Source organism: Clavelina lepadiformis, chromosome 6 (genome assembly GCF_947623445.1).
Source record: "Clavelina lepadiformis chromosome 6, kaClaLepa1.1, whole genome shotgun sequence".
NCBI lineage: Eukaryota > Metazoa > Chordata > Ascidiacea > Aplousobranchia > Clavelinidae > Clavelina > Clavelina lepadiformis.
In genome coordinates this window covers 18,708,250-18,821,391 of record NC_135245.1, presented here as the reverse complement: position 1 = coordinate 18,821,391, position 113,142 = coordinate 18,708,250, and the positions used below count along the sequence as shown (strand labels likewise).

At 37.6% G+C, this 113,142-nt stretch overlaps 13 protein-coding genes, 2 long non-coding RNA genes and 1 other non-coding gene across 20 annotated transcripts; 8 read left to right on the top strand and 8 right to left on the bottom strand.

The window, feature by feature from the left end:
* Positions 1 to 3,760: 3,760 nt before the first annotated feature.
* On the bottom strand, positions 3,761 to 5,306 carry LOC143462691 (uncharacterized). Its single transcript, XR_013118201.1, has 3 exons — positions 4,844 to 5,306; positions 4,409 to 4,755; positions 3,761 to 4,258 (listed from the first exon to the last, which is right to left on the bottom strand). It is a non-coding gene; the product is annotated as an uncharacterized LOC143462691 (long non-coding RNA).
* A 5,557-nt stretch (positions 5,307 to 10,863) lies between these two features.
* Positions 10,864 to 12,236, bottom strand: LOC143462690 (methyltransferase-like protein 27). Its single transcript, XM_076960934.1, has 4 exons — positions 11,645 to 12,236; positions 11,429 to 11,546; positions 11,240 to 11,360; positions 10,864 to 11,092 (listed from the first exon to the last, which is right to left on the bottom strand). The coding sequence occupies exons 1-4, from the start codon at positions 11,853 to 11,855 to the stop codon at positions 10,883 to 10,885; spliced, it is 660 nt and encodes a 219-aa protein (XP_076817049.1). The 5' UTR covers positions 11,856 to 12,236; the 3' UTR covers positions 10,864 to 10,882.
* A 3,218-nt stretch (positions 12,237 to 15,454) lies between these two features.
* LOC143462897 (ubiquinone/menaquinone biosynthesis C-methyltransferase UbiE-like) lies at positions 15,455 to 16,769 on the top strand. The gene is made up of 4 exons (XM_076961206.1): positions 15,455 to 15,722; positions 15,801 to 15,918; positions 16,015 to 16,135; positions 16,211 to 16,769. Exons 1-4 carry the CDS (start codon positions 15,512 to 15,514, stop codon positions 16,418 to 16,420), a joined length of 660 nt encoding a protein of 219 aa, XP_076817321.1. The 5' UTR covers positions 15,455 to 15,511; the 3' UTR covers positions 16,421 to 16,769.
* Positions 16,770 to 19,774: 3,005 nt separating this feature from the next.
* LOC143462896 (ubiquinone/menaquinone biosynthesis C-methyltransferase UbiE-like) lies at positions 19,775 to 27,793 on the top strand. 3 transcript variants are annotated; one of them, XM_076961204.1, is made up of 4 exons: positions 19,775 to 20,210; positions 27,072 to 27,189; positions 27,286 to 27,406; positions 27,482 to 27,793. In XM_076961204.1, the coding sequence occupies exons 1-4, from the start codon at positions 20,000 to 20,002 to the stop codon at positions 27,689 to 27,691; spliced, it is 660 nt and encodes a 219-aa protein (XP_076817319.1). In that variant the 5' UTR covers positions 19,775 to 19,999; the 3' UTR covers positions 27,692 to 27,793. The 3 variants fall into 3 exon arrangements, with proteins under 3 accessions (XP_076817319.1, XP_076817318.1, XP_076817320.1); XM_076961203.1 differs by lacking the exons at positions 27,072 to 27,189; positions 27,286 to 27,406; positions 27,482 to 27,793 and adding exons at positions 20,289 to 20,406; positions 20,503 to 20,623; positions 20,699 to 21,016 and having other exon boundaries at positions 19,924 to 20,210; XM_076961205.1 differs by lacking the exon at positions 19,775 to 20,210 and adding an exon at positions 26,145 to 26,993.
* Positions 27,794 to 29,625: 1,832 nt separating this feature from the next.
* LOC143462494 (uncharacterized) lies at positions 29,626 to 30,943 on the bottom strand. The gene is made up of 4 exons (XM_076960686.1): positions 30,648 to 30,943; positions 30,452 to 30,569; positions 30,253 to 30,373; positions 29,626 to 30,094 (listed from the first exon to the last, which is right to left on the bottom strand). Exons 1-4 carry the CDS (start codon positions 30,856 to 30,858, stop codon positions 29,885 to 29,887), a joined length of 660 nt encoding a protein of 219 aa, XP_076816801.1. The 5' UTR covers positions 30,859 to 30,943; the 3' UTR covers positions 29,626 to 29,884.
* Positions 30,944 to 33,774: 2,831 nt separating this feature from the next.
* LOC143462361 (ubiquinone biosynthesis O-methyltransferase-like) lies at positions 33,775 to 36,655 on the bottom strand. The gene is made up of 4 exons (XM_076960494.1): positions 36,373 to 36,655; positions 36,105 to 36,222; positions 34,648 to 34,768; positions 33,775 to 34,178 (listed from the first exon to the last, which is right to left on the bottom strand). Exons 1-4 carry the CDS (start codon positions 36,581 to 36,583, stop codon positions 33,969 to 33,971), a joined length of 660 nt encoding a protein of 219 aa, XP_076816609.1. The 5' UTR covers positions 36,584 to 36,655; the 3' UTR covers positions 33,775 to 33,968.
* Positions 36,656 to 42,374: 5,719 nt separating this feature from the next.
* LOC143463282 (C-type mannose receptor 2-like) lies at positions 42,375 to 49,884 on the bottom strand. Of its 2 annotated transcripts, none has more exons than XM_076961722.1 (19): positions 49,784 to 49,884; positions 49,366 to 49,510; positions 48,525 to 48,784; positions 48,078 to 48,246; positions 47,586 to 47,839; positions 47,283 to 47,442; positions 46,783 to 47,027; positions 46,589 to 46,711; positions 45,956 to 46,097; positions 45,545 to 45,789; positions 45,223 to 45,354; positions 44,989 to 45,130; positions 44,174 to 44,427; positions 44,048 to 44,068; positions 43,730 to 43,946; positions 43,515 to 43,660; positions 43,303 to 43,428; positions 42,950 to 43,085; positions 42,375 to 42,731 (listed from the first exon to the last, which is right to left on the bottom strand). In XM_076961722.1, exons 1-19 carry the CDS (start codon positions 49,842 to 49,844, stop codon positions 42,473 to 42,475), a joined length of 3,237 nt encoding a protein of 1,078 aa, XP_076817837.1. In that variant the 5' UTR covers positions 49,845 to 49,884; the 3' UTR covers positions 42,375 to 42,472. The 2 variants fall into 2 exon arrangements, with proteins under 2 accessions (XP_076817837.1, XP_076817838.1); XM_076961723.1 differs by having other exon boundaries at positions 49,366 to 49,507; positions 49,784 to 49,880.
* A 3,372-nt stretch (positions 49,885 to 53,256) lies between these two features.
* On the top strand, positions 53,257 to 58,687 carry LOC143462291 (uncharacterized). Its single transcript, XM_076960386.1, has 3 exons — positions 53,257 to 53,833; positions 56,418 to 56,749; positions 58,079 to 58,687. The coding sequence occupies exons 1-3, from the start codon at positions 53,683 to 53,685 to the stop codon at positions 58,202 to 58,204; spliced, it is 609 nt and encodes a 202-aa protein (XP_076816501.1). The 5' UTR covers positions 53,257 to 53,682; the 3' UTR covers positions 58,205 to 58,687.
* Positions 58,619 to 61,019, bottom strand: LOC143462290 (nucleic acid dioxygenase ALKBH1-like). The gene is made up of 4 exons (XM_076960385.1): positions 60,465 to 61,019; positions 59,959 to 60,140; positions 59,201 to 59,327; positions 58,619 to 58,890 (listed from the first exon to the last, which is right to left on the bottom strand). Exons 1-4 carry the CDS (start codon positions 60,877 to 60,879, stop codon positions 58,691 to 58,693), a joined length of 924 nt encoding a protein of 307 aa, XP_076816500.1. The 5' UTR covers positions 60,880 to 61,019; the 3' UTR covers positions 58,619 to 58,690.
* Positions 61,020 to 66,110: 5,091 nt separating this feature from the next.
* Positions 66,111 to 74,699, top strand: LOC143462889 (tetratricopeptide repeat protein 17-like). 2 transcript variants are annotated; one of them, XM_076961195.1, is made up of 26 exons: positions 66,111 to 66,268; positions 66,483 to 66,563; positions 66,703 to 66,814; positions 67,071 to 67,138; positions 67,444 to 67,554; positions 67,810 to 67,926; positions 68,213 to 68,370; positions 68,494 to 68,710; positions 69,019 to 69,202; positions 69,404 to 69,558; positions 70,296 to 70,451; positions 70,703 to 70,809; positions 71,069 to 71,243; positions 71,501 to 71,593; positions 71,706 to 71,860; positions 71,983 to 72,052; positions 72,256 to 72,444; positions 72,689 to 72,748; positions 72,831 to 72,879; positions 72,959 to 73,065; positions 73,228 to 73,349; positions 73,416 to 73,490; positions 73,660 to 73,801; positions 73,962 to 74,090; positions 74,174 to 74,356; positions 74,462 to 74,699. In XM_076961195.1, the coding sequence occupies exons 1-26, from the start codon at positions 66,176 to 66,178 to the stop codon at positions 74,570 to 74,572; spliced, it is 3,219 nt and encodes a 1,072-aa protein (XP_076817310.1). In that variant the 5' UTR covers positions 66,111 to 66,175; the 3' UTR covers positions 74,573 to 74,699. The 2 variants fall into 2 exon arrangements, with proteins under 2 accessions (XP_076817310.1, XP_076817309.1); XM_076961194.1 differs by having other exon boundaries at positions 72,831 to 72,891.
* A 1,251-nt stretch (positions 74,700 to 75,950) lies between these two features.
* Positions 75,951 to 76,024, top strand: Trnar-ucu (transfer RNA arginine (anticodon UCU)). The gene has a single exon. It is a non-coding gene; the product is annotated as a tRNA-Arg (tRNA).
* A 2,531-nt stretch (positions 76,025 to 78,555) lies between these two features.
* On the top strand, positions 78,556 to 94,843 carry LOC143463554 (magnesium transporter NIPA2-like). Its single transcript, XM_076962075.1, has 5 exons — positions 78,556 to 80,341; positions 83,853 to 83,912; positions 84,885 to 84,975; positions 93,019 to 93,179; positions 93,406 to 94,843. Exons 1-5 carry the CDS (start codon positions 80,086 to 80,088, stop codon positions 93,924 to 93,926), a joined length of 1,089 nt encoding a protein of 362 aa, XP_076818190.1. The 5' UTR covers positions 78,556 to 80,085; the 3' UTR covers positions 93,927 to 94,843.
* Positions 85,008 to 92,807, bottom strand: LOC143463552 (WD repeat-containing protein on Y chromosome-like). The gene is made up of 20 exons (XM_076962074.1): positions 92,677 to 92,807; positions 91,929 to 92,105; positions 91,570 to 91,702; positions 91,391 to 91,478; positions 91,193 to 91,299; positions 90,952 to 91,128; positions 90,546 to 90,837; positions 89,877 to 90,148; positions 89,683 to 89,792; positions 89,377 to 89,577; positions 88,902 to 89,166; positions 88,530 to 88,668; positions 88,337 to 88,442; positions 87,909 to 88,204; positions 87,212 to 87,343; positions 86,693 to 87,141; positions 86,347 to 86,568; positions 86,004 to 86,270; positions 85,604 to 85,719; positions 85,008 to 85,388 (listed from the first exon to the last, which is right to left on the bottom strand). Exons 2-20 carry the CDS (start codon positions 92,081 to 92,083, stop codon positions 85,061 to 85,063), a joined length of 3,855 nt encoding a protein of 1,284 aa, XP_076818189.1. The 5' UTR covers positions 92,084 to 92,105; positions 92,677 to 92,807; the 3' UTR covers positions 85,008 to 85,060.
* A 1,061-nt stretch (positions 94,844 to 95,904) lies between the features above and the next one.
* On the top strand, positions 95,905 to 97,102 carry LOC143462681 (uncharacterized). The gene is made up of 2 exons (XR_013118200.1): positions 95,905 to 96,531; positions 96,751 to 97,102. It is a non-coding gene; the product is annotated as an uncharacterized LOC143462681 (long non-coding RNA).
* A 1,008-nt stretch (positions 97,103 to 98,110) lies between these two features.
* On the bottom strand, positions 98,111 to 109,084 carry LOC143462724 (prestin-like). The gene is made up of 14 exons (XM_076960977.1): positions 108,726 to 109,084; positions 108,448 to 108,558; positions 107,956 to 108,128; positions 107,578 to 107,742; positions 107,179 to 107,358; positions 106,716 to 106,946; positions 100,820 to 101,011; positions 100,577 to 100,717; positions 100,266 to 100,400; positions 99,976 to 100,125; positions 99,701 to 99,896; positions 99,346 to 99,470; positions 99,082 to 99,136; positions 98,111 to 98,739 (listed from the first exon to the last, which is right to left on the bottom strand). The coding sequence occupies exons 1-14, from the start codon at positions 109,003 to 109,005 to the stop codon at positions 98,609 to 98,611; spliced, it is 2,265 nt and encodes a 754-aa protein (XP_076817092.1). The 5' UTR covers positions 109,006 to 109,084; the 3' UTR covers positions 98,111 to 98,608.
* On the top strand, positions 102,948 to 106,282 carry LOC143462723 (uncharacterized). Its single transcript, XM_076960976.1, has 4 exons — positions 102,948 to 104,440; positions 104,578 to 105,418; positions 105,679 to 105,883; positions 106,110 to 106,282. Exons 1-4 carry the CDS (start codon positions 103,188 to 103,190, stop codon positions 106,133 to 106,135), a joined length of 2,325 nt encoding a protein of 774 aa, XP_076817091.1. The 5' UTR covers positions 102,948 to 103,187; the 3' UTR covers positions 106,136 to 106,282.
* Positions 109,085 to 113,142: the final 4,058 nt, after the last annotated feature.

Below are 113,142 nucleotides of genomic sequence, written 5' to 3'. Positions count from 1 at the left end.
ATTGAGGCAATATACTGACGATAAATGCAGCAAGTTAAACCAACGAATGTTTGCTGCGACTGTGATAGCTTTGTGCGGGATATGTTCGATGTTAAAAAAACGCTGATAGCCGTTAAACGATTTCCGTTTCAGAGTAGTTAGTACTGTGAGGTGTTCTGGAGCAATATGTGTAATGGTTCCACCAGGACTTTTCCCATCACGTCGTTGGCTTGCTGTTGCGGCTTCTTGTGTCATCCTGCTCATGGTTTTAAGTTGAGCCAGCCCGAAGTCGCAACAGCAAGCCAACGACGTGATGGGAAAAGTCCTGGTGGAACCATTACACATATTGCTCCAGAACACCTCACATAACCTCCCCCCAGGGTTGACTTAGTAGACTGCAACGCATTGAACAACTATGAATAATAACACACACATTATAGGCATGCACGACATTTTTGTCACGACTTAATACGATAAGCAGAGAGTATTCGATTACGTAACGCAATGCTTTGCCGATTTCCGTAAACAAGTATTCTATGCGGCATTCGATTTGCAAGCAATTTTATAATATCATCACAGTACCATATCAAATAGTTGAAGTCTGGATTCCAAAACGCTTAATAATTAATTAATCTATCGCGTTAAAACAACTGACCTGACCAGTCTTGAGTAAGACTGACGAACATTTCACAAAACGTAAGCTAAAAACAATCCAACAATGTTTGCGCTTATTTCTTCCTTTTCTCTCGCCAGAGAGTAACTGCGTCAGTCGATTGTTGCTGCTGTGTTGTTTAAATAGGCAGATAAAGATCTGGCCCCAGAACTATATTGGAAAAAATAGGCCGACCGGAATACGTATGCTTATATAGTATACAGAAAAACAAACTCGCCAAAAGATGTCGACTATACAGTAATGGAAAGATGTATGATATACCGTGATGAGCGGCAAGCGAGTCACTTCACAGGAATCATCGTCGGCTTTAAGTCGTGCAAAAACCTTAGTCTGAAGACAAAGGTAATCGTATAATACGTTACACCTGATTGACAAGCATTTTTCTGCAAAGTACAAGTCGTTTTGAGGTTGTTGTAGATTGTATTTGGCCTAATTAAAATTTTACCTTTAAAAAAGCGGAAACTATTCAGGTGCCGCCGTACTCGTAAATGTATGAAGCTACAATGTACATAAACAATCAGGTAGTCACCAAAAGCATGAACCTCTATGTTTAATAACTAAATAAGTAATTTTAAACAGTTAAGCATATTTTCTTATTGTGACATATGACTAGGCTAAACGACCCAGTCAAATTTTTTTAAATCCCTGTTAATCCTCATTTCATGCTTTTCTAATTAAAACTTGCTTAATTACCGCAGTGGTGTGGGCAAGAAGTTTCCAAAACTTGCTTTCAAACCGATCTTCCGTTCGCGACGAAACGTAACCTCAACAAAAAGATTAAAAATTTAATAAACTTAAGTGTATGCTCGATTCATATAAGATAGAATTCCCCGATGGCTAGGAGTGTCGTGGTCTGGTGGAAATGGCAGCGAACGATAAACAATAGGTCGCTGGCTCAAACCAACGAAAGTCCAAGCTAACCATCGTTACTCCGACTCATCCAAGAAGCGGCACGTCGAAGCGCGCAGCGGTGAGTAAAAGACGATTTCAAAGATGTTTGTATGTGGCTTAATGGCGTAATAGTTAATGCAAACGTGGCTTAATACATCCGCTAGGCGAATTGTAGCTCGCGCAATCGGAGGAAAAGGTCCTGGGTTCAGATCCCCTGCAGACGTACCGTAAAGTTGCTTGTTCAAACCCCATCGGAGTCACTTCATCCTTTTATCTTAATATCATGATACTGACGAACGGTTTCAGACGAATTCAATTCCTGGAAAATTCAACTCAGGAAGATTGAAGCCAGGATGACTAAACCAACATCTGTGGGTTGAATAATTAATCTGTGATGATATTATAAAATTGCTTGCAAATCGAATGCCGCATAGAATACTTGTTTACGGAAATCGGCAAAGCGTAATCGATTACGTAACGCAATGCTTTGCCGATTTCCGTAAACAAGTATTCTATGCGGCATTCGATTTGCAAGCAATTTTATAATATCATCACATATGTAACGCATTGAACAACTATGAATAACAACACACGCAATATAGGCATGCACGACATTTTTGTCACGACTTAATACGATAAGCAGAGAGTAATCGATTACGTAACGCAATGCTTTGCCGATTTCCGTAAACAAGTATTCTATGCGGCATTCGATTTGCAAGCAATTTTATAATATCATCACAGATCCTTGGCTTCAATTGTTCTTGGTTTCATCGCACGTTAGTTGAGCTGTCCAGAGCTGAAGCGATCGTGAGTTGAATTGACCAGCCACCCTGACGAACAAAGAGCACAGCAGGTGCAAGGCATTGCTTGTACAGTCGTTGGTCGCAACAGTCACAGAAATGATCCCAACATGGACGTCACTGGAATGAATCTGGTCCTCACAAACTTCAACTTACTTTTCATTTTTTTTAACTGATGATGGTATCTTTGTTGAGTAAAGACGTTTACACGTAAGACGCGTTGTAGCTCCCGTTATTAGTCACAGTATACGGAGCAAAAGGTACTGGGTTCAGCCCCCCGTACAGCCACATAGTCGCTTTCTCTTTTCAAAATTTAACAACTGATGCATCATCGATGGTTATATACGTTATACCACATCGTTTACATGTGTCAATTCGGTAGAAATCTGCCTGCTGGCTTAAACCATCCAACCAGTGATAGAACCAAGACCCAGCCGTGTGACGGGGTATTCTTGCGGACTAAACAATGAATTATTTTTATTTTCGTTCGTCATTTATTTTTAAGATATATATCTGAAAGTCCAAACTAAATAAATTCCTGTTTTTAGCGGAATTGTATAAAATCTTTCTGCTGGCATGGAGGTAGCGGGTTCGATGCCCAGTTATTGCAGCAGATGCGATAAAAACCTTAAGCCGCTTTCTGGTGTTAATGAATTAGTCCACTAGGAGGACGCGTCAATGTACCAAAACATCATACCTCACCCAACTAGGCAACCATAACCAAAAAGGCTACATGATCTGTCTAGATTAGCAAGGCTAGACTCAATTTAATGGCTAAGCCGCAGAAACATGCAAATGTCTGATGAGGTCTATGTCAAAACACCAACTTTTCCACCAACGCCTAAGCTTGATAAATTGCCAACATTCGAAAAGAGACGAGGCGTTTACACCAACTCGAAAACCCCTGATTCGAACGGCATTCAGGCTGATCTCATGACATGTGACATCAACATCGCTCCACTTCTTTATTCGGTCCTGTGCAAGTGCTGGAACAGAAGAAGCATATGAAAGGCGATCGTAACAACTGTAGAGATATCTTTTTGCTCAGCGCTCAATTTTTTGCAATCAACCCATCCAGGAAGTGTGTCGAGAACACAGGCTGCTCATCATACCACTATGTGACAGGATGTAAGCTGCTGTACAACTCTCTCTTGGCTTTCTCTCAGAGAACTTTGCTTTCCTCAGTGGTTTTGAGAAACTCATGGATGACTTTTTTAAACAAATGCGGGAGGTTCTCAACTATGTTTAGCCATATGTGTTAGAATTCGCTTTATTCATCGTGTGCGTAAATTGTAAACGCGTTCACAATTTACGAACGCGTAAGTAAGACATTCTGTCTGGACGAAAGGTTCATAAATTGCATACACGCTGAACTATCGTGTAAAAAATACAGTTCTGTTGGCCGAACGGGTGATTAGCATACGCAATTGGAAAACACGCGTTCCTAAATTGTCAATACGATTGCGATTTACAAGCGTGTATAGGTGAGCCAATAGTGACCTGTTTGGCCAACACAGCTAATTTGTTGCAGAGGAAACACCACAGAAATGTAGTCTTAAATATATGCAACAGGTGAGAAAGTTAAGGGTCACGTGGCGCACCAAGGTCAGGAACAGCAGTGTGATGGAGCGCACTGGCTGCAGTTCTTTGCCCTATTAACTGAAAGCATGCCAACTGAGGAAATTAAGACATGGCCACGACATACTTCAAGGTACGCCAGCTCAGGGTTTAAAACATAGCCATTGACCTCCATTTCCAAAGCACATCCTTCACGGTGAGCTCATCTCTGGTTCGACCTCTCCTTCATCTTCACGACAAAGTGAAACGTGATATGAAGCAGCTCTAGCTTGACATCAGCATCTAACTTCGAGCGCTCCTCTACTTCACGAATACTCTCTACTCCTCTACTTCCTCTCTTGAAAATTTGGAAAACATTATTACCGCACTACGCAATAAATCGTTGTCCAGCAGAGGAACTAGGGACACCATATAAAACACCATGCAGCTTAAAATGCTATAAGTGGACTGTGAGATATTAAAAAGACTTTTGTTATAGAAAGACAACCTCGTATGTTATGGTGGATTTTCCTGTTGTCTCAGATCAATCATTTGGACAGATCCATCCGCTCCATCAGATGTAAATATGTCCATTCCTCCTCTTGTCCGACAATGTAATAACAATCGCTTATTATGACATAGAAATTACGATTGATTAAGTATTAATATTTCCATCTGCGAAATTTTAATTCTTTGATTTTAAACAATAAAGTTTGCAAAACATATGATGAAGGTGGATTTGAAACATGACTGAAAGTGCAATATATCCTCTTTTCATGAGCTATCTTGACATGACCCGACACCACATTGACTCACTTCACCACCTGACCAGTTTCACACTTGGCCTTGCCCAGCCTGCAAGTGCACCACTATTAGTTGTTGGAGCAAACAATGGTTTTTGATCCAAATGATAAGGCAGGCAAGCCAGACAAAACAAACTTACGAAGTAAATTTGGATACAACTTCATTCCAGCGGAATGCAGTCAGTGGAGCACAAAAGTCAACGTTTTTGCCATGTTTCAGAATCACTCTGGATAGAAGAAACCACAGAATTTTAAAAGCAGGTTTTGACTGCAACTGATTTTGTTACAGGTTAGGTAACATCATGAAAAATGGCAGACAAGGAGAAATGCATTTGCTACATTCAGTAAAGATCTGCATGTGTCTGTATTTCTATAATGATGAACTTGTAAATGTACAGTCAAGGGTAGTTGTAACATGTTGTTTATTATCTACGCCTGACCTCTGGACTTTAAAACTCTCGTCAAGTTTCTTTACTACAACCAACAAAGCTTTCTGTTGTCAGAAACCCTGATTTTCCTTTCATATTATCACTGATCGTGTCTCAATGGCAGTTAAAATATGCAACATGTTCTTTAGCAATAACAATACACTTGGATCTAGCCGCCAGCGAAACTTTATTCAAAGCTCTTCCACCAGGGCATTTACTTAATTGTAGATTATGACATAAAACAACCTTGTTTCAGCCCTAAGCCCCTACAGTACAGTACTGCACATATACAGACAAAATCAGGTAAGCGCAAACCAGTTTAATGAATAAATCACTAAACTACTTCAGATTCAGAAATTCTACACCAAGTTGTGTTCATTGTAACCACTTTGTTATTCATCACATACGCAGGGATGTTCTGCACTCCACTCATAAGACCAATTTCCACACTGCACATTAACTGATTGAGGACGTTCAGATGCAAATGACTGTACGAGACACACCTCATTAAACACCCAAAAAGAACCGAACTCTGCAAAATGATTCAATGCCTTACCACTCTCCGCAGTCTCAAGTGATATGAAGATAAACCAAGAATAAACATAATTTTTGTGCACGAATATGGATGGTCAAACATGCTATTGGCCTTGGACTCTGATTCTTTCTCATCAATTTCAACAATCTGATGAAATTTAACTTGGTCATAAGCACATCACCAACATTGATTACACTGGTCTACACAAAATTTCAGGTTTGGGTTTTGACAACTCATTTTAGCTAATTTTGGGGCGCTGAATCCGAAAATGAACTCAGATTTTTTCTATCACATCACGTTTTTGAGATATGAAATATCCCTAATTTTTGAATAAAATCAATTTTTGCCCCCCCTCTGTTGTCAAAACAAGGAATTCTGATGCAATAAACACTGTTTTACCTGCAATAATCTAGCTTTAATTAGCAAACAAGCATTCTATATTATATTCACACAAATTTGCGTTGTCTTTATTAAAATTTCATGTTTTGGAATAAAAAATAGGCATACAAAAGAGCAACCATAATAACATCAAACGCTACATTATGCTGACGAACCTGTCGATAGGACAGTGACAAGGTATTATCTGAATTATAGCCTACAGTTCACACAATATGCACATAGACAACGGAGTGCAGAAATTCTGAAGACACACACAGAAATAGCAAAGTGCCAAAATAAAGATTGACTCAAAGGGACTTGGGCAGGGCGAGTTCAGAAACAGTCAACAAAAGAGCTTTCATAAAATATGAACTCTTCACTTATAAGCTTAAAAATGCTCTTTTGAGGGACTTTCTTTTATGAGCAGCATCTGGAATTTCTCTTTTCAAACTCCAGCAATAGTCGGCCATCATATGACAATCCCACCGACCTTGATAACGTTCCTCCATAATTTTAATATCCTGGTGGAAACGTTCACCCTGTTCTTCACTAACTTTCCCAAGGTTTTCTGGAAACTCATCCGCATGGCTCTTCAAGTAGTGAACTTTGATGCTCATCCTGCATCCCAAATCTTCAAAACTAAGCAGTAGCTCCCTTAAGAGATCTTTATAATTTTCTGTTTCCCAAAAAATTTCTCACAACAGCACCGAAAGCATTCCAAGCTCTAGCCTCGAATGGCAACATTGATTTTACAAAATTTTCATCCTTTAACAATTGCCTGATTTGTGGTCCATTGAAAATCCCAGCTCTTTTTTTCTCTTCACTGAGACCAGGAAAAGCATAACATATATACTTAAAACACTCTCCTTCATGATCCAAAGCTTTTACATATTGTTTCATGAGACCAAGTTTGATGTGAAGAGGAGACAAGAGGATCTTTTTGATATCAACTAACTGATCACGTATGATATTTTTGTCTCCAGGTGTCAAGGTAAGCCTTGGAGGCCACTCTTCTTTCTTCCAGTGCTGATCCTTGGCCCTGCTGTCCCAGTAGCATAGGAAACATGGGTATTTGGTGTAGCCACTTTGTTGCCCCAGCAAAAAGTTCACCATTTTTAAATCTACACAGATGAGCCAACTATGCTCATGGTACTTGAACTTTTCAAGAACGGTTTTGATGTTCTGATACTCTTCTTTCATTGTCACCGAATGTCCTATAGGAATAGAACCGTACACGTTACCATTGTGAAGTAGAACACACTTCAAACTTCGTTTGGAGCTATCAATGAAAAGTCTCCATTCGTCTGCATCATACTGTGGTAATCCCATTTCTAGAAGAAGCCTTTCTATATTGTTGCAATAAACGAAATCATTGTGGGAAGCAAAATATGGAAGCAGTTCTTCTCGTTTGCGAAAAAATGTCACGCTTGTACCAGCTTTGAGAAGTTTCCTTTCCTGTAGCCTTGATGCCAATAACTCCGCCGATTGCTTAGGCAAATACAAATCTCTCACTAAATCATTTAATTCCATCTGATTAAACTGGGAAGGCTTGTCTGACAGATCCTCGGGTGCTGGTTGAAAAATTTCACTTTCTCCTTCACTAAACGATGCTTCTGAAGAAGAAATAGCCTCTTCGTGTAGTTCTGGAAGTGATATAAATACTGGCAGTGGCTTTTCATCACTGTGAGGAACTGGCCGCAATGCCGAATCCAGATTTGAATATTTCAAACGATGTTTACTCTTTTTGTTATACCCTTTCAAACTAACAAGACAAAAATAACAATCGTCAACATGATTTCGTTGCTCTCGCCAAATCATGGGTATTCCAAATTTCATTTGTGAACCTTTTCCTTGCGACCAACTTCTCAGACATTCAACGCAGGTCTTGCACGCTTTATGAGGAGCCCAGCTTTTGTCCTGGTCCCCTAACTTGACTTTAAAGTAAGCAAGATATGCCTTTTTTACAAACGTGGTAATATTGCATTGTTGAGACTTCAACATGAAGCATCCACAAATGTAACAAAATATATCCGGATCATTACAACATTTTCTTCTTTTGCTGGAAGCAGACATAGCTTGAGATCAAATATAACCTTTCTTTGTTAGTAGTTTTCTAAGAGCAAGTTTTTCCACAGAAACACCACTATACCAAAAACTCTAACCGACTTGAACTCAAACTTATATAGTATGAAAATACCTTTTCCTTCTACAAACCACTTTTCAGCTTGAACTCTGATGTTGGTCTGTACAATGTACATGTGCTTTATGAAACTTCTAAATAAATCTTCCTTACTAAGCAAGAATTTCATAAAATAATGACACCGATAGAAAGAAAACTTGATGTAGTAGAGAAAATCTGAGTTCATTTTCGGATTCAGCGCCCCAAAATTAGCTACAATCAGTTGTCAAAACCCAAACCTGAAAAAAAAAGTTGAAATTTGTAGACCAGTGTTATGCTTAGATTGGTATAATCACATTCTTGGAATAAAAAGTGACCTTTACTGATCTGCTAAGCTTCTACCAAGTCTTATGCTTCGATCAAATAAGTATTTTGCTTAAAATGTGAATCCAAGAATGAACTTCAAAATGAGCAACCCACTGTACATTGTGGTAAAGTGCAGGAAAGCGAGCTTAATAAGCACAAAATCTTTGACCATCTTTCAATGATTTTTTTATACCTGGACTATATTTTCTATCAGCATCTTCGGAAAACACTTCTACACAACATATTATAATGTGCTTTCATCATTTTAGAGAAATACATAAAATCTGCCCATTTTAACAGTTATACATATGGGATAACGAAGAAATGCCGGATTATGCAAGCACGTAGAAATCACACTGATCTCTGCAGAACGGTGCTGTAACCAAGTCATTTTTTAGGACTCGAGTCAAGTCAAGTCATTTGGGAAGTTGACTTAAGTCAAGTCGAGTCAAATTACTGATTGGATGAAGTCAAGTCAAGTTAAAATATAATGCAAGTCAAATGAAGTCATGTCATTGGCTATACCTTTAACCGATCATTCGCAATGAAATCAAATGTCCTGTAATTCAGTTGGTCAATAAATTAACAACCAAGATTTAATGACTTGGTTAACTTTCTTTCGGAGGCTCGAGTCAAGTAAACTTATTTCAAGCATTGACTCGACTCAAGTAATTTAAAAACGTGACTCGAGTCATTACAACAGTGCTGCAGAGGCCTTCGAACTTTCACGACAAACTACTTGAACTAATTTGATAATAAACATAAACTGTTGAATTTTAAAAATTGATTTGGGCCACTTTTGCTGAACATCTGATCAAAAGCTACAAATTCGCCTAATCCACAAAATATTTAGTGGGTGGGGTAATTTGAGTAATTTTCCGGTAATTTAATTTGAGTGATTGAGCATGACAGTACATGCATCTACTTTCCAATAATGTAGTTGTACAAACATAATTTCTTTCTTTTAACTAAAGAACAACCCTTTTTCAGGTGACTCCTCTATACCCATTTTACCCCCATTGCTGGAGTAATTTGAGTACAAGGTGGGAAGCGATTGTATACCCGTCCAAAAATATCCCCGTATAACCTTTCTTTCTCAAAGATTGTGCAAGACGTTATCAGACAAGTCTTGACATTCTGCGTTTCTATAACCTGCTATGGAAAGGAATCCCTTGTATATAAAGACCAACTTGTTATTATTGTTTTTGCGCTGGTTTGACATTAATAAACAATTACTTTTTTCCTGCTGTGTTTCAGCACTGACTTGAACCGCAATAATCCTTTCAAAGCGTTTTGCTTCTATTGTTCTTATTTAAGCAAATTTAAAGGATTGTGTAACGCACTGACACGCATGACTTCATTACAACGCGAAATGCTTTGTTTGGAATAGTTAATCTTTTCTTTCGATAATGTTATTGCTAACTAGATTTTGCAATTTATTACAAACTAGATTACAACAACTACCAGACTTAGACTATTTCCATTTCACTACAAACCCAAGATGTTTATTACCGCGTGGTGCCGCTCGCGAAACATGACCTAGTTGCCTGAGACTAGGGGTGTCAAACTCAATCGCACCAGGGGCCAAAACTCAAAACTTATTTAACGCCGCGGGCCGTAAGGATAAAACTTGATTGAACGTTTCATGACACGATTACATGAATTGGAACAGGCAGCGAAACAACACCAAATTTTTGATGTTTTTGACGATTTTTTGACTGGGCTATTTTTGATTATTCTTCTCTTACATCATTATATTTCATTTATCTCCTTTCAAAGCATTAAAGAATTAACAAACAATAAAGAAAAAAGCAGCCCAAATTACAAGCATTAGAATAAATCTATTTATTCTAACGTATGGTGGGCAACTGCTGTATTGTGCGATTTGTTATAATCTTGTTTCTTGCTTGAAAAAACTAAATTATACTGTACAATGATCTCGCGGGCCGGAAATAGTTCAATGTATGAAATAGCATTGCGGGCCAAGTTTTATTGTAAAACGGGCCGGATGTGGCCCGCGGGCCGGGAGTTTGACATGTGTGCCTGAGAGGCAATAACCATATAGCGGGTTACCATATGGTGGGTTTGTTAAGGTGGCACTACTATAGGCCTACTACCAACGGGCTACGCGTTGGGCTACCGTCCAATTTATATGGGCAGTAGCGAGCAACAGCTACAACTGGAACTCTATGCGGATAATAATTTTCAAAAGATCTTCTAACACGGTTTACTTCTATAGCTTTTGCGAATATTAAAAACAATCGATTTATTATTTTTATAGGTTTTTCTTAGAATAAGTGAATCCAAGACGTGACAAAATGAAAAATCTATTGCTACATTCAACGTATTTTATTTAAAGCTTTCTTAAGACAAGCACGACATTTAAAACGTGGTCATATGCACCAGGATAATTTTTGTATTCTTCTTTGTCGACCAACTCAGCTTCCTTTGCGTCGATCATGCTTTGTACGACTCTATCAAAGTCCAACTTGTACGAAACAACTTTCGTATTTCGGGTTGTTAATATCATCGCACCTCCGTGTTTTAAAGACTTCAGCATACCCTGAAAGTAGAAGAATATAAGTACAAATGGCTTAAACTGTGTAATCTAGAATCTATATTAGTATACACTCTTCGGTAGTTTTTGGGAGAGGAGCTTCCAACTTTTGTCATCAAACTCGAAGTAAAACTTGCGAAAGACAAGACTTACGCGCATCGCCGTCACAGGAATGTGATTGGGTACAAACGATCCGACACATATAATGACGTCATAGCTTCCTTCCTTGACGGGTAATTCTCCCGTATCGTCAACCCAATGCTGGATGAAGTTCCTGTAGCAGAAAACCAGCAGTTTATCCTACGTTTCGTAGCAATATGCGCCTCATTTCATGACGTTTACCTTATCTTCAGCTTCTTATTGTCGGCCTGTTGCAGCATATTCAAGTTAAAGTCGAGAAGGTCAAGATCACCATCGTATCCATATTCTTCTCGTATCAACTGAGCAGCCTTTCCGGTGCCTTTACAAAGAGTGTTTTTTTACAAATTTAAATTCAAACTACTAGAGTGTAAAGTTTATTCAAGTGTGTGATGTCATAATGGTGCAATTAAGTAGAACCTGAGCCAACGTCCAGAACGGTTGTGGCGTCCTTGCAATATTTTCCAAACATCTTTGCCGCTTGCGGAGGAGACTGGTAATTGAGAGTGTCCGCATCCTTGTCATAACTGTCACACCAGCCACTGTATTCTTCTTGCGAGTCTTTCACATTGTCACAAAAAATAGCAGCATGAACGTTATTTAAGGCAGCTTCTACCTTAGTTTCTTCCATTTTGATATGTTTTATTTTCAGGTCTTTATCTTCTGAAGTCGGACGAACTTGCAATAAACATTTTTACCGTAGGTTGATGGGTATAGTTACAGTGCAATAGATATAACCACAGCATAATTGTGCTAAACAGACCAATGTTTTCAGAAAGGTATCTGTCGGATCGATCCTGACAAAATACCTTGCCTCATTCGGTCTGTGTAGATCAGGGGTGTCCAACCTTTTTGGCCAAAGGGCAACATGCGATTTACGAATGATTGCGCGGGCCACTTGAGTGTTTACTGCTAATTTCTAATTAAAACCCTCACCCCAAATTTCTAATCTTAGAAATAAATTGTGATGCAATAAAATTAACTTGAACAGTTGTGCACCCCTGCACTAGAGACTATAGTATATTATCTATCTATTGCTCTATTAACAGTGGTGGGCAAACTGCGGCTCTCCGGCATGTTTTTTGTGGCTCTTCTAGTCGAATCGTAAAATTCCAAAAAAATTGTAAAGGCTACCAAGAGTACCGTTTATGAACGTTTCTTTCTTTCTTTATTTAGGCCAGCATTTCGTTTATGACGTAACAGTAGACATAGAATCTGAAGGGTTAGTTAACAGCAAGTCAACGCAATTTCACTGCTAAGACAGTAAGCTTTAGCTCAGTTTAGTCTACTTAAATACATTGCAAAAGAAAACGATGACATCTAATGCTAGCAAAAAACGAAAATTTGAAGATGAAAACAGAGGTTTTAATCTAGAGTGGGAAGAAAACTATGCGTTTTGTTTTTATTATTGCTGAACTTGCATTATTTATCGTTTTTGTATTGAAATAATTTTGAGGCTCTCTGGTACTTGTATTTTCTGCAAATGGCTCTTCCATTGAATACATTTGCCCACCCCTGCTCTATTATCTATATTATCTATTATCTCAACTATCTATTGCTCTATGGTATAGAAATAGACTATAGAGCAATAGACAAAGAAAGCAAATAATAAATGCCAATTTCTCGGAATGTAAGTTCGTCATAAATTACGTAGGCGATTCAGTTGATAATATAAGTCGTTTCCAAAAGTACCGCGCGGGCCACAGATTGGACACCCCTGGTGTAGATTCTAAATCCAGGGTTGGATTGCCGCGGGGCCCTCCAAGAACTTTCACTTTTAAGTTATCATTTTAAAAGTGAAAGCTAGTCATTAAGAATTAAAAAACCTAATTTAGTCCAACTGGCGTCTATACAATTATCAAAGAAAACACCCTAAATTTTGCAAGCAGCCTAAATGTAGGAATTAGGCCAAATATCCTAAAAGAAAAAAAGTTTCTCGGTTAAATCAAAGACTTCACTTCTTTGCATGTGGCGCTTCAAAGTGCGTGGTTAAATGACATTACGGCCCTGTCCAAAGCTTACACACGAATTGTGGCAAAAAGACCTGAACGAACTAACCAACTTAAGTTTAAGCTTAAAATCTCCATTCCAATACAGAACAACAACTTAAAAAGACTATAGACTTCTGCCAATTAAGCTTTCCGTAAAGGCATCTGCATTCTGCAAAAGCTAATAATTTTTGTCTTGGTAAAAACTTAGCATACTTTGTTTTTGTGGTTTAAAACAAGTGTGTGCCTACGGCATTGTGCTTCCTGACAAAACAATTAAAGCTACGATCATGCAAGCTTTCAAAAAAAAAGAAATCAACTAACAACGCACGCAATGGGCACATACAGATACAATACATCTGGTTAATTCTCTCTGTGATGAGGCATTTGTTCTATCGCAACCCTTTTCCGTACTGTGCTGCTTAAAAGTATGTTTTCGCAGGCTCCTACACCTAATCCAATAACCTAAACCTAATACAAACCGAGTTTCGAATCCAATGGTCACGCGATGCGCCGCTTCACGCAAATCAGCTGAGCTTCAGGCAAAGCAAACAGAATGAGCTCAGCAAGGAAATAGATACACAAATTCGCCACGAATGATTGCAAAATACTTAATGACATTGCTTTACATGTGAAACATATTAAGTGTGAAACCATGAATATACGATCCTACTTCAGGCGGAGGCCATCTTTGTCTTGTGATTGCGCCGAGCGCATGAGCAGTTAAAAGGTGAAAATGCTCGCTTACCCTTACCCAGGACATTCACTCTCTTCTAGACTACACAGTCCTACAATATATCATTTCTAGCGAAACATACGTGTTGCTTCCGTGAATGTCTTTGCAGTATCTACACTCTACAGGAAATATCATCCACTTCCAGTATGTGCGCAGCATTTCCTTTAAACATTACGGCACCGCGGTGCCTTTTTTAGTCGATTTAACCCTATCCTAACCAGGCTCGCGAGTTTACTAAAAAACTAGGTGTGGCCGACACCGCACACACATTTTCAATCGTTAATTACTAGAAAACTATACGTCGTTAACTGATGAGATTTTTACAGGTTAGTAGAAAAATCATCTGGCTTCCTGTATACATCATAATTGTAAAGCAAAAGAAAGTGAATTTAGTGTAAATTAAGTATTTCTAAAAGTGACAAATTTCTAGAAATTCTTCTTGTTACGCCGCGCCCCCGCTGTGCGGAAAACCAGCTGACCGCGAGAAGAGAACGAAAGAGAATAGTTAGTCGAGTTATTGGTGCGTAAATGAGTAATACGCTTCGATGGGGAGAGCAGAGCAAAATTATGAAAATATCGCAATATCTCAAAAATTACAAAATCCAACTTTATCAAACAAACATGGACAGATAGCTGAACATTTTTTAGGAAAAGTCACCAAATTTCAAGTTTCTACAGCAAACAATGCAACTGTACGCCACGTTTTGCTATGACTGTGTGCGGGAGAAGCCACGTCTAGTTAGAATAGGGTTAAGGCCTGTGCACGACAATAACAGTACGAAGTTTCGAGTTTGTGCAACCACATGCAATATTATCTAACTTTTATGCCTTAGGGCCCAGGTTCAGCTAAAAGGTCACCAGTGCAGATTAAGACATTGAATAATATTGCGAATAGATTGAAGATTTGAATTGCAGTTTCAATTAAACCTGTTTTGTAGAAGCATGCGGTTATAGAAACATTTAGAACTCAAGCTTAGTTTAAACTCTTACCTAAGTTAGGCGCTTGAAAGCTAAGATACAACCTGTAGTGTAGCATTTGTAGCCGTGCGCTGTCATTAAGACTATAAACAAAGTCGGGTGCTGCAAAATTTTTTCTGTTTTCTGAATAGTTTAACTAGTTTAAAAACTCAGGTGCAAAATCAGCTGTTGCAATTGAACACGCCTAGCATTCGAAAGTATACAAGACATTTAAGCAACAAACTATTATTTAGCAAATAACGCTTTCGCATTCGGCAGGAAATGCGCCACTGAAAATGTAGATTCAGAGTTGCAGTGCCAGCAAACAGCTGCCGAAACTCTTGAAGTTAGTTAATATTTTGACAAAGACTCTCAGGTAGACCAACAAACTTCATTGAATCAGTGACGATTGCTAAGCGGAACACGTGCATTATACCTAGTGCTGTACAGTATACTCGCTACAGTAGTTTGATTAAAATGTATATGAACATAATTTATTCTCTTTGTTAAGTTAAGTATTGTTGTTGTTTTTTTTTTTTCTTATTTGTAAAGATTCTACTCCAACAATTAGTTGTTGAAACTAATAAATTTGAAAGCAGTTCCAAAATGGAAATCACAAAGAGAGAACTTTACCAAAATATTCGTAAGAATGTTGTTAAATGCAAAAACCCGAAGGAATCGCAAGAAACTTATACTGGTTGGGGTGAAAAGTACGACGAAGAACTGGACACCCTTAATTACCAATCTCCTCATTACGCGGCCAAAATGTTTGGAAAGTATTCTGATGGCGTGAATGCAGTTTTGGACATCGGCACAGGTTGGTCAATTGAGTAAACAAAGTAAACACTTCCTATGTCAACAGGATTGAAGGTTTAACCAAATATTTTATTCCAAGGGACTGGGAAGGCGGCAGAACTTATACGTAACAAGTATGGATATGACGGCGTTCTTGATATCCTGGACGCCAACTTGGGAATGCTGGTGCAAGCCGACAAGAAAGGACTTAACATAAGGTCAGGATAGTTGTGGCATCCTTGAGGCCAAAACTTGTACTTTTATATGTGTGTAGACATGAGATAAAGACAAACCGATTTATATCTCTCCATCAGGAACATCATTCGTCATTGGGTTGACCAAAGAGGAGAGCTACCGGTCAAAGACGAAAGCTATGATGTCATCACATGTACAGGATCATTTTCATCTAATCACATTCCTGTGACAGCAGTAACGGTAATAAAATTTATTATAACGGCATTTATCTTAAAAAGAGAAATTCTTGGTATGAAGAATTCCTTCTACGTTTAGGGCTTGATAAAGTCGCTGAAACATGGAGGCTTATTCATAATGACAGTTGGGATCCCAGAAAATAATTCATACACTTTGGAGTTTCACCGGTTCCTACAAAACATGATTGACGCAAAAGAGGTTGAGTTGGTCGAAAAAGAAGAGTACCAGAATTTTCCGAATGCGCTAGATAAAGTTGTACATGTTGTGCTTGTGTTGAAAAGATTTTGACGGCGTCGTCGACAACGTCTTGACAATATGATCCTTTTGAACGTAAGGTTCCACTATAACTTGTGCGTATTTCCTTCGTAAGAATAAGGTTATCAGCAGTTTATTCACCGCCTTGTTTCGTTTTATTGAGAAAGTCTTCGACTACATTTCGATCATATCAAACGAGCTTGATGTGATAGAATCATCCAGGCCGCACATACAAGTATATCATGTCATTCACATGACGCTAGATTTTACAAATTTGGATATTATATCTGAAGTTTGGACAGTGAGGTACAAGTGTTCAAAACCTGCAGATTGCAACGTGTCTGGCACAAACCAAATATAATATTAAAGGGCTTTGCACTTATCATAGCAACAGAGAACGTTGCAGGGTGCACATAGAGCTTATTCAGTGATCAAAACCATTTAGCAGAGAGTTAGCCTCCACTTCTTAACATATTCAGTCCTGTTTGTTGTCGGTGAAACATAAGCAATTTATTTGGAAATGTGTAAAGCATCAAACATAAATCCGGTAAAAATTTGATTCTATAGAAATAAGTCACTTTCGCGTAAATAACTTAAATAGTCAATAAAAAATGACATCAAAAACAAAGTATTTCTACATTTGATAGGACCTAAATTTTTGCAAGCATGAACATTATCGAAAGACTGAAAGCCAAATTTAGAAATGTAGTTTCTGAATGGGCCTAGACTGCTTAGGGATAAAAGGCCCCTCAAAGCACAAACCGATAACTTTTGTTTAATTGAAAAGGTTTCTTATAATAATAATAAACAGTCTATCTTGAATTGATGTGAATTAAAAATATAGGTCCAACAGTACACGTTCACCAGGTTCGCTGAAGCAACTTTTCCAACAGCTACTTTGCATTGATCTGATATGCGCTTGAACTCATGTGAGTTCAAATCCGCTTCCGCATAGTTTTATAAAGACGGTTTTGTCAATAACTAATAAACAAAGAAAGATAGAAACGTTTTGTTTGCATTTTCGGAATCAGCCTATTTTCATCTTTTTTTAAAAACTAAATTTAAAACTGCTTCAGTTTCTTTTTAATCACCCAAACTGCGGCATCAGCAAAGATCGTTACTGATTTTCAAGCGCTTTTGCAAGAGACCGACAACTTTTGTACAATTGAAAATATAACATTAACTGCAAATATGAAAATATTTCCAACGTTTTCGACATCTTTATAGAAATTACAGTTATAGCCAAAAAGAGCAAGTGATATAGTGTTTTTGCTTAATTAGAAATCGGCTGTCAAACATCGGTCTTAGCGGCAGACATGAAAGTGAAAATGCTAACTCTTCCGAATACCTCTTGGTGTGAAATATCTTCCATGTCTTTATGAACATGAAATCTGAAGATTGTGCCTTGTTTCACGGATAACTGTCCAAGTAAGTTATAACCAACAGCTTGAGGTCTTTCCAATCAATAGGAAACCCAGATAAGGAAAGTTGCACAACGTTATAGGCCTATTAGCAATGTACTCTTCCTCTGTTTGAGATAACACAGTGAGAGTTCCAATGGACTTCATTACATGCATTTTATTTCGCCTAATTGCCTTATGGTTTCAAAAGGAATAGCAGTATCGTTTGAAACAGAGGAGCAGGACTCTGCTTTAACTCCATTCACAGCAATACATAGGTCTTACTAGACTTACTTGCTGAACCTCACAGGTAGGCTACACCTTTTTTCAAGAACATCTGCTTTTGTTTTTCATCAAGGCAGATAAATTGTGATGTAGCAGATGTAATTGTTTTGCAAAACCATTATGATAATCTTTTGATGGTCCTTAGTAACACTAATAAGTTTTATTTCATATTGTCCAGAAATAAACAATTTAAATTGCTTTAGTCTAACATACTCAAATTATCCCTTATACCCTCTATTTATTTTTCAAAGTAGAAACTTTATTATGCACTGATAAGACACCATTTTACACAGAAACTACCTGACATGCATAATGTAAAACACAATCCACATTTTCCTATACCGTCACCAGGTTGTTGCAGAATAAACTCACGCACTTGCACTTTGTTGTTTTACTCCTCAATAAAGCTGCCAATGTTGAGTGAAAACTTTCTGTCATTGGATATACTCCAGCTCGAAGTATGCACTGTAATGGCACATCAACTTTAAATCTGAATGAAAAAGTAAACCAAAAGATCAAAAATTAATGGCAACCATAGCTATGTGCTACCATGCATGTGTCACAAGTAGAACGCCATCATTAGCAACAATTGCTAGGTACTATATTCAATGTTGTCCAAACAGAATAGCTTTTAGTACAACAGCAAAACTATAATTATCATACAGTCCACAGAAAACCAACGCTCACACGATGCGCCGCTTCACGCCAATCGGCTGAGCTTCAGGCAAAGCAAACAGAATGAGCTCAGCAAGGAAATAGATACACAAATTCGCCACGAATTATTGCAAAATATTTAATGACATTGCTTTACATGTGAAAGATTTTGAGTGTGAAACCATGAATATACGATCCTGTTTCAGGCGGAGGCCATCTTTGTCTTGTGATTGCGCCGAGCGCATGAGCAGTTAAAAGGTGAAAATGCTCGCTTACCTTTACCCAGGACATTCACTCTCTTCTAGACCACACAGTCCTACAATATATCATTTCTAGCGAAACATACATGTTGCTTCTGTGAATTTCTTTGCATTATCTACACTCTACAGGAAATATCACCCACTTCCAATATGTGCGCAGCATTTCCTTTAAACATTACGGCACCGCGGTGCCTTTTTTAGTCGTTTTAAGGCCTGTGCACGACAATAACAGTTCGTAGTTTTGAGTTTGTGCAACCACATGCAATATTATCTAACTTTTATGCCTTAGGGTTCAGGTTAAGCTCAAAGGTCACCAGTGCAGATTAAGACATTGAACAATATTGCGAATAGATTGAAGATTTAAATTTCAGTTTCAATTAAACTTGTTTTGTAGAAGCATGCGGTTATAGAAACATTTAGAACTCAAACTTAATTTAAACTCTTACCTAAGTTAGGCGCTTGAAAGCTAAGACACACCCTGTAGTGTCGCACTTGCAACCGTGCGCTGTCATTAAGACAATGTGCAAAGTCGATTGCAGAAAAATTTTCTCTTTTTTCTGAAGTGTTTAGTTATTTTAAAAGCCTTGATACAAAATCAGTTGCTGCAATTTAGCAAGCCTAACATTCGAAAGTATACAAGACATTTAAGGAACAAACTCTTATTTGGCAAAAAACGCTTTCGCATTCGGCAGGAAATGCGTCAGTGAAAATGTAGATTCAGAGATGCAGTGCCAGCAAACAGCTGCTGAAGCTCTTGAAGTTAGTTAATATTTTGACAAAGACTCTCAGGTAGACCAACAAATTTCATTGAATCAGTGAAGATTGCTAAACGGAACCCACGCATTATACCTAGTGCTGTACAGTATACTCGTTACAGTAGTTTGATTAAAATGTATATGAACATAATTTGATCTCTTTATTAAGTTAAGTATTGTTGTTGTTTTTTTTTATTTGTAAAGATTCCACTCCAACAACTACTTGTTCAAACTAATAAACTTTAAACCAGTTCCAAAATGGAAATCACAAAGAGAGAGCTTTACCAAAATATACGTAAGAATGTTATTAAATGCAAAAACCCGATGGAATCGCAAGAAATATATAAAGGTTGGGGTGAAAAGTACGACGAAGAACTGGATACCCTTAACTACCAATCTCCTCATTACGCGGCCAAAATGTTTGGAAAGTATTCTGATGACGTGAAGGCAGTTTTGGACATCGGCACAGGTTTGTCAATTGCGTAAACAAAGCAAACACTTCCTATGTCAACAGGATTGAAGGTTTAACCAAATATTTTATTCCAAGGGACTGGGAAGGCGGCAGAACTTATACGTAACAAGTATGGATACGAAGGCGTTCTTGATATCCTGGACGCCAACTTGGGAATGCTGGTGCAAGCCGACAAGAAAGGACTTAACGTAAGGTGAGGATAGTTGTGGCATCCTTGAGGCCAAAACTTGGACTTTTATCTGTTTGTAGACATGAGATAAAGACAAACCGATTTATATCTCTCCATCAGGAACATCATTCGTCATTGGGTTGACCAAAGAGGAGAACTACCGGTCAAAGACGAAAGCTATGATGTCATCACATGTACAGGATCATTTTCATCTAATCACATTCCTGTGACAGCAGTACCCGTAATAAAATTTATTATAACGGAATTTATCTTAAAAAGTGAATTTCTTGATATGAAGAATTCCTTCTACGTTTAGGGCTTGATAAAGTCGCTGAAACAGGGAGGCTTATTCATACTGACAGTTGGGATCCCGGAAAATAATTCATACACTTTGGAGTTTCACCGGTTCCTACATAACATGATTGACGCAAAAGAGGTTGAGTTGGTCGAAAAAGAAGAGTACAAGAATTTCCCAAATGCGCTAGATGAAGTTGTACATGTTGTGCTTGTGTTGAAAAGATCTTGAAGGCGTTGTCGACAACGTCTTGATAATATGATCCTTTTGAACGTAAGGTTTTACTAACTTGTGTGTATTTACTTTGCAAGAATAAAGTTAGAAGCAGTTTATTCACAACCTTGTTTCGTTTTATTGAGAAAGTCTTTGACTACATTTCGATCAGGTCACATGAGCATGATGTAATAGAATCATCCAGGCCGCACTTACAAGTATATCATGTCATGCATTCACGTGACGCTAGATTTTACGAATGTGGATATTATATCTGTAGTTTGACTGTGAGGTTCAAGTGTTAAAAACCTGAAGATTGCAACGTGTCTGGCACAGGCCAAATGTAATATTATAGGGCTTTGCACTGATCATAACAACAGAGTACGTTGCAGGTTGCACTTAGAGCTTGTTTAGTGATCAAAGCCATTTAGCAGAGAGTTAGCCGCCATTAACAATATAAAAAGAAAAAAAACGCAACAATTGACTATAGTTATAAGTAACTATACATGAGTGAGTGCAGTGAACAGATGCGTATATTTTTGTACTCTACCTTTCAAGATCTGGGAAAAACAAGGTCTACATTAAACGCGCTGTGGACGGCTCGGAGGATAGCGGCTTGCAAAGCACTATCGCTTACGAAATTACTATTCTGTACTGGGTTCTGAATGCTTTCCGGCATTACGTACACTCCCGGTTGCAGCTGGTAAGAGGACGTGATTTCCGGTTCCGGATTGCAGCATTCACGAAACTGATGGCAGTTGTTTGTCGGATCCGTTGATGGAGAAATTTTACCCTCGTTCTCGCTGACACCTTCTGAAATAGGATTTTCCGTCAATCTGTCAAAATGGTCATAACTTTTTAGTCGATTGAATTGTATAGTACAAGTTTTTTCTTCGCGATTTCCTATCAATTAATTTACAGTGGAAATAACATTGTTAACAAGTACGTAATGGTCTTTATTAGGCAAGTGAAACTTTCTGGTTTTATCTTTTGGAAGAGCCTCGTCTCGCAACAGATCTGCATCACCTTCGTTATACTGATCGTCAGACGCCTTTTTGTCATAACGCTTTTTCATATGAAACCTACGTTGTTCCAAACTTGATTACAAGATCTGTAGGCAACCTAAGATTCCTTCCAGTGAGCAAGTAATGAGGAGAAACTCCAGATTCCTCGTGAACACTTGCATTGTAAGTAGCGCTAACCGCGGAGAGCGCATCATCCCAAGAGGTTGGGTCAAGTTGAACATAATTTTTTTAAATGGCAATTCATGGTCTGATTGTTTCTTTCAACACCACCGTTTCCCATTGCGTGATACGGGGTTGTTCTTGTCTTTTTGCAACCCATTAAGCGTGACAGCTCTTGAAAAGGAATACTTTCAAAATTTCGGCCCGGGACGGAGTGAATTGTTTCTGGGACGCCATGTATCGTCACCCAACGGTGGTAAAGCAAATAAAGAGTATCTTTGGCATTTTAGAATTTCATTGGCCAACACTGCATGTACTTCGTGTAGGTGTCACATACGACAAGAATGTAACGATTTCCGTTTCGCGTTTCGGTTAGACCGCTTAATACGTCGATGTCAACTTTCTGCATAGGTGTCTTCTCCTCTGATGGAACTAATGGGGCACGAACAATTCGCCTTGGTACTTGTCTTAAATCGCACAAGAAATACTCTTAGCAGTATGTTTCGGCATCTTTGTGGCAAAAATGTCCAGAAAAAACGCTCCTTTAGCCTGACAAACGTTCTTTTGACGCACATGTGCCCACCTCCGAGAATAAAATCGTGAACAAACTTCAACACTTCATTCTTCATTGTTGAGGGCACCAGCTACTGAACATAAACTTCTTTCACAGAATTCTCAATTCTACGATATAGCATGCCATTATGTAGAACAATTTCACCAAAAATATTCCAATCGTGACGCACAGCTTAGCTGTCGTTTTTTACTTTTTTTAAATGATGGTCAACGTCCCTGGCTCATCCACTAAAACAGTCTTTGCAACACAGGATCTTTTTGCTGCGCCGTAATACTGTTTTCGGTTGACTATCCAGATGCTTCTGAGAAATCGATCGAACACACCTGGTATTTTTGGCGGCAGTTGAACCTTCCGATCTCATCAAGTGCTGGAAGGTTGACGGTGCATTAAATTGCAAAGTCCAATTGGCATAACATTAAATTCATAGAGTCCTTTATAACACGTAAAAGCAGTTTTTGGTTTATCGGAGGGTTTCATTTTTATTTGCCAGTGGACCGAACGAAGGTCTAAAGTTGAAATATAACGGCAACCAGATAATTGGTCTAAGCTCTCACCAATTCGAGATAAGAAATAACTAGATTTTTTTGTACATTCATTCAGCTTACGGTAATCGATGCAAAACCGCACATCACCGTCTCTTTTGCGAACTAACATAATTGGACTAGCCCTGGGTGATTGAGAAGGTTGAATAATTTCTTTGTCACACACATCCTGAATTAGTTCATTTACCTTTTGCTTTAAGGGTTCAGACAAGCGTCTTGGTTGCTGTCGTGTAGGGAGCGAGTCTCCAGTTTCGATTGAGTGTTCGACCAGTTCTGTTTGTCCAATATCGTACGGGTGCAGCGAAAATACATCACGAAAGGAAGAGATTACGGAAAACAGCTTTTGGCGTTCAACTTCTGACAGTTCCAATTTGTCCGAACATAACTCATCGTTCAGTACAGACCACTCAACGTTGGCAAATTTTTTCTCTGTAAAAGGAAGAATTGAGTAAGCATTTGTATATTAAACATTGCTTTCACCTGCAATTGGAACAACCCTGGCAACGGAAGACCCGCTTGGAATTACAACTTCGACGTTTGATTGATTTGCCAAGCATAACTGGACTAAGTAGGCTTGAGTAGAGGCACTCCGCGACTGCAACATTCCACTTCTCTTGGACGTTGTTAAGGTGTTCGATCAAAACTTCCACATCTGGCATGTTTGGTTGGTCGTCAAATGTTCCAGGGAGTAGCAGTTCGGTAAAGGGAGGAATTCGTGAAAAATCTAACAACTTAACGACATGACTATTTGCTAGGCCTGGGAATTTTAGTAGGGGAATGGTGCCACCTATACCGCTTTTAAAAGCAATTTTTCATAATTCACGTTTCACCGGTTATGTTGCAAATAATTAATCAATTCCCAAGATACAGTGATCAGCGATAGAGACGCAGACATAAATATCGCAAGATTCTATAGAACCAGCGACTGAGATTTTAACTTGATACTTGCCCAACATATTTATAGGCTTAGCTTCAGCACCCACAAAACCAATTTCGGTTGGGCATTTTGCTAATGTTGTTTATAACATATCATACAAACTCTTATTTATAACTGTAACGGTCGCCCCAGTGTCAATCAGAGCAAACACCGAACTCCCATTAATTTTTATGTTGGCATACCTATGCAAGTCCTGATCCATAGTTTGAATCAGGTAGATTTCCCGAGGTGGATTGTTATGAATTCCATGTACGTCAGAAGCACGTCGAAGGTTTCGTGCACGTTGTCTTTGACAACGTCGAACAATGTGACCATATTCACCACAGTTAAAACACTGAAGTCTTCTTCTCTCTTCCCGAGGTTCTCTTGCTGTCTTCATTTCGTTTCGCAGCTGGGAAATTTGGACCTGAAGTTTTTCGACAGTTTTTATTAATTTGGATACAACCTGGTGATCTATCTCTTACCGCTGCTACTTCTGACGTCATTATACATGGTTCATCATGCGTCCGTTCTGCGTTTTCAATAATGGTCTTTACGGTGGCGTAAAAATCCGGTTGTGCATTTTTAGAGTTATCCCGTAAATTTGAAAGGCTTGTTGACGATCTTCGTTCTCGAACAAGTAGGTTGTACAGCACACTACTGCGCGTTTCATGCTGGTCGTCGTTTGGCTAAGCCACTTTTCCCAATTGGGCTATAACTTCAAGAAAGCTTCTTACGGTTGCGTCAAACCTTGAATGCGCTGGAAGAATTGTTGCATGGCATGCTTTTGTGAAAATAGTCCTGAAGCCGTGTTTTTTGCTTGTTGAATTAGTTCGTCATAACTAAGCTCGTCGAGTTCTTTACGACCAGCGGTCATGGAGAATCTCATGTCTTCCGGCAAGCTTTGTAGAAATGCATGTTTCTTTGCCGCATCCGATGCTTTAACACTGTCGCAGAAAAATTTGAATTCATTCAGAAAAGACAACTCATTCTGTATATCAAAGAGGTTCTGCCGTGCTCGCCAGTGTTACGTTTTATTGTTCTCATTCTTAGATTTGCAGAATTACAGGTCTATCTTTTATTTAAAAATAGTTTAGTGAAGTTTCGTTGACACAGCTCATCTCAGGAACTCCAATGTAAAATTGACCGTTTGGCTACCTGTCGGACACAGGTCGAAAAAGACACACGTGCTTAATCAAGCGCGAAAAAAGGCGTAATTGGCCGCAAGGGAAAACTCACAGAGCACAAACACGTGTAACACATGCATGAACATTATCGAAAGACTGAAAGCCAAATTTAGAAACGTATTTTCTGAATTAGCCTAGACTGCCTAGGGCTTAAAAGCCTCTCAAAGCACAAACAGATAACATTTGTTTAATTAACGTGTCTTATAATAATAATCAGTCGATCTTGAATTGATGTGAATTAAAATAAGGTCCAACACGTTCACCAGGCTTGCTGAAGCAACTTTTCCAACAGCTACTTTGCATTGATCTGATATGCGCTTGAACTCATATGAGTTCAAATCAGCTTGCGCATAGTTTTATTAAAACAGTTTTATAATGACCATACAGTCCACAGAAAACCAATCAGCAGCGGTTCAGGCAAAGCAAACAGAATGATCTCAGCAAGGAAATAGATACACAAATTACCCACGAATAATTGCAAAATACTCAGAGACTTATTGCTTTACATGTGAAACATATTGAGTGTGAAACCATGAATATACGATCCTACTTCAGACGGAGACTATCTTTCTCTTGTGATTGCGCCGAGCGCATGGGCAGTTACAAGGTGAAAATGCTCGCTTACCCTTACCCTGGGCATTCACTGTCTTGTAGATCACACAGTCTCACAATATTTCAGTTCAAGCGAAACATACATGTTACTTCCGTGAATTTCTTCGCATTATCTACCGGAAACATCAACTACATCCAGCACATATATGTGCGCAGCATTTCCTTTAAACATTACGGCACTGCTGAGCCTTTTAGTCGAGTTAAGGCCTGTGCACGACAATAACAGTTCGTAGTTTTGAGTTTGTGCAACCACACAGACCTACAAATTTGATCGCATCAGTGAAGATTGCTGTGCGGAACACACGCACATTGTCTAAGTTTTATGGCTTGAAGCCCAGGTTCAGCTCAAAGGTCACCCCTGCAAATTAAGACATTGAGCAATATTGCCGACAGATTGAAGATTTGAATTGCAGTTTCAGTAAAACTTGTTTTGTAGAAGCATGCATTCATAGAAACATTTAGAACTCAAGCTTAGTTTAAACTCTTACCTAAGTTAGGCGCTTGAAAGCTAAGATACACCCTGTAGTGTTGCATTTGTTACACTTGGTTTTTGCCCTGTATCTGTTACGTTTCTCCCTTGCGGCCGATTGAGCGTTTCAGTGGTTAATTAAGCACATGTGTCTTTTAATCAACGTGTGTCTGACAAGTAGTTGGACTGACAGTTTTGTATTGGAGCTCCTGAAATGAGCTGTGTGAACGAAAACTTGACCTAACTGCTTTTAAATAAAACATGTGCCTGTAATTCTACGAGTGAGGACAACAAAACGTAACACATTTATAGCCGTGCGCTGTCATTGTCATTGTCGCTGTCATATTTGTAAAGATTCTACTCCAACAACTAGTTGTTCAAACTAATAAACTTTAAAGCAGTTCCAAAATGGAAATTACAAAGAGAGAACTTGGCAAAACTAATCGTCAGAATGTTGTTAAATGCAAAAACCCGATGGAATCTCAAGAAACTTATACTGGTTGGAGTAAAAAATACGACGAAGAACTGGACGCTCTTAACTACCAATCACCACAATACGCGGCCAAAATGTTTGGAAAGAATTCTCATGGCGTGAAGGCAGTTTTGGACATAGGCACAGGTTTGTCAATTGAGTAAACAAAGCAACCACTGTCTTTGTCAACGGGCTTGAAGGTTTAATCAACTATTGTATTCCAAGGGACTGGGAAGGCGGCAGAACTGATACGTAAGAAGTATGGATATGAAGGCGTTTTTGATCTTTTGGATGCCAACTTGGGAATGCTGGTGCAAGCCGACAAGAAAGGACTTAATATAAGGTGAGGATAGTTGTGGCACACTTGAGGCCAAAACTTGGACTTTTATCTGTTCGTAGACATGAGATAAACACAAACCGATTTATATCTCTCCATCAGGAACATCATTCGTCATTGGGTTGACCAAAGAGGAGAACTACCGGTCAAAGACGAAAGCTATGATGTTATCACATGTACAGGATCGTTTGGACCTAATCACATCTCTGTGACAGCACTACCGGTAATAAATTTTATTATAACGGAATTTATCTTAAAAAGAGAATTTCTTGATATGAAGAATTCCTTCTATGTTTAGGGCATGGTAAAGTCGCTGAAACACGGAGGTTTATTCATAATGACAGCTGGGATCCCGGGCAATGATTCATACCATTTGGAGTTTCACCGGTTCCTACAAAACATGATTGACGCAAAAGAGGTTGAGTTGGTCGAAAAAGAAGAGTACCAGAATTTCCCCAATGCGCTAGATGAAGTTGTAAACGTTGTGCTAGTGTTGAAAAGATCTTGACAGCGTCGTCTACGACGTCTTGATAATATGATCCTTTTTTAACGTAAGGTTCTCCTAACTTGTGCGTATTTCCTTTGTAAGAATAAAGTTAGAAGCAGTTTATTCACCACGTTGTTTCGTTTTATTGAGAAAGTCTTTAACTACATTTCGATCAGGTCACATGAGCGTGATGTGAAGTATTTGTTGGACGCCATGTATCGTCACCCAACGGTGGTAAAGCAAATAAACAGTATCTTTGGCATTTTAGAATTTCATTGGCCAACACTGCATGCATTTCGTGTACGTGTCACATACATAGATATCCTATAAAACATAGGTGCGCATCCTATACCAGACCAGAAGCACAAAACATGTCCTATAAAACAATGTTTTATAGGATATCTATGGTCACATACGACAAGAATGTAACGATTTCCGTTTCGCGTTTCGGCTAGACCACTTAATATGTCGATTTCAACTTTCTGCATAATGCATTTTCCTCTAATGGAACTAACGGGGCACGAAAAGCATACAAATTTTCATACATGAACATTATTGAAAGACTGAAAGCCAAATTTAGAAATGTAGTTTCTGAATTAGCCAAGACTACTTAGGGCTAAAAGCAAAGTCTAAAACCCTCAAAGCATAAACCGATAATTTTTGTTTGATTGAAAAATTTCTTATAAAAATAATAATCAGTCAATTTTGAATTGATGTGAATTAAAAAAAGGTCCAAGTTTCACCAGGTTCGCTGAAGCAGCTTTTCCAAAAGCTACTTTGCATTGATTGATACGCGCTTGAGATCATATGAGGTCAAATCCGCTTCAGCAAAGTTTTACAAAAACGGTTTTGCCAATAACTAATAAACAAAGAAAGATGGAAACGTTTTGTTTGCATTCTCGGAATCTGTCTATTTTCATTTATGTTTAAAAACTAAATTTAAAATAGCTTCAGTTTCTTTTTAATCACCCAAACTGCGGCATCAGCGAAGATCGTTACTGATTTTCAAGCGCTTTTACAAGAAACCGACAACTTTTGTGAAATTGAAAATATAACATTAACTGCAAATATGAATATATTTCAAACATTTTTGTCATCTTTAAAGAACTTACATTTATAGCCAAAAAGAGCAAGTGACATAGGTTAGCGTTAGTACTTCATTATAGAAATCGGCTGTCAAACATCGATCTTAGAGGCGGACTACTTCAAATGTCTGAATCTTAAACCCAATAATAATAAGGTTAAGCAAACCGGTCCAATTCACGTATGAAACAAGATTTTGACACCGTCATTGCAGGTTCCTCGGCGCGTGACAGAGGCGTGGGTCCATTGTGTGAGAGGCGTGTCATTTATTTATCCAAGCTGGCTTTGTACTTTGTACCGTCAGGTCTTTTGTTTGCATTTCAGCACGCTTCTTCTTATCTTGGATTTCCGGTGTAGCCTACACTTTTGAAACGCCACATACAATAATTTTTAAAAAGCCATTGTGGTCGTAAAGGCATGTCCCGAAGGAGAAAGAAATACACTAGTTTGTGAGAATAGGCATGTTCAAACAAGTTTCAATGAACTTTCTTCTCAACTTACAGAAGGTTTTGTTTGAAAATAGTTATTTTTCTTCTTTTTTTACATTTTTTTTTTTAAAAGAAAGCGTGCTTGTTTGTCGTATTTAGATCGCTCAGACTGTATAAAAATATAACTCAGATTATAAAGGCCTAACAACTGAAAGTGTTTTGTAGGGTAGCAAATAATTAATAAGCTAACTGGCTCAATTTTTATAATAAAAAAAAAAAAATTCCAAACAGCAGGTAATGTTAAAGCCATCAAATTTGATTAAACTGTTTTTTTGACTTTGTTTCACCAGAAAAGTCAACTAAATCGGCAGTATTCATACAGTGAGTCTGAATGCATTGCCTTATATTAGGACGATTCTTAAAAGCCTGACTGAAAATACTAAATTTTAAAGAAAGATTTTATTTCAATAAAATTGCCTAAAATTTCACAAGCAATGGACGGTTTACTTTGTACAAGAAAACGAATTACCAACTAAATTAATCAAGCTGTGCGTGTCACCCATTCGATGCTGATAAAAGTAGTAAGCCGGTGTTCATCTGCATTAATATTTCATCCAAAAGCAGCGAGTCGATTGTTTACTATTGCGATGATGTGAATAATTAAAATTGCTGTATCTTTGCTGTAAAATTGTTGCAAACGGGCTTAAACTCTTCTCAGGACAATTACAACGTTTAAAAGCTCGTCTTGTGCGTTTGGGAAATTTTTGTAATCTTCTTTCTCCACCAGTTCAAGTTCCTTTGCATCGATAACTTTTTGCAGAGTCCGATCAAAGTCCATCTTGTACGACTCTGTGCTTGTACTTCGGGTGGTGACAATGAACAAACCTCCGCGTTTCACCGATTTTATCATTCCCTGAAGGTAAAAAATTAGCTGTGAGCAAAGCTAAACACATATCACACACACATAAAAAAAAAAGGTTTTACCAATACAATGCATTTTAAAGCTTTGGAACAAGCAATTATTAGCATCGGATTGTGAAAGCTATCATTATGCAACGGATTTCGTTTTACCCAAAGTGCTGTTACGGGAATATGGTGGGGCACAAATGATCCCACACACAGAACTATGTCGTAGCTTTCATCTTTGAGGGGTAGTTCTCCTTTTTCGTCGACCCAATGACGAATGACATTCCTGATGGAAAGGTATTAAAAGGGTTGTAAAATCTACGCATCTTCCGTTGCAACTCAAGTGTGCCACAACTATCCTCACCTTATGTTAAATCCTTTCTTGTCGGCTTGCACCAGCATTCCCAAGTTGGCGTCCAGAAGATCGAGATCGCCTTCATATCCATACTTCTTACGTATCAATTCTGCCGCCTTTCCAGTCCCTTGGAATAAAATAGTTGATTAAACCTTCAAGCTTGTTGACACAGGCAGTGGTTGCTTTGTTTACTCAATTGACCAACCTGTGCCGATGTCTAAAACTGCCTTCACGCCATCGCAATATTTTCCGAACATCTTGGCTGCATATTGTGGAGATTGGTAGTTAAGGGTGTCCAGTTCTTTATCATAATTTACGCTATGGCGTGTGTAAGCATCTTGTGACTCTGTCGAGTTATTGCAAAACACGAAATCTTTGACGCTACTTAGGGCTTTTTCTACTTTCGTGTTTTCCATCTCTTAGAACAGATAACCGTTTTCCAGTTGGTTACACCTGGTGCAGATTTAAAATTTATTCGAAAATCTAAACACAGTTTAACAAAAAATACGAGTCATATATGATTTTTCAATAAACTAACTGGTGAATTAAAACTACAACTTCTGACTGTCCGTAGCTATTAACCTACCGCCTTGCGTTACTACCTCTACAAATGGTCGAGAGGCCTTGCAGTCGAGTTGTGTACTGCTGCCAGCACAGTTATGACGTGCAAACACTTACATCCACGGTGAGCGTTGTGCTTATAACTGAACTTGTTGGAAAAACGGAGCTGTTCGTTTAACCTTTAATGGTGCGGTAAAGTCGGAAAACAAACGGAACGGCCTGGCCGGCCGAATTGAGTGCTCCATGAAGAACTGTTGGTTGTTTAACTTACGATAAGCTCATTCGATCTGTGTTTTATTCTATTTAGATTTACCACTTATGTCATTTGCTTTCGAAATTAATCAGTAATAGCTATTTATCGACTTATAGTTGAAGTACGGTACATTACTTAGATATGAAGTGTTTCATCAAAATTCTAATAATTATGTCTCGCAAAATTGGCGAAACATACGGTGAGATGTTACACCCTAAATTAAGCACAACAGGTAAAGTTATATCAATCCTTTATGCTTTTGTTGATCTGTCATTTGCAAGCACATGTAAATCTTCTTGTAGGCTTGCAATCTAACGTTTCTTCCGTCATCCACAAAGGCTTGGTAAAAAGCTCAAAAAGTTTTAAGTAAACTTAGATCATGTTTGCTTGAAACTGAAAGTCTAACAAGGTTTAATATAGGAGATTTTATTTGGTAATTCGTACCTTTCTGTTTCGCGTAAAATGTTTGACCATATAAAGTATAACTCTAAACAATGATAAATTCTTTGCTTATCATATATGCTTCCCATATCGGCTATCTTTCTCGAGTTTTCAAGTGGAAAGTGAGCAAGCATAATTTCGATTACATTTCTAAAAATCAGCTAAGAAACCATATATCCACAATCAAATTAACTGTTGTTATAGGAATTTGGAATCTTGGCCATCCAGAAACTTTACGTCAACCTTATTCCGCACCACCAACAACTGTGACTCGTCAGGTATAAAAGTCTTAGGATGATCCATGAACAATATATCAAAAATTTGGAACAAAGCAAATGTCAGCCTTCTCCCACTGTTGTTTAACAAACTGATAGTGACGAGAAATAAACCTGTTTAGTATTTGAGTTTCACATGATTTGTGTGATCTGGGTAACCACATCATGACATCACACCACATGTGTGTGGTGTGATCGACTTATAACTTTCACCACTCACGATGGCTTCGGGAAGTCTACTGTAGCTCTAACCAAAGTTTCTGTTTTATCAAGAAAAAAACAGTTTTATGTGAGTTGATTAATGGTGGCGCTTACAGATGAAGATAAAGCGCATTATTGTATCTGAAAGTTTTTCCATAAAACCAAAGGCAGACAGTGAACGAAATGCTTGGTGCTACAACACAAAACACATTTGGTCGTAGAACGTTATGTTTAAAAGGACAATACTAAACCGTCACCACCTTTATAAAACAAGACGTTCACAATTTGATCTATTCTATTGCATCTAATCGTTGTTAATAAACATGTTGAAGAAATGATCGACCTCCGAAGTTGAGTTTTGCGCTGCCTGAAAAGCGACATTGAAACACGTAAAACCTCGATTAAGATTTTAAATTTAACAGAATAATAACCACTAATGCCAAAAAAACGCAAAGGTTAGGATTGGGTGTAAATGTTTTCGCAGGATAAAGATTATGGCCAGGACGTCATAAAGTTGTAGGTTTCTTTTTGTTAAAGTAGGCTAGTGTTTTAGAAGCTCAAAAATCGCGTAATTTGCGAATTTTAATGGTTATTTCCCCTGAAAGTTGATGACGTAGGATGGCTATTTTTGTGACGTCACTACTTTTTAAACCTCACAATACAATAACGTCATAGTTTGGTAACTTTGAGGTAGTTGTGTACTTGTACAGGGTGCGGCAGAAAAACCTACCACATTTCAAATTGTTACTCTACCAAAGCTGTAGCAGTCTGACAGGAGGTTGAATTGAAATTTTGCAGCAAAGCACTTACCATTTGTGTTTCAGGTTTTAGTTTTTATAAGTAAATAATGTTTTGTGCAAATTTTTTAAATTTTGTATCTGTATGTAAACTGGCCTGGACTGGCGAACACCGTGCATTTATTGTGGAAGATTTCATTAGAAATGGGGAATCTGTGACTCGAACGCTAAGAAATTTCAAGACTCATTTCAAACTAAGCCGTAACGATCCTGGTCCCAATCGAGAATCTGTAATGCTCTGGGTCAAAAATTTCAGAGCTACGGGTTCAGCACCAAAGCGAAACTTCAAAAATCGCCTGCAACAATGTATTACATCTTGATGGCGCCACCTACAGGATGTATTCTTTAAAACATAAATACATCAAATGGTAACCTTTTGACTTTGAGATGAGACAATAAATGTTTTGATTGCTAATAAATTTTGTCTCTTTTTCCTAGTTTGAAATGTGGTAGGTTTTTCTGCCGCACCCTATATATATGACCCAACTCTTCAACAAGTTAATTCTGCACTTGACGTCGCTAACCAGCTAATGCTCCCATAACATTCCTATAGAGGCAACCAGAGTAGGTATATAATGTTCTGATGAAACTTGATTTTTTGGTCTAAAATACTAGCTTTGAGTTTAGCGAGCTAAACTTTTTTAAGCGAGATTTTTATTGCAAGAGCTTGAGGTGCGTTAACTTATTGGAATTTCATGGAATAACAGCCAATATAAGGGTTATGACATACTTGAATTCAACTAGGACAACTAGGTTACCACATGCAAAATTTCAGGGAGCCCTAAAAGAAATTTTTCGAGTAAATGCATTTTTAGTAATTTCACTTTGTACTTAGTAATAGTGCTTTGTATTGAACTGCATAAAATAATGTTTTATTTAAAACAACCATGACCGAGCACCTAAATTATCAAAGAAAATTGGGCCAAACGACAAAAATTAATCATGCATAATTTAGTAAACAGCCTATAATCGCATGGGAGAAACTTCGGAAGTTTTTTTCAAAGTTTCCTGACGACAAACACAGCGGAAAAGATTTCTTTGCTCGCATTTGGAAAATGAAGATGTTCTTCCTTTTCAACCATCTCGATCGCTCTCCTGTCAATCAAGTCCTGTATCACACCCTCTAGTTCTGTTTTGTAGGAATCTGTGGTTGAGGTCCTGGTTGTGAAAATCATCCAACCATCGCGCTTTAAAGAGTTCAGCATACCCTAGAGATGTAAGACTGTGAAGCTGAATATGACAAAACTGTAAACAAACACAAAACTGAATAAGTAATATATAAGCAATATATATAATATATAATAATATATGTACAATAAACGAAAAGAAAAATAGCTGGTTCAGTTGCAATTACATGTATAGAATTTAGAAAAATGCTTGTCAACCTTGTTGTCTTGTACAGTAGTTTACGACCCAGGGTTTCTCCAAGTTTTTTTTTGGATATACCAAATTGTGTATTTAAGTGTTATCACCACTCAATTTTTAAAAGTTTCACCGTAGGCCTACAATAAATTCGTGTGATAGTCATAGATATAATACCCAAATAAGTAGTTAGTGTGCGAGGACAAACGCAAAAATTTCCATCTTAATGAACGTAAACGTTACCAACAACAACGGCAGTTTAATATTTCTAGTTTTACTTAATTATTTTTTTCATAAAAACTACGTGGTTCTCACCTTTAACGCTGAAGCAGGAATGTGATTGGGTATAAATGACCCAACACACATTATAACGTCATAGTTTTCGTTCTTCACGGGTAGTTCTCCTGTTTTGTCAATCCAGTGACGAATGATATTTCTATTAAAGATAAAGGTTTAACCAAAGATCTATCTTTATTTTAAACCTATTTGAGTCAGCATGTTGACCAAAAACGTCAAATCAAAGTTGGTCCATAATTACACGAAAACTGTACGTCGTAGAATAACCAGTCTTTTACCGGTTGGCAGGAAAATTCTTCGGCTTTTTTGCTGCACATGCAGCGTAAGTCAAAAAGCGGTCACACGTGTACGTGTATGTTCAAACCACTGATGTTCGTAGGTAAATTGCAAACTCAAACATTTTACTATGAATTGTCGCCCTCCGCTGTGCGAAAGCATCCCTTCGCTCTCTTAAGTGCATTTGATGCCCCATTAAATGAAACAATTTTAACCAAAAATATAAAGCAGTAGAACGCATAATTGCAAGAAAATGTCGACATCTCGAAAAGCAAATCACCAAGTTTAAATGAAATAAACGTGAGACGGCAACAGGTAAAGTTCTCCAACTAGTCACCAAATTCAATTATCCCGTTTCTGTGTCCAAGAAGAGTCTTGGCCGACGCACGGTGGGCCAAGCCTGGACTTCGAGGCTTAGCGATGTCCAATTTTGTGATCAGTCAAGCATGAAACACTGTTTTACTGTTTCACTGTTAACACAAAAAAAGTTGTTTTCACTTTTCACTTGCTGTGCCGCTCTACGCCACAGAGCAATTGGTATAGGTTATAGCCTATAGGTCATGCTTAGATTCACTCTACATCAATTACTAAGTGGTAAAAAACTGATATCTAGTAATCTATTATTTCATTTCGTCAGGCAGATTACACTCTTATTCTTTCCAAGTTATTAAGTAACCATTTTGCGAGTAGCTTATATCAGGATTTATGAGCCGATTGTTACGATACCGTAACCAGCTAATTTAATTTACCTGCATGGGTTACTTCACAGACACAGCACAATACAACAGTAATTACAGACTTCTTTAAAAATCGTATGGAAATTACCGATATTTAGATATCTAATGATCTGAAATCGCCCTACGGCTTGGCCGCGGTCTTGCCACTGGGTGATCTACTTTTGTAGGCCCGATGACGACGCAGTTCGGGCCTAGCACTAGGTATGCTGAAATTGCGTCACTTCCAGACATGGAAAGTAAGGCCTAGTACTAGGCCTGGAAAGTAGACACAGAAACTTCCTCAACTGTTCACCAAACGCAATGCAACCATGTTTAAAAACATCCCACTTTGTGCATGATTATCGACCCGTTCTCAGCTCGGATACAGTTAACATATGGCCAGGAGTTTTGAACAATTTTGTTCCAATGATAACAACAATAAGGAACTTAGGTGAGGATCAGTGGAACGGTTTTCTCTTTTACCTAATCTGAAGCCCCTTCTTGTCGGCCAGAGCCAGCATGTCCAAGTTAGCATCCAGCAGGTCAAGGATACCTTCATATCCATGCTTTTCACGCAGTTCTTGTGCCACTTTACCGGTTCCTTTAAACAACGGATATCTTTGATCAGCCTTACTTTGACTGACCTTAATCATACATTCCTGTATTTCACCAGTTGTGCTATGTATTTGATCACCTTAACCATGTTTGTAATTAATAGAATTCGTTTACACGTAAGATAAAAACTTCTTACCTGCTCCAGCGTCTAAAACCGTCTTTGAGTTTTTCACATATTTGGCGAACATTTTTGCTGCATGTTGAGGTAACTGGTAATGAAGTGAGCCCAACTCGCTGTCATAGCCATCGCTCCAGTTGGTGTATGCTTCTTGTGACTTTTCCAGTGTATTGCAAAAGAGGACGTTTTTCACGCTATTTAAAGCGGTTTCCATTTTGTCGTCTTGCATTTTAAAGCAAATTAAAGTTTTGCTCCAGAATAATCTAAATTTGTTCGTCAAACCTTCGATCAATTTTCAAAATTAAAACAAAATACATTCAAGTAGTTGTTTGTCAAACTCATGTGATTGGTTACTTTCCCTGCAGTTCATTCAACAAAACAACACGCAAAATTTGGAGTGCACGTACACGTTAGGCTACAAAATGACTGAAGCAGAAAGAGCGGGACAATCTGTTTTTGCTTATTTAACTAGTAAGTTCGTGCTCAAGGCCGTAGCAGGGTTAAGTTTTTACCGAAGTAGATATGCTAGTTAGTCCCCAATTAGACATATTGTTAAATGCAGATTAGCACTTGAAAATGTCTTGTGCCAGAATTATAAAACATTTGCTGAAGAAAGTGCATCGTTTATCTCAATGTAGCTACGATCCAGGTGACATTAAGTTGCTTGATTCTGATGTTAAAACGCATCATCTATTATTCTTTGTGTCTAAGTGGCCTTGCTTATACAGCATCGCACTTTCTAGGACCTATAATATATTTAGACTAGGCCTAATAGGGTTCAGGTCTGAAATAGATTACCTTATACAATGCCTGTTTTCTAAAACAAACACTACACCATTTACAGTATAAACGGGCTGCTGAATGTATCGGGATCAAATCCGAGTTCTCACCCTAATTTTTACAGTAATATCTAGTATTTGGTTGATATTACTGAGTGTACACTACACCGAGTCGGTTGTCCACTAACGTTTCAATCTAAATATTCCCAAACATAGCCTATAAGTTAAGGATTCCACGAGTTTTTACCATACTTTTAATTATAAGCGTAGTTGTAGGCTAGGTAGAAATGCACAGTTGTGAAATTTAACACATGTTTCAAGAGATCACAGCAGCCTTCACGTGTGTTAGCTCATACAAACAAAACATAGATGAGTTAGATAACACGGTATCAACACTCATGCACACTCATACACTAACTTCATTGTTTGCTCAGTTAGATAAAAGGGTTAGAAAACATCTATTATTTCGTCAAATGTTCAGCGAGAGAAATTAATTTTTTAGGTCAGTTTCAGAACTTACTTTAAATCAATTTGCTGCGTTTGCATTTGTTAAAACAGGGTAAGACAACGAAAGCATCAGAAACATTCTGTGCGATTTCCTGGTTACATTTGGCATCTATTGGTGCAACAATCACACTGTTGAGTACTTGAAACTTGAGAGTGACTATATCACCGAAAGTAGGTAATGCTGCCCGTTGTTAAAAAGGCAGTTAGTTAGGAGAGTGGGTATGCAAAAAGTTGATTTTAGTTATAATTATTAAATTGATAAATTAATTGGTTAAATTGATACTAGATTAGAGACTAGAAGAAAGATAGTTTAGGTTAAATATTATAACATTTTAGTTGGGGTAACAAGAAACTGTGCAAAATAGCTTTGAACAAACAATTTTTTGTGGTGAAATAATGATAGCCTTGAACCTTTCGCCTTTTCCATTATCCAGCTATCTCTGTCTTATACATCAGACGATATATTTTGTTGATTCGTTTGTCTCTCATTGCTGGTAGCCTATAGTGAATAGGACAGGTAGTAACAACAGAAGTACCAACTATTTTCCTCGTTAAAAAGCTTTCCCTGTGAAAAAGTCGAGTTTCCAGTAACAGGTTAAAGAGATGATAAGTAGACTACAGTTGATATCGAGAACGCGGCCCATTCGGCCCGGAAATACGTCTTTTAACTAGGCCTATTATTTACAAATCACATTCAACTTCATTCCTCACGCTTTGATAGAGGAAGCTCCCAGTAACAACAAAAAAGTCAAAAAAATGTGCAAAAATTTTGTCTTCTATCGATTGTTATATTGTAGCAGCGCCGTTTTTGAATCAGCATTTAGGATTTACAAGCATATATAATTTTTGCACGGGCCTAAATCTACCTTCTGACCCCATATTGCGCTCTAAGCGGCCCTGCCTGGGAGTGTCTCGGCAGATTCTCAAACAACCCTTCTACCTGAGCTTACGTGCAACCTTCAACTTTTGAAAACGCATCTTTTAGCCTAATATTATAGGCAATGTATGGTTAAGGGTAAGTGAGGTGCCTCTTACCTTAAAGCAAATAACCGGCAACGAGTAGTTTTACAGTGTAAGGTAAACAGAGAAGAGCTTTAAAGAAAAGCCTGACAAAGTTGTTTGTAGTCATTTGCCCGAGACGTTCAATCGTGGATATGACCACCGCAGGAACAGAATTAGGAAGTTTTACTTCACACACCAATATAGGGAAAGGGTGCGAATGGTCGAGCCAATTTTCTATCTCTCTCCTCGTTTTGGAGTTATTGCTAAACACTAAAACTGGATCGTTTCAAGACGTTTAAAAAGGTAACTCGAATGACTCAACTATGTGGAGACCTATTCCCTTAGTTAATCCACATTGTTCTTTAATTGAGCCACAATATTTCCTCCACGTTAATTAAAGATGTAACATTATTAGTCACTACCATACTTGCAGATGACCACATGGTTCAGCTAAAGATCGATGATGTCTTTTAAGTACGAAACTACAAGCTTTTGCATCGAAACAAAACTATCTCGGTCACTCTACGCAAATCCTGGCTTCATCAAATCATCGGTCCTTGTGAAAAACAACGTTAATACTGTGGTTGCTTCGTTTGCTTTACTTTTTTCTAAAGAAACACGATTTGAATTGTAAAACCACTTAATCTAAACCTGCAATGTTTGTCTACGCGGCATCAACAGGACGCTAACACAGAAGATTCACCGGCTCCCTACAGTTGTTTCAATGATGTCACGGTTCAAGGATTTCTAAATTTGACGCAAGCAAATGGCAATAGATCAACTATCGACCGGGCTCAACTATGGGTATTCTCCCTTACCTACGCCCGAAAAATCCCATAACATAATAGACATCAAGTTAACCATTCAAATTTGTTTAGAAGTTTAATGCTTTTGGAAAATGATTTCCAAATATTATTTTTTAGGATTTTCTCGGCGATTTTCGATAATTACCATGGAATTTGGCGAGGTACCGGTTTAACATTCGGGTGCGGCCACTTCATGGTAGAAATGATTTTTGATTAAAAAATGTTTTTGAGAATTGGAAAACTTATTCCATCAACAGTTATGCTGCATTTACCTTGACCAGAAAAACAAACTATTAAAACTTATTTACACTTTCACAAATAGAAAAAACATTCAGACTAAAAAATCAGAATTAAGCATTCTTTCAAAAACTGTTTAAAGAAAGTTCAGCAGTAGCTACGCACCCACAACAAATTAATGTTATGCCACAGGGTTCTATATCTGGAATTCCTCCAACTTGTTACAATTTTCTGAAGCCAAGACATACAGAAAACAAATGCACCGTTTCTGTTTACACAAAATATAATCCAATAGGAGAAACTTTGCTAAAATTTTCAAAGTTTTCTGACAGCAAACATATCGGAAAAGATTTCTTTGGTTGCGTTTCAAAAATGAAGATGTTCTTCCTTTCCAACCAACTCGATCGCTTTCCTGTCAATCAAGTCCTGTATCACACCCTCTAGTTCTGTATCATCTCCAGTCAAGACCATTAAAAGGCGTTTCAGAGAGTTCAGCATACCTTAGAGCAGGGGTGGCCAGACCTGCTTCATGCTCGAGCCGCATCGAATCCAGTTTTAAAAGAGCCACAACACAAACACAATAAAAAATACGAATTTATGCGCTCACAACGAAGTGTAGCTATTGATTAATATTAGTGCTGCGTGGTGGTACTATGAGTCTCCACATGGGCTGCAAGATGTTTGAAATTAGGATGATATGATGTTAAAGCAGTTCGGAGCAATGCAGTTCGCAGCCATTCCTTCAAGTGTTGATTTGTCAAAACTGAGCGGTATTTTGACTTTACAAATTACATCATGGAATAAAATTACTCACAAATGTATGTTGTGCTGCAAATAGAAATCAGCCGGATAGCTGTTTTCTTTAGGTTCGGGTATTTTGCTTCTGGGACTTGTTTCCAGAACTCGACTGTACTCAGAGATTTATGGACCATTTTCAAAGCGAGATCTTCCAGCAGTTCCATTTCATTTCATTTTAGAATTTCATTTCCCATTCTGTTTTAAAAGTTCTATTCTCCTCTTCATATTTTCTCTTTTTGCAATTATTCTTGGTTATTCTTCTTCAATTTCTTGGCTAAACTCTTTTTGCAATTATTAATGTAACCGTAACCAAGACTTGAAACTAGGTCAGCCCTGACGTACAGCTTCAATCTGACAGTTTACTTAACTACAGTGTACAAGTTAGCACCCTTCTGTACAATAATGTACTTTTCGGAGTGTATTTCATTATTGCTAACAATCAGCCCATTGCTACTAAGTGTGATAGAACTCATTGTTTCATAATCTGATCAAACAACTCGTCTAAACCGGGAAAATGCATGTCTAATTCATCAATGCTAATTCATTCAAGGGCCACAATCAAAGGCTCAAAGAGCCGCAGTTTGGCCACCCCTACCCTAGAGGCCCAGACGTATAAAAATTTGAAGCCAGATTAAGACAACAAATGCAAAATTAAAAAATTAATTTATAAGCTGCACAATCAACGGAGAAAAAATTGCTAATTAAGTTGCCACAATATGCCTAAATTTTTTTTAAATGCTTGTTAATCGAATGTCTAGTATGGTATGATAACCTTTATCCTCAGACTGAAGCCTTTGCACGACTTAAACCTTGCGATGATACATTTGAAGCAGCTCACTTGCTACTACCACTCATCACGATATATCATACATCCTTCCGCTTCTTCCTTCCCTTCCTCGCCTTGGCTGAACAAAATCAACTCCCAATAGGCCGGTAAATATGGAAAGAATTAGGCCTAATGTAATTACAAGTCGAATTATTATACATAGACGAGGGTAGTTGGTTTTTTTAAAGCACCGTCACTAACAGTAGCAAGTTTACTCCTACTCCTTTCTCTTCATAAAGTTAGATTCTAGAAACAAACAAATCACAGCTGGGCGCGAATGGATTGGTTGCAATGCATTCGATTAGAATGACCTCACAACACCACGATCGCGCAATAATCTCCCCTTTTGATCTGTCCAAAACACTTGTTTCAACCAAACAGGTTTGGACTTGCCTTGCATACATTCTGACGAGTTTTCCAGATACTTGATATTGACATATTCGTAAACATAGGCAATTCGTAATCAGGTCAAACAAATCACAACTGGATGCGAGTTTTCATTTATTCTTCTCTCACAACTAGATGCCAGCTTTCATTTATTCTTCTCTCATAACTGGACGCGAATGGATTGGTTGCAATGCATTTGAATGCTTTGTTTCTAAAGTCCGGCTTATTTCAACCCAAGCTGTAATTCATAACCAGGTCATGTTAGCGTGTGCAAATACGATTATCGCATTCTTCTTCAAGGCTTTTTTCCAGATGATTCCAATTGGCTATTCATACGGTTAATCATTCTGTATGCTTTACGCTGAAACGTAACTGATACATTCTTTCATTTCTTCTATATCGACTATCCACAAAACCCAAGATGTTTTTTCTCTTTTCTTACACCCTTCCTCTAGAAACCTACAACATGTTTACCGCGCGTTGGTGCTATGGAACGAAAACTATGACGTCACTTGTACATTCTCACTTTTCTTGTACATATACCTTTTACGCGTGGTGGCGCTATGGAACGACCTGAACCTTAAGGACCTTAAGGTATGGGATTCCTAGGGTGGCAGGACTATACTACTTATATTCAGGTTAACAATCGTATCATTTACTTCATTTAGTCACAGGCAATTACATTCCCACAGTCAATCTTTATTTTCTGATATTATATTCAACTCAGAAACCAAATAGTAGGTTTATGTTACACCCTACTAAACCAGCACTATGGTTTAAGTTGAGACTTCACATAGACCGACATATGACGCCGTCCGGCATCTGGTGGCCCCCATTCGAAATTCTGCGTCTCCACTGCCAAGCAGGAAAGCGCAGTCGTGAGTTCCGCTGCTAGGCTGGCCTGGGTACCAGTTAATCTCGTCTCCTCCCGTGCTCTCGTCACTCCAAGTCCAGCTGCTTGCTTTAAATGATTTCCTGAGACCGACCCAGGTGTGTGTGATTCCAAATGGTCTCAGTAACACATCAGCAATTTCCCTAAAATGTTATAGCAATTTGATTGCTGCTTCAAGGTTATATTGAAAGAAAATGCAGGATAAATCAATATCAGGTAACAAGTAGCAACTATTTTAGCCAAATTACTAGTTTATATATCGTTACGGAGAGAGTGTAGTTTAACTTCACCTATCGGCATAGTTCAAGTCGTCAAAAAGTGTGCGTTAAAAAGGCAACAAATTATTGCAAATTATTCTTACAATCGAACGTCATTGTCCTTAATTCCGTCAACAGCCAAATCGCCGCCTTTATCGTCACATTCTCCCTTGGTTCTATCATATTCGAGGCTTGATGTTAGGCTGTACTCGTAACCGTTGGAGGCTCTGTACACCTCAACTATGGAAAGTACAAAAAATAAGTCACAAGAGAGTTGCAGAAGGACATTACGTTAAAAAAATACAAACTTACTTTTCTTGTGCGTATTCATCGACATTAAGCCTACGCTACGCAATGTGTATTCAGGATCCAACAATAAAATAAGGAAAACGTAACTAGAAACAACTATACGCTAGTTCTTATGTTTTTCATTGTAAACAACAAAACTTATTCTAACTTTTGGTGCACTTATGACCATCCCCTTCGTAACCAGGTTTGCAAGCGCACGTGAAACTCCCGATTGTGTTTGTACAGGCTGCGTTCTCTCCACAGTCGTCTTGTTTCCTGGCACATTCGTCGATTTCTGACGTTCAAGTGGAAGCACTCATCAAATATACTGGTACATTTTTTCGAGCATTTACTTTAAAACAACCTGGATTAGATAAACACCTTTTTCGCAGAGTATTCGTCTGCGACTGGTGCACGTCTCCACTTCTGTTTCACTGTTATCTGCTCTTAAAGCTGTGCAGTCTCTTCCACCACCAACCCACGCTTTGTCCACTCCGAGTGATTCCAGAAAGATCTCGACCACTTTGCTGTAATGAAGCAATTTTCAGAAAAAAGATGATTTCTGTCAAAATTTTGCTTTTTCAAATTTGTCCTACCTGCGAGTTTTGTCGTCTCCGAGTAGAGCGAGCGCTAAACTACTTCCAGTTTTTTTAGTTGCGCAGACGCCTTCAGCGGAAGAAAATTCTTCCTCATCATCGGTTATGAAATAATCGTATCCGTTGGAAGCAACATAGAAACGAGTGTCATGGCGGACATCGGGGCCAAACACTCGCTCGTCACAAGATTTTCCTACCGTCCAAGAAAACTTTTTGCCTGAAAAAAATAACCGATAAATCACGGAGAAATAAAGTATGTTTATGGTAACATAGCTTTCCTACTTAACTTCTATATGAAATGAGTAAAGACAAACTTACAAGATATTTCGTTTGTCGCCTCTGTGACAAGTTCAATTGAAGAAACCGAGGAAAGACAAAAATGATTAAAAATCTCGAGTTAAATTTACAAAAACATAATAAAATTCCAAGTCAGTGTAGGCCTACCTCTTTGGCACAAGCCATAGCGGGCTGCCGAGCAATCAGAGTCATCAGTTTTATAGTCGTCTGCTTTTGCGATGAAACCACAGTCTTGCTCGTTTGCGGCTTCATCCTTTAAATTAAAGCCATCCTTCCAGATTTCAGGGATCCTTGCCTTATGTACTGAAATAGTATCATCGATGAATTTCCAATCTCGTTCACGGTCCAAGTCGTTCATACCAATCCAGGCCTTGTTGACTCCGACTTCTTCAGCGATTGGTCTTAACAAGTTTTTAAAGTTGCATCAAGTATATCTAGGACTGAAGGGCAATATAATTTGAAATTAAGTCGTAAACGTGAATAGACCTATCTAAGGTGCATGGGCTTATAATATGGAACTATTTATTGCCTAGGCTAAGAATGTAATGTTGTTGCAAGCGTCGGTTTGTTTTTCTGTTGGTAACGTTGCTAGAAATTTACTAATCTTGTGGACTATCAACGAGAAACAATACACCGCTTATTTTCCAACATCGTAAACGTGGTTAATCACAGCATTTTCCATGACTTAGGTTATTATGTTAGTTTCTAACCTGAAAGCGCTTAAGTAATAACCTCAGCCTAGTCATAAATTATATCACGCAACGTAAATTAACTGACAATTTCATCAAATCTTTTTAAAGAAAGTTAAGTGTTTGCTTTTATCTTTTCTTCAAAATTTAAATTTTGAAGTTTCGTCGGGGTCACCAGTTTAGTCGTATCTACATGGTTTGTACATTCTTGGAACAAAACTTTGCTTTTATAACTCGGTGTCTTTCCCATGATTTTATAAATTTAACTCTCACCCTCTCTCACTCAACGTCTCGAAACCTTTGGTGGCGAGGTCTCCTCCCATCTGTTGACAAACAGTCCGACTTTCTTCCCAGCTCTGCTCCCTCCTGGTGAGCTTGTATTCAAACCCGTTGCCAGCTACGAACCATCCTAATGCTGGAAAGAAATTAACAATGACTTGTTTGTTTCTGATTTGACTTCAAGTTGAAGCAAGGCGGTCAAGTAGAGTGACTAGAGCGTTTTTGTACCGTTGCCAACTTCGCAGTAGACTCCGTCACCAGAATAATCATCGTTGCAAGTACATTTAAAACTACCGGGGATGTTTGTGCATTCGGCATTTTCGTTGCAGTTGTGCGTGTTTTTCGAGCATTCATCGATATCTATGGGAAAGAATTAAAAGGAATCAATCAGTAGAAAAGAATAAGTTGTTACCGTCCCTATCAAAGTTATCTATTTCACTGACCGCGCTTACCGAGCCACATGGCAGATTATGAATTGGAGCGATTTCCGCATTACCCGTCACATGCCATACGTTACCTGGTCTAAATCGCATCGATATTTTTCACCAACCTCTTTCACACAGCGCGTCCCACTTGTCGCTGCAACTTTCAGATGCTGCCAAGTAGTTTTGGTTGTGCAATAACGCTGCGCATCTGGTCCATGTTGGGCCATTGGGCTCGTTGCTACTGTACCAATGTCCGTTATCAGTAGCCCTTGTCCCATCTGATATCCACTTGAACAGATAATAATCAGCTTTGACTCCAAACCAAACATTGTTGGCTGGATAAGGCTTTAGCAAGGCATCGGCAATTTGGCTGAAAAAGAGTAACAAATTCAGTTCTGAGCTGTTGGTTTAGGTTGACCTTACCTTATCGTAACTTAGTTACACTTGCAAAGCTTATGGTAAGTTAAAAACTAACTGCATTATAGCAAGAAAGAATAAACATGAAATCACGAGACGACATTATCTTGACAACTCACTTTCGAATGTCCAAATTCTTCATTCCCTCCGAAGACAAGTCTGCACCTTCACTCTGGCATTGTTTACGCCCATCCTCCCAGTTTACATCCTCTTTGACATTGTATTCATAACCGTTTCCAGGATTGTACCACGGACGGTCAACTGGAAACAGTTAGAGCATTTTTTATAAAGATTGGATGGTCAGTGAAAGACAGATCTTTGACTGTTTGATTGGAATTTGCCGTAATTGGAAAATGGTTGCATTGTTTTATTTCGATCATCACTATGCGGTGTAGGTTTAAAGTAGACATCTATGACAACTCGGTTTGTCATTTTAGGAACTTTAAATTTTGCCCTGGTCTACACCAATAGAAAGATAGAAACAATCCAATCAGTGGAAAGTCAGAAAATCGACAGCTCTTCGTAAAGAATAAACGATTTTTTATTCCTAATGAATGGCTGTAGTGGAGTAGCAGCAGGTTTGCAGGTTAGCAGGTTCGGGAAAGACAAGAAATTAAAAACTAAAAAAAAAACGAAAAGAAAAATGCTTGATTCGGAACTCATAAGTCAGTCGTGATGGCTTGCTCTTTATAGCGTACTGTGTATAAGAATTTTTTAATGTGTGAAGATGATAACAGGCCTCCATACCGTACCTCTACAGGTGACGCCATCTCCATGGAAACCGTGGTTGCAAGTGCAGGAGAAACTTCCATCGACGTTATGACAAGTAGCGTCGGCGTGACAGTTAGCAACTTTCGTTGAGCAAATGTCAACGCCTGCAAAGTGAAAGCTTCGAGTTGAAGATATCAAGGTCAAACAATTTTACTCTATGATAACTTCTACTGACCTTTCTCGCATAACGCCTTATACCGGTAGCCGCATTTATATGGAAATGTCCTGTACTCATTGCTTGACGATATTCGAGCGCAATTCTCGATGTGTTTTCCATCGCTTTGCAAACTGAAACTTTCTATCCAATGCGACAATGAAGCGTCATCTTGCTCGCCGTCGAGCCACATCCAGGTCGCCTCGGTTTTCTCGTCGTTAAGTCCGATCCAAGCGTCGGTGATTGAAAGAGCGTTTGCGATCGTACTGCACAGGAGGATATAGATTTATCGAAATTAGTTAAGCAAAACCATTCATCATTAACAATAAAAAATAAGTACCTTAGATACCTTATAATACCTAATACCTTAAATAATAATAATAATATCTTAATACCTAAGATAACTAACACCTTAGAGTACAGTATCTTATGTCTTGTTTTGATTTACTAAATAGGCTACTAGCCCAACACGATTCAACCACCATCAGCTTTGGAGATTACAATCATTATAATCAGTTTACCTTCTCATCTCGAGGTCTTTCATTCCTTGCACAGCTAGAGCCGACTTTAAATCCCTGCAAGCTTCCCGAGCCCCGTTCCAATCAATATTTTTATCACTTAGTTTGTATTCGAGTCCATTCTCCGCCATGTACCAGCCAGTAGGTGCTGAAAATCCAACTTCTGTAGCACAAAAAAAGACAGAAATAAAACCGAATAACTTTATTTTCTACATCATTATAGACAACATCACCGACTATCCACAAATTAACCTCGAACTATGTTTAAATGCTTATACGTGAACCAGTTTTAAAATATAGACCTACTTTTGATTGGAGATCCTTTTTCACATAAACCCCTTAGGTAGTATTCATTATTGTCGCAAGCGCGGTCCACAGTTTTATAATCTTTGCCGGGGGATATGAAAGCACAGTCTTTGTCGCCACTTGGTCGTCCCGGGTACCAGTGGTCGTATGATGGGTCGTATTGATCTCCATCAAGCCACCTCCAGGCTCCCTCTTCCTCTAAATCGGTGAAGCCGATCCAGACTTGGGTGAACGGGATCATTTCGCCAATTGCTCTGCAAATATGGAAAGAATTTTGTGCATAAATTTTAGGTCAATTACTTGTCTTACATGTATATATACCGCAGTAGTTAAATATAAATTTCTAACATTGTGATACGTAATCTAAGCATGTTAATATTCAAATGCTGATTTTGACACTGGATACCACTGACCATCAGGTCTTTAATTATCAGTGAAACATATAAGTTAAGTTTGTCAAGCAGAACGAATGAAACTGAACGAAACTCTCACTCTCTCATGGAAAGATCCTTCATTCCGTACACGGCCAAATCTCCTCCCATCTCGATACATTCAGAGCGAGCATCTTGCCAGGAATGCTTCTCAGAGGTTTGAATATATTCGAGGCCGTTGTCAGCCAAATGCCAATTTATCTCTGCTGCAGGTTGAACTTGTTCAGGTTCTATTTACGAAAAAGGGTTGAAGTTTAAGTTTAAGTTGACCTGACTCTTGAACCTTTCTACATTAACCTTGTTTTGAATTATAATGTTCGCACATTTATTACACTTTCAACTCCTTCAATAAAAACACTTTTACACATATTTAGTCTATTGGTAAAAAAAATAGCAGTCGTCAAATGATTGATTTTAGTTGTCAACAAATTGGCCCCAAAACTAAAGTATGGCTTAGGCCTATGATTGAATCAATTTGTAAAAAGTAGTTTTAACACAAGTTTTCTACCTTCGAGTACGATTGAAGTTCCTTTTTCACACAAACCCCTTAGGTGGTATTCATTATCGTCGCAAGCGCGGTCCACAGTTTTATAATCTTTGCCGGGTGATATGAAAGCACAGTCTCTGTCGCCACTTGGTCGTCCCGGGTACCAGTGGTCGTATGATGGGTCGTATTGATCTCCATCAAGCCACTTCCAGGCTCCCTCTTCCTCTAAATCGGTGAAGCCGATCCAGACTTGGGTGAACGTAATCATCTCGCCAATTGACCTGCAAATATAGGAAGAATTTGGCCTAATGCAATTAATAGTCGATTACCTACTATTGTACAGTACTGTTTCAAAATTATAATACGGTACTTTGTTGGTAATATTTTTTGTATAGCGAACCCTGCTTCAGGTGAAAAGTTTGGCCCTATTCTGGTCCCGCTAAAGATAATTACAGATCATAAAATAAGTGAACTCACTTATTGCAACTTTATTAAACATTTGTGGATTAAAAAAATCAAACGTTATAATTGGCAGCAAGATTGATATTAAAGGAGAGTTTGAAAAAAAAAACGTCTAAAATATTGAAATATTTACTTCAAAAGTAGCCTGCAGAGTATACCAGGATTGATTAAAATTTCTTTAAAAAAGTAATTCGTAAAAATAAGTGAAATTTTCCCAAAAGTACCGACGGTACCGGTAGTGAATAAGTAGCGCGATACTTTTATGCTGTATTCATATGATGCTGACCCTAATACTGGATGCAAATGCTGAACAAGTTATCTGCGGTTAAGTTATCAATGGAAGCATGCGTCAGTTAAATACGTCAATCAATCAGTTGCGATCATTAAACGAAACTCTCACTCTCTCATGGCAAGATCCTTCATTCCGTGCACGGCCAAATCTCCTCCCATCTCTATACATTCAGAGCGAGCATCTTGCCAGGAATGCTTCTCAGAGGTTTGACGGTACTCGAATCCGTTGTCAGTCAACTGCCAACTTGCCGCTGCTACATGAAGAACATGGTAAGGGGAACTGAAGTTATTTTCAAATTATTTTCTGAAATTGAATAAAAATACGCTGATTTAGATAAAAATGCAGCGTATTTTTATGCATATTTAGAAAATATTTTTAAAATTTCTCCTTTAAGTTTAAGACAAAGTTTGATCTATACTTCAAGTATCGAATAACAAGCCTTTACTTCTAAAATGTGTATAACAGCAGTAAGGTTGCTTAAAAACGCGTTTTCACGTAATTGATACCGACTAAGTAAACATCTTACCGTGATTTATTTGCAACACACAACCGACAGATATTACCAAAGCGATCCGAATCATCGTCATGCTTCAGTATTCTTAACACAAGCATTTATAATGTTGTTCTAAAATGCAGAGAATTGCTGATGATAGGAGTATATATTGGCAACGACAAACATTAATCATTGTCTGGCCAGTTGTCGACATTTCCGTTTGAGTGTTGGATTCGTTTGCAATTGATTTGGAATAACTAACATTTCACGGAAACCTTTTAGCATTTTGCAAAATTTTAAATTTAGCATTTTTAAATTTATGCATGCCGCCAAATACGATGTCGGCGGTTTGAATGTGGTCTGACGTCAGGGTTACGCGGGTTTGCGTTTGTTCATTTATAAAAAATGACACGTTTCGTTGAAAAATGTTGCTGTTAGCACACACCTGTCGTGCATAGGTTGATGCACGGTGGTAGGCACGTCAAGCAAATCATTCGTCAAAATGAAATATAAAATCAAACCGGTGCAAAATTATTTGTTATGTCTGGCGAAACCTTCGTTAATTATTTCAATTTTCATGAACTATGTCGGATCTGGTGCAAATACCGACGTCACCAACGTAAACCATCCTGTCGTCACGTTCTTTCGGAAAATGATGCTCACACATTCAAAACATTTTAATGCTTTACAAAGAATTATTTTTGAAAATTTAATCTAGTCTGGCTGTAAAATAAATAAATTAAACTAGCTTCTTGTTGGTTTTACTAACAATGGAACGTCCAATTATATAACGTATAATGTCTAAGTACAAGTATATTTTAAAAGTCGAAGCCAGAACATGAGTGGAAAGTGCGAACATGTGAGATAGATCCATAGACATCGCATGGTATCGGAATCCCAATCCTCTGATTGGGGAAAACCTCTGAACGACTAAAACTCTGTGATGAACTGATGATACCTCACCGCTTGAGCCCCATTTCTATGCATTTGCCGATTAGTTTAGTTTTTATTTGTTTTTACGTATTTATGCGATATTGCTAAAATTCGGAAATGTTGAAAGAAGTTCAAACCCTCAATCAAGAAGCAGACGTAACAATTCGCATGTGTTCGCATTCACAAACACCAGCGTCAGCAAAAGATGGACCCAATAGACATCATAAACAAAAATAAACCTGGTCTGATGCACAAAATGTCACTGTATCCCAGCAACAACCGAATCTTTTTCCTGGTTTTTCGTTCCTTGCTCCCTTCCATCAACAGAAGCAAAATTTCTCTCACGTCATCATGGTCACTTGTTTGACTTGTTCTGGGATTTTTGTGGCCTGACGCCAAGCGCCAAGGTACACCTTATGTTTCCTGAGCCGCTTTGTCGATTATGAAGACTTTAAGACAACAATTACAAATAACTTTTCAATTTTATCAGAATGAACGATGTCATGTCAGTCGGGAGCTATTTAACGTTTTTGCAATAGAGAAGTTATGAGCGTTTCGGTTTTAGTTTTGTTAATAGCAACCACTTGGTGCTTAAAGTCAACTCCGTCTCCATCTAGAGTCAGTGGTTCTCAACCTTCTGATCTTGGCGGACCCCTTTTGCTGCTGTCAAAGCAGTGGCGGACCCCTGAAGTTTAAGCAAACTAAGGGTTCTGAGACTGCACTTAAATGTTTCTTTGCTTAGTTTTACTTAATAGTCTTGGTGCACAACTACGCTATTCATTCAAAATAACATCAAACTATGCGGATATTTTTACTTAAAATCACTGTATCCAGCTGTCTTCTCGTATAATCCGCAATCTAGTGCATCACAATAGGCCTTCCCTGCGGGTGATAAATCTCAATAAGCTTTTGTATTGTCCCATCACAATAGTCAATTAAGCAAATGTTCAAGCCTATTTCAAAAAGCAATGATAAACAGCAAACATTTTTTAAAAACTCGTACTTTATGTTGCAAATTTCCAAGTTCTCACGGACCAACTGAAAACGTTTCGCGGACCCCCAGGGGTCCGCGGACCACCGGTTGAGAACCACTGATCTAGACTATTTTATTAAATACATCAAAACAAGGGCAAGTTTACAAACTTTCACCGACTCTAGTATCACAATCATCGTTGAGTTTTCGTGTAACTGGCAACTTTGCGGAGTGAAAGGCAACAGGTAATGAAGCGAGTCATTATATAGATCGTCGTTAGGTCAGCTGCAGCTTATGGCAAAATAAAAAAGAATAGAATTAACCTTCGAGGTAGGGGAAACCGAGGAAGGTTATTACATTTTTCAGCTAAATCAGTTTAACTCTTTCTCTAATGTAGCTTGGCTAAACGTGTTTCTGCAATACACCAACCAAGTTTTTAAAAACAGAAAATAAAAAGGATGATAAAAACAGGAATCATGGCAGGGATAGTTTACGAAATCGATAAAGCGTAGAACTTGGCCTTCCGCACACAAAAGCAACTTATTCAAACTACCAACGACAACGGTCAGTATATAATTGAGTGGGATCATCAGCACACTATGAAGCTGCAGCAAATCGAAGGGTAGCCTACTTCAGTCAAAGAATCGAAAAATGAGTTAGTATCATACCCTGGTTATGCTGATAGCAAAACAAAAAAAATCGTGTTATCAGCATTTTTCCAACAATTTTCAAAAACTTTAATCTACTGTACATAATTATAAGAATCTTAAGATTGTTTTCCAAACACGTACGAAATTTCCGTGTCGACGTCAATCGACATCTTCCTTTCGAAGCTTGATTATACCCAAAATGTTTCATGGGTCGGTTTTTCGTACAGTCATTAAATGATATGTTTAACACTTATTGCATGTAAAGCACCAAGGAAAAATAGCTAACTTCAAAACCGTCCGCTTGCATTTTTGACTAATAGAAGAGTAGAAACAAAAAACAGTGCAATTTAAGAAGAGATAGTGATGTTAGAAAGTGGCTGTTTCACGGGTAGTAAGCCAAGTAGACTGCTGCGTTATTTGAAGAACGGGTGTAAGGACAATGTTGATTTTTATGGCCATATTCATGGTTTAATTGAAGTTATATTTTGATTAGAAGGTATGGATTTAGATTATCCTGTTATACAATTTAAATTACGTAAACAAGAAGCTGTAAAAATTAGTTTCTAAAGTAGGCCACGATTTGCGCTAGCGCTGAATTGTTGGGGGTCGTTTGTTACTTTTTCTTGTTGAGCGGTTTTCGTCGCCTGAAGGCGGTTTAACTTGTAGAGTCAAGCAAATAAACATGAGCAAATAAGACTCTTTGCGTCAACCATAACAATAAACATCATTGATTTATTTATTTTATTTTTCGGTACAATAGTGGGAGACAAAAAATTGTGCAGACGCATTAAGGCCTGAGAAGGAAAAACGTGCGTCACAGGCAATGCAAAAAACAAGAAAGATAAAATTGTGGCGTCAGCGCGGCCATAACCCCAATCATCCAATCAGTCTTATCACCTGTTTACAACAACTTTCGCACGTTTCATAAAAATATTCAATCAATGCCCAAGGCGTTGAAGCGAATCTATCGATGAGTGCAAATATTGCGAACTAGGTGAAAGCGCCAACCAGCCAGTGTTTGCGGAAACTTCTAACGCTAGCATGACGAGGTCAATGATGCTTGCTAGGTCAGCTTTGCAATTACTTGTTAAGGGCGAAGGAAGTGATTTAGATTTAGCGTGGTTCGCTCCGTCGAGTTCCGAGACCACTTTTCTTTTCGAGCCTTTGTGCAAATTGCTTCCTTTTCAGATTTATCACGTTAATTACGACATCGCACAAGAAAATAACGTCAGAATTAATTAAAAACAAGTTCCCTTTACGCTTGAGTAAATAACCGTTCCGGATAGTTTTACAGAAGAGTAAATAGTGAGATACCTCAGCGACAACTTTGATTCAGTTGTTCGTTGTCGTTCGCCTGTAACGCTCTACCGGTAACAATGCCAGAAAACCATTATGACGTCTTGCTTGACGGTAACGACACAGAGCCAATAGGGATGATCGAAGCCAAGGAGAGTTCTTGTGTTAATAAAAAACACGGATTATGGTGCCGTTTCAAGAAAAGGTTTGGCCTGAAAAAGAAAACTAAACGTAAGTACAACTGTAGCATTCTGGCTCGCGACTGCTGGGCTGAATGTAATAGGTAATTTATGACCTCTTTGTGTGGTTTCACCTGGTTTGTAAACGTTGTACAATCGTTGTACAAAATGGATGTTATAACAGCTCATTGGAGCTAGTTCTACATTGCCGCTTTTTGCCTATTTAAGGCTTCCATGCAAAAAAATAAATAAAGTTGTGAGTTTTAAACTTGCAAAATAATGTTAGCAACGCACACGCAAGTATATGCAACAAGTTGTGCAGCATTAAATTTGCATGCGTGGTTGAGCAAAGATCTAAATACGTGAGGTCTAAGACAATTGTGAAACAAGCGCAAAGAAATACCTCTGATATATTTTTCGCCGATTAACTTTCCGCTGCTGTTGTATTAGCCTTTACCCTATTCTAACTAGGCTTGGCTTCTCCCGCACACTGTCATAGCAAAACGTGGCGTACAGTTGCATTGTTAGCTGTAGAAAATTGAAATTTTGTGACTTTTCCTAAAAAATGTTCGGCTATCTGTCCATGTTTGTTTGATAAAGTTGGATTTTGTAATTTTTAAGATATTGCGATATTTTCATAATTTTCCTCTGCTTTGCTCTGCTCTCCGCATTGAAGCGTATTACTCATGTACGCACCAATAACTCGACTAACTATTCTCTTTCGTTCTCTTCTCGCGGTCAGCTGGTTTTCCGCACAGCGGGGACGCGGCATATCAAGAAGAATTTCTAGAAATGTGTCACTTTTAGAAATACTTAATTTACACTAAATTCACTTTCTTTAGTTTCACAATTATGATGTATACAGGAAACCAGATGATTTTTCTACTAACCTGTCAAAATCCGATCAGTTTACGACGTATAGTTTTCTAGTAATTAACGATTGAAAATGTGTGTGCGGGGTCGGCCACACCTAGTTTTTTAGTAAACTCGCGAGCCTGGTTAGGATAGGGTTTAATCACGCATTTTTCAAAGCAGTGAATTAGGTTTATTACAGTAGATCGTCATGACAAGCAACACAAATATGCTTGATCGTCATGAAAAAATGTTTGGAAATAGATTGTACGCACTGTATGTCTTTCAGCATTGGCATGTTCGTCTTTCTTGACTTAATATTTGCGGGATTAAAAACTAATTCGAGGACTTCAACGTTTATGGTTACAACTTTAAACCCTACTGTGTGTGCCTTAAATTATTTTTCTAATTATGTAATGTTACACATTCCAACGAGCTTTCAGTTTACCAGTTAACTTTTACCAAAATAGACTATTAATAGGTGACATGAGTAAAGAGGAAACATTAAACACCTGTAAAATATTAACAACAATTACGTCATATTAAGTCATGTTGATCTTAACATACCTATCCGTATCAGCTTTTGAAAAGCAACAAATTTCTAACTTTGTTTAAACATTAAGGACTTTACGTAACTCGGTATCTGTGCAGGGTGCGCATATCTGCGCCAAAGACACAGTGCTGAAAGACCATGACAACGACTTTTCTTTCGAATTGTTACAAAATAAAGTCCCTTTTCGCTGGACGATCGACTTTATTCAGTTGCTATGGCTGTGGGTGATAGTATACCATTTACCTTTGAAAATAATTATTGTACTCGCGTTATAGAGCATTATGCAACCCAAGCCTGTTTGGTGTCATGTTTAGCGGTGGTTACTACTTAAAATCGGAGTTAAATTTTCCTCGAAATTGTGCTGTACACTGCCGCATTTTGTCATGTATACAGTCGACTCTTGTTTATTTCATAGCCTATGCTGTCGTAAAAGCAATGTAACAATTTATGAACTGAACGATTTGCTCATGCCAAATTGTTCTCGGATTGAGATCCAGATATCGATTAAACGATACTTAATTTGGTTACTGTTGTGGCAAATCACGTGGTTGTGTCTAGTCTTGCCATGCTCTTCAAAATTCTGCGTCGTTCAGGTTGCAACTAATAGTTAGGACAAAATGTCTCTGGAATGAACACTAGCACCATTGATGTACAGGTATTTGTTTCAAATCGTATAAACTGGATCGAACAAAACAAGGGGTCAAAGTTCAATCCTCTCCAGTGCCGGGCTATCAGTGACAATAATATCGAACTGATTAAGAAATTTCTCGAACCAAGAACTTTAAAGTCGAAGATGAGATTCATCAAACGAGATTTTCTACTGTCTGCTTGTACGTGAATCATAGTGGCAACGAAACAAAGTACGACACACAGCGCGTTACATCTTGCAATACAACTAAAGTTGATTACGAACGGAGGACGCTTAAAAGTGACTGGAGCATTTTCTTTTCTATATTATGCCGACGTTGGGTTGCTAGCTGATAAATTGGTTAGCAGTGACAGCGTCCATATTAGCTAGCCACACAGGGCTCGCACAGATCGCGATGTTGCAGTGAAATAAACACCAGAGTTATTTTAAATTCGTTTGGGAAAATATTTTCACTGACACTTAGTATGGCGAAATAGTTTTGCTAAACTTTCAGGGTGACAGTACTTGTTCCAAGTAGAGAATACGGTAACTAGGGTACCATAAGCTTCACCAATCACCAGTCTTTTCTTTTGTCGTTTGCAGCTCGGCGATATGACGCAGACCAAAGTGCCGTGAACCATGACGATAAAATAAACCTGATTGCGTCATCAAGCGTGGAATCGATTACGCGATTAGAGGATGATTACGCCTACCGCGGAAGAAAAGTAGATTTCCGCATCATTCCCAAGGCTTATAGATTGATGGAAGAAGTCGTTTGTGACGTCACATCATCCGCGAACGATTCGGGATTTCATGATGACGAATCTTCACAAGACGACGACGAAGAAATGATTACGGAAGGAAGGCAACGCCGAAGGTTGAAAAATTACCTGGCCAAACAATGGCGAGGGAGACGGGCGAAACATGCGAGGAAGGTAAGACGAACTTAACTCTTTAGTTTCCCATTCACCATAGGCTTTGCTATACCCACGCATAAGCATATTTGACTTTCACTTTATCGCGATTTAATGCTCTCTTCCATCCAACCCGCCTGCACACTCGGCTAAATTAGCACGGAAGTTAAATCCGTTGCAACTCGATAAGCAGCTTAAAACATGTTGTCTAGTAGACAAGTGCACAACCAGATGACGTCACAATTGGAGTAGCTTGGGTCTTGTGTACAAAGGCATCCTGTGGTTGCGCACTGTAGCCTATACTAGACCGAAAACATGTTACCAGCATAGACATATCATTGGGTACCTGTCTTTGCAGCAGCCTGGGTGGTGGTATACCATTAACCGACATCATTTCTTGCAAAAGTGTTTTCTAGTTATTAATTGAAGTTTATGAATTTGTTTTTTGATAAAACTGTCGATTTATATTTGGAAACTTGCTCTGAATAACTTCGTGTAAACACTCTTTTAGTTGGTTCCCAGGTTGTTTTCCAGCATCTATTGTGATAAAAAGTTGTTATTCGAAATCCTTCTTAACCTTAACACCGATCGTTATTTATCCATGTCTCGACGTGTCAGCTTTAGCTAAGTGTATCTACCATTGTCTAAACATAGTTTTTTCCGTTGCACCTGCTACGACTCGCTCCGTTTTTCATGTCGACCATTTTAACCCCCATCACCTTCACGTTTATAAGCTCGCACTTCTACCAGCGAGCAGAGTTAGTCGAGTGAAACATCAAAATCGACAGATGAGTTATCTAAGCTAGACACGGTAATTGCAACTCAATAGACAACTTATTAGCAGTAGTATTGCTTATGTTCTTGATTATTCGTATTATTGAGAAAGTGTACAGCACCTATAATTAATACATTTTCCTTTAAACTATTTCTATTGTAATATTAAAACCTTTCCTTTGACAAAAGGTTAGAGTATTCTAACGGCACGCAACAATACTTTAGAGTCAGATAATTTAACAGGTAAATTTAGTAAAGATACCCTCATAAGTCAACAGTTCACTTCACCTTAATCTCTATGCCGTAATAATTCAAAATCGGTAATAAGAACCTAAGTAAAAAGTCTTTGGCAATTAACCTAAACTTAAAATATTTATGGGAAACTTACACTTCTATCTATGCCACTCGTGTGGTGATTACAGCGCTGCAGGTGGAGAGATAGCTTCTCGTTTCATCTACAACTACACGCAGTCGGCGATTACCGTACTTTTCCCGACCAAGGAAGACTATTTTCATGAAAACTGCAAAGACCACATTGTCAACTAGCTGTAATTAAATAATTGCTTTTGTTTGCAGAGTCTACGTCAGAGTTCCAAGGGAATGTGGGTGTACATTCAAACAAACTTGCAGGCTCAGTTTTTATTTCTGGACGCCAGCAGCCTTATTTCCGCAGCTCAGGCAAACCGAGGCGGGGGAACGTAACCAACGCTACCGCCACATCTTGTTGTCCGTTTCGTAATATTGACCGCGTAGTGTTATATTTCTTGTGATTTTTATTGTCGAATTGGTGAAGACCTATAACCTTATCCACTTGTAATCTACTGAAGCAGTTATGGCCGCCACGAAGACAAAACTATCGTCATTAAGGCCAACTTTTGAGTGACACGATATATCCTGTTTGTCATTTGACACCGTTGTTCAAAAATCATATTGTTCTCTACAATTGGCTACATTCCGAATGACACCCCGTGTTGAAACGCAGGATTAGCTGCAGGGAGAGCGCATTGTTTCTGGCTTGAGCTGTTATTTCAACGTACTGCGTTGGTATTTTGTGCAATGTACAACGCTCTAATTGATATTTTGATTTTTTCTCGCTTCTTCGTATTTACACAAAGCTTTTGTGAAATCGTTTTTATTCAGTTAATTTTGATCTCTTCAATAGAAATTAAACTAGACTTTAAAACACGTCTAAGTCTGAAATTGCCGAACGTTTAAATTGATCCTGGTGTGGTTTAAATACACATCCAGTGGATCAGCACTCCCACAATCCACATCATCGTCAATGATCCGCGGCACGGCGTGATAGGCGAGACGCGACGGTCCGCTCATAACTATGACGTCACCAGATCTCACCATGATAGCGGAGGGTTTAGTATCCTTGGTTTGACCTGTCAATAGGTTACAATGTCAACACTCACAATTGCGAAGTGTAACCTGGAATAACCTTACTCAAGTCTCTATCAGTAGAAGTTTTACAGAGCAAGGGACGATAATATTTTGAGTGTGATTTTTAAAAGTTTTGAGTTCCCACATTCAAACATGGAAATCAAATTGAATGCTTTGAGTATAAATGTTTCCACTTTTTAAAATAAAACTAGTTATTAGACTCAATTGTTCTAAAATTGCAACAAACTGCACATTAAGCTTATTAATATAAAAAACATACAAACAATATTAGTCTCATAACTCCGTACAAACCTCCAAGCAGAAATATTGCAGGTAGTCCAAAGCTGACAGACACTAGTGGGCAGCTAAGATCCTTTTCGGAATGGTCAGTGTGGGGGCATATGTTTGTGCCAACATGGTAATAATTCACTATCGCAACCTGCATTGCAAGAAAAGCACAAAAAGTTCTGTGTTATATAACTGGTATATATATTTTCTCACACAATGACACAGGACTATTCACAATCTACCTTTTGCACTATTCCTACAAGACAAATAACCCAAGTATTGAAAGAAAATAAATGTTATGCTTTAATATAAATGTATCACCACACATAACCTATACTGTAAGTTTTCAAAGGGTTTTATAAATAGAAATACAAGCAACTAGTAAGTAGTGACTAGTAGTGTAATGACTACTAGTAACACTAAATGAATTTCTTTCATCACCCACAGTTAGGTTAACTTATAGCATAGAGTACTTGAAGGTTATATTCCTAGTCACATTTCAATGTTAGTATGTACAGTATATGGTCATGAGTTAATTGAAATTTCACAGATTGACATAATTATATACACAACACAGCAGAACTCGGCAACTGCAGTTAAAGCGAATATTTCATAAACAGCTGAGAACCTATGCAAAACCATACACTCTTCATCCTACATACAGCAGGGTCTTAAATCCAGTTTGGGAAAATAATTTAATGTCTATACCCATCATAAATGGATACAGATAAGAAAACATACTCTGCTATAATCACCAAGACAAAATTTATATACATATACACCTCTGCTTTGTAGTTCTTCCAGCCAATAGCAGAAGCAATGACGCAACTCAGATCATTGACTTCTGCAGGAAACGTCGAACAACCGCTTTGAAAGTACTCCTTTGTGTTCCAGTTGTAGCGCAGACCTAAAGTTGCCCATCTAAGCTTCCACACTGGAGTGGTTTTGAGCACTTTTAGCTGTTCTTCAGACAAGATATGGCCAATGTTAGAGCAACATCATCATGATATCAACGCTTTATTTTATAAGTATGTTGAGATTTGGCTTTGTTAGTTGTGCAATGTATAATATTATTTCCTGCATATTTAACACAGCACATCATACTAAACTAAACACTATACTAAACAGTCAAAAATATCTTGCTATGTTAATTGATAATTTTCTTTTATATGATAAATTAATAAAATAAATTAGTTGTACTTATAATTCATTAATAATATGATTAATTGATAAAATTTCCAAACAACCACACACAACACGGCTAACTAAAACAGCTTTCAACCCTCACTTGAATATCTAGATAGATGATTTTTGGGAGTTGACTGAAGTATTTCATTAGATATTTTCCAAGGTGTTTCACTAAGAAACCCAATATTAGTTTCATTCTGGTCACAAGGATAATCTTCCACACACTGACGGCTCCACTTGTTTTTCCCCTCAGCAGTAAATGGGTCAGGAATGAAGTGAAACCCAGGGCAATTATCGAGCTGATAACTTTCCCATGTTGAAACATCTTTTAATCCCAAGTTGCGTTTGTCTCCAGGCACAGATAATAATGTTTTAGCGAAGCGGTCAGCATTACGTTTAAAATCAATAACTTCATTAAAATTCGGTTTTGAGACTTTTTGCTTATAATATTTAAACAGTGCTGTAAATTCATCATATTCATTTTCCGAGTCTTCGTTTAGATAAAAACTGTCCATGTTTCTATTCCGGGCCGCCACGTTCTATGTATTCGAGTTCATAAACGTCAACAGGTCTACGACGAAAGCGATCAGGCACGACTCGAAATACTTCTATGGTGTCGGGAAGATTTCCAATGGGTGCAGATGTTCTCGTAGGCAGCTTAATTTTTGGGGTAAGCTTGGCAGGGTTGAAATCGAGACTCGGTTCCCACTTTACTCTCTTCGGAAATTTAATTAAAGGAACATGTGCTTTCACAGCTTGTATGATCTTGCTCATCTTGAAACAATTTAATTCCAGTACATGACAATATCATGAACACTATTACTTTTTGGGGTGTACACTAACAGCCTGAAACCATAAGAATTTACACTTGAATATATAATCCATGTTCGAAACTCAGTAGCACCACAACCTACTACCACAGTCAGGCAGTGAAAAGTTTCTTGTTTTGCTGGCCTATGATGTAAATTGCTTTCAGTAATGCTGGATATATTCAGTGCTGGGTGGTTGAAAAATTTCATCCCACTGCAAAAACTACAAAGGTTATTCCAGTAAAAGTATAGCAATGTATAACAACGTAACCCCCTACGCATTTTACTACGTCATATCGAACAAGCCCAGTGTGTATAGGATTCAAATCACTATACAATAAGAACTAAAGGCATATAGGCTAGCCTAGCCTTAGGCAACATAGTTTAAATTTTTTTATCGCGTTAAGGAATTTTTATGCTACTCAACTGAACGGAATCTTTAAAATTCAATGCCCAAAACGCTTGTAATTTAAAAAAGAATTGAAGTGTATCAACAATTTCCATTATTAATTTTAATACACAAAGCAAATTTTAACAAAATTTTAACAGTATTTATACGCTAGCCTAGTTCTAGACGAAACTAAGAACAATGGCAGTCCTGTTTGAGTATCCGGTTTGGCATTTCAAGCATATGACGTGACAATACTAGGCCTAAACGGCTATAGGCTACTATTTACAGGTTGTACCGTAGTAAAACTTGCACTCGTATTTCGATTTGACCTTTACCACATAGGCTATACGTAGGCATAGTGGCCCAGCACCAGCAGGCAAAGACAAAAAGTAGCACTAGCGCACATTGTTGAACACTTAGATTTAGCAAACAAACGTAAAGATGATAGCAAACCATCGTAAAATAAGGTACAAAATCTTATCAGCATACTTATACCAGCTGCATATTCTTGCAAGTTTACAGTATAATCTATTTAAAACGGAACAAAGTACAAGCAGCCGCTAGTCACTAAAATTTATGGTTTAACACATCAGTTAAATCAAACATTTCTCTATGAGGTTAATTCAAAACATAATAAGTCGGTTTACTTGTCGCACATTGTAAGTACTTTTTGTCTAGTACAGTAATCAAAATCTTTTGTATTGTATTGTATCGATTATTTTTGCCTTTACTTTGCGAAAATTAAGATGCTAGTCGTTGTAGTTATAGCACAATAAAACACATGCTTACAAACAACCAACGAGCATGAAAAGTGGCAAAGCACAAGAACTTAAAATATGCAAGATAGCAATAATAGAATTGTGCTATAAGATGGTAGGTAAGCTTGGTCACGAAAACCACAAAATAATTTCCAAGTTTAACAAATCTAAAACCAAAATATCACAAAAAACAAAACAACTGCACTATTGGAAAATTTAAAGCAGGGGTCGGCAACCTTTTGGGCACTACGGACCGGTTTAAAAATGAAAATCTTTCGCGGACCGGCCTTCAAAAAAACACAAATGTTCATTAACTTCATAGAAGTGGGAATTTCAATGAGAACCTTGAGCCTGTTTTGTCGCAAAGCGACGCTCCCACCTACGAATTATGGTACTCAATGACACTCGTAATGTATCCCTCACGTCCAGTCTGTTTTGCAGCTTCGTCTTTGTAGCTGCAATAACAAGATCCGGATATTCTGGCAAGACCTTCATCCAAAACGTTGGTAGAGTGGTTGTATGAAAAATACATTTCAGGTTACCATCATTCACAATGTCCACCAGCTGTTCCTCTTGTTGTACAGGTAAGTTCGATTCATTTGGTTGGAAAACGAATGGATTCCGGATTTATTTCTTTGCAGTTCGAGGGTCTTTAGCGCTTGTAATCTTGTAAACTCCAACTATAACTCTGGTGTCCACACTATTACACTAATCATTAGATTATGCGCATTGCAGTTGCATTGCAGATTCTACAAAATAAAACAACAGAAAACCTGACTGGACTAAAAGTTACTATTTCGTTACAGAAAAAGTCTTTCCTTCAAAACTTTGAACACACACACAATCTCTTCGAACCTCGAACTATTGTGGCAGCCATTACACATTACGATGTAACAAATACGTTCAATATGATGTCCAATAGTTGGGATAAATCAGCTAACGCGGATTTCCAATACCTTTTTGGTGACAAAATACGACAAACATATTGCACTATAGACATGGAAAAGTAATGCTGCCCGGTAACGATTTCCTCACGGACCGGTACCGGGCCGCGGCCCGGTTGTTGCCCGACCACTGATTTAAAGGACATGTTCCCTAACATTTCCCATAACATATATTACACTACATTCCCTAACTTTACACCTACCTGAAGTCTTTATATTAATTAAGGATTTCTATGATGATGGACAGTAACCACTTTATCACGCACGTTCGCACAAGTCGTGGTACAATCATATGATGGTATAGATATCCTTTTTTCTCGGGCTGCGGAATGTCTTTGCATTTTGACTTAAACTCGGTCATGATAGGCCTACCTCATCGCTCGAGCGCCATTTATCGAAGTAGCCTTTGTGCAAGTTCCGATTGTGACGCAGGTTTTATTTTTTTATTTTCATTTTTATGTCCTTTTGCCCACCATGTTCACTGTATAGGAGCAAATGTCGTTAGTGCCTAGCCCAAAGGTATTACGAGTTACAGAAGTAGTGTAACTACGTAAGGAACACGGAACACAAACCGCATTATTGCGAGCCTGGCGCTCCAAACACTCGGTTACAGAGCTAAATTGTACAGTTACCATTGTTTTTTTTACTTTTTTTGTATTTTTTTTTATCTAATTATGGTTCAGGCTGTTTAGGTTATTGTGCGCCCCATGTGGTGCAGAGTATAAAATTACAGCACCCAAGATGTCTATTGTCCATGGATATAATATATTAGCAAATTTCACACTGAATTGGGAGATTCGGGTTGGGGACCTCGCTTAGGAGTTAGGATTAGGAGCCAGTGTGGAATGTAAGTATTTTGTGCACCGGGCAGCGAAGTTTTTAAAGACTAGTGTGCACTAAATATCGCTGTTTTGGAATTACTTGGCTTACAAAGAAACTCTATTGACCTATATGGTGCACCAGATAGCTACAACATTTCTGGGCTCCGGTGCACAATGCTTTCTTTCCATACGGGCTTACAAGTGACCGAAAGGGTAGAGAGATGAGTTTGTAGTGTCTGAGCATCTGGCCGGAACCACTGGTGCGTGACGTCATGTATCGTTTTCGTTAAGGTGCACAGATCTTTTTAATGCGATGGCTACCATCTACGGACGTGTGGAATTTACAACACTAATCTACGAAAGTGAGGAAGTAGACTACCGGTATGGCAGTATACTTGCAGAAATCGGAAATTACCGTACTGGTATAGGCTAGTTAGTGTAGCCATCTAAACTTCTAAAGCTATTTCGATCATAGTCTCGAATTCATATCATACGCTCACCTATCAATTTGACATAAGCCTAATTTAGGCTTCCCTTAAAACTTAATTTTTCTAGAGGTAGGCTACTGTTGGTAACAGTTTTGGAAGATTTCACCCAAAAACAGCAAAATACAGGTCTAGTATACGAGTGCACAACCACAAGATGCCTTTATATATGCTATAGAGTAGACCCCACCTACTCAAACTGTGACGTCATCTGGTTGTGCACTTGTATACAAGATCCAAAATTTCCTGTCTTGGTAATAGGGCTGTAGGGATGCAATTGGTGCAAAATAGTGCACCAGGTGCAATGATGGATTTTGCAATCTGGTAGGCAAAACCCAGAGCCTGTGGACAAAGCTATCAAGAGGTAAATATAAAAAGTTTGAATGCATCAAGCATAGTCTTCAAAAAATTCGAGGGTTCATTTGCCATGCTTTCCAGAAATTCTAAGGAGCATAGTCTCTTATGCTTTTGCACTCTGACTTGAGGGTCTCATTGAGAAGGAGTTATGAGGTAATAAAAAAAAATATGACATAACAATTGATCCTGATATGGCAGTGCAAAATTAAGAGACCTGTATAGGACAAAAATACCCTGAAGGAAAGAATACTGCTACTTTGGCGACAGACTAACAGTTAGCGAACAAATGTTAAAAAATATTTGGATTGAATTGATTGGTTGATGGACTGATTAAACAACAACTTTTTTAAATTAGGTTTTGAATGTCTTATGAATAAAGTTCATCCAGATAGGAAAGTTTGCTAAGTGCGCAGGAGATAAAAGTTAATTTCGTGTGTAATGACTATTTATTTTATCTTGTTGTGCAAAGGTTGTCTGTTATTTGCCAAGCAAACAGCAATCATTATAGGCCTATTCATGTTCCTATTCGTGCTCATTTGCCCAATAGCAGTTATCAACTGTTTACTTTTCACATGTTTTCTGCACCATTTACTGAAGGCTCAGTGGCTGAAACTGCCCCAATCTACACGTGATAACATTGTATTCCTATTTTTATGGCACTTGCTCCCTAATATGTCTTGCGCATGACCCAAAGTGAAAATTGTTGTGGCAACAGCATACACAGGACAACAGGATTTCTTAGGTTTTGTTTTGCCACTCAATACTCACCTTTATTCACTCATTGTCGGAAAGCATTGTGGTTTTCAGCTTTGTTCATGCCCAACTCCATTCTCCATTGTAGTTATGGAATGAACTTTTGTTTTGTTATTGCCAAAGAGAGTCATGCTTATTGTATAATAAATTGTACTCGTTGCACATATAAATTTAACTTAAAAAAGACATGTAGCATTTACGTAATTTACTGTCATACTCAAACACACCTTTGTTATCATGGGAATAATTTCCAACTATATTTTCTGTTCGCATAAAAAATGTGCTTACAATTTCAATGCTATCATATTTTCCTCCAGCTTCTGACAGACCTGCACATTTTTGATCCTTGTTGACATTCAACAGATCACAAGTATATGTTTCCGCGCTACATAGCAATACAGCCTACCGATGCTTAGCTCGAAAACAGACTCATTAATTATTTTACATAGGTTTGTTAACTTTGCAGAACTTGTATGATTAGTGATGGTATAAAATGCTAATTTTGCTGTTCACGCTTTTATTTTGTCGTCATGGCGATGCAAGCACCCATTGGATGGTGACCGAGGACGGTAGGATCCAACAACAGGTTGTTATGCTTGTTACAGTTGTATTTGGAATCCTGGACATAATGCATATAATATATATACTACATTTTAACATATAATGCAACATAAATTGCAGCCAAACATGGAAAATGTATGCTGGTGTGTATTCTTGCCATGCAGTTAAATGTCTGCATAAATCTACATCTTTACATGTGTGTTTGTGAATTCTTGAGAACGACGTTTATTTTTATTTAGATGGAATCTCCATTTACAATGAAACAACCTGAAGACCTTGTGTCATTTATGAGACAGGATATACAGCACAAAGAACTTAAAGTATAATGATTTTTCCACATACACAAGTTCAAATTCTGTAGCGCATACCACTGTAACAAAATGAGGACAGTATTGATATTAAATACATATCCACCCATCTGAAATTTACTTGGAATAAATTTTGTGTTCAAAACTTCAGCAACGAAAGGAGAAATTGCTTCAGGAGCAAGCCGAAATTGAAAACAACGAAGATAAAGATGTTGAACTGGAAAGTCGTCATTATCGACAGGATCCTGATTGTAGAGCCGCTGGTGTGTCTCTTGATTTCGTAGTTATAGTATAGTTAGTTCATAGTTGACGCTTGGATTTGTATGCACTGTATATATCAGTGTTCGTTGTTCATGGTAAAAATTGACACCATTGTGATTATTCAGGCTATACACATTTTACTATAGGTACTGTCTCGGACCAGGTTTTATTGTTATTTATTCTATTATGAGTTCTTAGCATGACTCATTCATGGGCCTTGTCATCCACCTTTGTTTTAGAATAACTTGTGTTGTTTAGGTAAACGTTTGCCGGATTTTGAATTGTATGCAAGTTCTGTACTACCCTTGGAGAACAAGGATATTCAGGTAAGCTGTGTTCTACCTTGCTTAGCTTTTCAAAAGATCCTTCTATTTTTATCAATTAAGCTAACTTACGCATCCAGGTCAACAATTGGTGAGTCTCCTATTTTAGACCAACTTTTATGTTTGTCCATTCCAAAACAAAATGAGAAATTATGGCAGTAAAACATATAAATTATTATCTTGACCTAGGTGACCTTGAATTATCTGTTAATCCTTAGGACTACGCACATATGAATTTTATTGCCTATAACATATATTCCAACTAACTTTTTGTGCATGTACTAATGCTATGAGTGTTTTGTGATTAGATTTCCGATCATATTGATATTGTGAGTGTGCCCAGCAGCGACGTGAATGCACCAAACTGCACAACAGCATATAATCTTCCCTATAGCATTCATGCCTATGATCACTTGCAGGTGAGAATGAGAAAAAATCTTTCCTCAAGGATATTATGGTTTACTTTGTATATATTTTACCAATTCAAGTTTGTTGTTTAGCTGTGATACTTTTTGTTGTTACATATACTCTAAAAATGTTATTGTGGTAAAAACATTTTGACAAAAATCAAACTTAAGTTTAATGCAAGAAAACTTCAAAAGTCTATTGAAGAAAATATATGTTCATTAGATTATAAAATAATTAATCATATATTTCATTAAATGCCAACGCAGGGCGTTCAAAGGCGCGCATGCTTCGCACCTTTTCCTGTGACTGGTTTAAAAAGCACAATGAGCTTTCTGGAAAACCCTGATAATGCAGCAACTGCAATTAATGTCGCTTTAGAAAAGGTATGTTGCTGATTATCACTTCTTGGTTGATGTTGCCATAATTGATGCCAAAAAAGTTTAAGTGTGTCATACAGTATTTGTTATTGAGTATATATATATATATATAAGATTTTATTAATGATGAAGGGTGGTCAGTCAATTCAACCGGACGACAATTCAACCCACACATATTGGTTAAGTTGTCCTGGGTTTAATTGGCACGGAATCATGATGAAATGTTGGCAATTTGAAAATGTGATCGGGCATAAAGCATAATGTAGTTAAAAGCTTTGCAATTTTGAATTAGAACTCAACGTCTTGGGTTGTCTATAACCTGGCGTCGTTTTATTGGCGAATGAAAGGCGACAGCAGAGAAGCGGTCGAGTGTGTGCGAAGAGCTTTACACTTCTCACCGGAGGAGTACAAAGATGTCGCCCTGGTCAACCTCGGCAACATTTTACATCGGTACGTTAATCAATTTTGAAACAACTGCGCACCAAATGTGTTGTGGCGCCATTGTGTGTTGTTCTTGATGAGTCGTATATTGAGTTCAAGATTTTGTTCTTCTGAAGAATATGTTTTTGACAGGGCTCACTACACAATCAATGCTACAATTGTGATGCTACATGCATTGGAAATCTCCACTGACTTTAACATTAATTTCTTCACTCTGGGCAATATGTATGCAGTACTGGGAATGTACAACGAATCCATACATTACTACAAAGAAACACTTCTGCGTCAACCCGTCTTCAAGGCAGCAAAGACAAGGCTGGCAGCCGTTAAGTGTCAGCTGAAGTTGCAGGTTACTGCGTTGTGATTTTGCTAATGGTAAAAAGTAAGGCAAACTGTAACTGCTTGACTGTAGGTATATTTCTGTTTTAAGATTGTGCAAGCTGACCATGGTTTTATCTTACTATTAACATTGGTAAAAAAATGCAGACTTTTTGAAAAACCTTATGCTAAATTCGTATATTTTCTGATCCTGTTAAATGCAAATTGTATACCTCACTCTAATCTATTTTGTTGTTCAGCTAACTAGTTACATGTAAATTGATGCAATAATTTGCATAATAGAACCAAAAAAAACAAAGAAAAACATTTCTCTTGCAGGAAAAACTGGAAATCCAACACACGAGCCTTAAACGAACTTTAGAAGAATTGCAAAATTACAAAGTGAAACATGAAAAATTTTTGGAAGATCAGAAGCGTTTTATGAACCAGCACTTGCCAATAAAGAAACAGTACGAACAACACCTATCTTATGAACATCAAACCATAAAAGAAGGCAAATTTAGTAAGTTTTATCAAAATATTGAATAAATGTAAGCTTTTCAATATAGATAGAATGAATGGCTGTTTTCTTCATTACTTTTAATCAATTAATCAGTAAGATAAAGCTTTCACAATGGTCCAGATTGCATGTATTAAACAAATCTATAAATGGTTTGGGATTTATCACTTTGTTGCTTCATGTATTTTGCTTTTCTCATTGCAGGGCATAAGTGCCAGGTTAAAACAAACAAGTCCAGTTCAGTTCTCGTTTGCAATATTTCCAACCCCACATCTTCAAACCACACCAGTGATGAGATAGTTTACCTACATGACGCGACCAAACCCATTCCTATGACTGCAATCAAAAAGGAGACGGCAGTAAACTGGCATTTTTATGTTTTTTATATAAACCTTTTTAATTAATCCTTTAACGTCAGTATTTTGACCACTGAATCATCTTGACAATGTGTGAAGTTTTTTGTCTCAAATAGAATTTATAGAAATGTGATTGAAAAATTACACTGGCCCCATTATGATGTCATTATTATATCTTGCACTGACACAGCATTGAGTGTTTGTGTTGTCAAAATAATTTACGATATTATAAATATCGTGCTGTAATTTGAAAAATGCTGCATTTTAGCGATGGGAAATATTTCTATGACAAATTTGTACTGAGTTATTACCAAAATATCTGGGTATGTTACAACTAAGTCGCCAAAGCTCTTGCTGTGTAATTGTTAATACAATTAAAGCTTATTGTTACATACATGGCTCGTATCACCGACTAACAAATGAAACATGTAAAAATTTGTCTTTTGACGAAAGAGGAGAGAAGATTTCACGAGAAATTAAGTGTAAAAAATCTTACCCTTGTAAATTCAGTTCAATACAATTAAAAAGCCACTGAAAATTTTCATTCAATTTATTCGCACTTAGACATGTGGTGCTGTCGGATTCGTAGGTGTTGAAGGATTATTAAGTTTAATGTTTGTGCATGTATTTTAAATATCATTTTTATCTTTAATATTTATCTTTGTTTATTGTTTAATATTTTCCTCATTTTTATTGTTTTTAATCTGCATAATTTTCTAAAATCTGAGGATCCTTTTTAGACAATTGTTCGGCAACCAAATCGGAAAAAGTCCAAGAAAAGTCCGCTATCGACAAACCAGCAAACAAATGCTGAAGATGCCATTTCTGATCAGACTGATTCTGTCGATGACGTAGCTACAGATGACCAACCAACGAGGATATTATATGACTGGACGGTAATTTACTGAATTTCAGAAAAAACGTCTCTGAATATCTGTTGGTGTAATGGTGGCGCCAGGAAAATGTAAATGTAATGCAAACCGGCTGGGTTCTGAGACATATTCAATAGCAAAGTAACGTTTCTGACTTTTACCAGCTAATACAATAAACTGGTATTTTAAGTGAAAAATAAAAATTTATTTGCCGCACTACGTCTGATATGACATTTCTTTGCCAACATCGTTTGAAGTTAACTTTGTTTGTGTAGAACCCGTCTTGGCCTCCAGTTGACTCGTGTGGTTCATATTCTTCCTATTACGAGACATGGGATGACTTCCCATCAGCTTACATTGACCCTGAGACGAGAGGATTTCCGTGAGTTTAGTTTCACCTTTTCTGTAGCAGATTATAATAGAACGGAAATAGGCATACTAAAGAACATAGTTTCTACACCAACCCAAACATTTTTTTCCACTAAAGGAGTTAAAAAATGCGCCGGCATATTTTGTCCAGAAATTTCAAAATTTGCTTCAGAATGTTCTAATAAATGTTAAAAGCTGAAAGTTTCGTGTAGTCGGACTATGCTTTAACGTGTATAAAAAATGCATCGAAAACAAAAATCAAGACTTTTCAGTGTCCGCCAACTTCTGACAAGTTACATCAACTTAAATGACGGCGACATGCACCCTCAACCCTGGGAATCCCCTGATTGTAAACACTTGGAGGTCCTTGAGAGTACACCTTATGACCACATTGTGGAACTTCCTTCAAATCTGAAGCATTGGAAACAGGATCTTCGTCTTCAGAATGTACGTTTGTTAATTTTCCAAGCAAGCGGTAGTTGTGCTTAGTTTGGAAAGAAAACCTAAAATTTTGTTCGAATTGTGAAAAAAAAGTTGTTCAGCATTTCGGTACCAGAGACATGTTCTATCCGTCCATAGTGGAAATATATTTGCGAATGTCAAAATAATGATAACATATGATGTTTCCCATTAGAATAAAATGCAACTCATCGCCAATATACATCGCATTTCCGCTTAGTGTTGTTAATAGTGTTTTGTTTCAGTTCCTTTTAATGCATGTCAATCAAGGAAGAGTTTGGCCGGACGACCTGGGCCAGCGTATTTTAAGTGCTCTCCAGAAAGCCCTAAAAGAAAAAGTAAGATAACTAATTTTGTTATTAATTTTTTAATTAATTTTTTCTTCTTTGAAACTTGCTAATGAGTTTAACTAAATGGCACAGAGATTAACCTTCACCCTTGTACTACTAGAACAAGAATAACTTGTGGTTGCTCTATAACTTGGCTGGCTTATACTGGCGGGTTTATGGTGACAATACAAGAGCAGTAGAGTGTCTCAGACGGAGTGTCCACCACGTACCAGTTCAACACTCAGACATTCCCATTGTGAGCTTATCTAACATCATGTAAGTGGACTTGTTTATGGCTACAAGCTGTTTTGTTGACTTGCTTTAAGTGATATGCCTGTTACTTGAAATAGATCTTTCTTTTTAACTTGAAAAGCTTGGAAATTGCTTGTATTTTGAAGGTATCGTCTCGGCAAAGTTAACAATTCATTCCATTTACTGATATATGCGTTAAAAGTCAACGATTCGGAGGTGAGCGTTAAGCTTTTGCGACACATCAGATTGACTATATGAGCTACCAAACATAAACAGAAATAATATAATTTTTTGTTTAACATCTTTATGCTTGAAATTTTATCCCATTGGCTCCATGTCAAAAATACACAAACCTAGGTTGCTTCAGAGCTTTTTTCTGTAACGTTATAATTAACTTTAAGTATCTTTATGCTGCGTAGCCTGCAACGTATCTCAGTATGGGGAATGCTTTACAAGCCCAGGAAAATGTGACTGGCGCAGTGCAGTTTTACAGCTATGCGTTGTTGCTCTACCCGCAATACACTGAAGCCTACCACAGCCTGCTTGTAGTGAAATGCAGAAACCTCACCCAACAAAAGCTGGATTCGTTGGAAGTCATCCAAAATTTTGTGCGTTTTTCAACTAGATTTGAGTTTTATAAAGCTGAATTCTTGCCATTGCATGGTTTCTATGTAGATCTGACGCAAAGCTTTTGCGTAATTTGAATGCTTTTATTTGAATACTATTTACACGATTTATTTTTTTACATACTTATATATTTATTTATTTACACGAACAATTTACAATTGTTTCTCTACTTCCGCAAGTAGATCTTTCATGTTTGCGTGTAACCACTTACGTTGTTGTTCTCAGAATGCTGCCACTCAGGAAGCCGACAGAAAGGCAAAGGAAGTAAAGGAAACGACACCTCAGGTAAATTGACCATCAAGATAATTAGCGATGATTTTACTGACAAGTATTTATGTGTTCTTTACACCACCCTTCTCTTTCGCAGGAAGAAAGCAATTCTTTAAACCCAAAGCGTGACGGTGCAGACAAGAAAGGTATTGTAAATGGTTAGTGTTGTCACAATGATGCATTGTTGCCATAATCACGACAAATGCGTTTTGATCTATTGTGCAGCAATCGGAGTTGACGAGAAAACCACCCCCGATGCTGATGGTGCTGGCTCGTTAATTCGCGACGCGGATAGCATCATCAGTGACTTGAAAAATGCAACTTCAAATGATGTGAGATTACCGTCGGATTTTCCAACTCTTTTAGTCGGTTTTGTCACAAAAAACGTCTGATTTAAGACCGAGTTACGTGCTTGTGAAATAGTGTGAAAGAATTAAAGGTATTATCTGGCGAATGTAAAAAAAAACGGCGACCAAACCATTTTCTTCTTTCAGCTCGATGAGAAAATGGCCTCCGCGCGAGAACTGATGAAGAAACTGGACGAAATGAGAAGCTCACTCGGGCAACTGGTAAATGAAGCCCGATCGACCAAGGATAGCGATGATGATGATGAAAGGTACAGGTCATTATGTTGAGCCATGGCTTGTGCGCCGACGTAACTGAACTTTATATATTTTCCCAGTTCACCGTTGACTTGCCAAGGTGCGATTGACGACGTGGATTTTCGTTACGTATCAAACGCTACTCTCATTAACGGGTAAACATTAGATAGACTATAATATCTATGACTATAATAATAACATCTACATATGGTTCTACTTACTTCATAGATGACACTTCCATGAATTTATCCCAGACCTTTCAAGGTAGTTTCGATTCACTTGAAAATCGCAAAATGTTAGGTAGAGTTTTGTATTTCATCGCAGATTTGACGTCACACAAGTGAATACGGACTTGAACACAGTCGATGCCGACCCGGTGTGTGTGCTTAGTGATGACATTGATCTTTATGACGTCATAAGTACGAAAAACTTGAATGAAGGACCGGCCGAAAATCAGTTTACTCAGGTGTTGTATTTTGGAATCGTAACAACTGATCAAATATCGGTGCATCAGAAAATAACCAATAATTGCTGGTGTTTCAGAAAACCATGTTTTCCTTCTTTTTTGGCTCCTACGGACGATTTGCTTTGAATTTTTGGTCTAATCCCAACTTATTTTTACGCAGGCGTTGAAAAATATTTTGGGAGATGACATAGCGTCTCGACTCGCCTCTGCTTTGCTCTCGTACCCCACCTCGTGGAAGTTCTCCTACCTGACGTCATATTTTTGGAGAGCGACCGGAAATGCGGCGGAGGTGAGTGCGTTGGACCGGATGTGAGCAAAAGTTTCGGGTTTTCTTACTGAACTGGCGCTTTACTCTGGCACCAACATTTGCAGGCGATGGATTGTCTTCTACTTTCGCTCTCCGTCGCTCCTGAGGAAGAACATGACGTCATCATGTATGTCATTTCCGACTATTTGGCCTTACTTTCCAACTACGATGATGCAATAAAGGTTGCCATGGAGATGAAACACACCCCTCAGTCTTGCTATTTGATTGGCAACATTCATGCCGCCAAAGTGAGTTATTTTTTGATGTTGTTTCTGAAAACGTAGAAGTATGAATTCCTCCATAGTTGAGCATTCGTCACAATGCTTTATTATGAGTTATTTTTAAAAACACAGGGAGATTATTCAAGCGCCTCGAGTCAATACAAGCAAGCGATGAAAATGGATCCGAAATTTGCCGATTCCAAACTACGTCATAAAGCAGCCTCGTGTCTGACCAATTCTTGAAAAATATTGTGACGTCACAAGAAGCATTTTAGTCTTACAGCTAGAAGCGTGTTGTTATATGCAGTAATTTTTAATTTTTAGTCCCAACTCCATATAAAGCGAATTAAAAACAACTAGAGCAGTCGTATTTTGCAATAACCTGTTTGTTTTCCTGTGGATTTCATTTTGAGTTTTACTCAAGTGCTGGTGCGAGGCTTCCATGAAAAGTTAGAAAATGTGACTTCTTCAACCGCGTAGCAAAATTTGGGCAATTTTGGGTTTGAGTCCTAATTGCGCTATGGGCATAAACCCCACATAATTTCAGAATGTAGCCCGTTCTCTTCAGTCGAGTTTAGCCTCGTGTAAGTGCGTAAAACTGACGATTAAAGTTTTCTGCGAATGGAGAAGAGATAATAATGGAACGAAACTAACGCAATCGGTTGAGGCTCTTACGGATGTACATCCTATTTTTTAAGGCCTTCAAGACATAAATCCGACACCTCCACTATCAAATATTCAACAAATTGCCAATAAGTTTTAGTTAGGATTCTATTTACAAAGTTTGAATTATTCCGCCGTTAAAGTGGGGAGCAAGTCCAAAAACAAGTTGGTGTTATATGAAAGAACACTGCTCAAGGAATATTCTGGTAAAACAGCTTTGAAAAATAAAAATTCGTAAAATATTTCTTGGTTAGGTAATTATAAGCAAAAGTTTACTGCTACTCAGGTGCAGTAGGCTACTGTTAATTGGACTGGTCATGATAAAATTTCGTTTTTAGGCCTTCAGTCATTTTATTTACAACGAAAGTCTATGTCCAACATAATGATTAATTTGATTTGCTATGGAAAGCGCACATTCTAGGTTGGCTTTGCATTGAATGCCTTTCCGAAAGCGGATTCATGGGGATGAAAGTGTTAAACTGAACCGTAAGGACACTATGAGTAGGCTACTGATACCTACCGCTGCTGTCTTTAACACATCATCAACAAAATAGAGACATTTTCTATTGACTTCGCTTGGTCACCATAACTAACGCGAGCATGGCTTGAATAGTTTAATCTCTATTACGCTTTCCAGAAAGCTTCTTTCCTTGAAGACGTTGTCCTGCAAATTATGAATGTTGTAAAAAATCTCAAATTGAAGCAAGGCTTTCGATTGAGAGTATCAGTATATCCGGTTGTCATCATTCGGGATTTTTCATCAGAAAAAGCGTTATTGTTGAAAACACACGCCCCATAAAAGCTTGAAGTTCGATCAAAGCGTGTCTCCAGTTGTCGTTTAAAAGAATTAGTTTGACAAACGTTCACTGCATATACGATAAATTACCTTTGTTATTATTGAAAACTTCGCCTCGAGTGGTAATGAACAAGGTACCGACTGCGGACGTCTCCGTTCGCCGTCTCTGTGGCGCAATGGATTAGCGCGCTGGACTTCTAATCCAGAGGTTCCGGGTTCGAGTCCCGGCAGGGATGCTTTGTGGTCTTATAAGTTTTGACTCAATCTCATGAGTCCAGCATATGAAACTGAAGCAAATTACAATAACCAGTTGCTTGAACAGACCACCTGCTCGTCTGCTTAATTTTTCGTCTTTTCAACTTATGTTTTATGGGTTTAATGGCCGTGCTAGTTTTTACCAGCAATTATTAACGTTATTTTTCTTGAGCACGTTTTAGGCACTTTCGGCTTTGTCACTTGTAATGAAAATTCCTTTGTTAACTCGCATCGTTTTATCTTAATTACTTCTTGTGTTTTGTTTCTGCTTCGGGCATTTCTTAGTCGTAGACTACGACTACTTCACGGTTTGTATTGTGACAAACGAACATCTTTTGAGCTGTGAGGTTGTGTTGCTTTTCTATTATTATTGCTTTACTATTATTCTATTATTTCAGATGAATGATTTTATGTTTAATAAAGCTAAGCATAACGGCCTCATTTAGTGCATCACTTTTTCCTGTTCATTGGCGCGTGTTAGTAACAACTGGCTTGATTTTTCGTCCCCACCGCGCTTTTGATGAAAAATAAATGAATGAATGAAAAGTTAGCAATGACAGCTTAAATTGACATTTGTTAATTGATTCCATATGAACATTACACTAAATATGAATAACATTATTCCAGCTATGAAGTTAGGAAAAATTCTTTTTTAACATTATCAAAGCATCTCTAAACCAAGGAAAAGTTACCGTCATTGTCATTGCAATAATTTTCTGGGTCCATCCGAGAGTTTACTCCGCACGTTTAGTTTCAGCCGCTTTCAAGCAAGATATAGAACCGCAATTAAAAAGGGTTTACCTCTGGTGCATAATGTTTGTAGCGTTGAGTTAAGAGAAAGGATATGAAAAAACTGATTTTACCTAAATTTAGTGCTCAAGACAAGTTAGATTTAAATGAAAAAGTAGATTTAGGTTAAGTTTAAGTTATAACATAAAAGTTATTTACACATACTACAGCCATAATAGGCAAGCATTTCTCACACACATCGGAAGCTGGTCATAACAATTCGTTGATATAATTGGTACAAATTTGCTGAGAATAATCTGAGAAAATATACCGGAGCCTGAGAAACCTGGTACTGAAACTTAGCAAGATTGTTCAAGTACGTCATTTACACCAACAATGCAACATATAATCTATAAATATGGGGTAAAACTGCAGAGGGAAGGGAATCTGGAAATAATTCATCGCCCATAACTACACTGCTAGAGCTAACTTTAGATATAATACCGAACAGTAACATGGCTGATGATCAAACTGCTAGCACATTGCACTGATGCGAAGTACAAAAATAGCCTATACAGGGAACATAAATTGGTGATAATCACATATATCAGGGCACAGCGTGTGACGCAATGATAAATACGTATTCGCCAATTATCTAATAGCTGCTGTAAGCGTGGGAGGTTATAGCCTACCCTCAAAAGCACAAATAAGCACGAATAGCCCAATGAAAACAATGACCCCAGGGTATTTAGAGATATAAGCTATCCCTAACTTATACATGACCGTCCAGAACGGTTACAGCAGGTCAGCGACAGCAATACAGTATTTATTGTTCTGTTTGTTCACTGTCACTGTCTTTCTCACCGCCTGACACCAACCATCCTCAATCGTCACGCTTCAATGATTTTGTAATGAAATGATTGTTTATCGTTCCTTAGCCTGTAAGGACGATCACTTCAATTACAATGTTTGTCTGTAGAATTGCTTAATGTCCTCGAAGTGAAATGAGTCTCAGGTCGTTGTTTCGCTTCTCTTAATCTTAGAATCAATTGTATACCATGACAACTGTATAAACTGGTTATATTGTTTCTTGTTTAAACGATTACATTAAATAAGACATTGTGACAGCTACATAATAAAGTCGACCACTTTCTATGGTTAACTTCGTAGACTGTGACGCAATGAATAGCTGTAAATGAAAGAATAACTCACGTCACGAATTATAACGATACACCGGAAGTCATGCATAGGCGACACGTAACGCAATGCTTTGCTTTGCCGATTTCCGTAGTCTATGCGGCATTCGATTTGCAAACAATTTTATAAAATCCTCACAATTTAAAACATTCTTCGATGTTTTTGATGTCTTTTTCTTGCCTGTAAGAATGGCTGATCAATTTGACTGCTGGGTATATTGTTTAATGCGAGGGTAAATTTAAATTAGGCTGCCGCTATTTCACCGGAAAAATCGTGCGTTTGAAACTGTCTTCACAGTTTCTTGTTAACCTAATTTAAATGTTATAAGATAGCAACCTAAATCTACCTTCCAATCTAAATCTAGCTCCAATAGGTAGCTAAAATCGACTACTTGCATAAGCTTTCTCCTAACCTAACTGCCTAACCTATCTTTAACAACAAGCTACGTGACTTAGGCTACGTAAGGTGAAATAGTTAATTCATAATCTTTATCGTCGTACTGAGGAAAGTCTTTTTTCGTCTTAAACCCGGCGACAAAAGTGTGAAATTTATCTAGGCTAGTGTATGCATCTAGGCCTATATGGACTGGTCCTGAATTACAGACCAGCCTTTAGGCCTAATACATCGTAGACTAATGTTTCTACTCCACTTGTATATAGGCTTAGAAAGGCTAAGCATTTTTTGAATTAAAGTTGCATGCCTATGTTTAGATTGGTACAGAAGTACATTAGTACTTAGCGTAGACCTAAATTTAAAATATGTTGAATTTACGAACAAGAAACTTAATTTTATATTCGACTGTAACCATTGCGGGCAGCTTGACAAGTTTCTACGCATTTTATCCTCGAATTCAAGAGAGCAAGTTGCTACGGACCATGAAAAAACTTGAGAAGGAAGGTCGTTATGAAAAAATGCAAGAAATCTCTCTTTCGCCGTACCTGAAGAATCACAAATTCATCATTCCCGGTCTTGATCAGAATAACTCGACCTGTAATGATTGAAAATAAAATTTAGAACTAAAATTAAGGTTTCACAATAATCTGTTTGTTTTTAAAAGAACAAACCAAAAGACACTCGGGTTTGTGGTTGTGCCATGCTGCCAAGCAAAGGTGTTACCGCAAAAGCAATCGTTTATAGGCCTACGAGCTGCCATACTGGCCACGAGTTTTCAGTATCAGAGTGTGGGGTATGCCATCTTATGTTCATAGGAGTTCATTTACATGACTATCTGTTGATTAAGTTAACATGATTTTTGTTGTAAAAGTAAAGCATATACAGATGCCCGTAAAGGCTACTTGCAAAATGACTGGTCGTATACTTCTTAGGTTTATCAGTTATATACAGTATACATACACAATAATAGTCATATACAATAATTACATTATAGATGTAATATACTAGCTTTTAGTGAAATTGTACGTTAAATTGTTAAATTTAACATAATTGTCATTTCTGACGAGCATGTATACTTACACTACTACATTAAGGCATAACCTCTTGATAAACCGCGATGTTGTGTTTTGCTTTAAAACTCTACTAGTTGATTTTTTGTTGGATCTGTGATGTTTTTTTTTATTCTTGGAATCCCATGTTTTACTACCTGTTTATTGTGTTTATATATTGTGGTGTTATTGAAGGTGTATACAGTCAGACCTCGTTCATCAGGACCACAGTGTTTCGTCATAAAATCTCGGTTTAGCGGGGTATCCAGATTATCGGAAAGTGAAAAATAAATCAAACTTGCAAATGTAGCACTGTGTTCAAAAAGCTGTATGTACCTTACTCCAATTCAAAGTATGTGTATGTGTAGGAGTTTAAAGAGTGAAACTGCAACATTATGCGTAGATAATAATAATCGGCTATTGTGTTTGTCAACAAACTACTGTATCTAGGACAATCGTGAATCATTTTCGCTTCACTCTAAATGCTCCGATTTATCAGATTTTATTGCTATTTATTTAGTATATGTGTTCCAAAAATTTTCTGTGGGAATCGGACAGCGGGATTTCTGGATTAAAGGGGTAAAACGCATGGGAAGAAATCCGTTCCCGACAGCTTTGTGTCGGATAGCAGGGCTTCGGGGTTAGGATTAACGAGGTCTCACTGTATATCATATATGAATGTTCAGGTTGTTACCGATATAGGTTTGCATGAAACAGTAGATAGATTTTGCATGGAAGTTGCTTCTGGTAGGACACTGTTAACAACAAACTATACTTCAACAAACATGGACAATGTAATTGAAGAGGATGCACCAAGTCACCCATTTATTGGATTGCTGATGTCCACAGTGTCTGCTATACTGGTTGGTGGTAGCTTCATCCTTCAGAAGAAGGGAGTGTTGCGCGGCAGTAGGAATTATGCCCTAAAAGGTATAATTTAGGCTAGATATTTCCAACATCTATGAAGATTTGTGCGCAGTTGTATGTACATAAGGTAGGCTTGGTCACTTGCGGCAATTAAAATATTTACAACATGGCAAATCGTTTCTCTTTGGAACTGTCTTATCATTGATTGTGTAGTGTACACAGTGGTGTTGTAATAGATATAGTCAGTTGGGGCAAAAAAAAACATAGGGGTACTTGGGGTAAAAAAGGACAGCCCCCCCAACTCCCCCTAAGAATGATTTTTTTGAAAAAGCTTTGCATGGTTAGAAACATCATTTATTTGCATAGTTTTTTAACATACAATACAGGTCTAGAGGTCAGTACTCTTCAGGAACTATGCAAATCACTAAATTGACCCAAAAACAGTCCAAAAAAACTTTTTTTGCTCTTTACTAAACTTTTTGTGGATCGAAAACGATGGTTAAAAATCACAATCTTTTTATGTGTATCTACATGATATTTTAGTATGATTGTACTCCAGTACTTCAATTTTGATTGCTGTTAACCTTTCATTCTATTTTATGTTGTCTTTTTTTACCCCAAAACTACACAATGTGTTGGGGCAAAAAAAGACAGTTGTTTTTATTTTCCCTGTGCTTGTTTTTCTTTACCCCATCTTTAATAACTTTCATTTTAGAACGATTTTGGTTGCTATAAGGAATTAAACTACCACTTTAATCCTTTACTTGCATTGTCTCAGTTTCCTGATCTCTAGTAAATACATTAATCTTAATGTACTGATGATTCATTTGAAATTAAGTTAAGCGTTAAGTTTTACTCTCCAATCATTTTGTGTTGATCTTTGTAGTTAATTGATTTATGTACCATTCCACTTTGTTGAACTCCTGCCAAATAGCTATTCAAAAGCTTAACCTTCTTGTAAGCATTTACCAGTTTCAAAAGTCTCTGTTCAGTAGTAGTTTAACCAGTCCCGGTAGCATTGTGTTTCTCCAAAAGATGAAGAAGGCAATCCAATTTTGGAAAAGACCAGTCCACAGGAAAGTGAATGGTCAAGTAATGTGGAAGAAATGCCATCCACCTCATCAATCCGCAACATTTAAGCTGTTTCCACACCGTCGACAAGCACCACAGTACAATCACGGATCAGAACAACAAAGGACATCATTAATGAGTTGCAACTTCACGCTCCCGAAGGGATGAAGTATGAAATACGGCTTGTGTCAAAAGATGAATCGGTTTCGATAGAAAGTGTGTTAAAATCAAGGGGACGACAAACAAATGACAAGAAGAAAAAAAGAAAAAAGAGTGAAGATGAATGGAAGCATTTTAACAAATGAAGAATTTAACGAGCAAGTTGAAAACTTTGAAGCAAATGGAACAATTGCAAAAAAGAGAAAAGCTGGGAGAAGGAAAAGGAACGCAGACGAAGATGAAGAAATAAATTCACTGGACTTGGAGGAGGAGGAAGAAATAGAAAGAAGGATGGAGCAGGAAATTCAAAGACAAATGGATGAAGACATGAGGAGAGTAGATACAGAGGATGAGATGGTAGAAGAGTCTGACGATGAATCTGAAGAAATGAATGACAAAACAAGAGAAGACACAGTTGTTAGAATGGAAGATGTAGAGGAAGAGAGAAGAGATGTAACTGAAGAAACTGTAAATGAACAGAAAAAAAGGAAAGAGAACAATTAAATTGGAAATAAACAAAAAGCAAGTTGGAAAGTACTTTGCAGTGTTTTGGGAGAAGCCAAAAACATATTATTGGGGAAAACTTCTGAAGGTCTTCAGAGACGAGGTTGATGGAAAAATTGAGCAAGCTGAATTTAAGTTTTGGGACAAGAAATCAACTTCAGAAGATGCAGTGTATTGGGACTGGCAAACAAAGGAAGACATAGATATAGTCACCGTTGAAAATTGTTTTTGGGGTCCTTCAACCGCAGTGTTAACTTCTGTCGGACGTGCAAAATCATATTTTGGTTTTGCCGAAGAAGAGGAAGTGAAAGAAAAATTTGTGTTCCTAAGCAAATATGGACTTCATAATGCATAAACTTTTTTGTTTGTTTTAACAAGATGTTACAGTTTCATCCTCATCTGTATATATTGCTATTTCTTCTGCTTTGTGTTGCTTTTAATAAACAAAATTTGCTGTCGAAATTGATTGTTTTTTTTTACCCCGAGCATGGTTTTTATTGCCCCAAACACTGGGGAAAAAAGAGCAACACAAAATATTCGATAAAAATAAAAAGAATAAACATAATGCTCCAATTTTTTGGATACATCAATGGAATATTAATATTGATCAATAGAGGGTAAAACTTGACTTTTTGGCCCATTTTTTAGCGAGAAAATCAAAAGTTTGTCAATTTTGCATTTTTTTGCCCCACTTGACTATAATTATTAAATCTAAAGAAGAAAACAATAATGGCATAGAAACTGGTGTACCACACGCTTACCATACAGTGCTGGACCCTGCAGTTTTATATATGAACAATGTATATATATTAATTTGTTTATTATAAATAATATTTAAGTTCATGATACATATATATACTATATTTAATACATGTATATACTATATATATAATAGTAAAATAATAGTAAGTTAGATTTAAAGAAGAGCATTTATTCTGGGTAAATGCAGTAATGGGTAAATGTCTTTAATGATATAAAAGCATTATGCATATTTAGAGCTTATATTGCTACTGATGTTTTAATGTAAATGCCGGTGACCATTTACTATTTTCAACGTCTGGTGATTTTGTGTTAACCACCTTTACTTTTATCGTAAGCATTCATCTCCTAACTTGATTTATCTCTTCGGATATTATGACCAGTTTTTCCATCTTTTTCAAATTTTTCTTTAAAGTTTTTGTGGGAATTATGCAGCATAACAGTGACAATTGTGTCACGTGTATTCTCAATTCACTTATTGCATCGACTATCATGTTGCTGTATAACGCTAATAAACTAAATGACGAATTCAATGCTTTTATGTCATTTTGTGCTTAACTGTATAGATCCTGGTGTGGTTAAGCAGCGTTATAGCAGCTTTGGTAATTTGATCATTCGGATATTATGACGAAAGTTGTCTGGTCCCAATGTGGTTATAGTAAGCCGAGTCTACTGTACACTACTACATACTATACAATATACATATATGTATATTTTGATAACATTCATCAATCAAGAAATCCAGTATGGTTGTTCAGTTGTTACAGAGCATGCCTAATGTGTACTGTCAATAAATCTTGTGTAGTCATACATGATGTATTAGGTAGTAAGTAAATATTAATTCTTCCATGGAATCGCCTCGTATTGATATATAATAAGGGTTAGATAATTTAACTGCTGAAGAAATGTCTATTTATATAAGCACCGACGCACTGGACAAAAGTATGTGAATATCGGAACAAGATTTTTGTATGCATAGAATATATACCTGTATACATCATTTATTGTATCAATACCAGTGATAGTACATATCCATCTCACTAATGATGTATATATCAACAAATGTATAAATATATTTCAGACAAACACAAAGGCTTTGGCTATCTACAACAAGGCATGTGGTGGCTTGGAATGTTTTCAAGTGAGTTTGAAACGTTGACGTTTATGTTTCCGAAGGATATTCCAGAGGCACGTCACACTGGCGTGCCTGCCATTAATGATTCTAGCATATATATAAAAAATTGTTTTTGTAAGCAGTGGGCATGTTATTCATTTCGGTGTATATTTGTATGTTTAATGCACGTAAGTTGGGCCTGTAGCATGGTATATACCAGTAAAGCATTAATTGAAATTACATTACGAATTAATTAATATGAAATTACATGATGAATTAAGATTTCCTTAATTGGAAAATAGAAAAGAGAAATAATTAAACAGGAATTTTAGAAATTGGATGTAACTACCTAAGATCCAGCCAAACTGTGTAATTTCGAACAAAAAATTAAGAAATTGCACCATGTTAGAAGAATATTGACTTCTCAGGGTTATCCCAAACACGACTGAATCAGAAATTTGCATAAACTAATTACCATAATAGATTTTTGATTAAAATTACTCAACAATAATTAAGGAAATTTACAAAACATACAAAAATTGTTGATTTGTTTTTTTTTTCGAAAAAATAAGTTGTGCCTCATGTTTAGCTAATTTTTTAATGAACATAGCTCCAATTAAATGCGACAGTATTTGGTATATATTAGGAATGGGCGAATAATCTTCCTCGTGGCACATCCCTAGTATATATGTTGTATACACTAATGCAATGTTTAGTGCAGTTTGTATATATGCGGTAACCACTTATAAGCATAATTTGTTGTGTGGTAAATGTTTTAAATGGTTTACTTGTAAAGTTATCTCACAAAGCCTCTATTTGTGATTTATTAATTAATTATCAGTAAAAGTTTATTAAAACTAAGAGTTTATCGAGTATTACGTTAACCTCTTGGGTGCAATACCAAAGAAACAATAATATATGTAGACCTATATAAATATATGTGTGTTTTGAACTAAATTTTGTTATAGTTGAAAACCAATGATTCTCTCTTACTTCCAGTGGCAGTGGGTGAGGTGATAAACTTCATTGCGTATACAATTGCCCCGGCAATCCTGATTACACCACTTGGAGCCATGCGCGTAATTGTGAGGTGAGATCACCAAGTGAGATTTTAATGGCATATTACCCACTGCTTATAGTTGTCACACAATTACTTCTGTACTTGCTATTTATTGTCACGAAGCAATTGATGGCAAAGGCCCAACTAACGAAGGCACTTTTCTCCTTCGATTCTGCACAGTATGGCGAATAACTTTCCTCCCAAATAGATTCGGTGAATGTCCGGTTGCTTTGATTGGAGGAAGCCTTTTCTGCGATTTCTCATCTGCATCAAATGAGTCCTGGTTAAATGCATTGGCCGCAAGTAACTTCTTATGTGTCCAGTTTAAAGCTTGTTTCATGGCTGCTTTGTTCCGCAAATGCTCGGGGACAGGCATTTGAACAGGAGCAGGTATTTGTGCGTAGGGAAGTGAGTTGTAGATCATTGCTTGCCTATTGCACCACCTTTATTCAGATAAATCAGTTAATGAGGGTCAGTTTTGAATATATTCACTGTAAATATAAAGCTGATGGTAGGCTGCTGTACATTAAAGTTCATAATTATAACATTTCTGCCTTGCATGGAGTTTAACACCACCGATACCAGTGTTGAAAAGTATGAGTATCGTAACATTTATTGGTCGTAGCATGATAAACAATGAAGAAATGAAACGTCTTACTTAATGCTTGGATCAATGGATGCTTTTTTGCGTCTACTTTTGGGCTTGTAGTTGCTTTTCCCTAAAATTGAGCTCTTAAGACCCTCGTTTTGGATCCTTGCATAGGTTTCTTCCACCTTAATTAAAAGTTAGTTAATTTATGAGACAGTTACCGTTAGTTAGTTAAGGTTAGACAGACAGTTACAAGAACTTTGTGCATATGTAAGACTCAATAATTGTGGGTAGATTTGATATATCTATCCTTGTTGATAACTCCTGTTGTAAGGTTTGTGCCCAAAGTTCCAAAGATGGAATTTTGTATAAATAGAAACTTTTCGTATATCTGTCTGTACACCTACATAGCAGAATTGCATTATACGGTACAATATGCATCCTCTATTATTATCCATTAATTGCTTGCCTGCCGACTTTGATGTTTCAGCCCATTCGGTCTTTCCTGTACTGGGCTTTGTCTTGTTTTTCTCTGCTCACCTTCATCAATTGGGTTTGCTTTGTTTAACTTTTTCTCACTTTCATATTCTCCCATTCTTCCCGACAGAGCTGCAAAGTTAACTGAGTCCCTCATTTGTTTCCACTTTACATAAATGCTCCCCTTTGCGGTACGAAGAGTCGTGGTCGAGGCAACTTGGCGCACATCGCTCGGAATTGATATTGGCAAGTCTTTCACCTAACACAAACCAGTTCGTGTTTCAGCAAAATACAAGCTTTTATGTTTTTAGAAGGAGCTGTAGGAACTTTCTAACCTTTACTGGAAAGTCAATGTTCCAGGGATTCTGCTGTCCAAATGTGCCAATATAGCGACCTTCGTCTGTCCACAGTCTAATGGTGCCATCGATGCCGCCAGATGCTATCAATCCATGATCATCAACGTAAGCAAGTGATGTCACTGATTGCACGTGACCTCGTACTGACATCGTCATCTCGGGTGCAATGGAATTTGGAAGATAATGTACTACCTGTTCACGCTGTCAATCAAAGTTTTTGTAAATTTATAGAATCATAGTGTGTGTTAGTTTTGTAATTTCAAACACTGTCGACTGCAAGAACCTGAGCGGCCGTTGTTGAAGGAAATAGTTGCTAAACACTTACCGAATTTGCTGAGTTAATCTCCGTCATTGAGGAGGAGACGGATCGTTGATTGAAATCATCACTATTGCAGTAATCGGAAATAGCCCATGTTCTTATGTAACCTCTGCTGTCTCCCGTTATCAGCAGCTTATTTTCACAATCAGTAGTCATTGTTGTTACAAAGTCATCATTATAACGTTGCTTGCAAGCGTGAAAGTAACCCCTCATTCCGCCCGTTGGGTGAACAGACCAAGTGGATATCCACCCTCTTGCACTGGAAGTCAACAGGTTTCCGACTGCCTCATCACAACGCCGGGTTTGTAAAAAAAGAATTTTGTAAACGGCGCGATCAGTTGAATCTACTACGTGGTTGTCGTCTGAACGGCCACTTTGTGTTGATGTTTTTGAAGCACGGCTCGGTGTACGGCTCCAAGTTTCTTGAAACGCTTCTGAAATCAGCTCATCGATATCTGTATACAGCAATGATTTCAATCTTCAAAATACGATGTATGTCGGAAAATTTCGGAAGTATTTAAATACCTAAAGCGCTTTGATACGGTACGCGTTTTGGTGATAGCCATGGCATGTTTCTAGGCAACCAATCTTCTTGGTAGTACATCTGATCCTTAAATGTAGTGGCTGATGGCCTTTCTTGATGCCCTGTCTCGGAATCTGCAAAGAGAGCTAATGAGAGTTGTTTCTTTATATTCACAAATGTTTGTTGACTGCATGGAATAGCGTTTACATGAATAGCGATCGGGTTTGCTTGTGTTTCATTATTTGCTGATATTAAAAAGTCAAGTCAAGTCATTTATTTGTGTTTAGTAGTGAAATATATACCGTATTAAAAGTTGTCTAGTTTCACCGTACGTTTCATTGTTCATTATTCATATATGATAATATGAATAATTGATAATAATCAGTTTTCATAATCTTATGGATCGTGCTTGCATAGCGCCTAAAGTTATTGTATGTTGTTGCATCTACGTAATTGTTTTGATGTGGTCGCGCCGAGATAATTGAGATTTGAGCTAAATAGTGTTTATTTACGAAGAAGAGCTAGCTTGAATTTTTTTTAACTTTGATTTGAGTTCTTGCAACTGAGAGAATGTGACTGGGCTCTGGCATAAGTCAACTCAATTTCAGAAGACTTCAAAAACTGATCAGTAGCGATAAAATAATCAAGTGTAGAAACTAGACTTTCGAATCTTAAAGTCTAATGTACACATAAACTCACTTTCTGTTTTAATGTTAGCCATGCGATGTCGGTTTCTTTCAAGGTGTTTACTAAAATGGATTGGGAGCAAACTGACGAACATATTGAATATCATTAAAACTTCTCCGCTTTTAATTGACCATATGTACACGTCTCCATCGTATGCTGATGTTGCAAGGAAGGAATCTTGTCGGTGAAAATCCAAACTCAAAATATCGTCATTGTGCTTATGACGTAACAGCTGATAGCTGTCGTCGCCATAGGAATCAATGTAAACTCGCACGTGTCTGTTCCATCCAGCAGTCACGATGCGTTGCCTGTAAATAGATTGTAATACTTTGTTTTCAAAAATTGTAAATCATTTTCATTCAACACCAGAAGTTTTTCAAAAAATTTTCACTGTCAGTTGTTTCTAATCGACTTCCAACTATCTCTGTTTCTTAGTTTACTTTGTGAAAACCACGTCTGTAATTTCTTGATCATCCATCTTGTCAAGTCGTCTGAGCTTTGCTCCATTATTGAAGTTCCACAGAATGGCATTTCCATTTCGACCACCTGCCATTACAAAGAAACTAGGTCAAAGGCCAATGTGAATGGTAATGAAGGTGAGCCAGTTAGAATAGACCGGTCTCAGGTCAGTACCGGTCAAAAGTCTCCTGTTGGTTGGGTCAAAGGTCATACAAGTGATCTCCAGATCGTCTCCAGCACAAAACTGCATTTGCTTCATTCCTGTTTTGATATCCCAAATGCAGATCAGTGAGTCTTCTCCTCCAGTGACTATCTATCGTTCGAAATCGAGATTAAATGCTGCCTAATGTATGTGGCTAATATGGTAAATGCAGATTGTGCAAATTGTGCAAAATGCAAATTGTGCAGATGTTTGTTTGTGAAAGGTTCAAGTTAAACACTTTTGAATACAACAAAGAGGATGGATTTTGAAAGTAGAAATACTTGCAAGGATTACATCTGTTTTTCAGAGATGAACAGTGTTAATGGTTTTGCAAGGTCGTTTACCTGGTTGAAGACTGGATTATACAAAACCCTCACGACTGGTTTCAGATTATTTTGGGATTGTTTTTGTTTTTTTGATGTCGTGACGAGATTGCCTGGCTGCAGAACTCCGATTTTGTTTGTCGCCACAACCAATTCTTTGAGTCTCTCATTGAAATATGCTGCTGTGATGTAAAATCTTCCTAATCCAATAATTCTCCCAGGGATGCTCTGCTTGCACGAATAGTCACGCAAATCCCACACTCGAACGTTTTTATCTTTGCTTATACTGCGATATAAAAAGAAGCTTGTGAAGTAATACTGAATGGTGCCTGGTTTAATACACAACCGCAGCCAAGGTAACACTGGTAATCAACCTGTACACAACAATATCTATTTCCGTGATGTACGTCAATCACAAACAGGACTATTGGTTTAATGATGATGCCAGTGATAGGGATTGTGAGCGTCTTAGAAAGGTCAATTTTAACAAGAATACCTTATGATTTGGTGGTCAAATGCGCGGATGAGTACTTCCTGTACGGCCGTGTTGTGCCCTATCAAAACTGCTGAAGATTTTGTTACGACGTATGGATTCCAAACTCTGACATTACAGTCCCGGCTGCCGGTAACGATTAGATTCCATTCTGTGTCGTACGACAGGCACAAAACTCCTTTACGAATATAGAAGTGCGATTTCCTAAAAATGCATGGTTGGAGTGAAGATTTTGACATCAGAGTCAGTTGATGTTATTAATTTTATATTTCAGGTATTTTGACGTAATTTTTATGACTTATTTATTACCTGTTGACCGTGAGCTTCTGTTTTGGAGTTCCCCCTTTTTTTTCTGTTATGTCAGCAAAGAAGAGCGCTGGATCATCTTTAATACAACCAGAAATAAAACATTCTTGGCCCTGTTATAATGAAAATGTAGCCATGTTATCAACGTTACCAATCATGGCGAAAATAATTGATAAATATCTTGAGCTACTTCTCACCTTCCTGCTCACGTAATAGCGCACTTGTTGTACCCAATCTCTGTGGATTTTGAACTTGCTGGCTGTGACTTCAGCGATCCCACCTCGAATTATTCGAAGAAGAGCAATTTTATTTGTTGGACACATGGGGGCAGAAAAGAGACTTAAGTTTGGATTATTGTAGAATCGTAATATAGTAATGCGACCACTTGTGTCACCCCAGAGCAAGATAGCATATTTTGGTTCTTTGTGGTCGAAGCTGTAGTCCATCGTGAGGGCGCAATGTTTTAAATCTGTCGAAAAAAATTTCTCAAAAATATTGGAGGTCTATTTGTGCCTTGTGAGCAGTGATGGTCAAACTAGCCTAAGGTAACTCAAGTCAAGGTATTGTTACTTTTCATAAAATCTACTTCACTAGAAATACTGCTTTTTAAGCCTATTCTGGTACAAAAGTAAGACTTGGAGGCTTTTAGACTACTTTCAAGTAAGTTTGAACTTGAATCCTCAACCTAAAGTTAGTTACTTAAAATACCAAGCCTGTAAAAATGAATTTTTTTGGCATCAGAGTCACGCAATAACGCTACCCTATAACTATAGACCCAAATAACATCTTGAAAAGCTGCTATCCCAACCTTAACACACCAAAGTACTAAATTTTGAATTAAAAAAAATTGCTTTTCCAAGCTGTACCTATAATTTGGAATTTCTTTTTGATTGTGTTTGATGTTATTGAATAGAAGGAAATCTCACAGTCAGTTGAAGCCACAGCTATTGTGTTGCAATTTGCCATGCACACCATATCTGTTACAAATAAAGGTTTGCCACTTGCACCAGTTTTTGTTCCGTTCAGGACGGCAGATTTTTGCAATTCCCATTCGAGATTCCAAATATTTAGCATCCCTTCCCTTGATAAAGTCACATACCGGCTTGCCGCATCATCATAATCATTGATGCTGTAAACGTTGTGCCTTGTAGAGTACACCTTGACAAGTAACATTATATTATAAGTTGTTTTGCCATTTTGAAGCAGGAGTGTGGTTGATAGCTGTAATAGTGGTACGCAGTGCACTTGCTAAAGAGTTTTTATTGAATAAACCTGAAGGAGTTTAATGCTGCAAATGGATTCCAGGTGGTTGCTCGGCTGATATTTAATACGATTTGGGAAGGGGCAATCTTGATCAAGTGTGAACATATTCTTTCGCTCTTGATACTCGAGCAGCATATACGAAAGGTATTCGTCCCAGTCCACAGTCCCGTCGCAGTTAGTATCAACCTAAAATAGAAGTTATCAAGTAGCCAGAGCGTGCGTGGCTGTAATATTCTTCACGGTATCGTACCTTCATGAAAATCATCTTCAGCTCTTCGTCATCTATATTGTTCCCAACAGTCTTTTTCATGGCGATCCGGAATTGCTCCACGTCCAAGCCTTTTTGCTCCCCGCTACCTGTGTTGCACAAAAATATTTAGGGTTTGTTTGATTAAAGGTATTCTGTTGCTGTCGTGCTTTTAAAAATTTTGTTATCCAGGCCAATGACCTTCCTTAAATATCTCCTCCAGTTGACGTAAATGAGCGGAGTTCATCTGATCTTCAATCCTTTTAGGCTCAATCGGATCAGACAGATCCTGTGCGGGTTGTTAAAACGTATAGTTTGGTATTAATTCATATTCACAGTAACCTAGCACTTTAACATTGCTTAAAATATAGATAACCCACTTTCCCGGAAGATTTGTTTTCAGTTGTCTTCGTGTTAGAGTGCTTCTGTTGGGCATCTTCCATCTGTATTGAACTTTTTCTCTCACTTGCGCCTTCCTGACGTTTTTGGCCTTGAAACGTCGTAGACGACGTACTATAAGTAACAGCGAATGAGTTGAGTCAGTTCTTTTTTCATCAACAAAGTGCATGTCAGCAATCTTATCGTTTTGGGGTCAATGCGTCGATACACTCAGCATAAATTTGACGGTTAGTGATAGGTAGTCAGTGATAGCTGCATGATTACTTGTTATAAGATGTTCAGGTGTTACCCAGTACGTATTGTGCAAGATATATCTGCATCAGTCTAGTCCCTACGTCACCTTTGTGATAGTTCAACTTGCGATGACGTAGCAGCAACATCGGCTCCTGTCGTTCTTGAGAGATTGCTCTTCGTTGTGATGCTAAGTGCGTCAGGGTGTATTTTAACCCCTTTTGTCCCAATCTCATCCTGGGTTTCGCCCATACTTGCTGGCATGGTTCAAGAAAGGTAGTCGTACCTGGAAAAACGATTATGCGATTTTAGCTTTGATCTTTTGTGTTAAAATTCTGGTCATTCGATACAAGTCATAAGATAGCGAAAAATTGCAGAAAAATCATAAGACAACTCGCTTATAAAGTTCAAAAGTGGGTTTTGAAACTTTGTTTAGTAACTACGAAATAATCGACTTCCACGGCATCGTGCATGCATTTTAACTTCAAAAAGGAGAATTAATTTCGCTTCAAAACCCTGTCAGGTCACTGTATTTTACAGCAAACAAAGCAACTGAAATAATCGACCAATCAGTTGAAATTTTGAAGCTAAACGCTGCAACATACGTGGTCGTATTTCAACAAAAAGTCGTAGCGGCTCGGGCAAGGCATTTGGCTACATGGAAATTCTTCCTCGCAAGGATTGTAATTTTGTAAAATGCGCCGTGTTTTAGATAAAACCTATACCTTATACTTGCACTAAACCAATCTTGTACTTAATTACATAACTTTTTTCTCAGTTACAATTAATTGTCCGGTCATCGGGAACAAATTTCTGTTAAATAAAAGCCACTGCGCACAGTTAACTACTGTAAATACCTTGTATCTTTCGACGAAATCTTCAAACGTATTTGTTCGTTTTTTGCTGACAGATTTTACACCTACGTACCTACGTTTTCTGTAAACAGACATATCCATTTTCAATACAACCTTTACTTTAATAAATAATTACTTTAATTAAAAATACCGTACTCCACACGTTACAGTATTTTGCGGCAATATTTTATTTCTTTTTAATGAAGTGTTATCTTTGTTTATGACGTAATAGAGCGACTACCTATTGTCATGGTAAGGGAATTGGCAAGTTTGAAACATACGTTTTACTTCACTAAACTAAAGTGAACGGAATTTTCTAAGGTCACGACGTTATTTCTTTTCCAGCGCGGTTTTATCTTCGTTCTTTTTGGGCGAGAGACTGGACCGATTCGGCAAGGCAGGCGTCCTTCTAAGCTTGGTAGGCTCCACTGTGATTGTCGTGCACTCGCCGACAAGTGAAAAGGTTTCTAATTTTGACGAATTGGTCCAGCAGTTTATCGATCCTCGTGAGTCTCTTGTACTTTACGTTTTCAGGGAAACCTCTGACAAAAAGTTTATTTAAAACCTTTTAAATAAAGTAATAATAAATAAATAAATTTAAAATTAAATTTAAAAAAATTAAAATAGAGAAATAATAAGTTTGTACTCGTAAATTTCTTTTCTATAAACCATGCATACAACTAAGCTCCCAAGGGACATTGTATCATTATCAGCCATTACTCGTATTTTTAGTTTTCCTCACATACTGCGCCATCCTTTTTATTACCCCCATCGTCCTTATCTTTCTCGTTGCTCCCAAACACGGGCACACCAACATCATGGTCTACCTCACCATCTGCAACATGGTCGGTGCACTGACTGTCCTTTGCGGTAAGGGGCTCGGCATTTCAATAAAGACCCTCCTGGCCCCGTCCGGAATCGGGGTCATCTTTCACCCCCTGTTCTGGGTGCTTGTCGCCTGCCAGATAGTGGGCATACCGGTGCAGATTGTGTATATCAACAAAGCCCTCGCCCTCTTCGAGACGAGTGCCGTGACCCCGATCAAGTACGTCTTCACCAACGTCTTCCTCATCATTGGATCCATCCTGCTCTTTCAGGAGTCACTGGGTCCTAAAGATTTTGTCGGATTTGCGTGCGGATTCGTCACCATTGTTGTCGGAGTCGTGCTGCTCAACTCCCCCAAAGGTAATCAATCAAAAGCGGCCCGTTATGACGTCAGAGACGATGACGTAGAGATGGACCCGCTGCAGTGACAAACTTTTCATTGAGTTAAAGCGAAATTTCTTTAGATCTCGGTACTTTTCCTAGTATCTTGCCTGTTGGTAATTTGCAGTGTTGCTCTTCTTAATGACGTTTCCATAAAGGGATGCAACACCACCAAAAGTTGCGACCAGTTTTTTTGGCCGATTTCGGCTGAAGTTTTTACGAGATTCGAAAATTTGTGTAATTTTATCACGTATTAATTTTTCTATTTTAATGACTTCAAACTGTTTGTCGAATTAGTGTTGCTTCAGTTTATATGCACTAACTAACTTTTATGCACTAATTTATTGAGAAATCCTACTGTTTTAATCACTGATATTAGGTTTTTATTTGAACTTTCAGTGTGGTGCTAACATCGCCCTCGTAGAAAAGTATGACTGTATGTAGCGTGTGTTGAATATGATCGTGATTTTGACTTGATCAACAATGCATTGTAGTGTGGACTGTATCAGATTTTGCATCGATTATGTAACGTTGTTAATAAGAGTATTTGATTTGATTGCTGCATGTGCTAACTGTATCTCGTGTATTTAATTCACCGTGCACTGTGCCGATGTGACCATTTTCTAAAAAAAAAAAAACATTAACATATAGTGCATATGGACATAGTACACACCGTATGTGTGATTGGTGCTAAAAGTGCTTTCGGGACAAAAGTAACCCATTTTGTACATTTCCTATTTTGGATGTGAATTTTCATTGCTGGTAAAACATTATCACAATAGCAATTACACACTTTATGTGTTTCCTGATATCTTTTGTTGCACATTATTATTATTATGTGTAGTCAGTTCCTTGCCGCCGTTGCAGAATATTCGAGACCGTAATTATAGCTTCATAATCTCTGTGGACTTCACCTCAATGAATTGTTTGTTAATTTTGCGAAATGAATTCATATACTCTCTTATTCGTCTTCGTTTGTGAAAGAAATGGTTGATAGACCGCTTGCTAACTTTCACAGTGCAGTATCAGTTTGATAAAGTTGTTTCCAAACTAGTACAAAGGCCCGGATGTGTGAAAGAGATCACCTGACGCACCAGGAGTCCCAACTCAAACGATCGCATGTTGGTTGTATCACACGTTGGCTACCTGTACATCTGATAAACATTTATCTATCACATATTAGTGGGATGGTTCGTGTATATTGTTCACTCTCGTATACGTTGATGTCCTTTAAAATAAGTTTGTCTCAAATAAGTTTATGACGTAGGCTACTGTCGATATATAAGAGGAGATATCCATCATGAGAAATCATCGCCGACGTCTGGCAGGGACTTTCCCACATTCAGACTATAGGGATTTGGAAACCATGTGATGTCTATGGACCTATCTCATATCTTTATACTCATGTTCTGGTTTCGACTTTTAAAATATACTTGTACTGTTAGTAAAACCAACAAAAATTCATTATACTTTATTTATTTCACAACCGGACTAGAGTCAATGTCTAAAAATAATTCTTTGTAAAGCATTAAAATGTTTTGAACGTGTGAGCATCATTTTCCGAAAGAACGTGACGATACGTTGGTGCCGTCGGTATTTGCACCAGATCCGACATAGTTCATGAAAATTGAAATAAATCACGAAGGTGTCACCTGACATAAATAGTTTTGCACCAGTTTGATTTTTTATTTCATTTTGACGAATGATTTGCTTGACATGCCTACCACCGTGCATCATCCTATGGGCGACAGGTGCGTGCTGCGTTCCCAGAAACAGCAACATTTTTCAACGAAAAGTGGCAGTGTTTATTAATGAACAAACACAAACCCGCGTAACCCTGACGTCAAACCGCCGACATCGGTTTTAGCGGCATGCATAAACTTAAACGTCAAAACAATTTTGCAAAATGCTAAAGGGTTTCCGTGAAATGTTAGTTATTCCAAATCAATTGCAAACGAATCCAACACTCAAACGGAAATGTCGACAACTGGCCAGACAACTACAAATGTTTGTCGTTGCCAATATATTGTGGCGGTCGTGATAATAAATTATAATAAGTTATGTAATTGGCATTTTAATAAGCGGATTGTGTGTTTCTCCAGTTAGAGGCAATTAAATATTTAAACAGATGTATTATTCGTGGTTAAATCCGTTATTGAAACAAAGGAGCTTGAAGTGTTTCAAGTAGCATTGTATTGTAGCGAGTGTATCGTTAGATGGTACTTGTGATGTAAAAGCTTTGGTGACATAGTACGATGCAAAATGACATGTTATTTGCTGATTGGCTAATGTGTTTGTATAAAAACTAAGCTTTAGTTAAAATCGCTCTCTTCTTCTCTTCTTCTGAATTGAAGTTATTTGAACTTTATTTGAATGTAAAAGGATGATAAAATGTTTCTGATGTGATACAACAATATTTCGGACAATATAACAATTAGACTTTATGAATCTGGGGCTGATTTAAAGAAACAATATAGAGAAAGCAGGCGCAACGGAGTCAAAGACACAATTGTTTAAGAGTTCTAAAAGAAAGACTAATAGCCTTTGGCTTTAGGCCAACCTAAACCTGTGGTTTGATGGGACCAAGGGAGAATGTGACGATAAAGGAGGCGATTTGGCTGTTTTCGGAATTAAGGACAATGACGTTCGATTGTAAGAAAAATTTGCAATGATTTGTTGTCTTTTTAACGCACAGTTGTTGACGACTTGAACTAGGCCGATATGAGAAGTTAAACTACACTATCTCCGTAACAACGTATTAACTAGCTATTTGGCTAATACAGTTGCTACTTGTCAGCTGATATTGATTTAGCCTACATTTTCCTTTAACTTAAACCTTGAAGCAGCGATCAAATTGCTATCAAATTTTAGGGAAATTGCTGATGTGTTACTGAGACCATTTGGAATCACACACACCTGGGTCGGTCTCAGGAAATCATTTAAAGAAAGCAGCTGGAGTTGGAGTGACGAGAGCACGGGAGGAGACGAGATTAACTGGTATCCAGGCCAGCCTAGCAGCGGAACTCACGACTGCGCTTTCCTGCTTGGCAGTGGAGACGCAGAATTTCGAATGGGGGCCACCAGATGCCGGACATCGTCATATGTCGGTCTATGTGAAGTCTCAACTAAAACCATAGTGCTGGTTTAGTAGGGTGTAACATAAGCCTACTATTTGGTTTCTGAGTTGAATATAATAACGGAAAATAAAGATTGACTGCGGGAATGTTATTGCCTGTGACTAAAATGAATTAGATATAGACGATAACGATTCTTAACCTGAATATACTATTCGTAATCTTTAATCAGAAGTACAAATCTATTTCAGATAGTGGTATTTGTGATATTTCAGATATTTGTGACCTAATTAAAATTTAACCTCTTAGAAAAAACTAAAAACTATTCGCCTGCCGCCGAACTCGCAAATTTATGAAGCTACGGTATATATAAACAATCAGGTAGTTGAGAGATGCATGAACTTCCAAGTGTGATAAGAATCTCTTTCGCAATGTAAATAAACTTGTCAAGACAGTTAAGCGTATTTCTGACGGTTACATAACTAAACTAATTGAACCAAACAGCATGGTCAGCTGCCTTCAGTCGCTGACCATTATACCCAAGGCAAGCAAATGATTAAACGCCTTAATCAAAACGCGATCAAAATTAGTTGACTTCACGACTGTTACTATTTACTGATGTCTAAGTAACAAGGTGGTGCCATTTACCTGCTACCTTTGTATTGCTATACGCAAGGTTAAATTGATGAAATACGGGGCCCTAGAAATTTTTCTTTTGGATTCATTTTCATACTCGATAAAGCGTTTTGTAGGATTTGGTTTTGCATCATGATTTTGGCTAAATTGTTTGGTTGAGCTTAACTAGACTTGAGAAACTGATACATGCATGACGTGTTATCATAACGTGCGAATGGAAAAGTAGGACAGCTTGTAATTCAAGCAGGGCTTAGTTTCATTGTTTTGTAAGGTTGTAGCTACATAATATGCCATTGCTACTAAAGAGTAAGATGTCAATTGTTGAAACTGAAAACTTACTTGTAGGTTATTTGGTCGGAATCAAATTTTATGTGATCAATCAACCAATCCGATATCAATGCAATTATATAGGCCTAACGTACATCAATGTTTATCGCCTAACATTGGTTATAAGACTTTCTATTAACTTCGACCTTAATGATCTTAAATCAATGCGAATTCAATGCACAAACGACGTCACAGAAGGGTAAATCGAATTAAGTTTTTTTGATACCAATATACACAATTTATTTTTACAGTGAGATTTTTCGTATTTCTTTCAGACAAATTCAATATAAAGAAATGACGTTGAATTCTACAGATGATAACAGATAAGCAGGTTGCGAAAATTTGTTTAAGTTCCAAATTTAAAAATTGTCACTTCAAAAAATAGAGACACAATTTGTTTTGGTTGGTATCGTTTTTTTTACATTTTAAAGCAAATTAAAAAAATAAAAATAAAAAAAAAACTTTAATCTCGCGAAAATTGCAGCAGCAGATTATTTGAAAATATTACTGTATACTCAAGGACCAGAAGAGCAAAATATGAACGCACAATTGATTCGATACAGTTTGCCCCAAGAGCCAAAGGTAGTATGTATAGCCCAGAAGTAAATTTAACAACTACACGACACAGAATGATTCATTCCATCAAATTGGCTTTCTACTCAAAAGCTTAACCTTGTTGTATTGCAAAAATATTAAAATTTTGTTTCCTCTATGTAACTGGGTCTGAAGTAATCCAAAACCGCGTCGTAGCTACTTAAATAAATGAGATCGTATCCAAATTTCTCGATGAAACCGCCTGAATGTAGTTTGCTCATAGCTTCATCTGCATAAAAAAGGGAAGAAAATTTCCAAGCATCTTATCAAGGCTATAGGCTGACATGCTACATCAGTTATATTTTAGACTACTACCGTGAATTAAACTTATGCTGTAAGCTGTTCCTTACATTAGAACCTTGTACATGTGTGTTTCCAATAATATTTGTAGGTCTATGGAGTTATAATTTAAAAGCAGTAACTCTACTTTCTCGTCTTGCGTAATTAATATATATTATTAATAATATATAATAATTAATTAATTACGTAATTATAATATATTATTTCGTAATAATTTCAATTACGAAATAATAAGAAATTGAAATAAACTGAACTTTAAAATTGGTCTTACCTCCGACGTTGCTTAACATCATATCGATTCCAAGTTCTTTGTAGTCCTCAAAAGCCTGAAGAGAAATGGTAAAATGTTTACGTTAACCCAAGCTTCCGAAAATACAACTAATATCTATCTTCTCTGTATATAATACTGACAAACGATACTGTCCGCATTTTAATTTGTTACTTATTTCAGAAATGTTAATAGATTGAATACGCCAATAAAGGTAAAAGTAAAAACGTAAAAAGTAAAGTAGACAAACGGATAATAATATCCAACCTTTTTCAGAAACTTTACTCCAACTGAGTCCATAAAACTTATCTGGGAGCAATCCAGAACAACAGCGGTTACTCCAGGACCTTTTACAATTGGTGGATCTTCCATTTCGCCGCTTATTGAATAAACTGATCATAAAAAAAGTTTTAAATTATGAGTTTATACTTTATTTAATCGAAGCGCTATCAACATGACGTTAGTTAAATTCTAAGTTATACTCCAAAAACCATTCATGAAAAACTTAGACGCCGATTTTAAAAACTTTGGGTGAAGTTTCTTTGTTACAGTTCACTTTTGTCGGTTAATGGTTAATATAAACAAACCAGTGCTTCAAAAAAAAACATAATAAATATCTTACCTTGATTGTCTTCTTCTGACGTATCCTCGAACATATGATGGTTGTTGGGTATTTCCTCGTATATTACGTCATTTTGGTAAGTCGGATTATCGTTACACTTAAAACTGTCCTTGTATTTGGCGTCTACTTCACTGCTGAAGCCGAAATCATCTTCTCTTTTTGAAACGCTGGGCGAATCGGTAAAATCGTCTTCAACCTAAAGTGAAAGAGTTTCTTAGAACCTATTAAGTGTTGTTATTATGAAAACGATATTGAGTGTGTGACGTCACAACCACCTGTGTCCTCTTCTGCTTTTTCTTCTTTTTCTTTTTCTTTGCTTTTTCCAAAGCTGGGTCGATCTGAGTTTCTTTTATCAACCGACGACGTAATCGGTCTTTGTTGACGTAATGAAGCGGTCCGCGGAAAGCGATCACGGCGATGTCACTCTGTAAGCAAACAAGGGGAATAAGATTGAATAAATCAAACATTGATCAAGCTTGAAACGAGATCATTTGATATGATCTCCGACTCTATAGCCTATGTAGAGCGCAGGGTGTACGGTTCTTAAAGATCCTCTTGATCTTACCTGACTTGAGTTCTTTTCGCTTTTTCTGTAAATCTCCGTCCCATTAATACGAGTCACTGTCTCCGATTTGATAAATTGAGTGCGGAAAACGACGCAGAGAAAGTTAAAAGCGATTCCAGTGAGAAGTCCATATACCTGTTAACCATATAATACACCATGCGGATGCAGTTGGAAATCAAAGGCTCCCGAAAAGCCGGTAAATACGATTGGACTTGCCAAGAAAACTTTCGTCACGGTATACAGATAATTAAGACAACACAGTTTAATATAGACATCTTATAACAAGAGCGTTGCATTACGAAAAAGCTTACCACGTCGAGTAAAATAGTCGCAATGCACGCGACCATCCATACAGCGCCGTCGAGCTTGTCGATTCTCCAAAGAGGTAAGAAGTCGCGTGCTTTTCTGAGCATTCCCTTTATGGCCACAGCGATTATAGCAGCTAAGCAAGCCTGGAAATATAAAAGGTTTAAATTGCTGTCTGTAGACATTTCTAATTAATCAGATTAAGGCTTTAACTTTGAAAATTTGTGGTGCGTGTAAAATGAACATACCTTTGGCATATCCTCAAACAAGGGACCAAGCACTAACAACACTAGAAGTATAACCGCAGCAGATATCAGTCCAACCAGCTGAGTTTTCCCACCACTGTCCACCTGCACACAACTTCTGGACATTGAAGGGAAGGCAGGGACACAGGAAAAGAATGACCCCACCGTGTTGCTCACCCCGTACGCCACTAATTCCTGCATTATAAGCAAGTTTGTTTTGAGGCTTGAATTTACTGTAATGAAACACTGTCACTTGTAAGCATTACGGGATACAGTAGAATTCGCCTATAGTGACTTTAGCTATAGTGACACTTCGCCTATAGTGACACCTGTTGCAAAGTCCCGTTTGCAAACCATATGTTTTGCATAGAAATGACTTCGCCTATAGTGACTTCGTGTAGAAGAACACTTTGCTTACAGTGACACCACATTTCTGTCCCTTGAGCTCAAAAATTTCCGTATAAGGACACTCGTTAGTTTTTGATGCAATAATATATACTTTATCCATGCGCAAGCAAGATGATAGAAAAGGTTTATGAGCAGGCTTCATAATTGTGATGTAATAAAAGCGTATGCTACTGTGGCTGCTAGGCTAGTTCCAGGCTTTTGTTCTTGTGAGTTGTGATCTCAGTTCTCTCCGCATAAGCCAGGTTGATTGTCATTGTATAGTTTGTCGATCTAGCGTAAATTTCTAAGTTTGTACAATGCCACTAAAGAGAAGAGCGTATTCGTTGAAGGAAAGATAGGAAGTCAAGAAAGCTGCAGAAAGAGAGCGTAGCAAAAAGTTTGTTGCAGACCGCTTGGGAATGCCAAGAAGTTCCGTTATTAAGATGTGCAGAAACTCGGTTGCCATAATTTCAGAGTATGAAAGTGGGTGTAACGCTCAAATTAAAAGGCTAAGAGGGCACAATTTTGAAGATGTAGATGAGCATCTACTGAACATCATACATATGAAGTAGCTGATTAAACAATCGCTATGTACAGTAGAACCTGCATATAATGGACACTTATGTAACGGATGACCGTATACAACGGACTAATTCTCCAGTCCCTTTAAGGAAAACAATGTAAAATACTTCGTATATAATGGATATCGCATATAACGGACGAATTTCGCTGGTCCCGACTGGTCCGTTATATGCGAGTTCTACTGTAGTCATCTGCGGCCATTTTACCTTTACTTCGTCTATACTATAGACTCTATAGTGACACTTCGTTTATAGTGACACTTTTTCCGCGGTCCCTTCAGGTGTCACTATAGGCGAATTCTACTGTACTACGAGGTTATAAGCAGCCTAATCAGCCGCGATCAAGGCATGCACCACGTATGTCCAAGCATATAGTATACGATTGATAAGGCATGGCCTAGTGTAAACAATTGGAGGTATAGATTTGGCAAACCTACTTACGCCTACCATGCCCAGTCGGAAATTATACCAGATTATGTATGGCCATTTGATCACTTATGTCTGATTATAATAGATTATGTGTGTATTATGTTTGTTCGTAAGAAAGAGTTACATAATCTTACATATATCGTAGTTTATCATAAACAGCCCATCGATGGTTCATGGTACCTTTCTAAACCTTGCCTCAAGTAAGAATTTCTTGCATAATATTGGTATAAAAATCGAAATTTTTTATGTACGTTTTATCAAAAATATTGTATTGTTATTTACGTATCCTTTCACCAAACTTGAAAGGCCTTTTTTCTGCATGTCACTGTAGGCCTACCAGGTAATTGGAAACAATTAATTGTATTGGGACTATAGATGATTATTGATTACCAACATTGTAGGTGTGAAAATTGTATAATGTGATAATGATCACACAGTAGACACTGTATTGTAATGATAATTGTGGTAGTGCGATATTACAATAAGTAGCGATAAAATGCAAGGCGCAAGTAGAATAATTAACCGGTTCCCTTAATTATAAATCATTATTATAAGATGGAATGTACATTTTCAAAATTTTATGCAAAAACGCTAAAAGTGTTACTTTTGGAATCATTTGTAGTTATAAAACCTAACTCACTGCCACGCTTTCAACAGCTCGTACACAATACTCATTTTCAACATGGCGACCAAATCGCAAACCTTTATAGTTGTTCTCTTTACGCCGAAGAGTTTCTACGTCATCACTCTACCCATAGTTCTGCCAATGAGGTCTTTCCCCTTGACCAATCGCGTGGCATTGATTTATTCCGCGCTTTTTTTACGAAATGTTGCCTCATGGGAATTCTTTTTCTTTGTCTTGAATTCCTGTTCTTAGATCTGATAAGCCGTGACTTGTTTGCCAATATTAGTTAGCGTCAGCAGTCTTACAGAAAACAGAATGTCTCCATCAGCAGTCTTACAGAATACAGCTTATGTTTATTCCTTTTTCAGTAACTAAGCTTGAGATAATTATGCCTAAGAAACGATCTTCTCGAATATTTTATAAACGTTATGAAGAGTTGTCAAGACAGCAAAAGTGGAAACGACGAAAGATTTGCGAAAAAGATAAACAATGTCAAAATGAACCAAATCTCGAAAATAGCATGTCTTCATCTTTAAGTAATAAATCTGTTGGTTGCGTTCCTAATTTTGTTGAGAATGAAACGACTTCTTCATGTGATGAGTCTGTCAGTTGTGTTTCAACTTCTGCAGATAGCAGCGTAAATGACTTAACCTCTTCAAGTGACGAGTCTGCTAGCTGTAGCTCAATTTCAACTGACACTAGTAACGAAGGTTGTGATTTCATTGAAACTACAAGCTTTCACCCAAATGAAAAAGTTGACTCTCCTTCAGCGCAGATTTCCGAAAATGTAACTATGCGTCAAGCAATTATTAATTGGGTAATATTGGAGAAAAATGTGCCAAATGCTGCAGTCACCAGGCTTCTTCACCAGTTACGCAATGTAAATAATAGTTTACCGTGCTCATATAAAACTTTATTACCACCACCACGGTTGCAATATGAAACAATGGCTGGAGGAAGCTATGTGCATCTTTCTAACTGGAAAAAGGGTCTTCAAGATATCTTGTCTTCAAATGTCAACCATCAAACAGTTTATCATCTCATTATAAATATTGATGGTTTACCATTATTTAAATCTTCTCCGAATTACAAGTTGTATCCTATTTTAATTTCTCTTTATAAAGTACCAATGAGACCCTTGTGTGCAGGCATTTATTGTTCCGAGCAATCACCTAATCGTGAAATGCCTTCGGCAGATGTATTTTTAAAAGCTCTGATGGATGACTTAAGGTTCCTTGAAAACACCCCAGCAACTACCAAAGGATTGTCTTATCATTTAGCCAACCGTGGTATATTTGTCTGTGATGCACCAGCAAGATCATCGTTAAAAGCTATAAAATCTCACACTGGCTATAATAGCTGTGAACGATGCACTGTCCATGGAGAATACATTGAAGGCCGGGTTTGTTTTGTAAATACTAATTGTATACGAAGAAGTGATGTTGATTTTGTGCTGCAAAGTGATCCAGAACATCACAAAGGGCATTCAGCATTAACTGATTTTGGAGTAGGTATGGTTTCGCATTTTGTGCTGGATTATATGCACCTCTCCTGCCTTGGTGTCACAAAGAGGCTTATGACTTGGTGGAAAGGTGTGCGAAGGTAAACAAGCTGCATGTTATTGTGAGTACTGTATAGGCCTAAGCTATAAATTTTTGGTTTAAATTTATTTACAGATAATACTTGAGAAACTTTAAAATCAGTAGCCTAAGTTATCGTTTGCATTAATTAACTTGCAGACAACGTAAAGCTAAACTTTCTTCTGATGCTATTGCAAGAATTAGCATGAAAGTGGTTCAGATGAAGCCTTTCATTCCTATGGAGTTTAATAGGAAATTGCGACCTGTTTCTGATTTGCCATATTGGAAAGCTTCGGAATATAGGTTGTTTATGTTATACGTGGGTTGTGTTATGCTACATGATGAGAACGTTTTATCGAAATCAAGATACTTTCACTTTTTAAAGTTGACTGTTGCGATGCGTTTTCTGTTATATCAAAACACTAGTCCTCAACACTTGCAAGTTTGTTCAAATCTTTTGCGTGAATTTGTAAGCGAATCTGCAACGTTATATGGGAAAAGTTTTGTATCTTATAATGTTCATAGTTTGCTACACCTCGTTGATGATTATGTGTTGTATGGGTCTCTTGACAATGTAAATAGTTTTCCATTTGAAAGTTATTTAGGAGTGCTTAAAAACTGTGTAAGATCTGGTTTCAAACCACTGCAACAAGTTGCAAAACATGCTTTTCATGACAATGAAAATTGTTTGTTTACATCAAAATGCTTACGTAGCAACATTACTTGTGAATTAACTCCATGTGTAGAAACAGGTGTAATTACTCCTCAGTTTGAAAGGTCATGTCTGTTGCATTTTTCTGATGTTAAACTACCCCATAGCAATTGCTCTATAAAGCGTAATTCCATTGCTGATTCCACAATTTGTATCTCTTCTACCGTTTACAGAGTTTTCAATATTATACAATGTGAGAGTGGGATGTACTTTATTGTTAAAAGGTACAAAAATATGAATGCTTTTTTTACGAATCCTGTTTCTTCGAATTTAGTTGGAATATATGAGGTAAGCGAAATTAGTAAGCACTATGAGGCGATCAAGGTTACTTCTTCAATCAAGAAATGCATTTTATTGCCTTTTAGAAACAAATTTGTTGCATGTGAAGTCATTCATTCTGTTTAATTTCAACATTTGTGTTCTGGTGCACTGCGCTTGTACAGTACTTGTGATGTATAAAAACTTTGTAACAGACAAATTTATGTAATGATTTGACTGGTTGCCCTTTCACTAAAGTTTGGTACAGTGATAACGTTACTTTGTTGCAGATCATGAAAACATTTAAGAGATTTGTGTGTGTAAAGTTTAGCGGGGGTACAAATGATGTGGTGCCACGGAGTTGGCTATGTGATGAAGGCAAGTTATGCAAATGGCCTACAAATTCGTCTGTGGACATTGCGATTATGAGAAAACAAGAATTCCCCCCACAGAAAAATTGGAAGTTATTTAAGTGCACAGTATTGTGTCAGTCAAGTGAGTACATAAGTATTAATTGTTGTGTATGACTATAAGCAGGTATTACAAATATTGTTTAGTTGGCATTACTGAGATATTTTTGTGAGGTTTTGTAATCTTGTAGCATGTAACTCGCTAAAAGGAGAAACAAAACATCACAGAAATATCATTCTACACAAAGCCAACCTTTTTGTGTAAACTCATTTAGATTAACGAGACTTACCTGTTCCATTATTTTTATTAGGTTTGTATGAAAAGTGTTTTGTCTGAGGAGGAGTCTTGCAGCAGTGGACAAGATGAAGACACTTACCTATAATTAAGAACTCCTATTTTACTTTGTATTTTATCTTCGTTTCTTTTTCTAATTTTCTGCGTTCTCGCTTTTTTCAACTTTCAATAAATGCCATTTAAAACGTATATATACGTTGTATTAAGTCGCAAATGATCGTAGCTATTAGTAATGTTACTGAAAGGGTTTTATGTCAGGTAAAGACTAGGCCCAGAGAAAAATATAAGATAATTTTTCTCAGGCTCTTGCATGATTATATAAGGCTTATGATCGGTCGCCATACTTGGCCCAAGCATTGCCCATTGTCAAATTTCCTGACCTCTTTCTAACATATATCTCTGGCTGTTGAATGGCGGACGTACCTTGGGCCAGCTTTGTTTTTAACATGTGCGGTAGATATCACATAGTAAGGCCAAAGATAAATTTCTGACTGGGTGGCCTATTCAATACAACCGAGTAATTTAGGGAAAATAATATACAGCCAAGGGAAAATTTCCAATTGATGACTTAAAATGACAGTATAAGGCATGTCCTAGCAGCAGCGTATGGTAGTCAACTTACTTGGTTTGGTTTGATCTTGTAACCAAAGTTCATTCCGAAGATTTTTGCAACAGAAACGGCCACCGAGTAGCCAACAATGGCAATAGGTATTGCCGTAGCGACCACACTACCTAGGAGATTTGCATCAGGCGGTTTTGGGGCTGGAATTCCAACAGGGATAGATCCAACGATAGAGACGCCGTAGAGGTCATAGAATCCAAAGCCGTAAGATACCCCAGTACCCACAACAACCTGCAAAAGGTAGTCTATGTCAAAAAGCTGAAAACCGGGTCGGTCACAATGATACGGAAAAGCGCCGTGCGAATTCTCCTAACGATACTTCAGCACACAAATAAAACTTACTGCAAATCTAATGCTTGCAAAGCCGGAGCAATATTGTACAAAATAGGTGAAAAAACACCTCTGATGAACTTTTACAAGTTAGCCTAAATTCTCACGACCCAGGTAACGACAGTAAACGCACCACTACAAGCTCCCCAGGGATTGGGATTCCAAGCGGAAGTTTTTTTTTGAAGCGTTCATTAATTTCTTTCACAATCAAAAGAAACACACAACATATGACCGATATAACCACAGTTGCAGCTGTCTTAGTTCTTCCTGCCGCGTCCAGGGTAGTTAGCTCGGTTATTACGTCACGAATTATCTAAACAACAAACACATTTACGGGTTATGTTCATAACTTAAAAAACATCAGTTTAAATAAGCCCGTTTTTCCTTTGCCATGATATTCAGTTTCTTCTTTCAAAACGTAGAAAAGCTTAATACCGTTATGACCTGACGTTTCATTGAACCAAATTTAATCAGAGATTGAAATAAACACTCAAAATTAACTAAAAATAAATCTAAATGGATCCAAGCTCACCCACACTATGGCGAGAACACCGGAGTAGCTTCCCACCGATACACCAAACAGATCTTTCAACTGGGATACAAAGACGTGCACAGCAGAGCCGCAAGTGAATCCGCTGATCATGGGGTCAGACAAGTACATGATGATAGAGCCCAAGTTGAACAAACTCAAACCCAGCTGCGAAAAAACGCTGTTTATGATATTAAAGTAAACAGGGTAGAGCTGAGCGAAAAAGAGCGGGTAGCTTATTGAAAGCAACAGGCAAACAATTAAATGCAATCGCCCATATCTTAAAAATAATCTCAAACGTTAAGTGCTGCATTTTGGCCAGCATGCTAATATATCTTGGAATACTCTTATCACATGCACAACTGCATATCTCAAAGTCACCAGAAACACTCCAATGATCAAGAGAGTCGCCACTGAGTACTGGATTCGCACGTCGTACACTGCATCCCAGGCGGCCTGGAACTCGTCGTCGGTTGCGTTGGTTGATCTGATTGGGTCTGGATATAAAGGGGTGACAGCAGCCCCCATCATCAGACTTGTGATCGCAAATGCACCTGAATGATTAGGATTAGCCGAAATGCATAAATTAGGTTACATTGCTTAGGTTGGGTGGCCTGCTGACTTTTCAGTGCTGGCTTCCGGCATGATACGTGTCGGCTTTTACACTGATAAAGCCAAGTCATGTTGCATGGTTAGGCAAAGATTTTAAAGATAATGTCTTTAGCAGCAACAAATAAAAGCAATATATTACCAGCTACCAGGTAATATTAATTACCAGCTGCGCTCGGTTAAGCTAAATTGTTTCTTGTGCAATCCAAAGTAACAATTTAGATAAACACTTTTCAGCATTAAAAACATTAACCAGGCACTTACCCATAGAAACGTGTCGCGACGTTCCCAAAATTGAATACACAATTGCGGGGAAGAAAGCGTTGTAAAGTCCGTGGATTGGGTGTTGGCCAGCCAGTAAGGAGTATGACATACCTGCAAACAATACGTAAAAATAATTGAATTAAAAACGTGTTTAAAATGATAAACTTCTCTGCTTCCTACTTATTGGCTAGTGACAAGCCTATAACTTTTAGAAATGGTAATTGGTCAAAAGGAACTTGGTAACGATTTTTCTAGTAACAATAAATCCCCATACTAACCTTGAGGTATTTGCATAACTCCGATTGTGAAGCCGCTTATGAGGTCAGAAACCAGCCATTCTTTTATGGGATACTTCCTCAGCCAGGTGATAATTGGAAACAAACTAAGAAAAAATCTTTTTGCTGTGCCTCCGGGGTCATCAACCTTTGACCTCACATAACCATTGACTTTAGTTTTAATAAATTGCCAATCGAACTCTTGAGTTTCCCTCTGCACATCGTAGTCTTCTTGAAGAGTTTTTTCAGTCAAAATTGGTCTATAGATTTCAACCCGACTCATTACAACACTGAATTCTTTCTTCAAAGTCCAGCTTATTCAGCAATGTCGATATTTATTAAAACAGTGGTTGTTAGTGTCATTTTCTTATAACTGAAAGATACTTTTTTATTAAGCCTTAGAAAATCGTTTCTTTTAATAATAGTTGGTTGTTAAATAGATTTTTTATCATATCAACAGCCGTTTAATAGACCTTGACAGTGATGATCATATTACTTTTTCACACAGTACGCTACTACAAGTACTGGCAAGTCTACTGTTACCGCACATTTTGTCAAAATCTTTGAATCTCCTTGTGTGAGAGTTAATTGAAATACCTCCATCAACAGAAATGTCAAAAAAGGACTTTTCCAACTTTTACTAATGAAACAATGAAATAATCCAACTAATAAAGACGTCAAAACAATAAGCTGGTAGTTTGTAAATTTTTTTTAAATTTTTCCGTTTTGTAAAATTCCGATTTGATAGTTGTTATTTCGCTGGACATTTTCCGCGTTTGCTTTCTAACCTGGATACTGTAAGTTTCCTAACTTCTTTGTGGAAACAAAAACTACAACATCACCTCGTTTCCTTGAAGGTTAAATGGTCACAATGTTGTCCGTATAATGGCAACCAATCATGTTCGTGATCAATATGTTTGCACTTCCCTTAGACAAACTACGTCGGGTAAATCATTTCTACTTTTCCATCGTTATCAATGCTTTGACCTAGAACAGCTTGTAGTCCATCGCATAACGGTTTTCACGTTACTTGACGTAACAATGACATTAACGTATATTTGTTAGAGCGCAAACTCCTTTTATTGCGTTCTGTTAAATCAGAAAACCCATTCAGAGCTTGACACGATACGGCATGGTATGGCGCAATCTTATCCTTGGGTTGAGGAAAGTCTTTGAACCACTTAAACTCAGCGGTGACTCATAATCGCTCAAGTCCCCGTTACCCTGCTGGCTTTTGTGGCCTATTTTCAATTTTTTCTAGATTTTTTATATCGTATTGTCCGAGTTTAGAACTGTCCACCAGGTCCATCGAACAGAATCAAGTGCCTTGTTCAAGGGCATTACAACGGTAGCATCACTTGGCAGAATGTATGAGGCGTTTTTACATATGAGCCTACAGTTAAGTGTACAGCACACTCATTGTTTTGTAAATCACCTATGCTGTAATTTCTCTCAATATGTTTATAACTAACACGATAACGCAGTAGGTTACAAAAAATAATTATCGGTTTTAATTGAACTATGCTTGTCACTTCGAAAATAACTTGTGACTAGTTATGAAGCTAGGAAAAAGAAAAATTAGGGTTTTATCACTTCAAAATTCCCTAAAAATCACCGGCTACTAAACCAATAGTCTGAATTTAGGCTGGGCGCCAATGCTACCTAAGAGAAGCCTGACTTATGTTGACATGTGTGCTCGGCCAGTCGACAAACATTTGCTTTGTGAAAAAATATTAATTTCATCTTCGACTTTGTTCGTTAGGCGATTGTGATTGGTCGAGTGGTATTTGCAGTGACAACAGCCAGCTAGGTCCTGTTCTATAATTAGAATGAATTTAAAACTTATTGTCAACAAAAGATCATTCGCTACACCGAGTAATAAAGACTGTGACAAATATTTTTACAATTTACAGCATACTGATTTATTTTCATAGCGTTCTATGCCAATGTGGTATATAACTTTTTGTTCGATAAACTTGGAGTCTACCAACCAACTTGGCTAGTAGACCACAAAATACAAAAGTTGCAGACAGTGATTGAAATTGGTGATTGAAAAACAATTGAAAGACGAACGTTAATACATCAGAAATAATATAAAAAAAAACGCGAAAATGTAATATATATAATTTTACTTAATAGACTGATAATAATATGCTAAATATACTGAAAATAGAAACAAAATTCAGTGGCAAATGTACTTTTCTTGCCAAGAAAAGCGATTTATGAATAAACTTGTTTGAAGCAAACGTGGGTCACAAAAAAGTGTCAAGATTGAAATTATCAAACGCCTTAATTACCAACCTTGACAAATCTTCAGTGCACCTATACCTGGCACATCGTAATACAAAGTAAACTTGAAAAATGCACTTTGAGCGGCATAAATCCGTGTAGAAAAGAGTGGTTGCATGGTTGGAGATCACTGTCTTTAAATGAAGCTAAGATGTTTTTTTTCAGCATTTGTAAGCCTACGTACAGTCCAGTAAACCTAATTAGTGCTTAAGTTAACTGGACGGAATGAAATCTGTGTGAGTTTCTCAAGAAGCAAGAGTTCGAAAGGAGAAATGAAAGATGAAGATCTATATTTATCTTTCTCACGACTATAAAGTCCGGGGAAGAGGAACCGTAAATCTTGGCCGAAACGTCGACAGATTTCATTTATAACGATATCAAGGGATACACGCCATACATAATTAACTCCTTCCGACAATACGTCAGTACCTTACTGCCTCGTGACCCTGCCCTATTTCAATCTCTTACGCAACCTCAGGTACTTGTTATATAACTTTCTACGTCATAGGTTTACTTTTTATCCTGCTAGCTACGAGTAATTTTCCATCTTTACCTTCCGTTGTTGGCAGCGGAAGGCGTATGTGTAGAGAAAGAAGCAATGAGTCTACGTTACATTACAATGAATTTCTTGTACAAATAATTGTTTCGATTAAAAACTTTGGACAGTTGTAAGTATTTTAACCATAACTGTGTTTTGTTTAAGCGTAAAACTAATGGCGAAGTTTTTCAATTAACTTTCATTTTTATCAAAACATAAAATGCTTTGAAAAAAACTGAAGTGGTGGATTTTATCTTATTTCATTCAGCTTAAGCTTTCGTGGTTATTTTCAAAGCTTTTAAACAAGAACTAGTAATATCACGCACACAGTATAACAATCACCAACATGAAGAAATTTGAAAGTTAGCCTACATCTATTTGAATATTTCCTAAAAATAAATAGTTGGCCTGGAAACAATTTATAAGTGCTTTTAGCTTTTCCCCGGGGTGAAAGAATTTTAAATTTCCTATTAGTTAGTTCTTGTTTCATCGGAGAACTTCCCTGACGTTTTATCAATGCTGTTATCAGATAAACATCCAACGTCAGTAAAACCAACCTTGGTCAAAATATGGCCAGCCTCGTAACCTTAATTTAATCACTGGTGGGCTACCAGTAGGATTTGCTTTTTCTTGCAAAGAAATTTAAAAAGACTAAGCGTTTAGCAAAAAAAAGCGTTTGAAATCGGACAAGAATTCATTCTCCCAACGGTTGCCACTCTGAATCCAGATCAGAAGGTTGCGTGTTCAAATCACGTCGGAGTCACTTTTTCTTTTGTAACTCAAAAATGTAAACTAAACAAATACTTAAATTTAACATATTTTGTGTAATAATTTTTCAGGAGTTGATCGCTACTTTGTTTATAAATTAGTCCAAATTTTGTAGTTAACTAAGGAAGATGATTTCTTGGCTTTCTGTAATAGGCCTGTCCTTGTTTTACTCTCTCAACTGCGCAGACCACTTTGTAAATAAATGCTACATTACTTTATTTAATTTTATATAAATATTTTGTTGTGTACTTTTGTGCAGTCTCGCATGTATACGCCTATACAGTACATGATTTACCTAGTAATGCCTAGATGTATATGTCTAGCTTATGATTTACCTTCAGAAAGGCAAAAGAACGCAAAACTAAGGAACTGGTATGACGAGTTCATTGAGCTGATTGGCAAGTTTGCGATGAACAATCGCGAAGACGTTTGATTGGTCAGGAAAAAGATCTTTAATTAGCGTGCAGCGCGGAATGCAACGTGACTTCACAAAGCGAGTTAAGAAACTGGTGTTCATTTTAATCTGACGGTGGCTGAGAAGGTCGCAGCTGTGAGAACTTGTGCGTTAGCTTGGTCAGTTCAATATTACAGCGCAGAGTGAAAACTTGTTCTGGTACGTTTGGTGAGTGGAACATTCAATACTTTGTTGGTGGTGATAAAAATGCTCACGATAAAAGACAAAACATTTAAGGTAAACGAGCACCAACCAGCTCCAAAATCGTTAAAGTTGTCCTTTTGAATTTTTATTGATTGAAAGCATTTGCTGTCAACGTCTATTTAAACTGGTTTAAAGTTATAGCGAGGTTACAAAAATGCAGGTTAATT

Coding starts and splice junctions, on each gene's coding strand:
- LOC143462690 (XM_076960934.1), bottom strand. CDS start 11,855: ATGGAAGAAACTAAGGTAGAAGCTGCCTTAAATAACGTTCATGCTGCT. Junction 11,547..11,644: donor CGTTCTGGACGTTGGCTCAG/GTTCTACTTAAT, acceptor CTCTTTGTAAAG/GCACCGGAAAGGCTGCTCAG. Junction 11,093..11,239: donor TTCCTGTGACGGCGATGCGC/GTAAGTCTTGTC, acceptor TTCTACTTTCAG/GGTATGCTGAAGTCTTTAAA.
- LOC143462897 (XM_076961206.1), top strand. CDS start 15,512: ATGGAAATCACAAAGAGAGAACTTTACCAAAATATTCGTAAGAATGTT. Junction 15,919..16,014: donor AAGAAAGGACTTAACATAAG/GTCAGGATAGTT, acceptor TCTCTCCATCAG/GAACATCATTCGTCATTGGG. Junction 16,136..16,210: donor TTCCTGTGACAGCAGTAACG/GTAATAAAATTT, acceptor TTCTACGTTTAG/GGCTTGATAAAGTCGCTGAA.
- LOC143462896 (XM_076961204.1), top strand. CDS start 20,000: ATGGAAATCACAAAGAGAGAGCTTTACCAAAATATACGTAAGAATGTT. Junction 20,211..27,071: donor AGTTTTGGACATCGGCACAG/GTTTGTCAATTG, acceptor TTGTATTCCAAG/GGACTGGGAAGGCGGCAGAA. Junction 27,190..27,285: donor AAGAAAGGACTTAATATAAG/GTGAGGATAGTT, acceptor TCTCTCCATCAG/GAACATCATTCGTCATTGGG.
- LOC143462494 (XM_076960686.1), bottom strand. CDS start 30,858: ATGGAAAACACGAAAGTAGAAAAAGCCCTAAGTAGCGTCAAAGATTTC. Junction 30,570..30,647: donor AGTTTTAGACATCGGCACAG/GTTGGTCAATTG, acceptor TTTTATTCCAAG/GGACTGGAAAGGCGGCAGAA. Junction 30,095..30,252: donor TTCCCGTAACAGCACTTTGG/GTAAAACGAAAT, acceptor TTTTACCTTCAG/GGAATGATAAAATCGGTGAA.
- LOC143462361 (XM_076960494.1), bottom strand. CDS start 36,583: ATGCAAGACGACAAAATGGAAACCGCTTTAAATAGCGTGAAAAACGTC. Junction 34,769..36,104: donor AAGAAGGGGCTTCAGATTAG/GTAAAAGAGAAA, acceptor TATCTTTAATAG/AAATATCATTCGTCACTGGA. Junction 34,179..34,647: donor TTCCTGCTTCAGCGTTAAAG/GTGAGAACCACG, acceptor TTACATCTCTAG/GGTATGCTGAACTCTTTAAA.
- LOC143463282 (XM_076961722.1), bottom strand. CDS start 49,844: ATGACGATGATTCGGATCGCTTTGGTAATATCTGTCGGTTGTGTGTTG. Junction 45,131..45,222: donor CTACTGCGAAGTTGGCAACG/GTACAAAAACGC, acceptor ATTTCTTTCCAG/CATTAGGATGGTTCGTAGCT. Junction 42,732..42,949: donor AAGGACAATGACGTTCGATT/GTAAGAATAATT, acceptor ATAACATTTTAG/GGAAATTGCTGATGTGTTAC.
- LOC143462291 (XM_076960386.1), top strand. CDS start 53,683: ATGCCAGAAAACCATTATGACGTCTTGCTTGACGGTAACGACACAGAG. Junction 53,834..56,417: donor CCTGAAAAAGAAAACTAAAC/GTAAGTACAACT, acceptor TGTCGTTTGCAG/CTCGGCGATATGACGCAGAC. Junction 56,750..58,078: donor GGGCGAAACATGCGAGGAAG/GTAAGACGAACT, acceptor TTTTGTTTGCAG/AGTCTACGTCAGAGTTCCAA.
- LOC143462290 (XM_076960385.1), bottom strand. CDS start 60,879: ATGGACAGTTTTTATCTAAACGAAGACTCGGAAAATGAATATGATGAA. Junction 60,141..60,464: donor TCATCTATCTAGATATTCAA/GTGAGGGTTGAA, acceptor TCTTGTCTGAAG/AACAGCTAAAAGTGCTCAAA. Junction 59,328..59,958: donor GGAAGAACTACAAAGCAGAG/GTGTATATGTAT, acceptor CTTGCAATGCAG/GTTGCGATAGTGAATTATTA.
- LOC143462889 (XM_076961194.1), top strand. CDS start 66,176: ATGCTAATTTTGCTGTTCACGCTTTTATTTTGTCGTCATGGCGATGCA. Junction 72,749..72,830: donor TAAAGGAAACGACACCTCAG/GTAAATTGACCA, acceptor TCTCTTTCGCAG/GAAGAAAGCAATTCTTTAAA. Junction 73,491..73,659: donor AACGCTACTCTCATTAACGG/GTAAACATTAGA, acceptor ATTTCATCGCAG/ATTTGACGTCACACAAGTGA.
- LOC143463554 (XM_076962075.1), top strand. CDS start 80,086: ATGAATGTTCAGGTTGTTACCGATATAGGTTTGCATGAAACAGTAGAT. Junction 80,342..83,852: donor TAGGAATTATGCCCTAAAAG/GTATAATTTAGG, acceptor AATATATTTCAG/ACAAACACAAAGGCTTTGGC. Junction 84,976..93,018: donor GCCATGCGCGTAATTGTGAG/GTGAGATCACCA, acceptor TTTCTTTTCCAG/CGCGGTTTTATCTTCGTTCT.
- LOC143463552 (XM_076962074.1), bottom strand. CDS start 92,083: ATGCCAGCAAGTATGGGCGAAACCCAGGATGAGATTGGGACAAAAGGG. Junction 87,344..87,908: donor GGCTAACATTAAAACAGAAA/GTGAGTTTATGT, acceptor CTCTCTTTGCAG/ATTCCGAGACAGGGCATCAA. Junction 85,389..85,603: donor TCCATTGATCCAAGCATTAA/GTAAGACGTTTC, acceptor ATCTGAATAAAG/GTGGTGCAATAGGCAAGCAA.
- LOC143462723 (XM_076960976.1), top strand. CDS start 103,188: ATGTTTATTCCTTTTTCAGTAACTAAGCTTGAGATAATTATGCCTAAG. Junction 105,419..105,678: donor ATTTAGTTGGAATATATGAG/GTAAGCGAAATT, acceptor ACTTTGTTGCAG/ATCATGAAAACATTTAAGAG. Junction 105,884..106,109: donor CACAGTATTGTGTCAGTCAA/GTGAGTACATAA, acceptor TATTTTTATTAG/GTTTGTATGAAAAGTGTTTT.
- LOC143462724 (XM_076960977.1), bottom strand. CDS start 109,005: ATGAGTCGGGTTGAAATCTATAGACCAATTTTGACTGAAAAAACTCTT. Junction 108,129..108,447: donor GTCGCGACACGTTTCTATGG/GTAAGTGCCTGG, acceptor CTAATCATTCAG/GTGCATTTGCGATCACAAGT. Junction 107,359..107,577: donor GTGTTCTCGCCATAGTGTGG/GTGAGCTTGGAT, acceptor TTTGTTGTTTAG/ATAATTCGTGACGTAATAAC.